The 106,583-nt window shown below is 45.3% G+C and overlaps 1 protein-coding gene across 1 annotated transcript; it reads left to right on the top strand.

Moving 5' to 3' along the window:
- The first annotated feature begins 29,530 nt into the window (after positions 1-29,530).
- Positions 29,531-53,594, top strand: LOC120931837 (hyaluronidase-like). Its single transcript, XM_040343703.1, has 4 exons — positions 29,531-29,710; positions 44,956-45,920; positions 49,741-49,830; positions 52,697-53,594. The coding sequence occupies exons 2-4, from the start codon at positions 44,979-44,981 to the stop codon at positions 53,126-53,128; spliced, it is 1,464 nt and encodes a 487-aa protein (XP_040199637.1). The 5' UTR covers positions 29,531-29,710; positions 44,956-44,978; the 3' UTR covers positions 53,129-53,594.
- Positions 53,595-106,583: the final 52,989 nt, after the last annotated feature.

Here is a 106,583-nt window from a genome sequence, read left to right as displayed (position 1 = left end):
TTCATTCGGTTACGTCATTTTACTAAGTCGTCCGCGAATACGACTTTACGTCAATGACGTTCACGTCGGCGTCATTGACGTTTTCTGTCGTGAGCTGGAGCATGCGCACTGGGCTCTTTTTCTGCCCGGCGCATGCGCAGTTCGATCGGCGCTGGGGCGCGCTTAATTTGAATACAAGCCGCCCCCTTTGAATTACGCGCCATACACCGGGCTATTTACACTACGCCGCCGCAAATTACAGAGCAAGTGTTTCTGAAATACGGCACTTGCTCCAGTAAGTTGCGGTGGCGTGGTGTAAATGGCTTACACTACGCCAACGCCAAATCTTAGAGAATCTGGCCCTATAACTTTTGCACAAACCGATCAATATTATTATTAAGGTACTTATATAGCGCTGTCAATTTACGCAGCGCTTTACATATACATTGTATACAGTGGCGTAACAACCTGGGGGGGCCGCCGGTGTGTCTGCCCCGGCCGGGCAGTTATTATACCAGGGTGAGGCAGGTCTCTGTTGCGGTCCGGACTCTTGCTACGGTCCAGACTCCGGTCAGAATTTGAAAATCGCGACGCGGGAACGACGTCCATACCTACCATTGGCTGCGCCTCCTAATAGCAGGAGCAGCCTTATGGCGAAAACGACGTACGCAAACAACGTAAAAAACGAGCGCCGGCCGCGTGTACGTTTGTGAATCGGCGTAAGTATGCAATTTGCATACTCTACGCTGACAACTACAGGTGCGCCACCTAGCGGCCAGCGTCAGAATGCACCCTAAGATACAACGGCATAAGAGACTTATGCCAGTCGTATCTTAGGCTACAGTCGGCGTATCTTGCTTTTTGAATACAGAAAGTAGATACGCCGGCGCTACTTAGCAATTACGCTGCGTATCTATGGATACGCAGGCGTAATTGCTTTCTGAATCTACCCCAAGGTCTCTAACTCACATTCATATACTAGGGCCAATTTTAGACAGAAGCCAATTAACCTATCAGCATGTCTTTAGAGTGTGGGAGGAAACCTACGCAGGCACAGGGAGAACATGCAAACTCCATGCAGGTAGTGTCATGGTTGGGATTCAAACCAGCGACCCTTTTTACTGCTAGGCGAGAGTGCTACTCACTACACCACTTGCTTATTGTGATTTTTTTTTTTTTACAAAAATATATAGAAAAATACATATTGCCCTAAACTGATGAAGAAATCATTTTTTTATTGGATATGTATTGTAGCAAAAAGTAAAAAATATATATATTTTTTTATTTTCAAAAAATAAAAAAACTACAGAGGTAATCAAATACCACTAAAAGAAAGATCTATTTGTGGGGGGAAGGACGTACATTTTTATTTAGGTACAACGTTGCACGACTGCGCAATTGTTAGTTAAAGTAACACAGTGCCGTATTGCAAAAAATGGCCTGGTCATTAAGGGTAAGGTGACCATATTTTTTCAAATAAAATCCGGTGACATGTTTTTTTCTATTATTTTTTTTTTTTATTGGCAAATAGTAAACAATTTATAAGCATATTTTCCTCAAATGATAGATGCAGTGTATGTGATATGTGTTTATGTAATGCTTGTATGATATATACCTTATCTCTGGAAATCATTTGATACCACCCCCATAGCATTGTTATACCAGCCCAACCACATAACATCATTATTGTCTTGTTCATAAAAAGGAGAACCATGCATTTTAAAGCACATTTGAAGAGTGTATTATACTCACCAGTGTTCATCAGTTCAGCCTCACCAGTGCCAATCAATGCAGTCTCACCAGTGTCCATCAATGCAGCCTCACCAGTGTCCATCAATGCAGTCTCACCAGTGCCCATCAATGCAGCCTCACCAGTGTCCATCAATGCAGCCTGATCAGTGCCAATCAATGCAGCATCACCAGTGTCCATCAATGCAGCATCACCAGTGTCCATCAATGCGCCCTGATCAGTGCCCATCAAAGCAGCCTCACCTGTGTTCATCAATGCAGCCTCACTAGTGCCCATCAGTGCAGCCTCACCAGTGTCCATCAATGCAGTCTCACCAGTGTCCATCAATGCAGCCTCACCAGTGCCCATCAGTGCAGCCTCACCAGTGTCCATCAATGCAGTGTCACCAGTGTCCATCAATGCAGCCTCACCAGTGTCCATCAATGCAGCCTGATCAGTGCCAATCAATGCAGCATCACCAGTGTCCATCAATGCAGCCTGTTCAGTGCCCATCAATGCAGTCTGTTCAGTGCCCATCAATGCAGCTTCATCAGTGCCAATCAGCTCAACTTCACCAGCGCCCATCAATGCAACCTGTTCAGTGCACATAAATGCAGTCTGTTCAGTGCTGATCAGCTCAGCCTGTTAAGTGGCCATCAATGCAGCCTGTTCAGTGCCCATCAGCTCAGCCTGATCAGTGCCCATTAGCTCAGCCTGTTCAGTGTCCATCAATGCAGCCTGTCCAGTGCCCATCAATGCAGCTTGTTCAGTGCCCATCAATGCAGCCAGTTCATTGCCCATCAATGCAGCCAGTTCAGTGCCCATCAATGCAGCCAGTTCAGTGCCCATCAATGCAGCCTGTTCAATGCCCATGAGCTTAGCCTGTTCAGGGCCAATCAGCTCAGCCTGTTCAGTGCCCAGCAGCTCAACCTGTTCAGTGCCCATCAATGCAGCCTGATCAGTGCCCAGCAGCTCAGCCTTACCTGTGATCAGTGCATAGCTTGCGAGGAAAGTAGATGGATTATACGGAGCAGGGATCTCTTGTTTATCCTGAGTGGCTGCTGACCTCAGAAGAAGTCCCGCATCCTATGATAGACATCACCAGTGTGCTGCCTATTATAAGCAGGACTTCGTCTGACGGCCGGGTAAGCGGGAGATCTACACTCTGTATAATTCCCCCCCTCCAAGACAGCCCAGTGAGACCCATATTCGGGTCCCCACCTCTGCCCCACCCAGGATCAGCTCTAAATTTTGGGACAAAACCGGAAATCACGGACTTCTAGTCACCCTAATTAAATAATTTTTTTGTCTTTTCATCTATTAAATCCCCTGCCCTTGTTGTTTTAACTTTGGATAGTAAAACATTTTTTTTCTGCCAGTAAATACCTTATACAGCCCACTTCCTGTTTCTTGTCTGGTAAAATGCCTAGGCTTATGACATCATGCACAGCTCTCTCTCTCTCTCACTCTTGTGAGAGTTTGCCAGGATTGATATAGTCAAAGATCATGGGCATGATACAAGAGATGGTCAGAGATTGCAGACACAATACAAGAGATGATCATAGACCATACCTCCCAACATAAAAAGTCCACTGCGGGACAGTTGTTGAGCGGGGGGGGGGGGGTCGAGGTTGTTGAGCCGGGGGGGCGGGCGAAGTGGATGCCTCTCACCTTTGCACAGAATGTCTCCTCCCTCAGCAGTCATCGACGCGCCGCAGTACATTCAGCTACGCCCGCCTCCTCCAATAGTACGGCTGCCGTTCAGCTCCGCCTGCCTCCTCCTATAGTACAGCTGCCATTCAGCTCTGCCCGCCTCCTCCTATAGGCTGCCATTCAGCTCCGCCCGCCTCCTCCTATAGGCTGCCATTCAGCTCCACCCACCTCCTCCAACAGTACTGCCCATTCAGCTCCGCCCGCCTCCTCCTACAGTACTGAGCAGGGGGGGGGGGGGAGCTTGGATCCTCTCAGTGCGGGAAATTTAACCCTTTTGCGGGACTGCGGGAATATGCAGTCAGTGCGGGATAATCCCGCAGAATCCGTGCTTGTTGGGAGGTATGATAGACTATGGACATGAAAAGGTCAGAGATTGCAAACATGGTGCAAGAAATGGTCAGAGACTGCAGACATGATACAAGAATGGTCAGAGACTGCAATAATAATACAAGAAATAGTCAGAGACTGGGGACACGATACAAGAGATTTTTTCTGTACAATTGAACAATGACCCCCAGCTCTCGTCATCTTATATATCCCCTATTACTGACCTAATTTCAGGAGACAATCTACTCCACTACTCCACTGGCAATGACCGATACTGGTTCAAGGTAGACAGTTTTTTCATTACTGTAACATTTATGGAGAAAAGGCTTTGCATGTGCAGTATGCCTAGGTGAAGAAGAGTGAAGAGCCAGTGCTGAGCCAGCATAGGCCATGGCTGGTGGACTAGGTTGCTAGCTTATCTGAGGTCATGCTATATATGATATAGGTAGGACTAGGAGGGGGCAATGACTTCAAGTTTATTTCAAGTATAGTAGTTATGCTTTAAAGTTGCCACTTATGTCTGCGTGTACTGTATATTCACGTCGAGCACTACTGGAGCATTAAATCCCTCTAACATACAAGTAGTGGCCTTACCGCCCTTTATCTCTTACCTTTAATGGCGTACTATTGGTCCATCACTATGATGGACAGCCTCTTTGTCCAATGGTGAGGTATAGGAGTGAACATGACCTAGTGGCATTTCAGTTCCTACTTTCATATCAAAGCCAACCCCCCCCCCCCCAACTTACTGCCTGCTTGACATCTGTTACTATGAACAAAGCTTAAAGGGTCACTAAAGGAATTTTAGAAATTCCTTCATCTATATCACCTCCGGCATTCTAGTTTCTGTTCTCTCATTCACTTCCTGGTTTGCATTGCTCGTTCATGTAAGAACTACATTTCCCAGTATGCATTGCGGCACGCCCAGTAATTCACACCTCCTTGAAGTCTCTAACACGTAGAGAGCGTCCTGCCACACAGTTGTAGTTCCCAGGAGGGGGCGAGCACGTTACTCACCACCGCAGTAAAGCCTCCCGTCACGGTGGTCAGTAAAATCAGACAAGCAGGAAGTGAACAGAACAGAGAAGAAATAGAGCAACTTCTGAGCAAAAACGAACAATGAGGAAGTGAAAAGAGGAATGTCTGTAGAAAAGGATGCTTATTATGAAAAAAAAAATTTCCTTTACAAACCCTTTAACTTAAAAATAACACCTGATTTTAATACAAAAAATTGGATGAACGGATTTGTATCTTACAACAACTAGGGGTGGTCAAAGCTGTCAGATAACTGTTGAATGGACAGGCATGATCCTATAGAGAAGTCTATTTGTAGGCAGGGGGCCTACTGTCAGTTTAGCCAGCTTGGCTGCCTAGGTTGGGGGAAGGGCTTAATGTTTTACCACCTGTGAGTTTTATTGCAGGCTTTTTGCTGGGGTCCAGCCTCTCTCCCGGTTTGTATGAAAGGGAAGAGGTCCGGATCCCAAGGGAGCCGAGACCAAAGAGAACATGGGACATTTGTGAGAGTCCATTGGGACCTGTGGTCCAGCATCAGATGTTGACTCATTGGGACATTCCAATGACATAGACTTCTCTGTACGAGCCTTTCCCAGAATGGACTATTCCCATTATTACCTCACCTATTCAGGTAACCTGGGGCAGTCTCAGTTAGGTATAGCTAGGCTGAGAATGTTTACTCATGTTAAACATGTTCTGCTAAATTCTCAGTGAAGTTGTTACTGCACAAAGCCTGGCCTGAAGTTGCTCAAAGGAGTGCATGTTGGGTCTTGGGATATACCTAAAGAACCTGGGTCTGTAAAAAGCACAATGGGGTATGTAGGGGGGGGGCAGAGGGGGCCCTGACCCCCCCCAACATTATGCTGTGCCCCACCATGTGCCCCCCCCCTTTTTTTTTATTTTTTTTTTTCGGGCCGCCGCTGGAGTAACAGTCTCTCCTGAGTGGGAGAAGGTCCCCAGTCAGCTCTGCGGGGCATTCCTCCCCCCTCCCTCTGCTCGCTGACACTGCATAATGCGAGCGTTCACACAACCACAGCCGCCCGATCTGCTCCTTCCCCTGCATCCTCATTGGCACGGAGAAGAGCGAGTTGCAGAAAGGACTCCATGAGCACTGTGGGGGAGGGGGGCCCAAGCCTTCATCTCAGTTACTGAAAAAACAGACTGATTTCTCCCATCCTTAGGACAGGAGAACCAGCCTGTAAATTCCGAGAGTGGTGACTGCAAGCTGAGCCAAGTGTCAGTCTATGACACTCTTTTACAGCCCAGCGAGTCTAGCCACCCTCCCCCACTCTCCTCACATACGAGCAGGGAGGAATAAAGCTCCTCCTCCTTCTCCTTTCAGTCCCGCCCACACTATCTCGGTGTGCTGTATCTGAAGAGAGGGGATGTGTGTTCAGGAAATATGAAAATCAGCAGCATGTGTGTGAATGATGCCTGAGATTCTAGCCTGGACCGTGGGTATGTGTGTGCACTGCAGACTGCAGTACACTGTAATCACTGAACTGCATTATCTCTATCCCTTCTCTCCCCCATCTGTCTCCCTCCCCCTCTCCTGTTCTTTCAAGACATTCACAATTTACTTTCTGTAACGGTCACCACCGTTTACGATATTCCAATCCATCGCCCCACGACAGGTTATCCGACAGTCCGACAGACATCAGACACGACCCATTTCATTTCCCAGAATAAACGAGACAAAACAAGCTCTGGTACTGGCTCCAAAATGAATGAATGAATCCTTTAATGGTAACTTAGATTTGTTATATACAGTACAAGCATGTTACAGTTAATCACAGGGACAAAGACACACTCCACCCACACATCACACAATGGGGGGGCTTCATACACATTCTTTTAGATAATAACATTCCGATGAGTTAATTACTACTTATTACCCAGACGGTCTGGCTCCGCATATAGAGGGGTTAATTACTACAGATTGACAAGTCACATTCCACATCTTAACAGTGTCATTAGCATACACAATGAACAGGTCTTAGGAGCAGACCTAATTAGCACAATGGACACAAAACAGTATTAGCATCACACAAAGGAATGTCTAGGAGCAGACTCAATTAACACCTCAAAAGCATGTGTCCCCCCATTGAATGAAAACACTCTATTGACCTGTCGGAGTCAGACTTTAACAACTTGTTATATTTCAAGATATCCTGCAATACATGAATTATCAGTAATGTCCCATCTCATGTAATTTATAATTATCATTTCTCAGTCACCCTATGCCCAAAAGGGCATAGTGACGCTGGCACAGGAGTAAACCCCATCCTTCAAAAGTCTCTGGGTGTCACGGGCCATTCTGTTACACTTTCACTTTCAGTTAGGCAGGTAGTATACAATGCAAATTTTTTTCCTACATCCACAGATTGCAGGAAAGAAACTTGCATGATTCCCCCATCAACACAAACAGTGCTGACGGGAATATCCCTCCTGCCCAGCAATTGTATTCTATACAGCAACCACTGGTGATAATCATAAGAGAATCTGCTCGATTGATTTCTCATTTTTCAAATAAAAACTATTTGTAAACAGATAAGAGAATCTGCTCATTAATGGTTCAAATCTCAGCCAGTTCCTGTTGAACCAGCTGAGATTTAAACTGTCTATGGCTGGTCTTAGCTCTTAGGCAGCCCATACATTGATCACTTTTTTTCATTCAACTATTAGGTTGAATAAAAAAAAAAAGAAATGATCCAATTCCCCCATCTACACATTATAGGTGGATGGGGGAATCGTCCCAGTGTGGACCAGTGCTGGAACAACCAGAGTTACTGTCCTGTCCCGGCTATTCACAGCGCTGGTCTCTGTCTCCACAGCAGCGGCGGCAGCACATTGGAAGCCAGAGCTGGTTACTTTATGGGGCTGATGTACAGGAGGGCCAGCACAATTTGTTGTTAGAGATGGGCTGGGCATGTTCAAAATTCCACATGCCAGAGCCTGCCAGGAAGCCCACACTGCACAGCGCTAATCACAGGCAGTGAGACATTTCCCGGTCCGCAGCTGCACAGATCAGGAAATGTCTCACTGCCTGTGATTAGCGCTGTGGAGTGTCGGCTTCCTGGTGGGATCGGGCATGTGGGATTTCAAACACACCCGAGCCCATCTCTATTGGTTGTAGACAGTTGAGCTCCCTGCAGGTTGCTTAGCAGCAGTGGCGCTTCTCTTACATGCTGATCGTGATGCAATCCAGGTGATGCTCTTAGTCAAATCCTAGTGTTAAATATCAGAGATTTTATTGATCAAAGCCCACACTTTACAGGCATAGAGCCCACATGGCTGCGGAACATACGTTTGATTATATATATATATATATGTGGTTGTACTCTTGATGCTAATACATACTGTGTTTATTAGATCTGACTGGGAGCATCACCTGGATCACATCCCGATCAGCATGTCAACAGAGAAGGTTATACAGCATTACTGCTGCTAGGTGACCAGCTGGGGGCTCAGCTCTCTATAACCAATAGTGACAGCCTTCCCCTGCATGCACCCATAATGTCACCAGCACTAGGTCCTAATAGACTGCCGCAGTGGCGTAACCAGAGTTATGGGCGCCCGGGGCAGAAATTATTTTTCCCCCCCCCCCCCCCCCCCCTGCCTAGGCTGATCATTGTGCACGTTCATGAGAGGCCGGCTATAGTGCGGAGAGCGGCGGGTACAAGGTGTGAATAGCTGGGTTGTGTGGAGGGCTCTGATGTAAGGGGGACCTCTGATGTGATAGTGGGACAACTGATGTGACGGGGACGGGACTTTGATGCGTTGTATGCATGTTCCTGGGGCCCCGCCTCCTCTGTGTGTTACATATCCCCCCGGGGTTCCCCCATAACATGTACACATATGAAGGGTCGGGTGTCAGAAGATATTACTGCAGGAAATCCATGTGAAGCCTCAGTGCACCCAGACAACCGCCACCAATCATTTTCAGGAAGTCCTGTGATCTCAGGGCCCCGGGGCCCCTCACCCTGCCACTTCCTGCCCTCCAGATCAGTACACAGTGCTGTGTTATCAGTGCTGAGTCACCTGCCTGAGTGTGCAGCTCACCTTGAGCCCAGCCCTCAGCTGCCTGATACTGATGGGGTGTGCTCAGTGCAGGGATTGCAGGGAGGGGGGTCACCTACCGGTACTTTCAGGGCCCCTGGGGGCCAGCTGCTTGCTCAGGCTTAGGATCTTCTCCCACTGACACTCTGCCCTGCAGCGCGCTATCTCTGCCTCCAGCTTCAGGTGGGACTGGGACAGCCTGGAAGCCATGACCTGTCACAGGGGCCCCTGGATTGCACACAGAAGGGGCCCTGGACTCTATAGCTGCCGCTCTGCCTGCACTCCGTCTGCAGATCGCTCAACTCTCAGCCTGCAGCTGCTTCCTCCGCCCCCATTTCCGGGGGCCGCACGCTGATTGGCCGCCGATGGCAGACAGTTTGTATTTGCGCGCTGTTTGCTCTTGCCTGACGTCACTCCAACGTTGCCCAATGGGCGCCGGCCGCTGGTCAGGACAATGGAGGCGAGCCGGCCAATGGCGCAGGGGGACTAGTTGGCGGCGGCCAATTGGCAGCCACCAATTGGCAGCCATCTGAGCTGAGAGATTGGGAGAAGTGAAGAGGCTGCGTATCGATCCCGCTCGCTCTCACAGCCATTGCAGGGCCGACGGCCATCGGGCGACGTTTACGGCTGTGAGGGCTTACATTGACTGGCTATGGATAGGCGACTGGAACGAGCCGGGTAACGCCGGTGCCCCCCCTTAGCTCAGCGCCCGGGGCAGACGCACCTGCTGCCCCCCCGGTTGTTACGCCAGTGGACTGCCGCCCCTGCCAAGGAGACAGACGCCAGACCAGCGCTGTCAATAGCAGGGACAGGACAGCTGGGGAACCCCACACTGGCAGAACACCAGGGCCCGGTGGCAAGACCTTTGCAACCCTGAAAGTTCTCCCACTGCTTTGGACCCTTATATTTTCTTGGTGTGCTGGTGACATATATCTCTTGTTTTCTGCCACCCTGGGGGGCCCCAGTATAGTAGGAAGGGAGCTCACGACAGAACATGTAAAAGGACCCGTTGTGGGATCATAGTAAAGGGCCGCAGGAGATTTTATATATATATATATATATATATATATATATATATATATATATACTGTATATATATAAAATTGCATTTTATAGTTGGCCCCCCTACTTTTTTCCCTGTCCCCCCATGTGCCCCCCCTAAATATGAAAGCTGGAGACGCCACTGGGTATGTGTAACAACACTACAAGATTAACCTACAAGGCTGAGAAGAGGAGGTAGTTGCCATGGGTAACCACATAGACAGCAGCCAGTCATTGGCATGGTACCTGGTTGGGTTATGGGTCCTCTGATAGTGAGGGGGTCGGTGCTTTGTTCCAGTCACTGGGAGCAGACTAGCGTTATGGAGATCTAAGGTCTGATCACTAGTTACAGAAAAAGCAAGGAAAAAGGGGAGGGTGGTCTACAGGCTGCAAAGGGAAGAGAAGAGGGCTGGCTGTGGTTGCCACATTGTTTGTTTGTATAAGTACACTTGCTAATCCTCTCTTCTTTAACAGGCCTTACACACGGGCCAAATATTGGACGGCATCAGCCGATCCAATAGAAACGGGCCGACATTCGGCCTGTGTGTGTACTACAGCTGGTCCAACTGAAGCTGGCCATTCTGTCAAAGGGGCATGACCAAAAAGGTCTGCCGTTCGACATCCAATATCAGTGCTCTCAGCTCACAGCTGAGAGCACTGACTGGTGTGTTCTGGCTGGGGGGGCCCTCCTGTGAACGCAATAGCTCAGCGGGTGAGGTCGCTGTACTAACACCGGATAGTTATGTAGCGCCCCCTTACTTTCAGTATGGACACTAAGCTAAAGTTAGTGGGAAATGGGAGAGTTATTTTGCTCCCATTCACAATTTGCTAAATTATGGGCTGCTGTCATTCCTAAACTGTCCTGTAGGTCAGTCTGCGCTCCAGGGGTGCTGATTCCACCCCTGGGCGACAGGTGGCCCTAGAGGGGTTCTGGCAGAGCCACTTTTCCCCAGCAGCCAATTAGAGGAGGTTTCCCTCGCGGGGCATGCTAGGGGAGAGTATATCTGTGGCAGACGCCATTTTGTGTGGTTCTTCGCGGGTTCCAGGTGCGGCACCCACCTTCAGGGTGTGCGCATCCAACGGACCCTGGCGATGGCCTACCAGGCCGGGGTCACACGCTATGCAGAGCTCCATGTTCCTGAAAGGGGCCCCGGTGACTTACTGGGTTCCCAGCTCTACTGAGGAGATCCAGGCTGGATGCCGTTCGATGGGGGGTCGGCTTGAGGAGAACCCGGAGGCAGGTTGTCCAACAGGGCTTGAACGAACCATCGGGGATCTGGTGACCGGGACATTGACAGGTACACTTCAACTGTCCAGGAAAAAGAAATCTCGCGCCAAATGAATTACACTAAATTATATACTTGATAAATCAAGTGACTAACTGAGTGAAGCTGCTCCCAAATAAAATCAGGTGACTGACTTGCATATATTGTATAGTGAGGTGAGGGGCGCTATATCAAAATAGTGGATGCGTGTCACAATGTGCGTTTGAGTAGTACACAGTGTAACTGTGTACCCAAATCTATGTGAAAAACCAAACAGATTATAGTCTAAACTCTATAAGTACAATAGTGCCAAATGCTGTGGAAAATAAATAAAATATAAAAAAAAAAAAAAAAAAAAAAAAAATTTTTAAAAGAATGTCCAGCAAATAAATAGTTAAGTGCAAAATGGATCCAGTGTTGTATCAAGTCCAGGTGCAAAATGCAAATAATCCAATCCCAAATCGCAGGGAAAAGTGCAAATGCTAAAGTGCTTGTGAATCTTCAAATAGCCAAAGTGCGAGAAAGAAGTGATCCGCCTTCACCTATAGGTCACCAGAATAATAATGGATGGCTCCTTACCACACGGTGTTGACCAGATTACTTAAAATATGGTCGATCAGGCTTGTTTTAAATGAGGATCAGCAGGGTCTCATTGGGTTCCAATGTCAGCGATTGCAGCAAATGGTGTACCAAGGAAGGAGAAGAGATACCACCATAGTGTAAAACCATTTAATATACAAAAGTTAAAATTACAATGCCAAATGGCCTCTTACTGTTGCTGGTGCCCGTTCCCGGCACTGAGGCTGTAGGTGGTGGGGATAGTAAGACAAGATAAGAGATGGCCGCGTCCTGGTCCACTAGCGTGCGTTCCACCGCTAGTTGTCCATCAACCAGTGAGACCGGAAGTGCGTGGCTATGCGTGTGCGCTCGGATACCGCCTCGACGTCACGTTTCAGTTAAACCGTCTTCAGACGGTTTAACTGAAACGTGACGTCGAGGCGGTATCCGAGCGCACACGCATAGCCACGCACTTCCGGTCTCACTGGTTGATGGACAACTAGCGGTGGAACGCACGCTAGTGGACCAGGACGCGGCCATCTCTTATCTTGTCTTACTATCCCCACCACCTACAGCCTCAGTGCCGGGAACGGGCACCAGCAACAGTAAGAGGCCATTTGGCATTGTAATTTTAACTTTTGTATATTAAATGGTTTTACACTATGGTGGTATCTCTTCTCCTTCCTTGGTACACCATTTGCTGCAATCGCTGACATTGGAACCCAATGAGACCCTGCTGATCCTCATTTAAAACAAGCCTGATCGACCATATTTTAAGTAATCTGGTCAACACCGTGTGGTAAGGAGCCATCCATTATTATTCTGGTGACCTATAGGTGAAGGCGGATCACTTCTTTCTCGCACTTTGGCTATTTTGAAGATTCACAAGCACTTTAGCATTTGCACTTTTCCCTGCGATTTGGGATTGGATTATTTGCATTTTGCACCTGGACTTGATACAACACTGGATCCATTTTGCACTTAACTATTTATTTGCTGGACATTCTTTTAAAAATTTTTTTTTTTTATATTTTATTTATTTTCCACAGCATTTGGCACTATTGTACTTATAGAGTTTAGACTATAATCTGTTTGGTTTTTCACATAGATTTGGGTACACAGTTACACTGTGTACTACTCAAACGCACATTGTGACACGCATCCACTATTTTGATATAGCGCCCCTCACCTCACTATACACTTCAACTGTCACCCGGTGACCCATTACCTAATCTACTGGGAGGATTCGCTCAATCCGTTCGGTCCACTTAAGTATTAGGCCTGTGGCAGAAGCCCTAGAGCCAGGTCTGTGGCAGAGGCCTGTTCCTCCCAGCAACCTAAAGTGACACTTCGGCTACCAGGCTTGTGGCAGGAGTCTGTCCGGGGGCACTTCACCCACTCTGGCTAGAGTGGCGACGAACTGTAACTACTACTGTGCTGTTGAGAGCAGGATTGCTCCTTTCATATCCAGGCCTGATACCGCAAAGTTCTCTATCACTTCATCAACCTTTTTGCTATACCTCATGTTGATGTTGGCCATGTTGGGCCTGGAAATAAAGCATTTGAAACCTTCTTTGATTGACTGGACATTCGCTTACTACTCTACTCTACTCTATTCATCAACTACACCCCTAGACAACACTTAGAAGGTAACTTAATATGCCGATCCCAACAACAACCAGCGGGGTAGCGCTACAGTTAGTACAGCAGATCTTCCCAAGCTGTATATTGTGTGTATGTGTGTGTATACTGTGTATGTATACTGTATGTGTGTGTGTATACAGTACTTGTGTGGCCCCATAATCTATTGCCTGGGGGCCCCATAATCTCCTATTGCCCAGGGGCCCCATAATCTCCTATTGCCCGGGGGCCCCATAATCTCCTATTGCCCGAGGGCCCCACGAGTTGTCAGTGCGCCCCTGGTAACACCCCTGGGTACAGCGTTGCATGATAAAGCAATTACTAGTTAAAGTAGCGCAGTGCTAAATAGCAAAAAATGGCCTGGTCAAGAAGGAGGTAAAACCTCCTGGAGCTGGAGTGGTTAAACAAAAACTGATCCCAGGATAGAGCCCTTGGAGAGTGAGAGAAATCCATGCAAGAACATGCAAACTCTATGCAAGTAGCCTCCTGGTTGGTATACAAAACAAGGACCCTAGTGCTGAAAGACGGGGTGGAAGCAAAAAAACTAAACAAAAAAAAAAACTGTGCCCACATTTTTGAAAATTGCATTGTAAGATTTTGGTTTAGCGTGGGCAATGATAAGTTGAACAACTTCATTGTGGGCCACTTGTCTAGAGAACTGAGGGTAAATAGTTTCTTCCCAATGCTTAATTCACGATTCAAAGATTTGTAAATTGCGATTATATATCCCGTCTTCCCAGGAGAATAAGTTTATCGTGTAGATAAACAGATAACGGTGCACACATTTTTGAAAAGTGCGTGTAACATTTTGGTTTAGTGTGGGCAATGATGATGATCTGTCTTCTTATATATACACAAGAGTTTATAACTCCACCCCCTTTTACAGGTCATTATAACAGGTGATTGTCTTTTGCAGCTGGATTTCTTGTTCATTCCTTTATTCTGCACAATGGAGAATCCATCAGAAGAAGCCTGATACTGTTGTTTGTAACGATATTAAAGTGGAGTTCCACCCATAAATATAACATTACATCAGTAGTTTTAAAAAAAAATCATTAGTCCTTTAAGAATTTTTTTTTTTTTTTTAGATGCCTTCAAAGTGTTGTTGCTAGGCAGAATAGTTAATCTTCCCACTTCCTGCACCTAGGTGCTTAAAGCGGGGGTTCACCCTTAGAGGGCACTTTTCCCCCTTAGATTCCTGCTCGTTTTTACTAGGGGAATCGGCTATTTATTTTAAAATATGTGCAGTACTTACCCGTTTACGAGATGCATCCTCTCCGTCGCTTCCGGGTATGGGCTTCGGGAATGGGCGTTCCTTCTTGATTGACAGTCTTCCGAGAGGCTTCCGACGGTCGCATCCATCGCGTCACGATTTTCCGAAAGAAGCCGAACGTCGGTGCGCAGGCGCAGTATAGAGCCGCACCGACGTTCGGCTTCTTTCGGCTACGAGTGACGCGACGGATGCGACCGTCGGAAGCCTCTCGGAAGGCTGTCACTCAAGAAGGAACGCCCGCTCCCGAAGACCCATATCCGGAAGCGACGGAAGAAGATTCAGCTCGAAAACGGGTAAGTACTGCTCATATTTTAATACAAATAGCCGATTCCCCTAGACCGAACGAGCAGGAAGCTAAGGGGATAAAAATTTTTTTTTTACAAATGGGTGAACTCCCGCTTTAATGCTTCCTAACCTACACCGCACAGACTCCTGGGAATGTAATGGGTGTAACTTTCCAGGAGTCTGTGCACTCCCCAGTCTTGAAGAATCATGTGACTTGGACAGTACAGGTGCTGAAACCTGATCTGAAACCTATTACACTGCTTGTGCAGCACTGAGCATGTGCGAGATCTGCAAGGCTAAAATCCAGGAAGTCATACAGTCTGGCTTCATGATGCCCACACTTAAGATGGCCCCAGTCAATTTCTATTTTATAAAGTGTCTAAATGCTGTAACAACCTAACAAAATGGACCTTAGTTTACAGACTAACTTTACTAGAATACATTAAGCTTGTGTATTACAGGGGTATTTATATTTAAAAAGTGAAATTGTGGCCGGAACTCCGCTTTAAGCATCTTAGAGAACTGTAAAGTCTAGGTGGATATCTTCCAATTGCAGTTCCCGATAAGCCAGCATGTGATTCACCCTGCAAGCAACAAGGAAATCCCAATACACTGAATTTTTGTAATACACTGAACAGTATGTAATTAATTACAGACACCACAACTAATTGTTTAACCACTTCCATACAGGGCACGTATACACCTTCCCGCCCAAGCCAATTTTCAGCTTTCAGCACTGTCGCACTTTGAATGGCAATTGCGCGGTCATGCTACACTGTACCCAAACAAAATTGGCATCCTTTTTTACCCACAAATAGAGCTTTCTTTTGGTGGTATTTGATCACCTCTGCGATTTTTTTTTTTTTGCACAACAACTAAAACTTGGAACCAAAATTTGGAAAAAAAAAATTACGTTTTTATTTTTTTCAGTAATTTTTTTGTAAATAAGTAAGTTTTCTCTTTCAATTACGGGCACTGATATGGTGGCACTGATGGGCACAGATGAGATGGCACTGATGGACATCGACGAGGAAGTACTGATGGGCACAGATGAGGTGGCACTGATTGGCGGCGCTGGTATGCGGCACTGATGGGCACACATAGGCGGCACTCATGGGCACACATAGGCGGCACTCATGGGCACACATAGGCGGCACTCATGGGCACATAGGCGGCACTCATGGGCACATAGGCGGCACTCATGGGCACATAGGCGGCACTCATAGGCGGCACTCATGGGCGGCACAGATGGGCACTCATGGGCGGCACAGATGGGCACTCATGGGCGGCACAGATGGGCACTCATGGGCGGCACAGATGGGCACTCATGGGCGGCACTTATGGGTGGCACAGATGGGCACTGTGGGGTGGCACTGATGGGCACTGTGGGGTGGCACTGATTGACACTGTGGGGCAGCATTATTTACTTGTTGCCAGTCAGTGCCCATTTGTGGGCACTGATTGGCATCTTTTTTTTTTTGCATCTTTTTTTTTTCAGACTTTTTTTTTTGACTTTTTTTTTGCCCCTTTTTTTAAGTTTTGCCCTTCCCTAGTGGGCATCCCTGGTGGTCCATGTGGCGATCCGAGGGGGGGCTGTGCTGATAAACAATCAGCACGAACCCCCCCTGTCAGGAGAGCCGCAGATCGGCTCTCCTCTACTCGCGTCTGTCAGACGCGAGTGAGGAAGAGCCGATCAACGGCTCTTCCTGTTTACATCGTGATCAGCCGTGGTTGGACACGGCTGATCACGTGGTAAAGAGTCTCCGTGAGAGACTCTTTACCGAGATCGGTGTTGCGGGGTGTCAGACTGACACCCCGCAACAACGATCGCCGCGATGCGCGCCCCCGGGGGCGCGCAGCGGCTAAGAATCCTGAGGACGTCATATGACGTCCAGTCAGGATTCTACAACCACTTTGCCGACGTCAATTTGTCATTGGCGGGCGGCAAGTGGTTAAGATTCTAATAAGGCTGCTCAAATTATAAATATATATTAGTTCTCTAAGGCCACGTACCAATCACATAAGGGGGGTTGATTTACGAAGGGCAAATAGACTGTTCGCTTTGCAAAGGAATGTCCCAATAGTGAATAAGGTGAAAATCCACTCTGCAAGGAATACCCAATTACATTTGCGGAAAAAAAAAAGTTAAAGGAAAACCCCCTTGCAAATTGCACAGCCTATTTGCCTTTAGTAAAGAAACCCATGTTATCGTAGTGGAACGGTGTGACCGGCCCTTAGAATGTAAGTGCAAAGTGGTTTATTATATATTATTAGTGCATGTTGTTCACAAACAATCTGTATCTGTGGAATAAATGTTTTAAATAATGATATTGTGAGTACTAATAAGGATTTACATTTCCTCTTTGTGGTTCTGATTACCATAAGGCAGGGATCCTCATACTACGGCCCTTCAGCTGTTCCGGAACTACACATCCCATGAGGCATTGTAAAACTCTGACATTCACAGACATGACTAGGCATGATGGGAATTGTAGTTCCTGAACAGCTGGAGGGCCGTAGTTTGAAGACCCATGCCATAAGGAGCAGGGCTGTCTTAATGAGCGGGCACACCTAGGCACGGCCCAGGGGCCCCAGCTGCCCAGGGGCCCCTGCACTTTTCTGTCCCCTTGTAAACATGTACTACTACTCCTTCTTGCTTAGGGGGTGAATTTATATATTTTTCTGGGCCCCATCAGTTCAATAGCGGGGCCCAGAAGGTGGGAACTGAGGGACTATTTTTTCATTTTCGGGTGGATGGACACTAGTCAGTGCACAGCTGCATGCTCTAGACTAGAGTTCCTGGCTGCAGGCAGGGCCGGATTAACAATGGGGCTGATGGAGCTGCAGCTCCAGGCCCCTTTCTCAAGATAGGCCCATTTGCCCAAAAAAAAAAAAATTTTTTTTTTTTTTTTTTTTAAGAATTTTTTTTTCTAAGATCGAATTTGGGGGGTTGTAGCTCGATGACCAGAGGTCACAGAAACCCCACATTTGGGGGTAGGCATGGGAAGAGCTACCCCACAACTGGTTAAAATATGGGACGGCTATCATTTATGGTTCCGGAGATACGGGCCTGCTTGCACAGTCTGTCAGAAGCTACATTCAGAGCGGCCAATATAAATACAAGCTGACACACTCTGCAGACTGATAGGATCACAGTGCTTATAATAATTATTTGTATATTACTCATGGTAATTAACCCCTTGCCACCCAGGCCAATTCTGACACTTCTCTACTACATGTAAAAATCATCATTTGTTTTTTGCTAGAAAATTACTCTATTGTGGTCTTTGCACTTTTTATGTTGCACGGTACAGAGCTGCACGATTCTGGCTAAAATGAGAATTGCAATTTTTTTGCTTAGAAGATAGATGACGATTCTCTCACGATTGTTGCGGCGTAACATCATCTTTCACAAAAAAAAAAAAAAAAAAAAAAAAAATGGGCTAACTTCACTGTTTTGTTTTTATGGTTTTTATTATTCATTGAAGTGGGAAAATGCAGTGTGACATAACATATTGCAGCAATAGCCATTTTATTCCCTAGAGCAGTGATGGCGAACCTTGGCACCCCAGATGTTTTGGAACTACATTTCCCATGATGCTCATGCACTCTGCAGTGTAGCGTTGAATCATGGGAAATGTAGTTCCAAAACATCTGGGGTGCCGAGGTTCACCATCACTGCCCTAGAGTCTCTGCTAAAATATATATAATGTTTGGCAGTTCCAAGTAATTTTCTAGCAAATAATATTGCTTTCTAACTTAAGAAACAAGTGTTGGACTTTAAGTGGTTAAATTTAGTTACATTGTTAGTTAGTTACAATGTTTCATTTTGTTTACAAACTTTGCAGACTGCCCAGATTTGTTCTTTACACACAGAAGTTGATCTCTTTGATCTAAGAAGGAAGCGTTAGTTACAATGTTTCCTGTTAAAAACTTGGCAGACTGCCCAGATATTTTCTTTTGACAGCTGAAAGTCTCTCCACTTGTTATATGAAAGAATCAGCAAACTCTGCATTGAAGATCGTCAGGGGGGTTGAATCGAGATCACAATTTTTTTAACGATCAATTGTGCAGCTCTAGCAGGGTTTTTGCGCAGCAATTTTTCAAACATGTTTTTTTGGAAAAAAAATGCTTCATTCATTAAAAAAACAGTTAGTTAGTTAAGTTAGCACAATTTTTTTTGGTATCCTAAGCGATGCTTTACATTTTTTTAGGTTACATGTTTAGAGTTACAGAGGAGGTCTAGTACTAGAATTATTGTTCTCGCTCTAACGATCGTGGCGTATGTAACCTGTGTGTATCTGGCTCTGATACTACCAGTGCCTACCCAGCCACTGACTAGTATCTCTCCCCAGCCTGTCCCCACACACCCTCTCACCTGCTGACCTGTGGATGGGGGAATTACTCCTGCAGTGTTTTTGTGTTCTGCCAGTGCGTACAATGATCAGTGTTGCTAACTTTAGCTGGCAGCACTGATTGTTTTAAGAAAAAAAAAACAGGCTGGTTGTACTCAAGTTGATTAATAGATTGACTTGTGTAAAACCAGCTAGCCCATACATAGATTGACTATGGCTGGTCTCTGCATAATTGGCGTAATTTCAATCCATGTATGACCCGCTTAACCACTACTCAGTCCCTAAATATCCTTCCACTCCTGTACATAGTGCTCACTGTCATACTCTCCACACTCCTCTCCTGTACATAGTGCCCACTGTCATACTCTCCACACTTATCTCCTATACATAGTACCCACTGTCATACCCTACACACTCCTCTCCTGTACATAGTGCCCACTGTCATACCCTCCACACTCCTCTCCTATACATAGCGCCCACTGTCATACCCTTCACACTCCTCTCCTGTACATAGTGCCTGCTGTCATACACTTCTCTCCTGTACTTAGTGCCCACTGTCATACTCTCCACACTTCTCTCCTATACATAGTACCCACTGTCATACCCTACACACTCCTCTCCTGTACATACTGCTCACTGTCATACCCTCCACACTCCTCTCCTATACATAGTGCCCACTGTCATACCCTCCACACTCCTCTCCTATACATAGTGTTCACTGTCATACCCTCCACACTCCTCTCCTATACATAGAGCCCACTATCATACCGTCTACATTCCTCTCCTGTACATACTGCCCACTGTCATACCCTCCACACTCCTCTCCTGTACATACTGCCCCATCATACCCTCCACACTTCTCTCTGGTACGTACTACCCTCTGTCATACCCCCTCACTCTTCCTGTACATACTGCCCATTGTCATACCCTTCACACTCCTCTCCTGTACATAGTGCTTTTTTCCGTACCCTTTGTACTCCTCTCCTGTACATAGTGCCCACTGTTAGACCCTCCACATTCCTCTCCCTCACCTGCACATACTTCCCACTTATATACCGTCCATACTCCTCCCCTATGTCGCTTACCCACAAAAACAGTTCTTTAAAATTATACTGAATATCCTCAATGTTACCAGCTCTAGAATGGACACACTTTTGTTAGTTCAACTAAAGGAAATCTCAGTTCTCATATTTGTTCTGCCCCATTATTAGTACTCATTTAATTTTGTGATTACTACTATGATGTATAGAGGAACATCGGGGATCTCAGCTACTCTAAATATAGCACTTATATAAAAAAGTGGCCCTGAAAATATTGTTTAAATGTTGGCAACTGTGCACTTAGGCACTGCCCAAGGGCCACCGTCCATCGGGTCAGTAGGGGGCCCCATGAGAGGCTCCTGGGATCCTGTGATAATAAAGCGGTAGTAAACTTTCCTGACATTACTACTTTTTAGAGGCCCTGGGGTAGGTTATGCCACAACGTACAAGTATGCACAGCATATTAGCACATTAGTGTACACTTAAATTTTCAGACTGAGCCCTCCAGTGCTGCGATGAATCAGGCGGGGCCCGGGCACTTCCATCTTCACCCGGTCTTCCTTCTGGGTTCTGTGCCTTTGGTCACTTGCCTTGGCTGGGCTGCGTTCATGTCATTCCCACGCATTTATTTATTATTTATTACACCCCATTCACACCTCCGCGACAAAACGCCCGACGCCGGCCGCTCGTGCCGCTGGAGGGGAGAATTCCCATTGCTGTCTATGAGATGGTTCACATCTCATAGACGCCGTACACCTGCGGCATGAAAAAAAGTCCCGGACCCTTTTTTTCAGGCGGCATTGGCGTTCGGCCATACAAAGCAATAGGAAGGATTTGTAAAAAAAAAGTTACACTATTCGCGGCAAAATACGCCGCGTACGCAGCGTTACTTGTCGCGGAGGTGTGAATGCAGCCTAAAAGGCCCCACCAAAATCCTCAGCACCAGGCCCATGATGTTCTTAATCTGGCCCTGGCTGCAGGGCTAGCCCCTCCCTCAATATAGGTCCATGGCAGTGGTTTGTCTGTGACTCTGTGTGCCGTTCTAGTAAAGACAAGTATATAGCTGGACGATTTCTGCTTTTTGAGCTTTGGATATATGACATATTCTGTGATAAATAAACCAAGAACCTTTCCTAACAAAAAAAAATGCAGATTTGTGGTAAATAAACAGTGACTTTATTAAATAAATGAATACATTTTGTGCATAGTGTTTATGGCTTTTCATTTTGCAATATCATTCTTCTGTATTACAGATCATGCAATGCAAAAAAAAAACAAAAAACAAACAAACATTAATTCAGTCTTATTGTTGGCCACTAGAGGTCACTAGGTGCATCATAGAAATGAAACAAGCCTATGACACCATCATACAGTCAACGTATATTAAACAAAGGCATATTTATTGTCTTGTATAATACATTTTTATTTAAACAATTACATATTATTTTGTATTATTCATTTGCATTTGTTTTTACAATTATACACTCAGCATACATAGAGTGTAACCACTTCAGCCCCAGAAGATTTGGCTGCTCAATGACCAGGCCATTTTTTGCGATACGGCACTGCGTCACTTCAACTGACAATTATGCGGTTGTGCGACACTGTACCTAAACACAATTGACATCCTTTTTTTTCCCACAAATAGAGCTTTCTTTTGGTGGTATTTGATCACCTCTGCGGTTTTTATATTTTTTTGCGCTGTAAACAAAAGAAGAGCGACTATTTAAAAAAAAAAACATAGGTGGTTATTTACGAAAGGCAAATCCACTTTGCACTACAAGTGCAAATTACAAGTGCAAAGTGCACTTGAAATTGCACTGAAAGTGCACTTGGAAGTGCAGTCGCTGTAAATCTGAGGGGATGATCTGAAATGAGGGGAAGCTCTGCATATTTTATTATCCAATCATATTCAAGATAAAATGCTGTTTTTTATTTTCCTTGCATGCCCCCCTCAGATCTACAGCGACTGCACTTCCAAGTGCACTTTCAATGCAAATTCAAGTGAACTTTGCACTTGTATTTTGCACTTGTAGGGCCAGATTCACAAAAGAATTACGCCGGCGTAATTAAATTTCTAATCTAAATTTCCTGCGTCGTATCTTTGTTTTGTATCTACAAAACAAGATACGACTGCATCTGGGATCGATCCGACAGGCATACGTCTTAGTACGCCGTCGGATCGTAGATGCATTTTTTCCGCCGGCCGCTAGGTGGCGTTTCCGCCTAATTCCGCGTCGAGTATGCAAATTAGCTAGTTACGGCGATCCACGAACGTATGTCCGGCCGGCGCATTTTTTTACGTCATTTGCGTTCGGCTTTTTCCGGCGTATAGTTACCCCTGCTATTATGAGGCGTACTCAATGTTAAGTATGGCCGTCGTTCCCGCATCGAATTTTGAATTTTTTACGTTGTTTGCGTAATTCGTTCGCGAATACGGCTGTACGTCATTTACGTTCACGTCAAATCCAATACGTCCTTACGTAATTTGGAGCAATGCACACTGGGATATTTTACGGACGGCGCATGCGCCGTTGAAAAAAAACGTAAAAAACGCGGGGTCAAGTCAAATTTAAATAAAACACGCCCCCAACATCCCCATTTGAATTACGCGGCCTTACGCCGCAACACATACATTACGCCGCCGTAAATAAGGGCGCAAGTTCTTTCTACAGAACTTGCGCCCAAAGTTACAGCGGCGTAACGTTTCGGGGATACGTTACGCCAGCAGAAAGATCCGCTGATCTTTCTGAATCTGGCCCGTAGTTTGCACTTGTAGTGCAAAGTGGATTTGCCTTTAGTAAATAACCCCCAATGTATTGCCTCTACTATTTAATAAAAGCAAGCTTCAACTATCATTGTTTAGTAGTAAGAGTGTTCCAAAACCTGCCGAATTGTTATTTTTAGGTTTGTACACGGCTTAGAGTGTTTAGAACCGCTCTCAGGTTTATATTGCTGTTGTCCTATTTAGGATATTAGGACTAAATCAGGTAGATTTTTTTTAGAAAATATGTGAACGCTTGTTCGATATTCTCATAACTAATGGGGTTAAATCAACAATCATTTTAGATCATGATGGTGAAGGAACAGGATGGAAATGTTTTCTTTTTTTTATGAATTTTTTTTTTAAAACTGTATGTACTGGGGCAGATCCTCAAAGAAATTACGCTGGCGTATCTGTTGATACGCCGCGTAATTTCAAATTTCGCGCGTCGTACCTTTGTTTTGGTATCCCCAAAACAAGATACAACGGCATCCGTGTTAGATCCGTCAGGCGTACGTCTTCGTACGCCGTCGGGTCTTAGATGCAATTTTTCGGCTTCCGCTAGGTGGCGTTCCCGTCGTATTCCGCGTCGAGTATGCAAATTAGCTATTTCCGACGATCCACGAATGTACGAGCGGCCGTCGCCTTTTTTTACGTCGTTTCCGTTCGGCTTTTTCCGGCGTATAGTTAAAGCTGCTATATGGTGGCGTACTCAATGTTAAGTATGGCCGTCGTTCCTGCGTATAATTTTGAAAATTTTACGTCGTTTGCGTAAGTCGTCCGTGAATGGGGCTGGACGTAATTTACGTCCACGTCAAAACCAATAACGTCCTTGCTACGTCATTTAGAGCAATGCACGCCGGGAAATTTTAGGGACGGCGCATGCGCAGTTTGTTCGGCGCGGGGACGCGCTTCATTTAAATGAAACACGCCCCCAACCCACCCAATTTGAATTCCGCGCCCTTACGCCGCGAGAGATACACTACGCTGCCGTAACTTATGGCGCGAATTCGTTGAGGATTCAAACCAACTCAAAGTAAGTTACAGCGGTGTAGCGTATCTGACATCTGCGCCGGGCGCAGCGTAGGTATGTGAATCTACCCCACTGTATTTATTGGCGTATAACACTCACTTTTTTACCCTGAAAATAGAGGGTAAACTGTGCCTGCGTGTTATACGCAGGGGGCTGTGAAAAGTTTTTTTCCTGAAACTTCCCTCTTAAAGTTAGGGTGCGTGTTATACGCCGATAAATACGGTAGTTTTCGTTCAGGAAATCACATTAGTTCTGAAATCCCAATGTTTAAGACTAGGTCCACACTACTGTGGTGTGGGAAACGCCACGATCCATGCGTGTTTCCCACACCGTGTTGAAATTTAACTGCTCTTGCCGTTCGCAGCGGGAGTCAGTGCAATTTTTAACGACCCCCCCCAAAGGCAGGTGCGTTTGTCATCACTGGATCGCCTGGTTTAAAACGACCATGTGATCCGCTTGCAGTTCAGCGCCAAAATCTTTGCATGCACGCCTTGGGTGTGATGCGGTGCATCTTGAGCCCCTTCACCGCACTGAATCGCATGTGAACTGAACAGGAATGTGGTGCAGTTCCTGTGCGATTCACATACAATTCATAGTGTGAACCAAAAGCAAACAAAATTTGTAAATACTTTTGAACGCCATTCATCAAGTCTGATGGCATTATCGATTGTTCTGATGAAATTTTTTTGTACAAATGTTCATATAAAAATCTACCAATGTATGGCCAACTTAAAGGGTCACTAAAGGAAAAAAATGATTACAAATAGATAAAAATCAATCCTATAATGTGCCTGCAGGTTAGTTTCACTTTTAAACTGGTTTCATGTTCCTGTGAACTAGAGAGACACACAGAACAAAAACAAACAAATCCAGGGCCTCAAGGATCCCCCCTGTCGCCGGTGTTATTCAACATCTATCTTCGCCCTCTTTTTGAGATTATTAGCAGTCAAAAACTGCTCTACCACTCATATGCAGACGACACGCAACTATATTTCCGCATTTGCAATAAAAAGGATCATCACCTCAATCTAGAGACATGCCTCTCTTTGATAGAGGACTGGATGACAAAGAGTTATCTTAAACTCAATGGAGAGAAAACAGAACTTCTCCTGTTTCACGCCAAGCGTATGAATCAACCTACAACAACTTGGACCCCCCCGCCCATTCTGGGCAAAATCATCACCCCTAGCGCCAAAGTCAAAAGTCTCGGGGTCATCTTTGACTCTCACATGACAATGGACGCACAAATAGGGTCAGTAGTCAGCGGATCTCACCATCTGCTGCGCCTACTACGCAGACTTACTCCTTTTATTCCCAAGGAAGACATAGCGATCGTGGTGGGAGCAATTGTAAACTCCAGACTGGATTATGCAAATGCCCTTTACCTCGGACTCCCCAAGTACCAAATCGCTCGTCTACAAGTCGTTCAAAATACGGCCGCCAGACTTGTGACTGGGAAAAATCCCTGGGAATCAATCTCACCTTCACTGAGAACCCTTCATTGGTTGCCAGTAAAAGACAGAATTGCTTTAAAGCACTCTGCCTAACGCATAGATGTATCTATGGGAATGCTCCCCATTATCTATGCGAAAAAATAAAAGTTTATAATCCCAATCGCGTTCTGCGATCCACCAATCAAAATTTCCTCCAGATACCCAAAGCCAGATACAAGTCCAAAGGAGAAAGGAGATTCGCGGTCCAAGGGCCTAGACTATGGAACGCTTTACCAACCAGCATTCGGTTGGAGGAGAACCACTTAGCATTCAGGAGAAAGATCAAGACTCATCTCTTTTGATACCAAAGAAGACAGGAACAACAAGCGCCTAGAGGCGATTAAGTTTGCATGTGCTGCGCTATATAAGTTTTCATTCATTCATTCAGGGCAGTATTTTGTTTTTAAAATGAATTTGATTGGTTCTGTTAAGTTTTAGACACACAGTAATGACAGCTTAGACCACCGTGAAAAGCTCCCAGTACTGTGGTTATAAGGAAACAGGCAACCAGGAAGTGTGGAGATCACAGCAGAATTACAGCTACTTCAAAGCAAAAACGAACAATAAGGACATGAAACATAGCTAAAAAACATAGCTAAAAAAAAAAAATTCCTTTAGTGATCCTTTAACTAGTTCAGCATTTTGGACACATTTAAGCCATCCAAAATGTGAAGAGATTGAAACAAGTTCACATCTGCAGTATCATTAGTGTAAAAGTGATCTGCTTAATCACTTCTACAATTGTCTCTCCCCAGTGCTGCACCCCCCACTCAAGGGTTCCCAGTCTCTCTTTCTCCCTGGACCACAACAGATAACGCCAGAATCATGTAGAGCAGGAAGAGTTAAAGTGGATGTATACCCACTCTCATCCTTTCTAAACTACTGCCATAGTGCTGAACTATAAGGATATACATGCCTCCTGCATGTATCCTTACCTGTCAAATGTCTCCCCTCTGTCTGTTATGAGACCCAAAAAATTGCAGATTCTGTGGGTGGGTCTGTTGTCTGGAGCTCGGTGGGTGGAGTCGTGATGTCAGTAGACTCCCCGCCCACCTCTACACTCCCCTAGTCAACATGCATTTTCTCTTGTGTATTCCTTACACTGAATTCTGCTATGATCCCTAACATCCAGTCAAAATCCAGAAAAGTAACTACATGACTTCAGAAAAGGAGTGGGAAGTAAAAAATAATGCATGTCTCCAGGCTAGTGCATGAGATATGTAAATAACCTTGTGTTGCAACTGTGATCAGGTGACCTCAGACACACACACTGCAATTCTGCCCATCTCTCACTAGATACATCTAACCTAAATCAGATCACTTGTCTGTGTATATTCTGCTTTCTGTTATGTGTTTTTACTGCACTATACATGCATTTCCTCGTCACACTGAACTTTGGATCACACCCCATGATGAGAAACATCCAGTCAAAACACAGTAAATGCAGCCAATCCTGGGAGAGCTGGAAGGGAGAGGAGGGGAGGGGAGGGATGTGAATTGTGATCTGTTTACACAGGATGTGCCTCTGTCTCAGACTAGTGCATGAGATATGTAAATAACCTGCCACTCACAGCAAGGGGGCAGAACAGACTAAGGTTTTTCTCTGTAAGTCCGTTTTATTTCACTGAACAATAAAAGAGGATTGCTCGGAGCTGGATTAACTCTGTGTGGCAAGACTGGGCACAGATGATAGGAAATATTATACCCTACATTGTGACATCAAAAACATTTTTTTTTTACGGGTTTACATCCACTTTAAGAAAACAATTGTTCCCAGATACCCTATGTGAGGAGTGAACCAACTCTGGGCATTTCCAGTTTCATAGCTCTCAGAATCAAGACTAGAAAGTTGGATTCCTATGGGCAGGCCCGAACTGGCCATAGGGCACACCGAGCACCTGCCTAGTGGGCTGGGGCAGCCGGGTCGCATGTCCTTGTGAGGCCAAGGCAGCTGAGCTGCTCTTTGAACCCCGGCCGCTCACTCGGCCTCTCCGTGGCCCGCCGCCATTTCAGTTTGGCCGTTGGGTCGGGGGGCGGAGACTACAGGTCACGTTTCCTGTGACCATGAAGAGGGAGGGGATATACACGAGACGCGGCCATCGGACAGGAGGGAAAGTTAGTGTGGATCCCCATGCATGTGCCTGGATAGGAGGAGCAGCTGCATACACAGTAGAATAATCCATCTCTTTATTTTTCTCCTAGAGCCTCTGAATGCCTGCTTCTTATACTCTCCCTCCCTCCATGGGCATTCAGAGGCTGTAGGAGAAAAATAAAGAGATGGATTCTTCTATTGTGTATGCAGCTGCTTCTCCTATCTAGCTTCTTTCTACTGCCCCTAGTGCTCTCAGGCTCCCACCATGCTCTCAGGTGCCCCCCCCTTGCTCTTAGGCTCCCCTGCTGCTCTCTGGGCCCCCCCATTGATCTCCAACTCCCCCCAGGAGATTACTAAGGTTCGCCTGCCCCTGACAGTGACTCGAGCTGGGCATCGCCGCATAGTTCGGGCGGCTCGGCTGCTCTCGGCTGCTCTAGTCCTGCAAAGGGAACTGCGTTCCTGCTGTGAAAAAAGTGCAGGAACTCCGTTCCCACGCGTTCCCACAGGACTTGAGCCCTGTATTAAACGCACCCCCATTCCTCCACGCGCACACACATACCAATGCAATGCATGCAAAGAGAACACATGCATGTAAACAATTGTGCCACACATATGAAATGTGACTGAAAATATAGATTGTGTAAACAGTTAACCATAAAATGTAAAAAAAATATCGATTTTGTAAACAGTTTTAAAATATAGATAAAATATAGATTTTGTAAACAGTTAAAGATAAAATATTGATAAAATATAGATTTTGTAAACAGTTAAAGATTACAAAATCTATATTTTATCAAAATGTTATATTTAACTGTTTACAAAGTCTATATTTTATCTATATTTTATCAATATTTTATCTTTAACTGTTTACAAAATCTATATTTTATCTATATTTTAAAACTGTTTACAAAATCTATATTTTATCAATATTTTATCTTTAACTGTTTACAAAATCTATATTTTATCTATATTTTAAAACTGTTTACAAAATCTATATTTTATCAATATTTTATCTTTAACTGATAACAAAATCTATATTTTATCTATATTTTAAAACTGTTTACAAAATCTATATTTTATCAATATTTTATCTTTAACTGTTTACAAAATCTATATTTTATCTATATTTTAAAACTGTTTACAAAATCTATATTTTATCAATATTTTATCTTTAACTGTTTACAAAATCTATATTTTATCAAAATGTTAACAGTTAAAGATAAAATATAGCTAAATTATAGATTTTGTAAACAGTTAAAGATAAAATATAGATTTTGTAAACAGTTGTGCAAACATAAAAAAAAAAAAACTGCCATATTTTTATTTTACAAAACCTCTACATTTAGAAAATATATATAATGTTTTGTGGGGGTTTAGTAATGTCGTAGCCAATAATGCTGATTTTAACATGCATGTAAAAAATGAAAAAAATAAAAATAAAATACTCTAGAGAGGAAGTGGTTAAAGAGGAAATGAGGGAAAAGACCAACAAGAAACAAGAACAATATTTCCATGCATTTTTGTAATATATTGAAGACCCCCCTTAGTATATAGCGTTCTTAGGTATTTGTGGAAAATAAATAAAACATGGTTTATTACCACCACAAACTACAAAAGCTGCTTACGTTTCTGAAATGTGGATCTGATTATTTTACATACTAAAAGACAAAGGACAAGATGGTGTCGCTTTCATAATAGGATGTTCCTCTACAGTTTTCTACAGAAAGTCTAATTTATTCATAGCTGCAATAAAAATAGTTGTCCCTTAGATTGTAGACAATGCTGAGATACACAGAACAATGTTCATAGGGTTAGTAAGAATAATTGTCATTAATGGATAAAGTCCAAGTGTTTAGCATAGGAGACATGGAGCAACAAACAAACTTTTATTAGTCACAGAAGGCCACTTTGAAATCTGATCTTCACAAGTGGGCTTTTTTTTTTGTACAGTTGGATTTCATTAAAGCACACCCCTTATGACAAGGAGTTGAGCACTGTAGGCTCGGAGAACACAATCCCTGCCAATTCTTCCTTCATCCTCCACTAAAGGTGAGTTTGTGAGATATTCGAGTTTGTGAGATATTCGAGTTTGTGAGATATTAATCTTTTGCAATCTTATTGCTCATAAGGCTCAATTCACAAAGCTTTAACACATGGATAATGCTCTCTAGTTTAATCATTATCATTTTAAAACCTCATTGGACCTAACTGAAACTAACTGTCACTTTAAATTAGTATGTATAATTAACCTGCTATATTAGCTTAATGTTTTTTTATTATTATTATTATTTTTATTATTTTCAGCATTTCAGAAAATTCCAAACATTATCTTGAAACATATACAATGCAATATATCTTATCAGTTCCCGTCCACTTCCCTCCAATAGCGAAATAGAGGGAGGGGGGCAGGAACCACACAAAAGGAAAAAGAAAACATAGAGTGAAAGCTTTATGAGTTGAGCCCATAACGTTACACTGTTGAAGTGTAGGGTTTTTGCTTTGTCTAATTAACAAATTGCTAAGTTTGCAGATGCTATTTTGTAGGCGACAGATTCAACTAACTTACAAATATTTGTTTTCTTTATATTCAAAATGTTATGTTGCATGCAGTTGCATTTTTAAAATATTATTTAATATCAATTTTACTCTGCCAGTGTCTGTCTATTATATGCATTATACTAGTAGTGTGAAGTTGTATATTATTCTTTCTAAGAATCCCCTGTATGTTTATGTTGTTGTGAGAGTTGACTGTACATGTTGAAATACATGGGCAAATTCTTCAGTTCCCATTAGTGTTACCACTAATGACTTCAACATGGCCATAGCCAAAGGGGGTCATTGATTCTTGGAATTCTTACCTCTTGTAGCTGTTAACAGCCATGTGTTACATATTATTGTGTTCTTTTACTATTAGATTACTGGTGTGATAAAGTAAGTTAAATACAATTTATATTTAGGCATTCCTATAAATAAAAAAACACATACAAAATATATCAACTTATTTTCAACAACATTCCTAAATTAAAATCGATTTTCAGTAAATACTACTTAACCACTTGCTTAATGGGCACATAAACCCCCTTCGTGCCCAGGCGAAATTTCAGCTTCCGGCACTGCGTCGCTTTAACTGACATTTGCGCGGTCGTGCGACGTGGCTCCCAAACAAAATTGACGTCCTTTTTTCCCCACAAATAGAGCTTAATTTTGGTGGTATTTGATCACCTCTGAGGTTTTTATTTTTTGCGCTATAAACAAAAAAAGAGCGACAATTTAAAAATATATATATATATATATATTTTTTACTTGTTGCTATAATAAATATCCCAATTTAAAAAAAAAAAAAAAAAAAATTTTCTTAGTTAAGGCCGATACGTATTTTTCGACTTATTTTTGTAAAAAAAAAAAAAAAATCGCAATAAGCGACTGGTTTGCGCAAAAGTTATAGCGCCTACAAAATAAGGGACAGAATTATGATTTTTTTTTTTATGATTTTTTTTTTTACTAGTAATGGCGGCGATCTGCGATTTTTATTGGGACTGCGATATTGCGACGGACGTATCGGACACTTTTGACACAAATTTGGGACCATTCACATTTATACAGCGATCAGTGCTATAAAATTCACTAATTACTGTATAAATGTGACTGGCAGTGAAGGGGTTAACACTAGGGGGTGAGGAAGGGGTTAAATGTGTACCTGTATTGTGTTCTAAGTGTGTGGGGGGAGGGGGGTGACTGGGGGAGGTGACCGATGCTGTGTCCCTATGTACAAGGGACACAGATCGGTCTCCTCTCCTCTAACAGCACGTGGAGCTCTGTGTTTATTGCACTTTAAATGACGTCCAAAGACGTCCAGTTCGCACCTGAGAGCCGCGCTGTTGACGTCTTTTGTCAATAGCGCGGGTCTCAAGTGGTTAAAAGGTTCTTATTTTTTTTATTATTATTATTATACATACAGTAGCACCAACAATTTGTGCAGTGCTTCACAACATGAGGGCAGACAGTACAGTTACAATGCCATTCAATACATTTATTGTATATCAGTCACATACAGTATAAGAGCCGGTTCACACAGGGGCGGCACGACTTCGGGGGCGACTCGGCCAGGCGACATGAAGACGATATCTAAGGCGACTTGCAAAATGACTTCTGTATAGAAGTCAATGCAGGTCGCCCCCGAAGTAGTACAAGAACCTTTTTCTAAGTCGGAGCGACTTGCGTCGCTCCTATTAGAACGGTTCTATTCACTAGAATGGGACGCGACTTGTCAGGCGGCTGCGTCGCCTGACGAGTCGCCCCAGTGTGAACCGGGTCTCAGGCTTTTGTTTAGCTTATGATGACATGAAGATCATATAGTAAGTTTATTAACATTTGTTCAATTATTTTTACCGTTGACTTACATAGTTAATAATTACAGTGAAAAATGTAGTTCTAACAATTCTGAATAAATTGCATTGCGTTGATTTAGTGAAAACCATAGTTTTTTTAAGTGGAGTGGTTCTAGTGTCTTTGGTATGTATTAGCTTGATAAGAAAGTTAGATAACGATCCAGGATAAGATACAAGGCGTCAGGGTGGAAAGAATGTATATTATAGGTAATTAAATGGATGTGGAATTTTCTTAAGCCTGCACACAATCAGATCGTGTGATAATCTGATTGTTAGTGCATAGCTTTCGAGAGCCACACAACAATTCATCCGAAATTATCCAAAGGGGCAAACACAAAAAAATTCGCCTACGATACCAGACTGAATGCTTTTTGTTTAATCAGTACAGTTTCTGTCCAAAAAAAAATCGTAAGAGCAAGACTACGCATGCTCGGAAACTAAAGAATACATTACAATATAATACAATACATTACATCACTTCCAAAGTTGTATTTTGTTGTATGAGAATTTTCGTAACTCTAATGCCCTGTACACATAATCAGACTTTTGACCGGCCAAAATCACATCGGAAAATTCCGATGGAATTCCATCAGAGTAAAAGAGAGTATGTTCTCTATTTAAACTCCGACGGAATTACTCGGAAGTTCAAATGAAAAAAGTCAGATGGGGCATACACACGGTCGGAATATCCGATGTTAAAAGTCCGTCTGACTTTTTCCATCGGAAATTCCGATCGTGTGTACAAGGCATAAGGCCTGGTTCCCATCTGCATTTTTTACTGCATTTTCCATTTTGCAGAAACACACTACAGTGCATTTAACATGGATTCCTATGGGCAGGCCCAAACTGGCCATAGGGCACACCGAGCACCTGCCCAGTGGGCTGGGGCCGCCGGGTCGCATGTCCTTGTGAGGCCAAGGCAGCTGAGCTGCTCTTTGAACCCCGGCCGCTCACTCGGCCTCTCCGTGGCCGGCCGCCATTTCAGTTTGGCCGTTGGGTCGGGGGGGCGGAGACTACAGGTCACGTTTCCTGTGACCATGAAGAGGGAGGGGATATACATGAGACGCGGCCATCGGACAGGAGGGAAAGTTAGTTTGGATCCCCATGCATGTGCCTAGATAGGAGGAGCAGCTGCATGCACAGTAGAGGAATCCATCTCTTTATTTTTCTCTTAGAGCCTCTGAATGCCTGCTTCTTATACTCTCCCTCCCTCCATGGGCATTCAGAGGCTGTAGGAGAAAAATAAAGAGATGGATTCTTCTATTGTGTATGCAGCTGCTCCTCCTATCTAGCTTCTTTCTACTGCCCCCTAGTGCTCTCAGGCTCCTACCATGCTCTCAGGTGCCCCCCCGTGCTCTTAGGCTTCCCTGCTGCTCTCTGGGCCCACCCATTGATCTCCAACTCCCCCCAGTGCTCTCCAAGCCCCTCCGAGTGCTCGTCAGCCCCCCTGTACTCTCTGGCCCCCCTGTACTCTCTGGCCCCCCAGTGCTCTCCAGCCCCCATGCTCTCCAGCTCTTCTCAGTACACTCCAGCCCCACAATGCTCTCCAGCCCTTGTACTGTCCGGCCCCCCAGTTCCCCCAGTACAGCCCCTTCCAGTGCTCATCAGTGCTCATCCAGCCCCTGTGCTCTCCAGCCCCTTCCAGTGCTCTTCAGCCCCCCTGTGCTCTTCAGCATCCAGTGCTCTCATGCCCCCAGTGCTCTCAGGCCCCTTTGTGCTCATTGCACCCCCCGGTGCTCTCCAGCCCCCCCCCATGCTCTTCGCCTACCGTGTTCTCTGCCCCTGCTTGTGCTCTACAGCTCCCCATGGTCCATGCCCCCCAGTGCTCTCCAGCCCCGCTGTGCTCCCTGGCTCCCCTGGGTGCTCTCCACTTTCCTGTGCTCTTCATCCCCATGCTCTCTGGCCCCCCTAGTGCTCTCCAGCCCCCCTAGTGCTCTGCACACTCCCCAATGTTCTCCTCCCCCCCCCCCCCACATTCTACCCCCACCCCATGCTCTGCGTGCCTCCCGTTAAATATGCCATGGGCTGCACAGTCTAAAATGCCTGAGCCTATTTTTTGTCCCAGTCCGGGCCTGCCTATGAGTTACGTTCACATCTGTGGATTTTATGGAAATAGCCAGGGACTTTTTTCAGATTTTTGGTTCCATAGACTTTAATGGATCAAAAAAATGTAATGAAAAACGCAAAATGCACTGGATAATGCAAACTGCAACCTGCATGGGTGTGAACCAGGTCTAAGTGATATTAAAGCCTTGTTTTTCTTAAATAACAAACATGTTATGTTTACCTGCTCAGTGCAATGGTTGTAAGCTGGCGCTCCTGGCTCCTCCTTCATGCTGGGTGCTGTGGAGGCACCCAAGCAGGCGCTCCTGAGCCACAGCTCTGTGTGTTCATTCACACACGGAGCCACGGTTTGGCCCTGCCCCCTCCGTCTCCTGATTTGCTCACTGGCTGTGATTGACAGCAGTGGAAGCCATGTCAAAGTCAATCAGGAGTGCGAGTCCCCAGAGAGGCAAGATTGTTGTGGACATCGCTGAATCGAGAGGAGTCTCAGGTAACTATTAGAAGAAGGTTTTTTATTTATAATTCTCTGCATGAAGGTAAAAAACCTTGTGCCTTTACAACCACTTTTAGTAACTTAATTTTTGATGAGACTAGCATGCAAAAAAAATAAAAATGGACGATCATTCGTCCGATATTCTCATTGTCTTTTTTTTGCTTAAACAACGGGTTGAATTAAAAATTACTTGATGTCCTCATCCACACTTTTGATGTAGATGGGGAAATCCTATTTGGCGCTATTGTATTGTGACAGCGGGGAGGCTACCATTCTGTCAGAATACACTGATCAGCATTGCAGGCTATAGCTGGCGTCGCTGATCGAGCAGCAAAAGTCCGACAGGGTGACCTACTGAAGTCGATTGGTAGGTTGACTTGTGTACAACCACGCTGTCCATACATGGATCGAAATGCGTCACTCCCTGCTTTACTGGCTGAATTTTGATCCTTGTATGGCCAGCTTAGTTATGTTCTTGTATACACTGTTTTTGTCTATTGGTAGCTTGCAAGGTAAAATAATAGTGTCAATAGTGATGCAGCAGTAAAAATACCTACAACAGCTTTTTACAACATCAAACGCATGCTTTTGTGCTTATTGTCTAGGGATGTGTGCATGCAAATGCATTAAAGAACCTGAAATGTTCTCACTGACTTAAAGGGTTTAAAAAGGATTTTTTTTTTTATCTTAATAGCTTCCTTTACCTTAATGCAGTGCTGTTTTCATGTCCTCATTGTTCGTTTTTGCTCTCAAGTTGCTGTAATTCCTCTCTGTTCTGGACACTTCCTGGTTGTCTGTTTCCTGATAACCACAGTGCTGGGAGCTTTCTCTCTGTGGTCACTAATCAAGGAGGTGTGATTACTGTGTGTCTAAAACCCCTCAGCACAATCAGTTTCCTTTTCCAAACCATCACTGCCCTGTATTGGCTCTGTATGCTCTGTACAGCAGAGAGGCAGGAAACAACATGCAAAAACAAAACTAGAAACTACAGGTACATTATATGATTGATTTTTATCTATTTGTAATCGTTTTTAAAAGGAATCAGTTAATTTTTATGTCTCTATACCCTGTAAACAGTGGCCCAGATTCAGGTAGATTTGCCCATTAGTTGCACATGTGAAGAACAGCTGATTTGCTCTGCGCTGGGGCAAATTGGAAAGATTGCCACCTGATTCAGGATTCCTTTTGTCTGCTAACTTGCTCCTTTGTAAGGCAAAAATCAGGGTGTAAGGCAGCGCAAGTGAAAGTGGGTGTGCCCTATGCAAATGATCTTTTTTCCACTCAGCAGTGGTTTGCGCCTATTTTCAGGGCAAATTTTGCCCACCTGCTTGCACTGAGCAAATAAATAGGGGCAGACCTGCGCAGGTCCTGTGCAAAATTACATCCTGCTTGTTCCACCCCCCCTGAGCAAGATAATTTTGCCCTTTGCTGCGAGATGGCACCTCCTGATAAGAAAAAAAAAAGAAAAGCAAATTTTGTCTCCGCTGAGATGGATATACTGCTTGCGGCACTGACGCGCCATACTGCCGTTCTTTTTGGTTCAGAGCGGAAGAATAATACCACCGTAGCCCAAAGGAGGGCAATATATGAGGCTATTACATTGGACATAAATGCCCTGGGCATTGAGGAAAGGTCCTGGGAGGACATCCAAAAAAAATTTACTGACATGCGTCGTCGAGTCAGGGACAAAATTGTCCTAATCAGAAAGCATAGCAGGGGCACGGGAGGAGGACCAGCCTGTTCTGTGCGACTCAATCCGGAGGAGGAGGTCATCTCTCAGAGTCTAGTGCTGGAGCAGGTGGAGGGACTGCCAGGCTATGACTCCACTGTTGGGGACTTGGGGACTGGTAAGTTTTTTTTCTCATATTTGCTGTGTATCATGGGAGGGGGTAGAAGTGAACATATGAGGGGGTAGAAGGGAACATGTAACAAGTTTTTGTTTCTCATATTTGCTGTGTATCATGGGAGGGGGTAGAAGGGAACATATTCGGGGGTAGAAGGGAACATGTAACAAGTTTTTGTTTTCTTATATCTGCTGTGTATCATGGGAGGGGGTAGAAGGGAACATATGAGGGGGTAGAAGGGAACATGTAACAAGTTTTTTGTTTTCATATCTGCTGTGTATCATGGGAGGGGGTAGAAGTGAACATATGAGGGGGTAGAAGGGAACATATGAGGGGGTAGAAGGGAACATGTAACAAGTTTTTGTTTCTCATATTTGCTGTGTATCATGGGAGGGGTAGAAGGGAACATATGAGTGGGTAGAAGGGAAGATGTAAAAAGTTTTTATTTCTCATATTTGCTGTGTATCATGGGAGGGGGTAGAAGGGAACATATGAGGGGGTAGAAGGGAAGATGTAAAAAGTTTTTATTTCTCATATTTGCTGTGTATCATGGGAGGGGGTAGAAGGGAACATATGAGGGGGTAGAAGGGAACATGTAACAAGTTTTTATTTCTCATATTTGCTGTGTATCATGGGAGGGGGTAGAAGGGAACATATGAGGGGGTGGAAGGGAACATGTAACAAGTTTTTGTTTCTCATATCTGCTGTGTATCATGGGAGGGGGTAGAAGGGAACATGTGATAAGTGTGTTGCTCCAGCAACATTTTTGTTTTGTGTCATCCACAGATGTTGATGATGTGGCTGGGCCATCGTCGGCTGTAGGGCGACCCACGCCATCCCCAGAACATCATGGGGTGCAGTCAGGCCCTCTGCAGATACTGGGCATGTTGGTGGAGGAGGATATCGGCCAGAGTCCATCTAGGGAGGAGGAAGTGGTGGAGGAGTCCATTATCCTCAACCTGGATGAATCTGTGTACCTCCAGGAGGATCCCACCATCCCTGACCTCCCCACCACCCCCCCGACCATCACGTCATCCCCCTCCAGGGCAAGCCCCTCCAGTGTCCCCCCCTCCAGTGTGGCCCACTCCCCTTCTTCTCCCTCAGTTCGTGCCCCAGCCTCTCCTCCAAGAAAGGCTCTATGTAAAACGAGGGGTGTACCCTCCAGCCTCCGTGAAGGTCTGCAGGAGGAGCAGGCCCGGCAGACCCGCCATATAGGGGACATGGTGGGAGACTTGAGGCGGGTGGCGGACAGCCTGGGATCCACCTCCTCCTCTCTGCAGCAGGCCCTCACCCTGCATGCTGACCGGGGGATACGAGATACTGAGAGCTTGGAGGAAGTCAGAGCCAACTGTGGAGCCATGGTCACCTGCATGGTTGAGCAGCAGGGCGCCATCGCTTTGCTAACAGCGGAGGTGAGCAGGTTGGCAGGTGCGGTGGAGGCCAACACTGCTGCTGTGCGGGAGGAGGGGAGATTAACCCGGCAGCAGCAGAGGACCAATACCACCCGGCAGCTGCGGATGTTGGCCCAAACCAACAGCGTGCTCACCCGCCTGGCCAATGCCATGGAGGGCATGCAGGCACCACCTGCCAGGAGTGAGGAAGTAGGGGTTGATGCTCCCCCCCCCTCCATCCCCACCACAGGCTCCATCCCCACCACAGGCTCCATCCTCAGCCCAGGCTCCATCCCCACCACAGGCTCCATCCTCAGCCCAGGCTCCATCCCCACCACAGGCTCCATCCTCAGCCCAGGCTCCATCCCCACCACAGGCTCCATCCTCAGCCCAGGCTCCATCCCCACCACAGGCTTAACCACGCAGACTGAGGAGCCAGAGCCGGGGCACCCTTGGCACCATCATGTCCAAAAAAAAAAAAATGAGCCTTTTCTATTTATTTTGATTATGCTTATATTATTTTTTTTTGGGGATATTTTTTTTTTGCTCAGATTAGGAGCTTTTCTATATTTAGTTTATGCTCAAAGTTTTTTTTTGTTTTTTTTGTTTGTAGTCCCTACACACGGTGAGGAGTGCTGTAGTTTCTCTCCAGCTGACCTGTGGCCATCTGTTGCTAACTTGCCCCTGCTTTTATAAAGTGCAAATTTGCCCCGGCTAAACAGCTTGCGCGCTTTGGGAGCAAAGTGCTCCTCACACGCGCAAGTTTATGAATCAGTGGCAGTTCCTCATTTGCATATTTGCTGAGGGAAAACCATGAGAGCGCAAGTTGCTCCCTGAGCAAAATTGCCCCTTAATTGCGCCGGGGCAGAGAAACTGCCTCCGTGCAAAAATGGCACATTTCAGGCTTAGCTTGCTTTCTGGGTCACCCGCAAATTTGCCTGGGAGCAAATCCGTACTTGCGCGGCGCAAATCACACTTGCTCCCGCGCAAGTCGTACCTGAATCTGGGCCCGTAATTTCAGCAAAAAAAATAATTTTGTTTACAACTCCTTTCATTTATTTTACATCACACTATGTAGAAAGATTTTTGCTGCGTACTCTTTTAAAGCATTGGTTTAACAGCTTCATAAACAAATGTAATTACAGTGACTTGAATTACATGAATGACAGATATCTTGAAGCTTGATGGATATATTTATTTTAGTCATTTGTTAAGTGCTTGCTTGTAAACATTCTTTACCTAACACTCAACGTGTGCTTTAATTAAAGTCCAAAATCGAAATTACCATAAAACGACTTACTCCACTTCCTTCCAATATGTTTTATATAAGAAAGCATCATAGCTCTTTACATTTCACATTTTTTATTCTGTATTTACCATAAAAGTAGTCCTGTTTTTGTGTGTTTTATGCTGATAAGTGTAAACTAATAAAAAGAACAATAGGATAACCGCAATGATTGCTCACTGCACCAAACAAAAGAGTAGCTCTAAAAATCCCATATGTTGTGTTCCTGTAGCAAATATGACAGTGTACGTATCAGTATTTATTATTGCAACATGTATTTGCAAACAAAAACATATGAAATTGCGCAAGCATGTTTGCCAAAGCCAAACAGGATGTGTGTGTGAGTGTGCACTGTGTGCGTGTGGACTGCGATACCCCTCCAAAGCATGAACTATGGTTTTAGTAGGGATCTGCTTCCCTCTACTAGACGTATTTATAAATGCCTGTGCTGCTTAACCAGTTCCCGACCCCCGCATGTACATATACGTCCACAATATGGCACGTACAGGCACATGGGCGTACAGGTACGTCCTCGCCTATTAGCGGGTGGGGGGTCCGATCGGGACCCCCCCCGCTACATGCGGAGGTCGGGTCCGCTCGGGGAGCGATCCGGGACCACGGCGCGGCTATTTGTTTATAGCCGCTCCGTCGCGATCGCTCCCCGGAGCTGAAGAACGGGGAGAGCCGTGTGTAAACACGGCTTCCCCGTGCTTCACTGTGTCGGCGCATCGATCGCGTCATTCCCTTTATAGGGAAGACACGATCGATGACGTCATTCCTACAGCCACACCCCCCTACAGTTGTAAACACATACTAGGTGCACCCTAACTCCTACAGCGCCCCCTGTGGTTAACTCCCAAACTGCAACTGTCATTTTCACAATAAACAATGCAATTTAAATGCATTTTTTGCTGTGAAAATGACAATGGTCCCAAAAATGTGTCAAAATTGTCCGAAGTGTCCGCCATAATGTCGCAGTCATGAAAAAAATCGCTGATCGCCGCCATTAGTAGTAAAAAAAAAAAAATTAATAAAAATGCAATAAAACAATTCCCTATTTTGTAAACGCTATAAATTTTGCGCAAACCAATCGATAAACGCTTATTGCGATTTTTTTTACTAAAAATAGGTAGAAGAATACGTATCGGCCTAAACTGAGGAAAAAAAATGTTTTTATATATGTTTTTGGGGGATATTTATTACAGCAAAAAGTAAAAAATATTGCATTTTTTTCAAAATTGTCGCTCTATTTTTGTTTATAGCGCAAAAAATAAAAACCGCAGAGGTGATCAAATACCACCAAAAGAAAGCTCTATTTGTGGGGAAAAAAGGACGCCAATTTTGTTTGGGAGCCACGTCGCACGACCGCGCAATTGTCTGTTAAAGCGACACAGTCCCGAACTGTAAAAACCCCTTGGGTCTTTAGGCAGCAATATGGTCCGGGGCTTAAGTGGTTAAAGCTTTTCTTAACTCAAAACCAGAAATAAAATATGTTGCAGCTCACCAATACTTAAAGGGGTTGTAAAGGTTCATCTTTTATTTTCTAAATAGGTTCCTTTAAGCTTGTGCATTGTTGGTTCACTTACCTTTTCCTTCCATTTCCCTTCTAAATGTTTTTTTTTCTTTGTTTGAATTTCTCACTTCCTGTTTCTCCTCAGTAAGCTTTCCACCATCATCTGAGCGGTGGTTAGTCAGCCAGAACAGCTTACTGAACACCTCACTGAGGAGAAACAGGAAGTGAGAAATTCAGACAAAGAAAACAAGGAAAAAAAACATTCGAAGGGAAATGGAAGGAAAAGGTAAGTGAACCAACAATGCACTAGCTTAAAGGAACCTATTTAGAAAATAAAAAACAAACCTTTACAACCCCTTTAAATGTGGTGGTTGCATTTGGTTTTCTGTTTTTAGGCTTTTTTCCCTCTGTTTTCACCTGGTGATCCAGCCAAAAACACACCTCCTGTATTAGAGTGCCTCCACTCCGGATGAAGGAGCACAGGGGCACCTTTGGACAGCAGCACTGTAGTCTGGGGAGAGGGGAGTGTTCGATTTACTAGTAGATTTAGATACACTGAATAATTATATGTTAGTGCAAATAAAAAAAGTATCACGGACAATACACAATTGCACTAATACGGCTACAATCACCTCAAGTAGATACACTAACAAATTGAAGCCCAATTCCACCTCACACTGCAGTTACAGCAACAGTTTTTTTTTTCTTTTGAGATAAAAGTTTTACTTTAATAAATAAAAGCAGATCATTGTAAGCACCCTTGTCAGTGGTAAATGGTTTGTCTCAACACTCTAACTGCAACATTTGCAGAAGAGCATATTCTGCTGAAAACATGACAACTACTTACTGGCTGAATCAGCAGATAAAAATAAATAAAAGAATGCCTAAAAAAGGAAAACTAATGTAGCCATCACATCTAATAACTATTCAGCTACAAAATTATAAATGTTTGCTTTTGCATTTAATATGGCATTAACCACTAGGGTACCGCACGTCGTCAAATGACGGTGGGTGGAATACCCTATTGTTCTGACAGGGCGTCATATGATGTCCTGTCATTTAAAGCCGCTAGGGGGCGCGCGCGCACTCTTCGCGTCACTGGGAACACAATGCGCGTGCCCGGCGCCCGCGATGGCCGCCGGGCACCCGCGATTGCCCAGTAACTGAGCAGGGACGTGGAGCTCTGTGTGTAAACACAGAGCTCCACGTCCTGTCAGGGAGAGGAGACCGATCTGTGTCCCTTGTACATAGGGACACAGATCGGTCACCTCCCCCAGTCACCCCCTCCCCCTACAGTTAGAACACTCCAAGGCTACACATTTAACCCCTTATTATACTGGTATCATTTTTTAGAGCCGGCGATTGGCTATCCGGGAATAACAACCGATGCGGCTAAAAGTCGCTTGGTTGTTATTCCGGAGGAGCGGGAGGGGACACCCCCCCTCCCGCCGCCTCCGCTGCTCTTACTGGGCCTCCCGTCCCACCGGGAGACCTGATCCTCGATGTGTCACCTCTGGCGCTTAGTGAGAGACTGAATCGAAGCCGCGAATGGTTTGATTCAGTCTCTTCAATGTCAACATGGAAGCGACGTCATGATGTCACTTCCGGGTTACTCGGCTGGCAATGGCGCCGTATTTAAAAAAGTACACATTATTCAGAATCGCCGTTTTCAGCGATATGAATACTTTGAAGTGCAAAGGAAGGATTGGAGGTCTTTTAGACCCCCGATCCCTCCATAAAGAGTACCTGTCACCACTTATTACTGTCCCAAAGGATGTTTACATTCCTTGTGACAGCAATAAAAGTGATCAACATTTAAAAAAAAAAAAACAAAACACTATTTTATAGTATAAAAATAAATAAAATAAATAGGGAGAATTTTTTTTTTTTTAAAGCGCCCCTGTCCCTGCGAGCTCGCGCAGCAAAGAACACGCATACGGAAGTAGCGCCCGCATATGTAAACGGTGTTCGAATCACACATGTGAGGTATCGCCGTGATCGTCAGAGCGAGAGCAATAATTCTAGCCATAGACCTCCTCTGTAACTCTAACCTGGTAACCCTAAAAAAAATTTAAAGCGTCGCCTATGGAGATTTTTAGGTACCGTAGTTTGTCGCTATTCCACAAGTGCATGTAATTCTAAAGCGTGACATGTTTGGCATCTATTTACTCGGCGTAACATCATCTTTCACATTATACAAAATAATTGGGCTAACTTTAAAAATGTTTTAAAATTCACGAAAGTAAATTTTTCACAAAAAGTTGCGTTTAAAACACCGCTGCACAAATACCGTGTGACATAAAATATTGCAACAACATTTTATTCTCTAGATTCTCTGCTAAAAAAAAATATATATATGTATATATATATATATATATATATATATATATATATATATATATATATATATATATATATATATATATATATATATATATATAATGTTTGGGGATTCTAAGCAATTTTCTAGCAAAAATTACGGATTTTAGCTTGTAATCACCAAATGCCAGAAATAGGCTTAGTCATGAAAGGGTTATTATAGCATCCCCGTTGAAAACGTCAACTTATGACGAAACACATCTGGAACGGCGTACAGTGACGTCACCTCGTTCAATGTGAAGGAGGAAGGGCTCCTATAGTGCCGGCCGGCATCTTTTTGCACGCTTTTACGAATTTATGTTTATAAGTACAACTTTTTTTTTTTTTAAATAAACGTTTAAAAATGGTATTATGGTCCGTTTTTTGTTATCTATGATCCACGGACCCCTTTTGTGAAGGAGGTAGCGATCCCACGTTTGGATGATTCATTCCTGGGGCTTCTGGATCCTGTGTTTTAACCCACGGACGGAGACCATACCCCTTTAAGGCTGTTTATACTTGTCACTCTGGTAAGAGGCTTTCCATGTGGTGGCGGTTCTCACGGATGTTATAACGTTCACTGTGGTGCTGTTCGTCTCAGATGTTGACACCAACGAGATTTATTACTTATTGGGACATTATACACATGATTTATTTATATGTTTATTTATGTTACCATTTATCTAGTGTGAGTGCTAGTTGATTAGTGTTGGCGCAGTTTTTTCCTCTTTTTTATTATAGCAAAAAGTTACAAATATAGTTGTTGTTTTTTTTTAAATTGGTGCTCTTTTTCTGTTTATAGCGCAACTAAAAACACAGAGGTGATCAAATACCACAAGAAAGCTCTATTTGTGGGAAAAAAAGGACATCAATTTTGTTTGGGTATAGCGTATAGCTGCGCAATTATCAGTTAAAGTGACGCAGTGCTGTATCGCAAAAAATGGCCTAGTCAGGAAGGGGGCAAATCCTTCCAGGGCCGAAGTGGTTAAACATGTGTTATATTTTCCAGGAGCCAACGAGTTGTAAAGGATGGGAAGTATGGGAAGTTTTTATTTTAGATAGACTGGAGAGGGATTAGAACACCTATCTGGTATTTATTGCTTTCTGCATCATTCTTATTTTTAGTCCTCATATAGAGAAATAAAAATAAAAATTATGGAGAATTACATATGAAAATTACCTCCGTGGTGAAAATCAAACTAGTACATTTTTATATATGTAACAAAGGCATAACTAACTAAACAAACAATTATGGGCCAGATTCAGATACATTTGCCCTGCCGAATTGTATCAGTGATACGCTACGCTGCCGTATCTTACCTGGCGGAATTTCGAATCCACATCGATTTCACGTCGTAAGATACGGCGGCGTAGTGTTTTTCTGGCGGCATATTTTAAATTGGGCGGGTAGGGGGCGTGAAATGACGTTGCACCGACGTTATTTTTTGAACGTCGACGTGAGTTACGTCCTTTCCTATTCACGGACGACTTACGCAAAAAAATATTTTTTAAATTTGACGCAGGAACGACGGCCATACTTTAACATGGCAAGTCTAAAGATAGGCCAAGAAATAGCAGCTTTAACTATACGTCGGGAAAAGCCGACTAGCGACGACGTAAGAGAATGCGACGGCCGCGCGTACCTTCGTGAATCGCAGTAAAAAGCTAATTAGCATACCCGACGCGGAAAACGACGCGAACTCCACCCAGCGGGCGCCGAAGTATTACACCTACGATCCGAAGGTGTACGAAGCCGTACGCCTGTCGGATCGAAGCCAAAAGCCGTTTTATCTTGGTTTGAGGATTCAAACTAAAGATACGACTTGGCAAATTTGAAAATACGCCGTATTTACGGCCTATTTCTTCTGTGAATCTGGCCCTTTGTTTTTAATGGGGCGTACATAAAATATTGTCACAGTCAATAAACTTATGTTTTTGCAATTTCTTTCATTTCCCAGAAAAAATTGGATTTAAGCTTGCGATGATGTCCTCCAGGATTTTCATTTCTCAGTGGTTGATATGGTGTTTGGCTCTTTTCATCACCATTACTATCATTAATGGTCAACGGTTGAAGCAAGCAAAATCACCTATGTTGCGCAACAAACCATTTATTGCTATCTGGAATGCACCCACGCAGCAATGTAAACAGAGATATAAAATTGACCTGGATCTCAGCATCTTTGACATAGTTGCAAATCCAAATGAAACCTTGAGTGGTCAGAATGTCACAATATTTTATCATACCCATCTGGGGTACTACCCATATGTCACTGATGATGGAATATCTGTTCATGGTGGGGTGCCGCAAAATCAAAGTCTGGCGCAACATCTCAGTAAAGCTAAAGAAGATATTGTCAAATTTGTACCAAATAAAGATTTCCAAGGCTTGGCAGTCATAGATTGGGAAAACTGGAGGCCCCTGTGGGATAGAAACTGGGACAAGAAAAACATCTACAGAACTAAGTCAATTGAGCTGGTAAAGATGCAACATCCAGACTGGCCTACCAATTTATTACAGAAACAAGCCAAAGAAGAATTTACTGTTGCTGCGAAGAATATTATGAGCGAGACGGTTCTTCTGGCTCAGGAAATTAGATCTAATGGCCTTTGGGGTTATTATCTGTTTCCAGATTGCTACAATCATGATTATAAGCAGCATCCTGATACCTATACAGGACAATGTCCAGATGTTGACGTAAAGCGCAATGATAACCTGTGGTGGATGTGGAAATACAGCACTGCTCTTTTCCCTTCCATATATCTAGATAGTGTTCTAAAATCAACAAAAAATGCACAAAAATTTGTTCATCATCGTTTAAGAGAATCAACACGTGTTGCTGCAATGTCAGGTAGACGCTATGTATTGCCAGTTTATGCATATGCAAGACCTTTTTACTCATATACTCTTAATCCATTGTCAGAGGTAAGTAAACTAAATATACAGTATATACAGTCTGTCTATCTAGCTATTTATCTATCTACCTATCTATTTATCTATCTATCAATCTTGCATTTACAGTATTATATAGTACAGTATATAAAGGCTGAACTCTAGGCATAATATAAATAATTAATAAATTAAGGCAGTTCTATATTCATTCAAGTGTATTTGAATGAGTGTATGCATTCAAGCGTATCTTAATCACTTGCCGACCGCCGCACGCTGATGTACGTCGGCAGAATGGCACGGCTGCGCATATTGGTGTACAGGTAAGTCCCCTTTTTTTTTAACAGAAAGGTATTTTTATTAACAAAACAGCATTACAAGATATGCAGTAGTCGACAATAAGGTTCACAAAGGAAAAGAGAAAACAATATCAGACAGAAATAAGCATTCCCAGTGTTGTGGATAAACCAAACATAAACAAAGTACAAGATCACAGCTCTATCGCCCTAACAGACCCCAACCAATGACCTCCAGGTTCCGTCCCAACTAGCGCCCTCCCTTGAGTACAATAGGTTAAACAGCCGTTTCCCCCATGCTAAATCCCCATGTACCTGAAAAGTCGTGCCGCATAACTAACCCCCCAGTCGGCAGGATGAGGCGGTGCCCAAGGCGGCGGGGGGGGGGGGGGGGCAACAGGCCCCCAGGCCGGGCAGGGGGGGAATCCATCTCTTAGTCCCCCACCCCCCGAGGTAAGTCCCCTTTAAATGTGCACAGCCGTGGGTCGTGCGCGCGCCGCCGGAGGCACGCTCGTGACCCTGTCGGGTACTCCGTGACCGCGGGACCCGATCCCCGCCGGTGTCCAGCTGAAGAATGGGGAGAGGTAAGTGTAAATAAACCTATCCTCATGCTTCCTAGTCAGACTGTCACTGATCATCTGTTTCACTGTCATAGGGAACGACGATCAGTGATGTGACACGCCAAGCCACGCCCCCACACAGTAAGAATCACTCATTAGGTCACACTTAACCCCTTCAGCCGCCCCCTACAGGTTAACCCCTTCACTGCCAGTGTCATTTCCACAGTAATCAGTGCATTTTTATAGCACTGATCGCTGTAAAAATGACAATGGTCCCAAAATGATGTCAAAAGTGTCCGATGTGTCTGCCATAATGTCGCAGTCACGTTAAAAATCACTGATCACCGCTATTACTAGTAAAAAAAAAAATATTAATAAAAACGCCATAAAACTGTCCCCTATTTTTTAGACGCTATAATTTTTGCGCAAACCAATCAGTAAACGCTTATTGCGTTTTTTATTACCAAAAATATGTAGAAGAATATATATTGACCTAAACTGAGAAAAAAAACTTTTATATATTTTTTGGGGATATTTATTATAGCAAAAAGTAATTTTTTTTTATTTTTTTTTCAAAATTGTTGCTCTATTTTTGTTTATAGCGCAAAAAATAAAAACCGCAGAGGTGATCAAATACCACTAAAAGAAAGCTCTATTTGTGGGAAAAAAAGGATATCAATTTTGTTTGGGAGCCACGTCGCATGACCACTCAATTGTCAGTTAAAGCTATGCAGTGCGGAATCGCAAAAAGGGGCCAGGTCCTTTAGCAACAAAATGGTCTGGGGCTTAAGTGGCTAAAGTGTTTCTAAAGGTTTATTTACTAAAATTAAAGTAAACAAAGTTACACATTTGGAAGATGAGGAGGAGAGAGAAGATACTGTTTTCTTCCCTCTCTTCCCCTCTTTCTCCTCTTCTTTCTCCCTCTTCTCTGTCTACCCTTCTCATCTACCTTTAAGATCCCATGGTGTTGCCTTCTCCATAGTAGGAGGCTGCACCCCTTTCTACCTTCTGAATAACACCCCCCCCCCCCCCCCCCGCAGCATTTTTCTTCTTTCCTGATTCCCCATTAGGCCTGGAGTCCCTACAAAGACAACTCCCAACCCCTTTAAAATAAAACTAAGATGTTCCCTAGCTGATTTTTCTTTCCCATGGACGATTATACTGACAAGATTGTACTGTTCCTTATGTCCTATTAGAATATCATGTTCTCTTTTTTACTGTATACTTCCGAATCTTGCTGGAATTAATGTCTTTAAGCATATGGAATGTGTGTTAAGTGCTCTAGCTAGTCTGTATGGTAAAATAATCTCCTAAAATAAACATGTTTAAAAATAAAGAGAATTTGGCATTGCACAGAGAAGTCCCTTCCAATTTTCATACTTTTGTGAACATTATAACATATACATTTTTAACCCTTTCACACACATTTGTAACTCTTCTACACACCAGGTAACTGCAGGTACCCACCCGCTGCATGCCTTCTATGCATTAAGACAAAAAACCTTCATTGTGCAGCAGACCCCCGTAGCCCCCCCTGATACTTACCCGATCCAGCGATGTTGCACCAGAGATTTAGCTGTCCGAGACTCTTCCTCCTTATTTGCTGAGAGAAGCGCAATTGGCTCCTGCTGCTGTCAATCAAAGTCAGAGAGGGGAATGGACAAAGAGAGCTGGGGCTCGGCTGTCCACAAGGTTTAAGAGTGTGCCTATGGGAATGTTTGACCATTCTTCCAGAATCACATTTGTGAGGTCAGGCAATGATGTTGGACGAGAAGGCCTGGCTCGCAGTCTCGGCTTTAATTTATCCCAAAGGTGTTCTATCGGGTTAAGGTCAGGACCTCTGTGCAGGCCAGTCAAGTTCCTCCACCCCAAACTTGCTCATCAATATCTTTATGGACCTTGCTTTGTGCACTAGTCTAAATCATTTGGTGGAGGGGGGATTCAGGTGTGGGGTTGTTTTTTAGGATTTGGGCTTGGCCCCTCAGTTTCAGTGAAGGGAATTCTTAAGCTTCAGCATACCAAGACATTTTGGAAAATTTAAGGCTTCCAACTTTGAGGAAACAGTTTGGGGACGGCCCCTTCCTGTTCCAACATGACTGCACCAGTGCACAAAGCAAGGTCCATAAAGACATGGATGAGCGAGTTTGGGGTGGAGGAACTTAACTGGCCTGCATAGAGTTCTGACTCTGAGACCTTCTCGTCCAATATCAGTGCCCGACCCCACAAATGCGCTTCTGGAAGAATGGTCAAACATTCCCATAGACACACTCCTAAACCTTGTGGACAGCCTTCCCAGAAGAGTTGAAGCTGTTATAGCTGCAAAGGGTGGATCAACTCAATATTGAACCCTACGGACTAAGACTGGGATGCCATTAAAGTTCATGTGCGTGTAAAGGCAGGTGTCCCAATACTTTTGGTAATATAGTGCATATATACATACACATCTCAGTCACTCCCTGCTAGGTTCCAAAAATAATATAAGGACAAAAAAAAGGGGCATCAACCTAGCAATCTATCCATGACCAAGTCTACTGGGGAAAAAAAAAAGTTTGTTAAAAAGTATATTTAAAAAAATTATAACAAAGTTGCATCCCCCCCCCCAAAAAAAAAGTCCAACTCCCACATACAAATGTACAAACATAAATGCATGCATTAGGGTCACCTATGCACTACACATTTTCTGACAACAAACAGACTGACATACAGTATGCTCAGTTCTTACTGTGCTCTCATTCAGCTGCCTTTACACTTGTTCTGGAGTGTTGACCCCAAAAGGTATGGTAGGCAAAGACAGAAGGCCAATTTGTATTTCTTCTATCTTTTCTGTTCCCCCTTTAAAACTCTTCTTGATACACATTCACCAACCAAGGGAACTATTGTCTATATGTAAATCCTATGAATGTCCTCATCATACAAGCTCCTCAATGTAATCACAATAGTTGTATTTGCAATGAATAATATACTAAATTATAAAATTTCTAATGTTTTTCACATTTTCAGATCGACTTAATTAACACAATTGGAGAAAGTGCAGCATTAGGAGTAGCTGGAATAGTGCTGTGGGGAGGCAGTGATTATTCAAGTACACCGGTAAGAAGTAAAGCTATTCTCAGTTTAAACAGAAGCAGGGTCTGACAATTCATGTGCCATTGTTAAGCCTAGTACACACGGGCTGAATGTCAGGTGGCATTGGACAGTTCAATAGAAATTGGCTGATATTCGGCCTGTGAGTACTGCAGCCGCTCCGGCTTTTGTCAAAGGAGCATGACCGAAAAAGGTCTGCCGATCGGCATCCAATCAGTACTCTTAGCCAATGGCTGAAAGCGCTGAGGGGGGTGTTCTGGCAGGGGGGGCAGTCTCCCTGTCAGAACACAATAGCTCAACAGGGGAAATCACTGTACTAACATCAGATTTCCTCCTGAGCGCTTCTGTTTTTTTTTTCAGTCAGCCCTTTGGTTGAACGAAAAAATAAATAAATAGTAGTGTGTACCAGGCTTAAGACTTTTTTGACCCTTTGGAAGGCTTGTCTGCACTTTACTGCTGCTTTTCATAATTGAAACATTGCACCAACAGAGTACTGTGAGAAGTGTGACCTACAGTTCAACTGTGGCTGTTTACCTCCTGAACCGAAAGAGTTATCAAATTTGTGACTGCCACTAGGAAAGGTCAAACTGTGATGCCGCGAACATAAAAAGCAATAGCAAAATGTGGAAAGACCCTAAAGTAGACGTCACTGGAGCTACTCATTAGACCTAATGAGTTCAGCCTAGTACACACGATGCGATTATCGGACGAATGATCGTCCTTTTTTTTGTGCTAATCTCCATATCGAAAACGAATAGGTTACTAAAGTGCAAAAATTCTCATCTGGCAGAATAAAAATTCGGAAGTGATGTAATGTATTGTAATGTATTTGTATTGTATTTTTGGATGAAAACTGTATTGATTAAATGAAAATCGTACAATCTGGTATTGTACGAGAACGTTTTTTGTGTTTGTCCCTTCGAAAAATGTCAGCGTTGAAAGCAGAATTGTTTGTACGATATTCTGATCGTGTGGCCTTGATGTCAAGTAGGGATGCACCGATGCCATTTTTTTAACACTGAGTACGAGTACCGATACTCGCTAATACCAATTACTGATACCTATCACCTAGGAAGAGTAGGTAGAGGGGTAGTTTGGGGGTTAGGGAGTTGGGTTGAGGACGTGGTGGCCAAAGGTCTAGGGGCGCTTCCTTGTAAACTTGGAGACTCTGCGGCAATGATACCCAGAAGTGACATCATCAGTGCACCCGAGTGTCTCTGAGTTTACCAGGAAGCACTGGAAGCCACCAGTGTGCCCGGACCTCTGGCCACCGACACAACAGCGGCTACCACCCGAGAGTAGAGTGGATGCACACCACATTTATCATTTATTTTGTAACCTTGTAAGTGTATTTCTTACCTTTTATACATTGAATTGAGTGCTTATTGCACTTAGATGATGCTGCTTTCTCTGTTTTTCAGGACAGGGGGGACGACAGCTGGCTAGAGGGGAGGAGGCGGTGGGGAGGGACATTCCATGGATAGATGAAATGTCATTGGTTGTTAAGGGTGTGGTGGCCCGCTCCTTAAAGTGGTTGTAAACCCTCTGATACTACTTGTACCTACAGGTAAGCCTACATTAAGGCTTACCTGTAGGTGCTTGCAATGTCTCTTTAACCTACACAGTTAAAGCGGAGGTTCACCCTAAATATCAAGTTTGCATGATAAATAGCACCAGCCATCGTTAATGTACAATCCATCTTTTTTTTGTTGTCATTCTTTACCTTGTTATCCTGGATTGATTGCGGCTTCTGGGTTCCTTTCCCCGCGGGAGTGGGCGTGCCTTTTACTTTCCCCGGCTGAGCGCTAAGTCTCCTGGGAGTGATGTGTCAAGACTCCCAGGAGACGCGCTGTACGCTGATATTGCGTTATTTCGCGGGTCACATGACTCGGCAAGCAGGTCATGTGACGAGGGCGGATACGAATTCGCCATTTTGTGAGCTATAGCTGACAGATAAGGTGTATGTCTTCACAACGGGGCATGACCTATTCAGTACGCCGGCCATTGTGATGGCAACAGTGCAGTGTTGATGGCGACACTCGCCGTCAACACTGCACATGCGCGGGATAGAGCGGTGAATGCTGGGACGTCAGCATTCACCGTATCCCGGAAGGACATCCTACTGGGCTTCACAGTGCCCACAATCAAGATGAAAACGTCCATCTATGAATTTTATAAAATATCATTTGCGGGACAAAACAAATGCTGGCGGCTAGAAGATTGGGACACACAAGTTGCTGTTTTACCAAGGTAAGAGCGGCAGAAGGATATTAAAAAAAAAAAAACGAAAACCCGCGGAACCCCCGCTTTGAGGAGATATTTGCAGAAAATTGGGCGTAGGTGCACTTAGCGTGCTGGGTCTTGAATGGGATAGTGACTTGATCGATTGCGGGGATCCTGCCAGTTCCGAGCACATGTGCGGGAGTGACATCATTACCACTCCGGACAGTCAAAGCGCCGGAGCGGCGATACCCGGAAGTCACTCCGGGTATCATGGCAGAGGCGGAGAAGAGGAACGAGGGTAAGATCTAAGGTAATTCATAATGAGCTAGTATGCTAGTCATACTAGCTCATTATGCCTTTGTCTTGCAGGTTTTTATAAAAAAAAATGTTGGGGGGTTTACAACCACTTTAACAACCAATAATTGCCGGCATACTTTTGCTCTGACAGATGAAAGAACCGAGTCAGAAGGTATCCGTTTTGGGTATCGGTGCATTTGCATGCGTACTGATACCCGTGCAAATGCCTAGTATCGGCACCGAAAACGATACCAGTATTAGTATCAGTGCAAACCTAATGTCAAGGCCTGCTATAAAGGACACACAGCAATAAAGACAAAAGCTAACCTTTTATTGTATTTCTTTCCTTCAGGAAAGCTGCAACAAAGTGAAGAACTTCATTGATGGAGATTTTGGACACTACATCGTCAATGTAACTTCTGCTGCTAAACTTTGTAGCATGGTTGTATGTGGAAACAATGGGAGGTGTGTAAGAAAGAAACAGAATTCAGCAACATATTTACATTTGAATCCAAACAATTTTAAAATAAAATCCCATTTTAATGGTAAAGGGCATTATGTAACTGGTCACCATGGAAAAGAAGATGTCTTGTACATGAAGCGTAAATTTGAGTGTCAGTGCTATGAAGGTTGGACTGGGATGTTCTGTGAAATACCAGACTCGGATGATTTAAAAACAAGGGCAGTCAATTTCAATAATGGTTCAGCTATATTGTCAACATCTTTTTACCTTGTGCTTTTTCTTCTTTTTAATATCGGTGTTTTAATACCAATTTATGCATAATTTACAATTGGAATGCTCCAAGAGAACACAACAAAAATCTACATAAGATCTGAACAGATCCAAGGATAACCATGTCTTGCATGTTAACTGTGCGTCGCAAATGCACTGAACATCATTTAGCAAGTGAATCCCAACATACATGAGAATATAAGGATCAACCAGAACTACTGAGCCAAGCTAACGTTAAACAGTTTGCTTACTGCTTACATGAATATGACAAGACACATATTACTACAAAGTGATGTTCATATGTAGTTCCTACAAGGCTTGTGCTCTCCAGCAGTATTTTTATCTCTATATCCACCTCCCTTGGAGTATTCTTTTTAGGTATTCCCACACATCTTAAATAGGAACCGCAGTCTGTTCATATAATTTGTAATAACAACATCTTCTGAAGCTTCCCTCCAACCACTTTGCATATTATTTTATACATACCTGTGATCCTTATTTGCCAAATATGCTGCACTAATCTCCCTCCACTAAGTCTGGCTGCAGCCATTTTAACTGTGGGCAGCTGGAGCTGCTGCCTGTTCACTTCCTGGATTTACACAGACACAGAGGCACACCTCTAGCTCTGCAGCCCTACAGCTCTCATTGGCCCTCTTATGACTCCCCCCCCCCCCCCCCTTCCTGGCAAACTCTCACAAGTGTGAGAGAAAGAGAGCTGTGCATGATGTCATATACCTAGGCTTTTTACCAGACAAGAAAGAAGAAGTGTACTGTATAATCAGGAACCGGCTGATTTTTAGTCTGTGTGTACCTTCAGCGTTCAACAGAATCCGGTCTAATGTCGAACGGTCCTGCTGGAAAACCAGCATTAGCCCTTTTTGCCATTGGCTACAGTGCTGATCTATGTATTCTGACCGGGGGAGCAGGAGTCATCCTAGACAGAATACAGTAGCTCAGCGGGAGAGATTACCTGCATCAACATCGCTTGCGTTGATGCCGGGATCTGTCTTTATTTTTTGTTTATTGTTTAGCCCGCTGGCAGAAAACTGAACCTTGCTTTTGTTTCTAATGATAAAGTGTCACAAGTGTAGAGCTGAAAACCACAATGCTAGTGGACAGTGGCTGTGTCGTTTCATATTTTCATGATAACTACACTTTGAATATATATGTGCTTTAAAATCAAAAATGTTTATCTAAATAAAAGCATAACATACACTGAGCAATTGTAGAGCAATAGCTATTACAATTGTAAAAAAAATTGAGGTTGAAGTGTCCATTTTTAAACATTTCTGCCTGCATATACAGATTGTGTATACATACACCTTTGTGTTACTTAGTTTATTGCAGTACAATCATATATATTTTTGAACTCTGTATTTATTGAATAGAAAAGGTACTGCAATTGCAATTTTACCTATTAAGGATAAAAAATAAATTAATTTTACAGGATATCATCTTTCTTGTTGTGTAATTATATATTGTTGTTATGTGTCCTTTACCATGTGTCTTCGTATTTTATTGTATTCTGATTGCGAGTGGATTTACAGTGAGGGAAAAAAGTATTTGATCCCCTGCTGATTTTGTACATTTGCCCATTGACAAAGAAAGGATCCGTCTATAATTTTAATGGTAGGTTTATTTTAATAGTGAGAGACAGAATAACAAAAAGAGCCAGAAAAACGCATTTTAATAAAGTTATAAATTAATTTGCATTTTAATGAGTGAAATAGGTAAGTATTTGATCCCCTATCAATCAGCAAGATTTCTGTCTCCCAGTTGTCTTCTATACAGGTAACGAGCTGAGATTAGGAGTACACTCCTAAATGCCCCTTATACAGGATCCGAAAATCGGACGACTTTTTTCGTTTACTAGTCGCAAGTAGAAATTGAATAGGTTACTAAAGTCACGAAAAATTCTCGTACGACAAAATAAAGAATCGGAAGTGATGTCATGTGTTGTATTTTCGGATGACAATTGTATTGACTAAACAAAAATCGTACGATTAGGTATCGTACGAGGAAAATTTTCGTGCATGTCAGTTAAAATAATATTGGATGAACTGTCATGATTGGCTCACGGAAGCCCTGTACTTACGATCTGATTATCGTACAATTCTTCCTCGGATGAGATTTTTTTTGTACAATATTCGGATCGTGTGTACGGGCCATTAAGGGAGTGCTCCTAATCTCAGCTTGTTAACTGTATAAAAGACACCTGTCCACAGAAGCAAATGTGTTACTGGCTGGATCACCAGGCGAAATAAAGGGAAACAAAAGCCCCAAAAAAAAACGAATGCATCAACCATATAAAAGGATTTTTGTTTTTGGGTTTAATATCGCTTTAAAATAAAAAATAAAAAAGAGAAAAAACATATCAAGATATACTGTATGCTACAAAGAACAAGCTTATTTATGGGAAAGAACAGAAGACAGAACAACATCTTCAATGGAACAGGCTTAGCGAGGGCCCCATGCCACTAGGGGGCCCCATCAGGGTTGCCAGGCTCAGTAAAACCAGGGACAGTATGTAAAAATCTTTGTTTTTTTTACATATGTCCCTGATATGTCCGAAACCGACATGCTTTTGATGTGAAAATCCTGAGATTTTAGCTGCCCCGCCTCTGCACTGCCTCCTGGCGTGGTTGCCATCTGTATGCCCAGGGGCCCCATAATCTTCTATTGCCCCGGGGGGCCCATGAGTTGTCAGTCCACCCCTGCTTATTGCATAGATTCAGTTACTGCCCCGCAAGTAAAAGATTGGATGTCAGAATTTTCTGATTAGCTATTCACAAACATTTCCTTGAAACATCCCTCACAAAACAATTTCTATGGTAAGGCTGAAGCTCTACGTGCCAACAAGAACATTACTGCAACCACCTGTACAGACTTCCCCACAGAAGGAAAAACGGAAAATTGTATACTCACCTTTCCGTAATTTTCCTTTCCTGACGCATCTTCATGGAAGCACACACTGGGTTGTGACTCCGCCCCCACAACCTGACAGGATTGGTTATCTATAAATTTGAAGGGGAGACGCCCCGTACCATTCTCTGTATATATCATCATAAAACAGCAGGGCGGGCATCTGTGTGCTGCCATGAAGATGCGTCAGGAAAGGAAAATTACGGAAAGGTGAGTATACAATTTTCCGTTTTCCTGACGCATTCATGGCAGCACACACTGGGAAATAACTCGCCAGTCGGGAGGGTGCAAGAAAACAGTAATATTTATTCTCTATAGCGCTGAGGAATTGGCTCTAAGAACAGATCTGCCAAAGTCGACGGTAGCCAGGAGAGCAGAATCCACTCTGTAGTGAGAAATGAAGATGTGTTGGGAAGACCAAGTTGCTGCTCTGCCTATGGTTTCCGGTGAAATCCCGCAATATGCTGCCCAAGTAGTGGCCACTGCCCCTGTCGAATGAGCCCTAATGCCCTTTAGGAGTCGTAAGTTGCTGGATGGAATAGGTCTCCGCGATAGCCCTAACAACCAAGAGGTAATGGTACGGGAGGTAGCTGGCTGACCTCGTCTGCTCCCGTGTGGGATAATTAAGACAGAATCCGTCTTCCTGAGATGTAGCTGTGAAGTAACTGGAGATGGTAGGTTTGACATCCTAGGCATGGGATTCGCCCCTCTCATTAGTAAAAGACGGAAGGACGATGTCCTGGTTATAATGAAGGGAGGAAGTTACCCTTGGATAAAAATGGTCTGAGGGCTTCAGAACCACTCTGTCAGGGGAGAACACTAAATAGGGGTTCCGTAGCCATAAGTGCTTGTATCTCCGACGTCCTCTTAGCTGAGGTGATAGCAATACGGGATGCCATCTTCAGAGCTAGGTTCCACGGTGAGACTAAGTTGAATGGAGAAAAGGGTGGATTGGACAGGGCCTCGAGTACTACACAGAGATCCCCTGTTGGAAAGGCTGGCCTCCTAGGTGGTCTGATCTTACGCAGGCCCTGAGGAACAGAGTGACCGGATGATGAAGAGCCCATCTAGTACCCGTCATGGCTGAAAGGGCGGATACTTGCACCTTCAGGGTACCCGGGCCCTTGTTAAGCCCTGACTGAAGAAATTCAAGAATTTGAGATGGGATTCCAATCTCTTTGCTGCGACGACACGAACCTCTCCCAGATCCTAGTATAGGTGACATCAGTGGAGCTCCTTAGAGCTTGTAATAAGGTTGATATTACCTCCTGAGAGTATCCTAGTTCCCCTAACCTAGCCCTCTCAACTTCCAAGCTGGCAAATGCAGCTTCTCTGGGCTGGATGGAAGAATTGCCTCTGATGTATGAGATCCCAGGTTACTGGAAGATGTATTGGAGGCCGCGTACCTAGTTGTAGCAGGGTCGTAAACCATGGCTTCCTCAGTCGGAACGGTATTAGTACAATAACCGTGGCTGAGGACCTCCGAAGTCGGGACAGGAATCTTGTAATCCGAGAAGTTGGAAGAAAAATGTACCCCAGCTCGAAGCTCCATGGAAGAGCTAGGCAGTTTGTCCCTTCGGCTGATGGAAAGTGGGCTCTGGACAGGAACCTCTGACACTTGGAGTCCTTTGGCGTGGCCGCTAGGTCGACTTCTGGTATTTCACAAGTTTTCGTAAGAATGGAGAATACCTGTTGGTTCAGGGACCATTCGTTGTTTGAAAGTGTCTCTCGGCTTAGGTAGTTGGCCAACGAATTCTGTGTTGCCGGGACGTATACTGCCCATAGATCTAACAGGTGCACTTGTGCCCTTTCCAATATGGGCAAACTTCCTCTTGAAGCGTGCGACTCCTGATGCCCCCCTGTATCTGGATACATGACACCGCTACTTGTTGTCCATCCTGATCAGGACACTCTTCCCCTCTAGAAGAGGCGCAACGGCCAGGAGAGTCTGAAAGGCTGCTCTGAGCTCTAAAATATTTGACACTATGCCCTGAGCCCGAAAGTGCCACTGTCCTTGGGCTACTTGGTCTAGATAGTGTGGACCCCATCCCCCCTGGCTGGCGTCCAATGTTACTACTTCTGGACTTGGGGGAACTATTGGAATGGACTCCCTGAGGTTGGACGGGTGTGTCCACCACCATACTAATTGCTTTACCCAGTTCGGGATGTGAATGGTTTGGAGTATTTACGTTCCATTCCACTGCCTGAGAAAGGAGTTCTGTAAGACTTGCATGTGTCACAGGGGCCACTGTATCAAAGGTATGGATGCTGACATGGACCCCCGGGTACTGAGGCAGGCTCTGACAGTAGACGTCTGGATTATAGCAGATTCTGTACCTTCTGGAGTAAGGGCTTCAGCCTCTCTTGAGGGAGTTGCACCCGGTACAACCTGGTATATTATTCTGCCCCTAGGAACACCCTGACTTGCTGAATGCTCTGGGTGCTGAGGCGATGCCAAACGGGGGGCACCAAAATTGGAAATGAGATTGATAGAATGAGAACCGAAGGGACCTCTGGAAGGCGGGATGATCGGGACGTGAAGGTAAACGTCCGAAAAATCTAGGAGATAGCATCCAGTCTCCCACGTCCACTGTCAACAAAATGGACTGAAGGCTTTTCCAATCCGAGGGCCTCTATTTTGATCGTCTGTTGAACCTCTTTAGGTCCAGGACTGGATGTAGATCCCCTGTTTTTTTTTTCGTACCAGAAATAAAGGGGAATAAAACCCCCTCCCTTTCTGGTGTGGAGGTACTTGGTAGGCTGGAATGTGTTCCCTGGCAATGTGCCCATGAATTTCCAATTGTGACCGGTCTTGATAGAGGATAGTGTCCATGAATCTGTTATACGAGTTGCCCATATCCGAGCGAATCTCTTGAGTCTGGTGCCCACCTGAGCTGGGTGGGCTGACGAACCTCAAAAAGGACTTCTGCTGTTCCCCGGCTGTGATAGCCTTGGCTTACTGTAAATACATGAAGGAGGGTCGAGTCTTCCAGTCCCTCCTAAATTCCCTGCCGGGACGGTAGGATCTAGCATCCCTGTACTTGACAGGAAGATCACGTCTGTAAGCGGGGCCCTTCTGGGGCTCTGGTCTCCTATCGGAGGGAATCAGCCCGGATTTTCCCCCGGTAACCTTGGAGATGGCCAAGTCCATCTTTGTGCCAAATACACTTGAGCCGCCATATGGAGTTTTGCACCAGTTGATTTTGATGCTGCCTCCGCTATCCAGGGTCTCAGCCATAAGGCTCTTCCCAGTCATGAAGTCGCCCCCTCAGGAGCCGTAAGCCAACTTAATTTCCCTGCAGGGAGGAGAATATCTTCCCCTGGTCGGCTCCTTCCAGAATGGAATTCTCAACGTTAGCCGCCCATGCAGCGATAGTTTTAGCTACTGTCGCCGTGGTGATAGCCGGCCTACTAGCATCTCCTGTCGTGGAGCAGGCTTTCTTCAGTTCTATATTGATTTCACGATCAAGAACGTCCCGGATGGTAACTGCATCTTCAATCGGTAGAGAAACGTCTCTAGCGAGTCGCATTAAAGATGAATCGACCGTAGTTGCATTGATTAAAGAATTGATCCTAGACTCCCACAAGGGGTACAATCTGCAAACTTGTTGCTCATACTGGGCCGCTTATGCGATCTCCCCCACTCATCCTTTATGAGGTTTTCCAGCTCTTTGATGAAGGGAAATGATTCAGGACCCCCTTTTCAGCACCAGGAAATATTTCTGAACCTTCAGAGGTTCTGCCATAACCCCTTCCCAGCCGATCGCTTCCTCGACTGAATGGGCAAATGGTTCAACTAAAAGAAGAGACAGTCCGACGCCTGCTCACACTCCTCATTCTTAGAGAGGGTTTTTGCAGCCTGGCGTAACGGGCGGGTGCTGGGCTATGTGCTTGGGGAAGGATCGCCCACAATTGATCCCTGTGCGATTCTCCTAGGAGCTCAGTATATACTCTGGCCTCCGAATCCTTGGTTACTTCAATGAAGCACGAGCGGCAGGCCAATTCCCCTGGCAAGGCTGGCGCCCCGCATATTTGGCAAACATTTGCCGTGGTGCGGGTAAGATAGCTCCATCTGGGATGAAGGTAATCGTCTGCGGTGGGACCGACTATGACAGGAGTGGCTGTGACGCGAGCGGCTATGCCTTGATTAAAGAAAGCAAGAGGGTAACCTTGAGTGACTTCTTGCGCCTTCTGCCGGAAGCATGGCTAGAATCTCCCTCTGTGCCGCAAACTTGCGTCTTTTGACCCGATAGGGCTACCAAAACTGTAGCGTCAGTGGCCAAGCTCTCTTTTTTGTCTCTTCTCTACTTACCACCTTCTGGACGGCCTCTATACCTGGTCAGCTGATGGTGGTCTGCGAGGGCAGTGGCCCCCATGAGGATAGCAGGGAGACAGCCCGGAAAGGTGGGAAAAAAGAGAGAAGGGAAAACATTACAATATGTCCCCCCCCAACATTTCTATTTATTAAATATAATAATTTTATATACATATATCTATCCTTATTTTATTTTTTATTTTTTGGATTATATTAATTGTTTAATTATGGATATACTTTCTCCTATAATATGTTATAAATTAATATATAAATGTATTATATCTTCTATCCTATTTGTTCCTTTTTTTTTTTGTGTAATCAATTGGCCCAGGCTGAACTGGGACGAGCCTGCACACACCTGGTGCAATCTTCACTCTGAGTAGAGCAGAGCAGCAGGACTACAGCCAGAATTACAGAGCGATAGGACTGTTTCCTTTTTTTTTTTTTAAACGGCGCCGCCATTTGGAAGAGGGCAGAGGAGACCGGCGGCATCATCACTGAGCTGCGTGCATGCGCAGGGCGCTGAGGGGTACGCGGCGGTGACCCCGAGAGTATGGGGTGTCAGAGGAACCACAGGGCTCAGCAGAGCTGAGAAAAAAACAACAGGCAGGCAAAGGTACAAAACGGACTAACCTTAGGTGGCAAATGTAATGATACAAATACCTTTGTGGAAGCACACACTCCACTGGAAGGAAAGACAGAGCGAAAGTGGGGACCACTGCGAGATTTGAAGCTTCTTTAAAGCTTGCTACAGATGCCAGTATAATTCCAGAGCCCCTGAGACCACCAGAACGGGGTTCCCACCATAAAGCTCATTTAGAGACTGTACAGGAGGGACTTCCAAACAGGAGAGGCTGAACCTGCTGGGGCGATCTGCGGTAAGAGGCATGCTTCTTGCTTGTTCGTCCAATCTGTCAGGTGAGGATAAAAAAAGAGAATGGTGCGGGGCGTCTCCCCTTCAAATTTATAGATAACCAATCCTGTCAGGTTGTGGGGGCGGAGTCACAACCCAGTGTGTGCTGCCATGAATGCGTCAGGAAAAGTATCTGACTGCACTGCACTAGGATTCCACAGCCACCTCTTTAGCTGTGGCTTTAATAGAGAAACTTGATCCAAATTCTGCCCGACTGGCCAGAACTCAACCCAGAGGTGACATCAGTGGAAATGTATTCCACCATGGAAAACGTGGTGGCCATCTTGGGATATCCGGGAAGTGGAGCAGAATAGAGGAAAATAGAGGAAATTAAGAAAGGGAAAACAAATACATGGAGAAGTTTTTTAAATATATGGTGAAGTTTTTAATTTACCACTGAGGAGCTGTCCTGTGGGGTCAGGGGGTGGTGCCGACCTATACATATGCTGACATGGGGTAAGCCAGAAAATTGTTTTGCATTGCCTACTGGTGCATAGTAGGTTGTAGCAGCAATGCACTGATCATTTTCTTTCAGTGTAGACATTTTGGCACAGATCATTTAAGAGTGGCTATATTTATTTTATTTCCTACACCAAATATTTGCTTTGGTACATTTTTTTTTTTTTTTTACATCATAGTATTATCTTTGAAAGCTGTACGCATTATACATAAATGGACAATGACAGTTTTCTATTCTCATCCCAAGTCTACTATTTACAATGAATCAGGGTATGGTAATGTGTTGAGTAAAGTCTTTAACAACTTCATTAAAATCATTACGTCTAAAAATGACAAATAATTTATGTAGCTTTGTAGAACTAAGCTTTATAACACCTTCATTTTACCTTCACAGCTGGTAACAAACATTGTTTAATAATGTGCATATGATTCATCGTAAATCCACTGTTTTATAGGCAAGTTACCATCATTATATAACAGGTTCAGGACAAAATTCAAAAGATGAGTAATGATTTGTTTTGAAATATAACCCAGGATGTAACTGGTGAGAATTCTGAGATCTTAATTTCTGAAAAAAAGTACATATGAAAGATACAGTAACGATAGTCCCCAACTTACAACCCCAATTCCCAAAAAGTTGGGACGCTGTGTAAAATCTACAAAAAAACTGACTGCAATGATTTGCAAATCTCATAAACCTATATATATATATAGAGAGAGAGAGAGAGAAAACATATCAAAAGTTTACATTGAGAAAATGTACCATTTTAAGAAAAAAACAAGGTCATTTTGAAATTGATGGCAGCAACACATCTCAAAAAAGTTGGGACAGGGCCACGTTTACCACTGCATATCATCCCCTCTTCTTTTAACAATACGCATTCCCTTTCTTGCCTGATGTAGGATTCTAATTACTTAACAGTCCTGGGTCTTCTTTGTCATATTTTTCATTAACAGATGCTCCAAACATTTTCAATTGGTGAAAAGCCTGGACTGCAGGCAGGTCAATTAAGCACCCAGACTTTTCTACTATGAAGCCATACTGTTGTCATAGAAGAAGTTTAGCATTGTCCTGCTGAAATATGCAAGGACTTTTCTGAAAAAGACATAGGCCACGTACACACGACCAAGGAACTCGTCAGAAAAGACACATAATTTTCCTCGACGAGTTCCTTGTTAGGCTTGTCGAGGAACTTGACAAGCTTGCTTTGCGTACACACAGTCAAGACAAAATTTCCTCGTTCTCAAACGCGGTGACGTACAACACATACGACGGCAGGAGAAGTTTGATTCCACTGGCACAACCCTTGGGGCTGCTTTTGAATCTCATGTTACTGCGTGTTAAGTAAAAGTTTGGTAAGAGACGATTTGCGCTTTTCAGTCTGTTACAGCGTGAAAAAAATGTGTTATCTCCATTACAAACGCTACTTTTACTCCCGTCTCATACTTTATTCTGAGCATGCGCGGGTTTCTTAGCATACACACGCTCGAGTTTCTCGTCGAAAACCAGCCCAACGAGGAACACGACGAGGAAATTGAGACTCCCGTCGAGGAAAAAGAGAACTCGACGAGTTCCTCGACAGTTTCCTCGATAAAAAACGTACACACAACCGTTTTCCTCGGCAAAAAAGCTCTCCCACCAAGTTTCTTGATGGATTCTGTCGAGTTTCTCGGTCGTGTGTACGAGGCCTCAGTCTGGATGAGAGCGTATACTGCTCTTAAATTTGCATACATCTTTCAGCATTTCCAGATGTGAAAGCTGCCCCTTCCATATCCACTAATGCACCCCAATAATCAGAATTCCTTTTGACTTTCTAAGATGCTCTCTTTTAGTGCTGTGTCTTGACCTAGGCGACAATGCCCAGGTCTAGGGCGGCACTTTGCGGGGGGGGCGCCCCCATAAATCGTCTGGTGACTGGCCAGACCGGCAGCACTTAATGCGACTGGCTAAGGCGGAGCCTAATGCTCTGCCTACCCTCCTCCACAGCATTCCTACATATCGCAACTTCCTCCCGGTCTGGGCTATGTGTCAATAGAAGAGAGGAGAAGGAGGCCAGCCAGGTATGATTAAAATGCAATTGGAGACCCTTATTGAGGCAATATCTAATAGGAAATTATAGTTCTTCCCTATTACATTTATTACATCAGAAAAGATGGGGAGCGTTGTTATTTTCAGGGTCAAATTCTTCTGGCTTTAAAATTAAACATTTGTCTATATTATTGGTAGCAGAGCCATAATAGTCCTGTAATTTCCTACTGAAATTGTTCAATGTTGGAAATCCATCTGACAGTCATCAGTAATATTACATCCTATTTCCTTTTGTATGTAACAGAAACCACTTATGCGTTAGTAACAGGGGTAGTTATTTATTTATTATTTTAGTTTTACCACCTACATATGTTTTCTGATTTAAAGACATCCAGTAAAGCATGGACTGGAGAAAAAGACTGGACAGCCGCACTTCCACAAAATTCTTAAAATGTTGCTTTTAATAGTAAAAAATGGAAACAGCACTACAAGTCACAGCAGACAGTGGGGTGGATAGCTGACGCGTTTCGCACTGGGGTATCAGCGCTTAGTCATAGCTAAAAATATGTTTTCTGATTTAAAGACATCCAGTAAAGCATGTCATACAGCACAGTGCTTGTATTGTATATATGTTCTAAAAAACCTGGCTGATCCTGTCATTTCCAGTGTCCCCCTCTGTGAATTGACCACGGTAATCATGGCTGCTGAGCTCTGACCACCGCAATCAGTTTACGTGCCACCGCCAGCCGCTGGTGTCCTCTCTCCCCCTTCTCCTTGCCTGTCATTATGAAATACTTACCTTAGAATGAGGCATCAGTATCTCTGCTGGTGTTCTATTAATATGGGTCCCCTATCAGATAGTGCCCGGCCTGGACTGCACATGCGCAATCGGAGATCACGGAAATCTCTGAGAATGAACATCTGTTCCATCAGCTGTAGTTGGAGCATGCACAGTTAACACGCTGGTTGCTTTCGATGCTTATCCACACCGCTCGCTCTATCAGATGGGGGACCCATCAAGATAGAACAGCCTTGCTGCGCTCTCTCGATACAGCAAGGGGCGGATGATTTTATCAAAGGGGCGGATACGATTATAAGAGGCCACGCTCACTGAATACAAGAAATTTATGATGGCCTCAAAGGGGCGGGTGCTTTTCTCAAATACTCTATCAGCGAGCGGCGTGGATAAGCATAATACACCCGCCCTTAGAAAAAAACATCCGCCCCTTTCTGTATTTGAGGGCGGGCAGCGCTGTTCTATCTTGATGAGTCCTCTATCTGATAGAGCGAGCGGCATGGATAAGTATCGGGAGCCAGCGGCGTGTTAACTGCGCATGCTCCAACTACAGCTGATGGAACAGATGTTCATTCTCTGAGATTTCCGTGATCTTGGATTGCGCATGCACAGTCCAGGCCGGGCACTATCTGATAGGGGACCCATATTGATAGGACACCGGTTCACGTCGAGGGAGATGACATTTCCCCTCTGCGTGTCTTCCGGGTATCTCGGCTCCAGCGCTGTGAGTGGCTGGAGCCGGCAAGGTCCGGCGTCTGACGGGCCTTCACCCGAGAATCCCCTGTACGCAGTCAGCGGCTCATTACGAGGGGAATATCTCCTAAACCGTAAAGTAGGGTGACCAGACATCCCCGGTTTCAGGGGACAGTCCCCGGATTGAGGACACTGTCCCCGGACCAAGTCTGTCCCCGGATTGGATTTGAACAGGGGCTGGAGCAATTTCAAAGACAGTCAGTGCAGAATACAAAAAAATAAAAATCTGAATTGCACACCCCCTTACTAGCTAGTTGGGGGTTATATTTTTGTCCATTATCTGTGCCCCTTTCTGATGATCATGTGCTGGTCGGAGCAGAGGGAATATTTCTTCAGTTTTGGGTGCATGCCCATCCAGCTCCGCACGCATGTTCTTCTGCCTTGGCTCAAGTCCCCGCCAGCCACCTGCCTGAGTGATTATCTCCTTGACTCCCTCCACCCAGGAGTAGCCGAGGCCAGGAGAGTGAGACTTGACAGGCTGTGAGGTGGGCGGCAGCAGCGACGGGCAGAGAGTTGCCGATTGCCGCCATTACTAGTAAAAAAATAAATATGTCCCTGGATTTCATTTAAAAAATCTGGTCACCTTACCGTAGAGGTTTAGGAGATTGTTTTTACCTACAGGTAAGCCTTATTATAGTTAAACATTTGCCTATACAACCACTTTAAATAAAGGTAGTAAAAGCCCAAAGGAAAAGAACAGGTGTTTGACAGAAGCATTTAATGTTACTCCACACTAGGGCCTATTTATAAAGAGCTAAAAGTTACAAGGCATTTCCTTGCACACTTCAGGAAGTTTGTCAACTATGCATTTCAACCACATTTACAAAGGTAACGGGCCTACTGCAAACATGGTGAACTGGTGCTGATCTACTAAAGAACTAAAGTACAGTATACAGTGCCTTGCGAAAGAATTCGGCCCCCTTGAACTTTGCGATCTTTTGCCACATTTCAGGCTTCAAACATAAAGATAGAGAACTGTAATTTTTTTTGAAGAATCAACAACAAGTGGGACACAATCATGAAGTGGAACGAAATTTATTGGAAATTTAAAACTTTTTTAACAAATAAAAAACTGAAAAATTGGGCGTGCAAAATTATTCAGCCCCCTTAAGTTAATACTTTGTAGCGCCACCTTTTGCTGCGATTACAGCTGTAAGTCCCTTGGGGTATGTCTCTATCAGTTTTCACATCGAGAGACTGACATTTTTGCCCATTCCTCCTTGCAAAACCGCTCAAGCTCAGTGAGGTTGGATGGAGAGCGTTTGTGAACAGCAGTTTTAAGTTCTTTCCACAGATTCTCGATTGGATTCAGGTCTGGACTTTGACTTGGCCATTCTAACACCTAGATATGTTTATTTGTGAACCATTCCATTGTAGATTTTGCATTATGTTTTGGATCATTGTCTTGTTGGAAGACAAATCTCTGTCCCAGTCTCAGGTCTTTTGCAGACTCCATCAGGTTTTCTTCCAGAATGGTCCTGTATTTGGCTCCATCCATCTTCCCATCAATTTTAACCATCTTCCCTGTCCCTGCTGAAGAAAAGCAGGCCCAAACCATGATGCTGCCACCACCATGTTTGACAGTGGGGATGGTGTGTTCAGGGTGATGAGCTTTGTTGCTTTTACGCCAAACATAACGTTTTGCATTGTTGCCAAAAAGTTCGATTTGGTTTCATCTGACCAGAGCACCTTCTTCCACATGTTTGGTGTGTCTCCCAGGTGGCTTGTGGCAAACGTTAAACGACACTTTTTATGGATATCTTTAAGAAATGGCTTTCTTCTTGCCACTCTTCCATAAAGGCCAGATTTGTGCAGTATACAGGGACTGATTGTTGTCCTATGGACAGAGTCTCCCACCTCAGCTGTAGATCTCTGCAGTTCATCCAGAGTGATCATGGGCCTCTTGGCTGCATCTCTGATCAGTCTTCTCCTTGTATGAGCTGAAAGTTTAGAGGGGCGGCCAGGTCTTTGTAGATTTACAGTGGTCTTATACTCCTTCAATTTCAATATTATCGCTTGCACAGTGCTCCTTGGGATGTTTAAAGCTTGGGAAATCTTTTTGTATCCAAATCCGGCTTTAAACTTCTCCACAACAGTATCTCGGACCTGCCTGGTGTGTTCCTTGTTCTTCATGATGCTCTCTGCGCTTTGAACAGACCTCTGAGACTATCACAGTGCAGGTGCATTTATACGGAGACTTGATTACACACAGGTGGATTCTATTTATCATCATTAGTCATTTAGGTCAACATTGGATCATTCAGAGATCCTCACTGAACTTCTGGAGAGAGTTTGCTGCACTGAAAGTAAAGGGGCTGAATAATTTTGCACGCCCAATTTTTCAGTTTTTTATTTGTTAAAAAAGTTTTAAATATCCAATAAATTTCGTTCTACTTCATGATTGTGTCCCACTTGTTGTTGATTCTTCAAAAAAAATAAGTTTTATATCTTTATGGTTGAAGCCTGAAATGTGGCAAAAGGTCGCAAAGTTCAAGGGGGCCGAATACTTTCGCAAGGCACTGTATTTACTTTGCAAACTGAATTTTCGTTTAGCTTAGTGAATTAGATGTAAAAATGTACTTTACTAAGAATACCTAATCATGTATAAGGAAAAAAAAAAGGATTTTTGCTTGAAAGTGTTTGCATAATTAAAGTTAGCCTAGCTTCACCTCATTCACTAAGTGAATTTTCATTTTCAAAGTATACTATCACTAATGGTGTAAGGTCCATGTCAGTTACTGCCTGTGGGTGTGTAGCAAAGAACACAAGTCTGCTAATGGCAAAAAAAGTCCAATCATGTACAAGTAACAGAAAATTTATTGTGGAAAAAAATAAATAAAATAAAAAATCCAGATTTTTGCAAGCACATGACTAGATGATTGAACATAACACAGCTTCACCTCATTCAGTAATGTGGGATCTTAAACTAGAACAGCACAAATAACGAAACAGAACAAAGAAACAAAACAAACTTTTTTGGTTTTATTCAGACTCTACATCAAATGACTGGTTTGTTAAAGCGGAACTTTACTCAAAAAGGGAAGTTCCACTCTTCATCCTCCTCCCCCTCCTCCTTTACATTTGGCATATTATTATTTTTTTTGAGGGTGGATACCTGCTCCTCCACTTCCGGTCAGCGACCTAAATTAAAGTTTGCCCCCCCTCCTTCCCTCACAGCCTTCTGGGACACATCACAGGTCCCAGAAGACTGTGGGACCAATCAGAGAGCACAGTGCAACTCACGCATGTGCATTTGGAAGCTGGCTGGGAAGGCTTCACTGCCGGTTTCCCTTAGTGAAGATGCCAGCGCCTGGACCTAAAGTCGATTGAAGAATGGTCTCAGGTGAGGACATCACTGGATCAATGGACAGGCAAGTGTCCTTATATTAAAATTCAGCAGTTACCGTATTTGTAGCTGCTGACTTTCAAAAATTTTGGGGGAGACTGGAGCTCCTCTTTAAAAACTGGTCTTTAAAAGAGTACCCATGTCAATGAAGCTTTACTGTCTTAAAAAAATAAAAAATACAGGTCAGTCAAACTGGCACCTACAAGACTTTACTCCCAAAACTGTCATCAGCTTATGATGCCACATCCTATTGTGCCCATCATTGCAGCCTCACTGTGCCCATCATTGCAGCCTTATGGTGCCCATCATTGCAGCCTCACTGTGTCCATCCTTGTAGCCTTACTGTGCCCATCATTGCAGACCCCCCCCCCCCAAGCCCAAGGTGGGAAGCGCTGCAAGCCAATGGGAAATTGCAAAAATCTAAACACATGATGTCCTTCTCAGTAAAGAGGGTTCATGCTGTTCACCACTGGATTGTCGGACTCGGACTGACTGAAATGGTTCTATATCGTCAGGCAGCATTGAACATAGCGGGAGGGGCGCCCATAGTCCCGCCCACTGCTAGAGAGTGGCCAACGCCGCTCCCGACATTCCCATCTGTTCCTGCAGGACTCAAGCCCTGACTTGGACAATAGCTTACCTGATCTAGCATGAGATAGTAGCAGTCAACCCTGCAAGGGCCTTACTTGGCTCCTCTACAACCACAAACAGGGAATCTAACCTATTAACATTGGACAGGGCATTCAAATATACAAATTATCAGGCTCTGAACCAAGCATAACAAACGCAATAAGTTTATTTTACTAAAACTGGAGAGTGCAAAATCTGATACAGCAAAAGTTAATTGAACAAGCTGAAATTAGTAGCTGATTGGCTACCATGCACTGTTGCACCAGATTTTGCACTCTCCAGTTTTAGTAAATCAACCCAGTCTTCATTCAAGTTGAATGCTGATACTTCCTTAAAGCGGAGTTCCCCCCAACTTTACTAATAGGTCTTAAACTAAAGACCACCCCTCGTTTTTGGACATATATAATTTTTTCTTACCCTTTATGAAGTACTAAGGTGTACGTCTGTCTCAGCCTCAACGCAGCAAGGTATGTAATTTCCTCTTCTGCCTGAAGCCCTCCTCAAAGAGATGGAATACAGAAGGATGGAGAAGATAGTTTCAATAAAGCAAGGAACAATCAAACATCTAGAGCAGCCTTTCTCAATTTTCAGCTCATGGTACATTGCATAATCAGTAAGTTCTAGAAAGTAAAAAACAAAAAAACAAACAAAACAAAAAAAAACATGCCATACCTAAAGTATAAATCAATAATTACATTATTATAAAACAAATAATAATAATAATAATAATGCCCATTAAGGAAAAAAGGACAGTCCCCTTGCATTTGTAGGGAAATCTGGCTGGCTTTCTGGCAGCAGTGTTTGGCCAAAAAAATTGGTAGCACATAACAATAAATAATTTGACAGGTAAAAGAGTTCCCAAGGAAAAAGAGAAGTTACAATAATATTTCTTTTGCATTTTATCGCTGCTCTCCCAATGCTTGAAACCGGTCTAGCATACCCTTTATAGAACTCTTTTCTATAGCCATCAATTAGGTTTCGTCCCTTATTCAAAGGGAGAACAAAACAACAAATCTGCCTGGTTGCTATTGGGAACTCTTACAACTCCGACAAGAAAAGTCAGTTGTGAGCTTTTGGTTGGAAATTCCGACCATGTGTATGCTCAATCTGACTTTTGCTGTCGGAATTTCCGCCAACAAAAGATTGAGAGCAGGTTCTCTATTTTTCCGACGGAAAAAGTTCCTATCGGAAGATCCGCTTGTCTGTATGCAATTCAGACGCCCAAAAAAACACGCATTCTCAGAATCAAGCAGAAGAGCAAAACTGCCTATTGAACTTCATTGATCTTGGCTCGTCGTAAGTCTTGCACGTCATCGCTTTCTTGGCGGTTGGGATTTCCGACAAGGTTTGTGTGACTGTATGTATGCAACACAAGTTTGAGCCAACATTCCGTCAGATAAAATACATGGTTTTCTTGTCGGAATTTCCGATCATGTGTATGCGGCATTACATTGTTTTCCAGATTACCTTGCTTATTTTGGCAGGTACCACAGTAGTCTTAGCATCCTGTCTCCTCCCCTCCTATTGATAGTAAATTAAATAAATGTGGTAACTGATTATAGCTAGTTATTTAAACAGCATCTAATTTTAATATAATATTCTGCTTTATTATTTGACTTAATTGAAGCTCTACTCACATAAAACCTGTCATTCCGAACGGAGAAGGACGTACTCCAGCAAGGCTCCACAAACCCAGGCCTAATCTCCTGCCATCCGTGACGGGAGGCTGCTCCAGCCTTTTAAAAAATCATTTCCCTGGCTACTGAACCTCTCCTGGACAGGTATATACCTGTATGGTGACCCCTGGACGGCTGCCTGCCTCAAAATTCGTCCTGCTGCCGGATCAGCCCACGGACGAGCCGCCGCCATCTTGGGGCCTGCGAAGCATCCACAAGCACCGGGCTCGAGTATCGCGGCTGCGATACGATCGGGGCTCACCAGCGGGCGCATCGGCACCTCAGTACCATCTCCGCATCTCTCCCTTGGTCCCCGGAGCCCTCTAACCTATTGCTCGCCGTCCGCGAGCGCCGCTATTCTCCCCGTCCGGGCACCTGAGCTGGGAAAGACCGCGGCTTCGGCCTAGTCCTGGAAGCGGCGGCCATCTTGCTTCATCCGACGGCGGATCCGGAGCTCTTCCTCGGCCTCCCTGCTACTGGGCCCTCTGGCTACCACCTCCAGTACCTCTGGACACCTTTGCTGTGCCTCCTAGACCCTGCACCTCTGTCCAGGTTAGTCCCTGACTCTGGCCTAGCCTCCCATCGGCGGCCATCTTGCTTCTTGCTGAAGGTATTATATATACTGCAGGCCCTCTCCTCCACAGAATCAGCTACCCCTTGCTGCATACCCCTTCTCAGGAGACATAAGCTGCCATTTCAATTACCATTTCTAAATACGAACGTTAACCAGTGGTAATTGTACAGGCTTAGCGTATACACAGTGGTCATCTTGGTGTACCTTACCCTCTTGTTTATGGAAATTTTCTCGTCTCTAACGCTGTTATCCCCTGCAAGTGAATTAACCCCCGCCATCCTTGACTCTCTCTGAAGTATGACTGCGGACTGCGTAGTTAGTTATTTTATTTTTCATATGGCACTAAGAGGTAATGCTTAAGCCGGACCCTGCCTAGCTGCTGACCTGATTTCAAATAGCAATGCCAGCAAAAGGCTCTGCCTCCCGTTCATCGATAAACAAACGGTCCGCTAAATCTTCAACTGTACATCAGACTCCTGTTGGCTCCATCAAACGCTTTCTTGCTGCTGAGAGGGCGGGCCCTGGCTCTATGAGTACTAAGACCAGGGCATCGAGGTCTCTCATCTCGCCAGCTTCTCACACTGCCTCTATCCGCGAAAGTTCACCGGCCTCATCCTGTGGATCGGAGATAATGGATGATCCTGGTTCTCCTACTGGTTCTGAAATGTCCTCCTTTCTGCTTGAATTCAGAAAAGAAATGGCGGGTATGTTCCATGATATGGAGAAGTCGATCAAAAAAGACATTTCTGCGGTCCGAGCGGACATGGCTCACCTCCTCGACAGGGTTGAGGAAACGGAACAGCGTCAAGACTTGCATGAAGTGGCTATTAAAGAGCTACAGGACACTGTTACCCAATTGTCATATGCTCACAGGGCCTCACTATATAAACTTGAGGACCTCGAGAACCGTAACCGCAGAAATAACTTGCGTATCCGTGGCCTACCGGAAGCAACTGGAGATAATGATCTGGAACCCTCGCTCCGTGGCATCCTCAACACCATTTTAGGCAGACCACCTACGGATCCCCTGCGGTTTGACAGAGTCCACCGTGCTCTTCGACCCCGTAACCTCTCTTCTGATCTGCCCAGAGATGTGATTTGCCGTCTCCACTACTTCGAAGAAAAGAACGCTATCATGATCAAATTGCGGAACACCCCTAATATTGACTTTGATGGAGCTATTCTTCAAATTTTTCCGGACATATCTAAAGAAACCCTAGATCGCCGCAGGGCCCAAAAACCACTTTTGGAGAGACTGAGAAGTGATGGAACTACCTATAGATGGGGATTCCCAGCAAGCTTAATTGCGACCAAGAATGGTCGATCGTCCACACTGCGCTTTCCTGAGGAACTTCCTACCTTCCTACAAGATCTCCATTTGCCACACATGGAGCTCCCAGGCTGGCAGAACCCCATTCCCACTTTTTCTGCTCTTCGCTCCTCCCAATGGCAGAAGACCCCTGCTAAGCTACGGAAGGTTTCTACTCCGAGCTCGTCCAAGAAGAATGGGTGAGGTACTCCTGGGCACCCAGTCATTTTTCCTATTAGCAATTCTCCTTACGGTGGCAAAGATGTGTTTTTAAGTCTGTTATTTTTTACACTGTTTTTTTTTTTTTTTTTTTTTTTTTTTTTTTTTTTTTTTTTTTTTTTTTTTTAAGTCCCTTTGCCGCTTTGAACACTTGATGGTTCATTTTTGAAATTGGGACTTGTTTAAACCGTGTTGCTTCCTATTTTGAGCCTTGCTGAATGTACATCATATCACCTGATAGGCTAACCTAGTGTTTGGAGAATGCTAAGTTTATGTTTTATGCGTTGCTAATTTCTTTCAGTTATAATTACCTTTATTTACAGGTCGGCAGCTGGCGGGGCCTCTGGCTCCACGTTGATACACTTGCCAGGGACATTGTTTTTCCCCCTTCTCCTCCTGGGGTTGCTGGGAAATGGTGGTCTTTATTATTCTCCTGATGTTTTTTATCTTCAAATACTTTATGACCGCCCGATCCCTCCATCCCCACTGGGACCACCGCAGATTTCTGCGTGATTGTTACCTTACTCCCAATCGTTCTACGAAATGTTGTCCTGATACTTTTGTACTTTTCTTCCTTTCTTTTTCATTTCCCCCCTTTTCTTCTTCCTTTTTGCCCTCATTCTCCCTTCCCTCTCCTCTCCCCTCTCTTTTTTGCTGGGCCGCATGGCTGTATGACATGTTCACTTGCTTCTTCCTGGAACCATGGCTACTTTAAAAATCTCCTCTTATAATGTACGAGGCCTAAGTGTGGCCGCTAAGAGACATCAAGTTCTCCGAGAATTACGAAGTTCGGCCTGCTCTATCGCTTTCCTTCAGGAAACTTATTTGACCCACGCTACATCTGTGAAACTCTATTCACCACACTTCCCGCATTGGTACTATAGCCTATCTGACACTAACAAAGCCAAAGGAGTGGCCATTGGTTTCAGTAGGAATGCATCATTTCGTTTTACAGACATGCTTACGGACGACCACGGTCGTTATCTTTTTGTCAAGGGATTCATAGGTAACACTAGATGTACTCTGGCCAATATTTATTGCCCTAATCATAATCAAACCCCTTTTTTTACACAAACTCTCACAAAGCTCTCACAATTCGCCGAAGGCTTGATCGTTCTCGCAGGAGACATAAATATGCCTCTAGATCCTACGATGGATACTTCCTTGGGTCGGTCAGGTATTCCATTCAAGCGGCTAGCGCAAGTAAAGAAAAAACTCTTTGATCTCCAACTTATAGATGCTTGGCGTCTCATGCATCCTACGGATAGAGATTATTCCCATTTTTCTGCACCCCATAACTCTTATTCTAGAATAGATAATATCTTCTTAGATCATTTCCACCTTCCCTTTCTCCGCTCAGCCTGTATAGGCACTGCCTCTCTCTCTGATCATGCTCCTGTTTCCATATGCCTGACTATACCAGATTTACCTCACCGCCCTAATAACTGGAAACTCAACGACTCCCTCATCACTAATTCGATAGAGATATCCGCCTTAACCAAAACACTTTCCCAATATTTTGAGGAAAACTCTGTCTCAGGCACCTCTCCATCTCTTTTGTGGGAGGCGCATAAAGCGTTAATAAGGGGAAATCTTATCGAATTGGGTGCAAGGAAAAAAAGAGAACATGGTCAGCAGCTCAAACAGGTCTTACATCAGATTGCTGAGTTGGATAAACAGCATAAACTCTCTCTCCACGTTTCACACCTAAAAGCCCTTACCCTTAAAAGAGAAGAACTCAAAACTCTCCTTGCCCTTGAAACTAGACGAAAATTTCACTACATTTCCCAGAAAGTATATGAATGGGGTAACAAACCGGGGAAATTATTGGCTAGGTCACTTACAGCCAGGAAAACGTTATCATTTATACCCAAAGTGAAACTGCCATCAGGAGACTTAGTACACACCACCCCCCAAATATCGCGAGCCTTTAAGGAATTTTATGCTGACTTATATAACGTGGAAGGTGGTTTGGCCTCTTTATCTCTTGCCGAAAAACGTAAACGAATCCTCGCCTTTCTTAGACAAGCCAATCTCCCTAAGCTTTCAAAGTCCGCCCTTAGCGCTCTTGAAGCGGATTTCTCCGTGGAAGAATTTAATTTAGCACTCAAGTCCTCCTCCTCCGGTAAAGCCCCTGGCCCTGATGGCTTCACCCTCCTATATTACAAAACCTTTAGAGATGTCTTATTCCCCCACCTTGTAACCTACGCAAATTCTGTTTCCCGTGATTCCCCCCTTCGACCTGAATCATTATCCGCCCACATCACGGTTATCCCTAAACCTGATAAGGACCCTACCCTATGTAGCAGTTATAGACCCATCTCCCTTTTAAATGTTGACACCAAACTCTTTGCCAAGGTAATAGCGAATAGATTGCTTCCCCTTTTACCTAAGTGGGTCTCGGCTGATCAAACCGGTTTCATTCCGAATAGAGAGGCGAGAGACAATTCTCTCCGTACTCTGTCACTGATCCATTATGTGCGGAAGTGTTCCCAGCCCACCCTTCTCCTCTCCACCGATGCTGAAAAAGCATTTGATAGGGTGGACTGGGAATACCTTAAAACTACTCTCTGTCATTTTGGCCTTGGTCCTAAGATGTTCTCTCGTATCTTCTCCCTTTACTCCAACCCTACCGCACAAGTACGTATTAATGGTTCCTTAAGCGATCCATTTACGCTACATAACGGAACCAGACAGGGTTGCCCTCTATCCCCCTTGTTGTTTGCTATTTCCCTTGAACCCTTTTTGGCTTCTGTTAGGAATAACAGGGGAATTCATGGTATCCAGGTCGGCGCTAGAATACATAAATACGCAGCCTATGCGGACGACGTTTTATTCTTTATCCAACATCCACGTATTTCACTGCCGAATCTGATGTCTGAATTCTCCTCATTCCAAGGTCTCTCCAACTTTAAAATTAATCTTTCAAAATCCGAAATTTTAAATGTAACAGTTCCCCAACGAATGGCTGATCAGCTGAGACCCCTATTTCCCTTTCGCTGGGTTCCATCGCGCATGAAATATCTTGGCATTTATTTGACTCCCCACCTCCATTCTCTCTTTAGACATAACTATATCCCTCTTCTAAATGCCATTAAGGATGATCTCCGGAAGTGGTCTTCCCTCTCTCACTCTTGGCTAGGTAAGGTCAACATAATAAAGATGAACATACTCCCCCGTATTCTTTTCTTGTTACAAATGATTCCCTTGAAGATCCCAATAGGTTTTTTTACCCTTTTACAAACCATGGTCTCTCGCTTTATATGGAGGGATGGGCGTCCCAGGGTTTCTAGAGAGACTCTTTTCAGAGCCAAATGTTCAGGGGGACTGGCTTTACCTAATTTTAAAGCTTACTATCAAGCAGTTATATTAGCACGGATAGCGGATTGGAAATATGCCGCCACCTCCAAATTGTGGGTTCAATTGGAACATTCTTTATGTGGCTCTGATCTCTCTGTGACCCCTTGGATCCCACGTTTTTTTAGAAATTTATCCCCTATTACCTCACCTCTTACCTTATCTTCCCTACAAATCTGGGACGATCTACATAAGAAATTTAAGTGGTCTTATAACTCCCCATTAACTCCCTTGATGTCTCACAGATACTTCGCCCCGGGTCTCCTTGATTCGGGCTTTCAGAAATGGTCACCGGGTGGCCCTCTCTTATTGTACCATGTTGCCTCCTCCAATTGTCTTAAACCCTTGTCTGAGATTCTGGGTCATAATTCACCCTCATTCTTGGACAAGTGGAGATACAAGCAATTGAGTAGTTTTTTCCATACATTGCCACGTCCCTTAAGAGGTATCCCAGATCTCAACAGCATAGAACAGATTCTTCTGCCTAGGGATCCTCCTGCACGTTCTATCTCCCAATTCTACAAAGCCCTCCTGGACTTACAATGCCCTTTGTATCCAGAATATATATCCCGATGGGAGAAGGATTTGGGGATTACTATTACTGATAAAAAAAAGGATAAGATACTCAAGCTTACACATGTCTCTTCCCTGGCTTCTTCCATGACCGAATCTAACTTCAAGCTCCTAACTAGATGGCACCTTACTCCTGCCAAGCTTCACCGTATGTTCCCTAGTAATTCCCCACTCTGTTGGAGGAATTGCGGTCAAATTGCCACCCATGCCCACATTTGGTGGTCTTGTCCCCTCATTCGCCCTTACTGGACAGAAGTCTTAAACTTGATATCTCAGATCACTGAGGTACAAATCCCCCTTGAACCGTGGACGGTTCTTTTCCACGCCACCTCTAGGCCCATTGGCAAATACAAGCGTTCAATCACTCCACACCTTCTTAATGCAGCCAAAGCCATTATCCCTCGTCTCTGGGGTCAACCTGAAACTCCTTCCATTAAAAGATGGTTACAAAAGATTTCTGAGGTTAGCCTCATGGAAGAACTCACTCACATTGCAAGAGACACCAGTGAACAACACTCCCGAATCTGGGCGTCCTGGTCTTCATTCATCTCTACACAGTGCTATGTAGATATTATTTCTTCGCCCCCTTACGAGTCTGAAGCCACATGAGGCTGTCTTTCACCAAATTGTGACCCTTTATCCCACTCCCTGACATGATTCCCCATTACTCTTGATATCTTACTAAATAAGTCTGTTTAGTGATATGCTCGATACGATTGCCATGTGTCCCAGCTCTCCCTCCCCGCCCTCCCTTACCTTTCCCTGCTTACCCATCCTACATCCCTCTAATCTCTTTTTCTCCATCTTTTTCCTACCCTCTTGTCTCTTTTCTTTTTCTTCAATTATAGACAAATTGAAATGCTTGTGTTCTCTATGATGCATCATTTGGTAATACTTTCCAATTTACTACTCTGTATTGATGCCTCTTTGGAGAGTTGATTTACTTTTATTGTATTGTCTATTTCTATCAATAAAAAAATATATTAAACAAAAAAAAAAAACCTGTCATTCCAAAATAGAACCTTACTGGTTGGACCTGTTTGTTAGTTTTTGCACAAGGTCTCCACCCTGTAAAACTACAAGCAGTGCAGAGCAGCAGGTGAAATATGCCACCTATAATGTGACATCAGCTCAGGCTGGTCCTCTTGCTCTTCTCTTTCACTAAATAGCATATATTTAATCTAGTGTGCATGTCTGAAAGGATGCTGGGAATGCCACTTTCATGTAGTAGGGCATAAATGAAAAATGGCATCCCAGTGTCCCTACAAATGTGCATTCTGTATATTCTCAAGGATCTGCCCCGTCTATATGAAAACACTGCGCCCAGGGCAGCTGCCTCATCTGCCCCTTCGTCCTGGATTTGTAGGATCTTTTTCTTATAAAGGATGCAAGACAACACCACTAGTTTGGAATTCTTTACACATCACAGTAATTGCTACTAGGAATGCTACTTTGTGAGACATTCTTAGCAGCAGTATCCCACTAATAGCCTCAAAAGGCAGTTTTTTCAACACCCACAATACCAGGTCAAGATTCCACAGAAACAATGGTGGTTGGAATAGAGGAACCACATCTGCATTTGCGCTAAATAAAGGTGCAGAGATGTTGCAAGTACACCAGAGGGTGCTAAAATAAGACTGCCAGCACTGACTCCTGACCCTTAATTGAGTGACAAAAGCTGCTCCACTCCACACCAGGGAAAATCCAGGAGATGGGCAATGGAAAAAAACAAAAACATATCCCTAGGTGCTCAAACCACACAAAATACATCTTCCAGTTGTAGCAATGTGGACTACAATTGCAAAGTACAGCGATTTCCTGTCATTTCTATAGATCGCATTGTCCCTCTAGTGCCCAGCGTCACTAACTGACATCATATCTGTGGGCCAAACCAAAGGGATTGTAGGATTAGTAGTTCCTCAGAATGGCTATTACTCCACATGACTATACACCAGGACTACAAATTCCAGGGATCTTTGCTACCATCAGGGAGATTGCTGGGAAGAGCCATAAAAGAGGCCAGAAATCTGCCCTGCGCTCCCTTCTTCCTGGGCCTTGTGGGTGACGGACCTTTCTGTACAGGGAGAGTGAGGTCAGGGCCTACCACGCAGTGTACAACATTCCAACCTGGTCGATTCGGAAGAATTTAAAAATGGCCTATGAGAAAACCAAGGAAGCATCTACCATCAGAGAACAGAGGAACAAGAAAAACTTTGATCTCAGAGTGAGGGTTCAGGATCTACAACCCAGAGATCGAGTGTTGTGCAATCTAGGGGTGCCTGGGAAACATAAGCTGGCTGATTGATGGTGCTCTCAACCCTACATTGTCTGTAAACAATTACCTAGGCTTCCTGTTTACCAGATTTGGCCTGAAGGGAACACTGGCCCTCTGAAGACTGAGGCCCCGTACACACGACCAGTTTCCTCGGCAGAATTCAGCTTCCGACCGAGTTTCTGGCTGAATTATGCCGAGAAACCCGGCCGTGTGTACAATTTCGCAGAGGAAGCCGACGAGGAGCTCGACGAGGAAATAGAGAACATGTTCTCTATTTCCTCGTTGTTCTATGGGAGCTCTCGGCCCGCCGAGCTCCTCGGCGGCTTCAGGGCTGAACTGGCCGAGGAACTCGATGTGTTTGGCACGTCGAGTTCCTCGGCCGTGTGTACGGGGCCTCAGCATCAAAACCATTTGCTGCCTATATCCAAAGCTGTCCAAGTACCCCCATCCTCTTGTTTAGAGACTTATCAGTCCCCTACGCTGAGGCCTAGGGCAGGAAAAACCTGCTCACCCATGCCACCTGATGAGGAGAGCGATGAGGAGGAACTAAATCTTGATTGGTTATGGGTCCCCCCTCTTGAAGACAATCCCATCACTCCTGGAACTGGGGAGGAAGACAGTCAGGGGACACCCTTTATGAGGAAGACACATCTCCTATCACAGGAAGTTGAAACACCAGATCTTTACCCATTAAGAGAAGATGAGAAAATCAAGATGGACTCTAATGAAGTGCCTAATGTGTTGGAAGCTCCCGCTTCCCCTACTAATGAAGTAGAATGAGAGACTGTTCCTGAACCAGAGCCTGAACCAGAACCTGAGCCAGAGTCTGACTCGGAACCGGAGCCTATTCTATAGATCGTATTGTCCCTCTAGTGCCCAGCATCACTAACTGACATCATATCTGTGGGCAAAACCAAAGGGATTGTGGTATTAGTAGTTACTCAGAATGGCTATTCCTCCGCATTACTATACACCCACATGACTATACACCCGGACTACATATCCCAGGGATCTTTGCAACTATCAGGAAGATGGCTGAGAATAGTCATAAAAAGGCCAGAGACCCGCTCCACACTCTCTTCTTCCAGGGCCTTGTGGGTGACAGATCACTCTGTACAGGTAGAGCAAGGTCGCGGCCTACCACGCATTTGATCTTGGTATCCACTATTTGATCTTGGTATCCAAGATCATCCCCAGGTATTCTAAGTGAAATGATGGAATCAGCAAAGAATTCTCGAGATTTAATATCCAACTGAACTCCTCCAGCATCCGAATGGTGGTGGACAGATGGAACCCCAGTTCCGAACAAGACAAGTTTGAGTAAAACACCTGGAAACTTTTCACAGGTGGAACTGGACGCACCACCCCTGGGCCAGATGTCCCTCTATGGCCTAACGTAAATCCCAAAAAGCGTAGGTTGCAGGCAACAAATCTCTCTAGAGCGGTTTATGAAACTCGAATTTGTAGCCCAAGGCTACCAATTTGCAAACTTATTTATCAGACACAGTTAGCCAAAAGTGCGCAAACAACCCCTCACCTTGCAATGAACAGATGGGGGCAAAATTTATGTTACTCTCCTATTTTCTTTCTCTCTTGTTCTCTCACTAAATCTTTCAGTCTAGGTTCACACTGGTACGACACGACTGTTGTACGACTGTCATCCTACTTTGCCCTGTAACATCGGTCCTACTTCGGTCCTACTTCCATCCGACTTGAATGAACAGGATAAGATTTTCCTCCGACTTTGAGATAGTCCGACTTGTCCTTTGACCAATCAAAACACTCCCAGTATGACATAAATCCCTTTTCCTGCTGCTTTAATCACCATGTCGAATGTCACAAGTACAGTTGTCATTCAAAAATACAATACAAATACAATGCAACATATTATATTACTTACAATTTTTTTTTTCTGTTGTATGAGAATTTTTTTCAGTTTAGTAAAATCTTCCTCTTCGATATGAGACTAGCATGTAAAAAAGAAAAACAGACGATCATTCGTCCAATAATCTCATTGTGTGTACCAGGCATAAGTCTGTCTTGAACTACCACTCCCACAATCCTCCCAGTGTTAACAGCAGTTTAACAGCAGTTTAAGCAGTTACCAATCCTCTTCCTCCGTGTGGTGGGCAGACTTAACAGGCTACACAGAGCTCTGTAATATAAGGTAACCAGATTTTTAAAATAGAATCCGGGGACATATTTTTTTTTTATTGGCAAATGGCACAGGACTACATAATACACAGAGCGATGGGTACAGGACTGCATAATACACAGATTGCTGGGCACAGGACTGCATAATACACAGATTGCTGGGCACAGGACTGCATAATACACAGAGCGCTGGGCACAGGACTGCATAATACACAGAGTGCTGAGCACAGGACTGCATGTGCAGCACCTGGCTACTTTCATAGCAGGTGCTGCTGTCAATTTAGAGGGTGGCCAGAGAGTTAGTTGCCTCTGACCGTGTTTATTTTAGGGCCTCTGTACCAGCTTTGGCTGTACTGTATGTGTCCACTGTCGTTGTCTGGGGGGCCTCACACCCCGGACCGACAGGTGGCAGCAGTGGAGTCAGGGTAGTGCGGATACTTCTCCTCGGCAGCCAATCAGGAGGGTTGATCGCCTGCTGGGGAGGGGTATTTAGGGGGTGGATGCCATTGGTTCGGGGTCGTCTTTGCCGCCATTTCCGCCTGGGCAGTCGTCCCATCACCCCCGTGTGTAGCCCTCCTGGCCGGGGTGTGTGTGTTGCAGTGTTCCTGGCTCCGGGACCACGTTGGTCCGGAGCAAATGTTCTTTTTTGCAGGCTCAGTGTGTAGACAGTCCCGAGGGAGGAAGCTGAACAATGGAGAACCCTGTCTGGGAAATACCAAGCACGTGGCTGGTATCTCAAGAGAGGCCTACTGCTTCATCAAAGGACACATAGTTTCTGAGAGGCTGGATGAAGGTCGCCTATCAGTATCTAAAATTAAACAAGCTGTTCAAAGGAGATCCGGGTGCTAAATCCAGTGTTAAGAAGGATTTTGGACGAAGAACATCTCCACTCTTTGGGAAGGTCTATGGCAGAGACTTTGCTAAAGTTCAGAGTGACGTTCTGGCTGCTAGACAGGTGAGAGCGGCCTATCCAGATGCACTATACCCACTCTGGCTAGAGTGGCGACTAAAGTTGTCCTTGGAAGCAGGGCTGCTTCCGAAACCCTGTTATGCGCCTAAATCCATTATCTCAGGCCTCGTACACACGACCGTTTTCCTTGACAGAATCCATCAAGAAACTTGGTGGCAGAGCTTTTTTGCCAAGGAAACCGGTCGTGTGTATGTTTTTCATCGAGGAAACTGTCGAGGAACTCAACGAGAAAAAACGAGAACAAGTTCTCTTTTTCCTCAACGGGAGTCTCAATTTCCTCGTCGTGTTCCTCGTCGGGCTGGTTTTCGACGAGAAACACGTTCGTGTGTATGCTAAGAAACCCGTGCATGCTCAGAATAAAGTATGAGACGGGAGCACACCTTCAGGAAAAGTAGCGTTTGTAATAGAGATAGCACATTTGTCACGCTGTAACAGTCTGAAAAGTGCAAATTGTCTCTTACCAAACTTTTACTTAACACTCAGTAACATGAGATTAGCAAAAGCAGCCCCAAGGGTTGTGCCAGTGGAATCAAACTTCCCCTGCCATTGTATGTGTTGTACGTCACCGCGTTTGAGAACGAGGAGATTTGGTCTTGACCGCGTGTACGCAAAGAAAGCTTTGCGTGTGGACATTGACTTACAGCTCTCATCCAGTACCCTAGACGGCGGAGAAACAGAGGCAACGTGCCACCCAAATCAAACCAGCAGCTCCTTTGGGGGTAGTGCTACACATATCACACAGAACACTGGGCACAGAACTGCATAATACACAGAGCGCTGGACAAAGGACTGCAAAATACACAGAGTGCTGGACAAAGGACTGCATAATACACAGAGTGCTGGGCACAGGACTACATAATACACCGAGCGCTGGGCACAGGACTGCATAATACACAGAGCGCTGGACAAAGGACTGCAAAATACACAGAGTGCTGGACAAAGGACTGCATAATACACAGAGTGCTGGGCACAGGACTACATAATACACCGAGCGCTGGGCACAGGACTGCATAATACACAGAGCGCTGGGCACAGGACTGCATAATACACAGAGCGCTGGGCACAGGACTGCATAATACACAGAGCACTGGGCACAGGACTGCATAATGCACAGAGTGCTGGGCACAGGACTGCATAATACACAGAGCGCTGGGAACAGGACTGCATAATACACAGAGCACTGGGCACAGAACTGCATAATACACACAGCGCTGGACAAAGGACTGCATAATACACAGAGTGCTGGGCACAGGACTACATAATACACAGAGCCATGGGCACAGGACTACATAATACACAGAGCGCTGGGTTCAGGGCTACACATAGAGTGCAGGGTTCAGAGGTTTGCTATGCACAGAGGAAACTTCTGCCCCCACATCCAGAGCTCACCTCTGCACCCTTCTCTCACAGATTATCTCTGCAACCACCTCTTAACCCTTCCCCCACAAACAGCTAAACTCTCCATCGTTCCATGCAGCTACACCTGACCCCTGCTTCCCCACTGCCCTCACCTGTGTACAAACACCCCCCCCCCCCCAAATGCTCACCTCCCGGTCTCAGCCCTCCACACAGTACATTTTTGGCCCTACCTCTCCTCCACTGAACAGCGGTGGGAGCAGCAGTGAGATTGTCCAGAAGGGGGGCGTCCAAACCAAAAGGCTGTTTCTTAGCCATCATGGGTTGACCTGTCTACATTAATGCAGCCCTGAATCCGGGGACAAAGCTGGTGACAGACTTGGTCCGGGGACAGTGTCCTCAGTCCGGGGACTGTCCCCAGAAACCGGGAACGTCTGGTCACCTTACTGAAATAACAGTCTCCAATTACAGCTATGCCTGTCCCTCTGTAAACACAAGCAATGAAACTGCAGCGGCTCCTCTCTGCTAGCATTACAGACCGGGGCTACATAAATTATTTATGGAAAGTTCAAATAACCTACAAAGCTCCATTACAGACTAAATCTGACAGACTTAAAATAACATGCACAATAAACACAGTAAAAGAATGTAGGCATATATGTGCAGTAATTTACGGCAACAATATTTATCTTTCTATATTAAACTAAAACTGTTGTGAATTACTGAACTTGGGTATATTATTGTACACTGCACCATGAACCATCTAGAGTTTCAATCCAGCTAAAAATTGTGCAACCATTACAACCAGCACAAAAGTGCACAAATCCACATTGTGGACGATTCCAAATGTCAAAGCATCTGAAATAAAACCGATGCCTCTCTGACCCAGGTATGTAGAAATAGTGCAGGGATATCTATAATCATACAAATACATTTTCCCAGACCTACATCATTCTCCCTCTCATTGCTGAAGCACAGGCAGGCCATCTGCTTCTTGTAGCCCTCCCTGTTGTAAGCCATAGGCATACCTCCCAACATTTTAAGATGAGGGACACATACTAGCAAACATATGTAGGCATAGGACACACCCCTGCCACATCCCCTTAAAGTATAATTAACAAAAAAAAGGTTAATTTAATTCACAAGGGTTTTTTTTTTTTTTACCATTACTATTCCTTTATATTGGCTTTTAAAATTTACAAATGCAGCAATTTAGAATTTGGATGAAAGGTTAAGCACTGAGAAACACTTTTTGAAAGATTAAAAAGTGCATTTTATATACAGCTATATAGATCAGACCAAAATTTGGGACTGAGGGGGACAGAGGGACAAATCAGGGACAGTCCCTTCGAAATCAGGGACAGTTGGGAGCTATGTGAAGGCTAGGTCTCCTTAAATCATAAAGGTAGCCCCCCTCTCTACTCCCAGAATGGTGCTATCACCGGAGGAGAGCTGGTGCAAGGTTAGAGAAGGCTGCTTTGGCAGTAGTTCTGCCGATGGCAGACAGGAAGCTTCAGCCCAGCAGGAGGGAGAATACAGGCCTGGCTCTGGGATGCCCCCCGATACTTGAGATCCATTGGTTTAGAGGACTTTGTCCCAATGTGCAGCAGAAGGGTATGGGCTGAATAGGTAGGCCCAGGTTTGCGATGAGAATCATGGAAGACAGTTCCAAGCCTCAGGGGGCAATTACCCTTAAGGCAGCCTGTGGACTGTTCTGTGAGGTCTCACCATTGGCAATGGCAGAGCTGGTGGCAGCTGTCCTGAGAATTTGTGAGTAATGACCCTGTTCTAAATCCTGTTGACTGTGTGCTTTTGGGATATAAGTGCCAGAGGTAACTTGGACTGAGGCAGCTCTCATAGGGTCTTAGATACTGGCCATTCCCGTCCTCAGCAATGTCCTGGACTGTGAGCTTAAATAATAGTGCCCTCCTGTACTGTGCAGTGTTCCTGAGATTGCTCTGGATACCAACAACTTTGCAATGAAGCAGGGGAACCAGATGCCAAAGAGAATTGCCTTATGGTCTGCAGTTGTGAGGCATTACACCGGGGGTGTCAAAGTAAATGTGATTGTTGGCTGTATCAGCATTTGGTTTTAAAGGACCGTTGTATCTGTAAAACTAATTATGCAGAGTTTAGGAGTGTGCTACATACAGAGTGCAGATTTGAGGAGTGAGGTACATACAGAGTTCAGGAGTGTGCTTTTTACATAGTGCAGGGTTTAGGGGTGTGCTCCATAAAGAATGCAGGGTTCAAGAGTGTGCTATGTAAAGAGTGCAGAGTTCGGGGGGCGTGGCCAGGACAGGCATGTGAGAGGACGCATCTCTCATAGCTCCCGGCGCTGATCCGGTATCGATCCTCCCCCGGCCACGATTCCGGTTCGACACCACCATATGCTGGAAGCCCGTGCTCCCAGGATCACAGCGGTACCACCACTGGCGTTCTGCACCAGGGGGATGACCCGCAAAGGACAATCGGAGGCAGCGGGGATGGAAATCCAAGATGGCGCCGCCGCGCTGGCTGGGAAAGGGACGCCTCGTGGAGCGGACAAAACGGGGCCCAAACAAAGCAAGACGGCTAAGACCCAGGGTAAGGACCCCCCCAGGGACATGCTTTATTATGCCCAGAAGATGACTGGGACGGGGGGGCCGGAACAACCGTCCCGCTCGGGTGATGCACCCCCACACTAGGCCCGCAGCACAGGAGGACACTGTCCCACTTTACTGGGGGGAGGAGGAGGACAGAGACCAAGCAGGCCCTAGGCCTGAGGATGAGCAGGCCGCAGACACACAGGCTACGAATGCTGCGCAGCCCACGTTGGCTGATATACTCAAAGCAGTAAATAAGTGTACAGCTTCTGTGGACACATTGAAGGAACATTTTGGACTGCTGAGGCAGGATATGCAGAAAATCCGCGAACGTACTACTGCCGTGGAAAGCAGAGTCAGCGAGGTGGAGGACCAGATACAGCCCATGGCCCAGGACACTAGAGCTGCCTTGCAGATGGCGAGGGACGCATATGACAGGGTGGAAGATATGGAGAACCGTCTCAGACGAAACAACGTTCGTATAGTGGGTCTGCCGGAGAGGGTGGAAGGCAAGGACCCCACCATGTTTGTGGAGAACTGGCTGATTGAACTGTTTGGCAAAAATGCACTGTCGCCATTTTTTGCAGTGGAAAGGGCCCACAGAGTACCCTCGCGCCCACCACAGCAGGGGGGCCCCCCTAGATCCATCCTGGTGAAACTACTTCACTACCGGGACAGGGAGGCGGTGCTGCGCCAGGCTCGGGAGCGAGCGAACATACAACACAACGGCGTCCGGGTGTCCTTCTACCCGGACTTCTCACAAGAGGTACAGAGGCGCAGGGCCAAATTCTTGGATGTAAAACGACGGCTGCGAGCTCTGCAACTCCCATATGCCATGCTCTACCCTGCGAAGCTCCGGGTGGTGGTGCGGGGTCAAGCCCAGTTCTTTGAATCTGCCAAGGAGGCCATGTCATGGCTGGATCGGAATGAGCAATCTTTGCAACGCCGAGTGCAGGAGGAAGGGGAGTGAGACGTGTGCAAGTTTTTCCCAAGTCATATCTTATGTTTTGCCTCCAGGCACCTAGTATGCACATGTTGGAAGAGCTGTTACGCTTCAACGGTTGGCCCTTTTTTTCTGTTTAGGGGGGATCTCCTACTTTTTTTATCTGATTGAATCCTTTTTATTTTTCCCTTTGGCCGGGGGACACAATGATTGGTGACACAAAGCGAGAAGAGCTGACCTAAACGTAAAGATGTCAGGGTACTAGCTCCATCTCTGACAGATTCCCGCACATGCCCAGTAGAATGACATTTCGGCGGATGCCTGTGCGTGGTTTGCGCGCACGCATGCGCGGTACGGCAGCGCGCCGTGTGCGTGGAAGCGCGCACGTGCACGTATGCGGCAACCCTGGGGCCAATCAGAGGCCGGACATTCCTATTTAAACCAGCAGCCTTCCCTGAACAGGTTGCTGGTTTGTCTTCAGCTCCTATGTGTTTACCTGTTGCCGTACCTGCCTGTTTTGACCCGGAATTCCTGACGACTCTCCTCTCACCTGGAACCTCTGACCCTTTGGCTAACGTTACCTGGATTGCTGTTGTCTCCTGCCCCTTGACCTTGGCTTGCTCTCATGGACTCCCTCTGAACTCTCCTGCCCTTGACCCTCGGCTTGTGACTCGGATTTGCCCTCATCTCCTGTGGACCCTACCAGACTCACCTACCAGTTCCTGCCTGACCAACGCTTGTTTCCAGTCTTCTGCACCTGCCCTGCTTCTGTCAGCTGCACCAAGTCTTCCTGCCGGCGCCGGTGCCTCCTTGTGCCGTCCCTCCTCTGTCCCAACTCCAGGGAGTGGTCTGCACAGGGTCGCAAAGGTGAGCCGCCCTCAGCATCTCGGTCTCGGTGAGTACAGGTTCTGACAGTACAAACCAGCCAGATGTCTGAGACCGACAGGGCGCGCTCACCCTTTGAGACGCTGTGCCAACAGGTCTCCGCCTTAACAGAGGCAGTCCAGAAGCTTCAGGAAGGCTACCTCCAGATTGATGGCCGCCTCCAACAACTGGCCGGTTCCCCAGGTCCATCCACTGCGGCCCTAGCCTCTTCACCCGGACCTTCTGCTGCCCAAGCTCCTGCAAGCCCTGCCATGATGGGGAGTAATCCCGAACCCCGGGTCTCCATGCCCGAGCGATTCTCAGGCGACCGCCGGAAATATCGGGCTTTCAAGAATGCCTGTTCCCTTTACCTGGCCTTGCAACCTAGAACTTTTGCGACCGAAGCTGTTAAGGTTGGATTCGTAATCTCTCTCCTTTCTGAGGAGCCTCAAGCATGGGCACACTCCTTAATGGAACAACGCAGTCCAATACTTGACTCTATGGACACCTTCTTCACCCACATGGGGAAATTATATGACGACCCCTTACGTGCAGCCACCGCAGAGGGTACTCTGCACAGCTTAAATCAAGGGAGACGGCCGGTGGAAGACTACACCGCCGAATTTAGAAAGTGGTCTGCTGACACAGGCTGGAATGAGTTGGCCCTCAGGTACCAATACCGCCAGGGCCTCTCTGAGAACCTAAAGGATGAGCTTGCAAGGTCGGCACCCCCTGCCTCTCTGGAGGATTTAATCCAAACCGCCACTCAGCTGGATAGGCGCCTTCGAGAACGTCGTTCGGAGAGGTTTCAGTCCAACCGGCCTAACTGGGTTCCACCAAGATATGCTCCAGTACCTCCGCCTCACCCAGCTCCACCAAACACCTCATTACCCGACCCAGAGCCGATGCAGCTTGGTATAGTACGGGCCCCTCTGACTCCAGAAGAAAGACTCCGGAGGCGTCAATCTAACCTCTGTCTGTACTGCGGAGCCGCCGGACACTTTTTGCGCACTTGCCCAGTAAGGCCTTGTAAGTCGAAACCTCCATCTGCTATCAATTTCCCTGTTACCAGTTTGCCTCAGACTTATGTTATCCTCTTTCTTTCCCTACAGCTCCCGGAAGGGGCAACACGTCTGCCGGCGATAATTGATTCCGGGGCCTGCAGCTGCTTCTTGGACTCATCCTTGGCCCAAAAGCTGCGTATCCCCTGCCGTACCAAGGATTTTCAGCTGCAAGTTCATCTGGCTGATGGCTCTCTTCCCCGTTCCGGATTGATTACCCAGGAAACCCTTCCTCTTTGTGCCATCTCAGATTCTGGGCACCGGGAGTTCCTCTGTTTGGACTTGATCCCGTCCCCCATGTTCCCTATCATTCTGGGTCTCCCTTGGCTACAAGTTCATCTGCCCTGCATTGATTGGCTCAAGAAAGAAGTCAGCTTCCCTTCCACCTACTGTTCCCAGCACTGTCTCGCACCCGCTCCAGTCGCCTGCTCCACGCTAGCTACTCCACCTGAAGACCTACAGCATGTTCCTCCAGCCTACCTAGACTTCAAGGATGTCTTTGACAAAAAACAAGCCGATTGTCTCCCACCACATCGGTCATATGACTGCCCCATTGACCTCTTGCCCGGATCTGAAATTTCTTTTGGGCGCATATTCCCCTTGTCAGAGACTGAGTTGAAGACCCTCAAGGTCTATATTGAAGAAAATTTAAGTAAGAAGTTCATCCGTCCCTCCTCCTCGCCAGCGGGGGCGGGGATCTTCTTTGTCGAGAAAAAAGATGGATCGCTTAGACCCTGCATTGATTATAGGGAGTTAAACAAAATTACCATCAAGAACCGGTACCCGCTGCCTCTAATCCCCGAGCTCTTTCAAAGGTTCCGATCAGCTCAGGTTTTTTCTAAATTGGACCTCCGGGGCGCCTACAATTTGGTCCGAATAAGGGCAGGAGATGAGTGGAAGACTGCGTTCAGGTCCAGATTCGGGCACTTCGAGTATCTGGTCATGCCCTTTGGGCTCTGTAATGCGCCCGCCACCTTCCAGCATCTAGTCAATGACATTTTTCGAAAATTTTTAGATGACTTCCTCGTAGTCTACTTGGACGATATTCTCATCTTTTCAGCCACAAAAGAATTACATCGGCAACATGTCAGGCAGGTTCTCACCATCTTGAGACAACACCGGCTTTATCTCAAATCAGAAAAATGCGAGTTCGAAAAGACATCAGTGCAATTTTTAGGATTTATCATTTCTGTGCATGGGGTAGCCATGGATCCCCAGAAAATCAGTGCTATTCAGGAGTGGGCACCTCCAACAGACAAAAAGGGCGTTCAGCGTTTCATTGGCTTCGCCAATTTTTATAGACGATTCATCATCGGTTTTTCATCAATTGTTTCTCCCATCACCAAGTTGACCCGCCAGGGGCACCGCTTCCAGTGGACACAAGAGGCTCAGGAGGCCTTTATCAAACTCAAAACGGCCTTTACCTCGGCACCTGTACTTTGTCATTCGGATTCTACGTTACCTTTTGTTCTAGAAGTGGACGCCTCGGAATCTGCTACAGGCGCTATTCTTTCCCAGAGACAGGGACCGAAGTCGTATCTTCACCCAGTAGCCTACGCCTCTCGGAAACTAAGTCCTCCTGAGCGCAATTACGACGTAGGCGATAGAGAACTACTGGCCATAAAATTTGCACTGGAGGAGTGGAGGTACCTGCTGGAGGGGGCAGCGCATCCCATTATCATTTTCACTGACCACAGGAACCTGGAATACTTACGGTCTGCAAAACGCCTTAGGCCCAGACAAGCCCGTTGGGCTCTTTTTTTTGCTCGCTTCAATTTCCATATTACCTATCGTCCTGGCGCAAAAAATGGAAAAGCTGATGCCCTCTCCAGGATGTTTCCAGAGACGCCCGATACTTCCGAGCCCAGCACGATCCTGTCACCTCAAAATTTTTTGCTTCTCCCTCAAACAGATTTGTTGACTGCTCTAAAGACCGCATGCCAACGGTGCCCTGATCATGAGGTTTCCTCCTTGGAGAAAAAGGACGACCTGCTGTGGTCTCGTGGGAAGATTTTTGTTCCAACAGAGGCAAGACAGTTAATCCTCAGCACCTTCCATGATCGTAAATTGGCTGGCCATTTTGGTACCCGTAAAACTTCCGAACTGATCTCTCGCTCCTTCTGGTGGCCTAAATGGAGGTCCGACTGCAAGGATTATGTCTCTTCCTGCATTCGCTGCCAGCGGAGTAAGGGGCCAAACACGAAGACCTGGGGGCTGCTGAAACCCCTTCCTATCCCAGAACGGCCCTGGATTGACATCTCCATGGACTTTATTGTCGATTTGCCTCCTTCAGCCGGGTTTACCACGATCCTAGTCGTGGTGGACCGTCTGTCCAAGATGGCGCATTTTTTGCCCATGGTGGGTACGCCCTCCGCGGCAGACACAGCCAAAATCTTTTTTAAAGAGATTATCAAGCTCCATGGAGTGCCCAAAAGCATAGTATCTGACAGAGGTACTCAATTCACATCCAAATTTTGGAAGGAACTTTGCAGAGCTTTGGAAGTGAAGATCTGTCTGTCCTCGGCCTATCACCCTCAAAGTAATGGCCAGACAGAGCGCACTAATCAAACGCTAGAACAGTATCTACGATGCTTTTGCTCAGTCTCCCAAGACGATTGGTCCTCCTTGTTATCTACAGCCGAGTTCGCTTACAATAATTCCATACATTCTTCCACAAACCAAACCCCGTTCTGGGCTAACTTCGGTTTCCACCCTTCCTTTTTGCCGGACTCCATCCCGGAAACATCTGTGCCAGCGGTCCAGGAACGTGTGACCTGCATCCAGCAAAACTTTCAGAAGTTACAGGAAAGCATGCAGCAAGCTCAGCAGGACTATAAGAGGTTCCATGACAAGGGGAGGAAGGATTGCCCTGTCTTCAAAGTGGGTGAGAAGGTCTGGCTATCCGCCATCAACCTCAAGTTACCTATTCCCTCTCGGAAGCTGGGTCCAAGGTTCATCGGGCCATTTGAGATCAGGCGAGAAATCAACCCAGTAGCTTTTGAGTTGGCTTTACCCAGGTCCTACAAGATCCACCCTGTGTTTCACGCCTCTCTGCTTAAGCCCGTTGTGTCTGACCCCTTCAACGGTAGAGAAGAACTGCCACCTCCACCAGTGGAGATTGAGGGTGAAAAAGAATTTGAGGTGGAGGCTATCTTGAGCTGCAGGAAAAGAGGAAGGCAGTTGCAATACCTTATAAAGTGGAAGGGATATCCCCCTGAAGATAACTCTTGGGAGCCTTCCCGGAATCTCCATGCCCCTCGCCTGATTCGGGCCTTTCACCTGGAACACCCGGAGTTAATGACCAGTTTGGGCGTCCGAAGTCCGCCCCTTGGGGGGGGGCACTGTCAGGGTACTAGCTCCATCTCTGACAGATTCCCGCACATGCCCAGTAGAATGACATTTCGGCGGATGCCTGTGCGTGGTTTGCGCGCACGCATGCGCGGTACGGCAGCGCGCCGTGTGCGTGGAAGCGCGCACGTGCACGTATGCGGCAACCCTGGGGCCAATCAGAGGCCGGACATTCCTATTTAAACCAGCAGCCTTCCCTGAACAGGTTGCTGGTTTGTCTTCAGCTCCTATGTGTTTACCTGTTGCCGTACCTGCCTGTTTTGACCCGGAATTCCTGACGACTCTCCTCTCACCTGGAACCTCTGACCCTTTGGCTAACGTTACCTGGATTGCTGTTGTCTCCTGCCCCTTGACCTTGGCTTGCTCTCATGGACTCCCTCTGAACTCTCCTGCCCTTGACCCTCGGCTTGTGACTCGGATTTGCCCTCATCTCCTGTGGACCCTACCAGACTCACCTACCAGTTCCTGCCTGACCAGCGCTTGTTTCCAGTCTTCTGCACCTGCCCTGCTTCTGTCAGCTGCACCAAGTCTTCCTGCCGGCGCCGGTGCCTCCTTGTGCCGTCCCTCCTCTGTCCCAACTCCAGGGAGTGGTCTGCACAGGGTCGCAAAGGTGAGCCGCCCTCAGCATCTCGGTCTCGGTGAGTACAGGTTCTGACAAAAGAGTACTGTGCTGATGGTTGATGTGACTGAAGTAAGTCGACGATTAGTCGCACAAAGTGTTGAAACCGCCCTGTTGGCGGTCCAAGATGTTTTTGGACCCGTTCGGTCCACAAGTTTTACTAACTTTAATCTTTTCAGCCACCATACAAAGAAAGAGGTACAACACACCAGATCTGGGCCTTCAGCCCCTGTGCGAGACGCTATGCAGGACAGAACAGGTATGGGGGGGGGGCCCTGTCTCCCAGGGGAGGGGCCAGTATACATATGTTTGCTCCTCAGTATACTGTTTTTTGATGATAATGGAAGATACACATGGCTAAGGTGTCTATCGTATCCTGGAACGTGAGGGGTATGCACTCTCCACTGAAACGCACGATGCTATTTATGTGTTTGAAGAAATTTTTACCAGGGGTGATCTGTTTTCAGGAAACGCACCTGACAGCAGAAACTGTGTGCTTTTTGAAATACAGGTGGGTGGGTAAGGCATATCACTCTACACACACCTCCTTTTCTAGGGGGGTGAGTGTACTAGTGCACAATGCTCTGGATTTTCAGGAAATTGACAGTGCTATAGACCCGGAAGGTCGCTATGTGTTTATTCATTGCAAAATGGGTAATTTGGTATGTGTCTTGGCATGTGTTTACATCCCCCCGCCGTTCACGGCAGCGGTGCTCCGGCTCCTCCTCTCCTTTTTGGATGGTAGGCCGGATGTCCCGTTGCTTGTGATCGGCGACTTTAACTGTTGTCTAGACCAGGTGGCAGATAGACACATGGGCCCCGGTTCCTCTGCCCTCGCTAGGAGCACTCCCCTGGCGCGGTTGCTGCAAGAGGTGGGCTGGGTGGACATCTGGAGACACCGCAATCCTGGGGTCAGGCAGTTCACGTGCTTTTCGAAGACGCATGGATGCCTATCAAGAATAGACCTGGGGGTGGGAAATTCGAGCATGCTTCCATTGATAGCGGACCTATCACACAGACCCCGCAGTGTGTCTGACCACTCTGCCCTGGTGGTGCAGCTCTGCGTGGCGCCGCAGGGGAGCTTGGTTAAGGCACCATGGAAGCTGAATGCCTTTTGGCTGAAGCTGATAAGATCCCACGTGGAAATAGAGGAGGACATACGAAGATATTTTGCTGATGGGGAAGGGATGGAGCTGAATGTGTTAAACTGGGATGCTTTCAAGACGTATTTTCGGGGGCCTGCTTATAAGGGGAGTGAATGAGGTGAAGAGGGCCTCGACTGCACTACTGATAGAGGTGGAGAACAGGGTCCAGGAAATGGAGCGGGTATATGTCGCTGATCCTTCTGACCTGACCAGGGAGGCCTGGCAGGCTGCTCAGTCTGCCTACCAGCAATTGCTCTCCTCGTCGGCGGAGAAGAAGAGGTTTTTTGCTAAGCAGGCGTTCTTTGAGGAGGGTGAGAAAACCGGCCGTATATTGGCGCAGATTGCAAACTCCCATCAACGCTCACCTGCGATAGGGGCTATAAGATCAGGGTCAGGAGGGGTAGTCTCTCAACCAGACCAGATTATGCAGGAACTGGCGGGTTTCTATGAGACCCTGTACAGTTCTGGCACGATGTACACCCAGGAGGATCTAGAGAGGTATTTAGCCCAAATGGTCTTCCCGGAGCTGTCTGATAGCCAGCGTACCATATTAGAAAAAACAATCACTGTCGAGGAGCTACAGGAGGCAGTCAGTGCTTTCCCTAACTGTAAAGCCCCGGGGGAGGACGGGTTGCCCATGGAAGTGTACAAACAATATCCCGAGGTGTTATTGCCACAGCTTCTAAAAGTCGTTAACAGCGCCAGGGAGGGGGGGACTTTGCCCCCTTCAATGTCCAAAGCAAATATAGTACTGTTGCTCAAGCCAGGTAAGGATCCCGTGGACCCGGGGGCTTATCGCCCCATCTCACTACTACAGAGCGACATTAAGATACTGGCCAAGGTGCTCGCCATTCGGCTGAATGGGGTGGTGACTTCCTTGGTTCACGGGGATCAGGCTGGGTTCATGCCCAATAAGTCCACGGCGGTTAATCTGAGGAGGCTGTTCCTTAACATGCAAGCACGGGCGGATAATATGGGTAGTAGGGCTCTGCTGTCCCTAGATGCTACAAAGGCCTTTGATAGCATAGATTGGAACTATCTTTGGACCGTGTTGCAAAAATTTGGATTTGGCCCTGTTTATATCTCCTGGGTGCGGCTGCTGTACAGTCAGCCGCAAGCGGCGATACGGACATTTGGCTCATTATCGGCAAGCTTTGCACTGAGGAGGGGGACGCGGCAGGGATGTCCCCTGTCCCCCCTGCTCTTTGCCTTGGCTATCGAGCCGTTGGCCATTGGCATTAGAGCTAACCCCCGCATCATTGGATTCTGCTATGGTGACATGCAGGAAAAAGTGATGCTATATGCTGATGACACTCTCCTTCTGCTGGGCGACACGGATCCCTCCCTCAGGGAAGTTATGATGGCAATTACAGAGTTTGGACAATTCTCTGGTTTGCTTATAAACTGGGCAAAATCGTCACTACTTTTGTTAGATGGCGACGATACGCAGATAATCAACCCCGTATGCCCCATACCCGTTACTTCGTCCTTTAAGTACTTGGGAGTACAGATCACTGCTAAGCCACGGGATTTCATCCATCTAAATATCTCTCCCCTACTTCTGAAATTTAGAGACAAAGTTAAGACTTGGAAGGCCCTGTTCTTGTCGGTTGCCGGCCGTGTGAATCTTATTAAGATGATACTCATGCCGCAACTGTTGTACTTTCTACACAACACCCCTATGGTTATACCCCTGAAGGTTTTCCATACGGTAAATAGTATTTTCCGAGGTCTCATATGGAAAGATAGGACGCCTAGGATTAAACTGGAACACTTGCAGAGACCTAAAGACGGCGGGGGATTGGCGTTGCCAAACCCCTGGCTGTACTATTTGGCGGCTCAGATGCAGCAACTGGTTGGTATGTTTCGGCCGGCGGTGAGATCCTCGGCTCAAAAGCTTATGGAGCACACCGTGGGCGGAAGGCCGATCCCTGAGGCATTGGAGGCGCAAGCCTTTGCTAAACCGCACAAGAAGCTCCCCACTTTTAGTTTAATTCAGAAGGTATGGAATAAGGTCAAGTACGTGCAAAACGCGGAGGGTTACACGAAATACAGCCCTATATGGCAGAACGACACATACACTGAATTGGCCAAGTTGCAGTCCGGGGCCAGGTGGAAACAGTATGGGATCACGCACCTCACACACATATTCAGTAATGGGGTGCTCCGCTCGTTCTCTGTACTACAGGGGGCGTTTGGCTTGCCCCAGACTATGCACTTCTCCTATCTGCAGCTGAGGCACGCAGTGGCGGCACAGGGTCGCTCCTCTGAGTGGTGCCTGTCGCCGACCCCTGCTTTTGATCTTCTGGGGGATGCTGGGACATCAAAAGGCTTTATTTCTCAGTGCTACGCCATTTTGCTACAGTACGTGATGAAGCAGCATCCCCTGAGGATACGGGAAAGGTGGGAGGCGGATGCGGGCGAGCTGGACGGGGGAACAATGGGAAGAAATCTTTCAGGCAGTGGGCAAATGCTCGCTGAATGTTTCACAGAGGCTCACACTACTGTATATTTTGCTGCGCACTTACTATACCCCACACAGGCTCCATAAGATGAATCCTCAGCTTGATCCAACCTGTACCAGGTGCAAAAGAGACCATGGTGATCTGATCCATATGCTGTGGAGATGCCTAAAGCTCCACACGTACTGGGCGGGAGTTGTGAGTACCGTAAACTCAACTTTTGGCGTGGCTCTTCCACAGGACCCGAGGGCTTGTCTCTTGGGGGCTCTGGAGGAGTATGAGTGGGAGGAAGCGGACAGAGAGGCGATACACAGGGTTCTGTTCCAAGCAAGGAAACTCATTATGGTTCACTGGAGGGCTGAGACTCCTCCGACTCTGGCTGAATGGATTAATAATATTGGGCTGGTGCTGAGGATGGAGAAAGTGGTGTATCAACACAGGGGTAATACCCACAAATTTGAGAAATTATGGGCAAAGTGGTTGGATGTGCCAGGTCTAGCCCCGGTAGACCTTGTGATGGATAGACTTTTGGGCATCAATGTGGGGTGAGAAGGGGACGGTGCTACTTTGCGGGATGGTGATGTTTGAAAAGGTTTGGGGGGAGGGGGCCCTACCTCCTGCATATGAATACTTACCGAGTACGGGATGTCTTAATCTATGTTGCTGTTTTGTCCCCGCAATGTTAAGGGGACCTTGTATACTTTGTACCTCTGCAAACTAAATAAAACTTTGTTGGATTTAAAAAAAAAAGAGTGCAGAGTTCTGGCATATACAGCGTACTGTAACAGCTCTGGTGAACGAGAATGAACCACAACTGCGGTTAACAAGGACTTCAATACACTTCGCTATGTGAGAATTCAGTATTGGACCCCAGGCGTCACTCCAATCAGAGAACAGGAGTTTGGGGGTTCTCTACATCATCTTTCTCTCACATAAGGGAATGTATTGAGCTACTAAGGTCGGACGCATTACAACATGTGACCAAACCTTAGCCTTTAAAAGTATACAATACACGTGTAGATTCCAAATGCACAACTGAATGCAAGTGATTATCAATGCGGGACCCCAGGCGTCACTCCAATCAGAGAACAGGAGTTTGGGGCTTCTCTACATCATATCACTTTAGCATAGAGAAGTACATTAGGCCACTAAGGGAATAGGTATGAAATACCTTCAACCCTTAGCATAGAAAAGTTTAGGCGAACATGTTCAGTAACTTAGGGCATGGGCCCATAAACAAGTAAGAACTTATGTCTAGCACGTAGTAAATATGAATTGTGAAGGCAACTTATAATTGCGTAAGAGAGGCAAATATAGCTCAGCTAATTTGAAAGTATATGTCCCTTTAAGATGTTCCTCAGCAAACTGCCATAGGCACGACAGTCAGTGCCAAGTAGTATGTTAATAGCTACAAGCCATAGTTAACAATAGCAATTGGTTTTAGGAGCAATATATGCAGCAGATCTTTTTTATAGCACTACAAGTGAAACAATTGCTACTTATCCGTTTGCAGGGTTTCGAGTGTAGCAGCAAGGGATTCCGTAGTGTAGGGTGTCAGCAAGGAAGATCTCTTATGCCGCATACACACCATCACTTTATGTGATGAAAAAAAACGACACTTTCTGTGAAGTAAAAAATGACGTTTTTGAAACTTCAATTTTCAAAGACGAAGTTGCCTACACACCATCGTTTTTCTCACAATGTTCTTGCAAAGTGAGGTTACGTTCCACCACTTTTTCCATTGAAGCTTGCTTCATAAGTAGCTTCTGGGCATGCGCGGATGAAAAAACGTCTTAGAAAACGACGTTTTTTGCTACACACGGTCAATTTCTGTGAAGTAAAAAGTGCACTTTTGAAAAACGACACATAAAATTGAAGCATGCTTCAATTTTTTTTGGTCGTTTTTTACAAGACATAAAACGACGTTTTCCCCCACACACAGTCAATTAAAGTGACGTTTTTAAAAACGTCATTTTTTTTCATCACATAAAGTGATGGTGTGTACGCGGCATTAGGTTGTCCCCGGTAATGGCAGTCTGATGCAGCTTCAATCAGGCAGGCATCCACGGTGGCATACTTTACAGTGTTAAGGATTGCTGGTACCCATAGTGCTTCGGTAGCCAAAGCCGGCTACGGCCGACAATAATAGAACAACATTTCTATTGACTCTGAATGCCTTTATAAGCAGGGGACAGGTGCAGTGCATAAGCACTAATACGAGCGCAGCAGTGATGCGCGGCGGACTTCCGCGTTCCAAGCTAGAACACATACGGCGCCGGGCGATGACGTCATCGTGCGGGCGCCATATGCTTTCCAGCGCGGAATGCATTACGGCGCTGAAGGCGCCTGTTACACGTACATAGTGCAGAGAGCATGCTTTATCATTGATGATTTGTATGTAATTCCTCCTGAGGAAGTGGTGCCACAAAACATGTAGAGGACTCAGCATACTTTTCAGTACTTCCAAGAGCATGGATATCCTCAGCCTTGTTTGAGGACAGAGCATTCCCAGCAACACCAGCTTGGAATAGTGATGATTTTGGGAAATGTTGCTTTAAATAATGCTTTTTACAGTTATTGAGATAGCCCATTCAGCTCCTTTTGGTGGGCATCTGAGGGATGCCCCCAAATCTTCTATTGACTATTAGATCTGCAGATGGTACAGTATATCAGTGTTTTTTTATATATATATTATATATATAAAATGTTCCTCTGTTTAACCCCCTATTACTTATTAACCCTTAGTTTACTCTAGCCAACCTTAATAACCTCATTAGTCTTCTACTCTCTTCAACTATAAGACCCCTTTCACCGCCTGAAAAACTCCTGCCCAGCTACCTCAATGTGAAAGCCGTGTGAGGGCTTTCACACTGAGGCGATGCGGTGGCGGGAGACAAAAAAATCTCCTGTCAGCAGCATCTTTAGAGCGGTGAGAGGAGCGGCATGTATACCGCTCCTTCGCCGCTCCTTCCTATTGAAAACAATGGGAAACCGCGGCAATACCGCCCGCAATGCGCCTCTATAGAGGCGCATTGCGGGCGGTATTAAACCTTTATCGCCCGCTAGCGGGGGTAAATACCGCACTGCTAGCGGCCGATTCCCGCGGCAATCCCGGCGGTATAGCGCCGCTATTTTTAGCGGCGATATACCGCCAACGCGGCTCCCGGTCCAATGTGAAAGGGGCCTTATTTTCATGCTGATTTTGTTGTTTGCTTTCATTTTATTACCTATTAATAGTTAAACACAAGTTGTTAAACAACACTGGTAAAAAAAAACAGTTTTGTTTAATTTTGCTGCGTGTTATTGTCTAAGGATTGTAAAAAATATCATTGTTGGAAAACATTATAATGAAAAGAAAGCCTTGTTTGTCCTCAACTACTTGAGCTCCAAAAGATTTTACCCCCTTTATGACCAGGCCATTTTTTGCAGTTTGGCACTATGCTACTTTAACTGGCGATTCCACAGTCATGCAATGCTGTACAAACAAAATATATATAATTTCTTTCACACAAATAGAGCTTTCTTTTAGTGGTATTTGGGATAACCGTGTTTTTTTTTTTTTTTTTTTGCAATATAAACTGTAAAAGACCCAAAGGTTTGAAAAAACAAAACAATATTTTCTACTTTCTGCTATAAAACATATTCAACAAATGATTTTACATTTTTGAATTCTTCATAACTTAGCATCTACAAACTATGGTATACATACTTTTTTTATACTACTAATGGTGGCAATACGTGACTTATAATTGGACTGCGCTGGGCAATCTGACACTAACTGATGCTGGGTGGGAACTGACATATCCAGTGACACTAATACAGTGATCAGTGCTAAAATTATACACTGTCACTCACTGTACTCATGACACTGGCTGGGAACATCTAGGGGAGATAAACGGGTTAAATATGTGCCTAACAATGTTTAGTGTGTTTACTGTGATGTGTTTTACTAAGCAATGTGCTGTTTTTTACTCCCTGCAACACAGGGCTCTCTTCTGCCATTCCCTGAGCTGATCAGCGTGCTGTCCTCCCTGAAGCTGAGTGCATCTGGTCGGATAGGATGGACAGGTGGCTCCCCTGGTGCTCAGCGCCATCCGTGGCTGCTGCACCGAGCCGGTCTTCGGCCTCCTGCCCTGATTGGCTGGGACAAGAAGCCGATTCGCTGGGATCACAAGGTGCGAGGGCTCGGGGGCGCAGAGGACAACATAAAACTGGCCAATGATGCCTTGGCTGTGGTCATGTGCCTGTGAGGGGGTGATGGACTAGGTAGAGACTGGTTGGTCCGGCGCCCCACACAGTGCACAGCCACAGAGATGGTGCTGTTCTGTCTCAAGGACATATAGCTAAACCTTCTTGTCCCAAAAACTTCAGATACCATATTTCTTTGATCTTAGTTTTATTAGAACAAGCCAGATGAACCTACAAAATAACAGAAATAGGCCTCAATAAGTAGACTATTGAATAAATTACAGCATATATAACAGAAACAACAATATACAATACAAGATAAGATAGTAAAAACATACTTTTTAAGTTCTCTAAGGGGTGATGGCGATAGCTTGAGCAAGACATGTCCTGCTCCCTGCAGTGTCTTCTCAAAGCATGGTGTTTACTTCCTGTGAAGATTCTACCCAGAATTCCCTGCTTACTAACAACTTCCTTAACTACACATACAGTAATCAAATAACAGAACTGAAGCAATACCAAAAAAGAACACTAGATGGCGCCTGCACTCCGCATATGATTGTCTTATGTAAATTACAACACTTAAAGCGGGGGGTTCACCCTATAAACCCCAAAAAAAAAAAAAAAAATTCTTCTACCATAAAATCAGGCATTGTAGCGCGAGCTACAGTATGCCTGTCCCGATTTTTTTATCCCCGTACTCACCGTGTACTCGTACATCGAAGATACCGACTCCCCTCGGGGAATGGGCGTGCCTATGGAGACGGAGGATGATTGACGGCCGGCTCTGGCGCGTCACGCTTCTCCGGAAATAGCCGAAATAGGCTTGGCTCTTCACGGCGCCTGCACATAGCCTGTGCGCAGGCGCCGTGAAGAGCCGAGACCTACTCCGGCTGTCTTCGGGGAGAGTGACGTGCCAGGGCCGGCCGTCAATCATCCTCCCTCTCCATAGGAACGCCCATTCCCCGCGGGAGCCAAAATCTATAATGTACGAGTACACAGTGAGTACGGGGGTAAAAAAATCGGGACAGGCATACTGTAGCTCGCGCTACAATGCCTGTCTCAATGGTAAAATCGTGTCACTGAGGGTGAACTACCGCTTTAAATGGTATTTCCACAACACATATACAGATAATCAGAATAGAAGTCTGGTGGACAGAACATGTGCAGGCTCGGGGGGCGGTGCCACGCGCTGGGGTGGTGGCGCCCCTTGTGGACTGGCTGCCACTGCCCTAAACTGTTAATTGGGCACGGAGTGAAGGGACTGTTTCTTGGGAGGATGGTGGCTTCTGTACTGGGGGGAACCAGCTAAAATCAGTGGCGCCTCTGGGGGTAGCATTACATAAGTATTGCTATCAGGAGTTTTGACTTCATCTTTACTTTCAAATCTGTCTGCTTATTATAGATCAATGATTAGGAAATTTCTGAAAAAGTAGACGTTCAATAATGGTAGCCCCTGTATTTCTCTCAGCACAGATTTCCTTTAACTGGTCCGGGAATAACTTGTATAGTGCTGTCCAGCCTAGAGGCAGACAGGGACACAGCAGGTATTGTGACAACATTCAACCAATGACATAAGTAAAATGATTCCAAAATGACACTATTAGGTGTGGGGTAAAATGATGTAAGTCTTACATCAACCTTTTTTAAAGATCAGCAAGGATAAAAACAAAGAAATAAAAAACTGCAGTAAAATTTTAAATCGTTATTATTAATAAAACATCAGATTGCTCAAAGGAAAGAACGAGTCATGAACGAGGATTACAAGAATCTCATGCAAGTCACTCAGCTGAGTCATAACACAAAAGACAACGCATGTCACTTCATTTCATTTTATTTTTTTATGCATGTTACATAAGTGACCTAACTGACCAATGAGTTGTAAAGTAGGAATTCTAGAAGCATGCAATGCCATTACAGTATATAATGCTCTATAGGTTGATTGCATTGTGGGATGCAGTAGGAGGGGAATTAGGGTTGCCACCTTTTCTTCAAGTCAAACCCGAACACTTTTTTTTATAGTATAAACTATACATATATTTTGCTATTAACCACTTAAGACCCGGACCATTATGCGGGTAAAGGACCTGGCCCCTTTTTGCGATTCGGCACTGTGTCGCTTTAACTGACGATTGCGACGTGGCTCCCAAACAAAATTGGCGTCCTTTTTTCCCCACAAACATAGCTTTCTTTTGGTGGTATTTGATCATCTCTGCGTTTTTTTTGCGCTATAAACAAAAATAGAGCGACAATGTAAAAACAATGCAATATTTTTTACTTTTTGCTATAATAAATATCCCCCAAAAACATATAAAAAAACGTTTTTTTCCTCAGTTTAGGCCAATATGTATTCTTCTACCTATTTTTGGTAAAAGAAAAAGCAATAAGCGTTTATTGATTGGTTTGCGCAAAAGTTATAGCGTTTACAAAATAAGGGATAGTTTTATGGCATTTTTTATAATATTTTTTTTTTTTACTAGTAATGGCGGCGATCAGCATTTTTGTCGTGACTGCAACATTATGGCGGACACATCGGACACTTTTGACACATTTTTGGGACCATTGTCATTTTCACAGCGAAAAGTGCTATAAAAATGCACTGATTACTGTGAAAATGGCACTGGCAGTGAAGGGGTTAACCACTAGGGGGCGCTAAAGGGGTTAAGTGTGTCCTATTGTGTGTTTCTTACTGTAGGGGGGCGTGGCTGGACGTGTGACGTCATTGATCGTTGTTCCCTATGACAGGGAACAGACGATCACTGACATTGCCACAGGGAAGAACGGGGAAGGTTTGTTTGCACTCACCTCTCCCAGTTTTTCAGCTCCTGTGACCCAATCGCGGGACACCGGCCGCAATCAGGTCCACGGGTCCCGCAGGCACGGTCACGGAGCTCAGGACTAGGTCGCGCGCGGCTGGGCTCTTAAATGTGACGTACCTGTACGTGCCTGTGTTCAGCCGTGCCCTTCTGCCGACGTATATCGGCGTGAAGGGGTCCTCAAGTAGTTAAATAACATTTCTAATCATATGAAGTTAATAACAAGAGTCCCCCTTTACATCAGAGTTCCCCTTTTACATCTGAATCCACAGAGTTCCCCTTTTACATCTGAATCCACAGAGATCCCCTTTTACATCTCAATCCACAGAGTTCCCCTTTTACATCTCAATCCACAGAGTTCCCCTTTTACATCTCAATCCACAGAGTTCCCCTTTTACATCTGAATCCACAGAGTTCCCCCTTTACATCTGAACTCGCAGAGTTCCCCTTTTACATCTGAATCCACAGAGTTCCCCCTTTACATCTGAACTTGCAGAGTTCCCTTACACTGTACGGGGGTCTCTGCAGACTCTGATGTAAGGGAGAACTCTGGGGACTCTAACATAAGGGATGCTCCAGGAAGCCTGATTTAAAGGGTTACAATGAGAACTCTGATGTACGCAGAAGATTCTGATGTAAGGGGGGAACATTGCTGCCTCTGGTGTTAAGGGGAACTTTGATGTAAGGGGTGCTCTGAGAACCCTGCTTTACCTTAGTTTTCTAATACAGTGATCAGTGCTAAAATTATACACTGTCACTGTACTCATGACACTGGCTGGGAACATCTAGGGGAGATAAACGGGTTAAATATGTGCCTAACAATGTTTAGTGTGTTTACTGTGATGTGTTTTACTAAGCAATGTGCTGTTTTTTAGTCAGGAGAGAGAAGGAGGGGGACTTCAGTTACAGACAGGGATGGATGGTGAGCTCACTCACCCCTTGGCGGTCAGCTTCTCTCATCCAGATGTATCTGGAAGCCATAGTCGTGTCTAAATAATGTGTCTGGTTTTAAGGTAGTCCAAAACCTGGACGCATGATTCCAAACCCGAACTGTCTGGGTGAATCCCGCACAGGTGGTAACCCTAAGGGGAATATAAGCCAGAAAACTAACATATTGCTGAAAATAGTTTACACCTATTTTGTGCATCCAGGTTCTGGGTCTTCCATCCATGACACTCGCAACAGAAGCTGAGGCTGGACAGCTTGGTCTTAAAGGAAGTTGTAAAATAACACAATTACTGGTCAGATCACCAGGTGAAAAAAAAGAATAAAAAAACGAAACGAAGAAAACAAATGTAGTCTCCATATTTAAAGTGGAACTGAACCCATTGATTTAACCGTTTCCCACAACAGTATTCAAGAGAGGCTGAAAATTAGAACCGTCAAAATTGCTGTTACCCTCAAATGAACTGTTGAACTGTCAAGCTATCAAGTGGCTGGTGTTAAAACTGATCACACAGAAACTAAGATGGCAGCCCCCTTGGCAGTAAAGTATTGATTTAAAGTCTTGTTTTTTTAGTTAAAAATAACAAACATGTTACACTTACCTGCCCTGTGCATTGGTTTTGCACAGAGCAGTCCGGATCCTCCTCTTTTCGGGTCCCTCTTCACTGCTCTTGGCCCCTCCCTCCTGTTGAGTGCCCCCACAGCAAACAGCTTGCTATAGGGGCACCTGAGCCGAGCCACAGCTCCCTATCTCTGTGTCCATGTGGCCCACCCCCTTTTTTTCCTCATTGGCCGACTGACTTTGATTGACAGCAGCGGGAACCAATGGCACCACGCTGCTGCCTCAGCCAATGAGGAAGGGAGTCCTGGGCAGCCGAGACACTCCTGCAACATCGTTTTCTGGAAGCCCCCTGGGATCTAATGTGAGTATTTGGGGGGGAAGTCATTGTCATGTTTAAAGTATCTGTAAAAAGGGGGGTTGGGGGAAGGGGACAAGAAGAGTTGTAAAGGAGGACCAACCACAGTGTATGTTATTGGTGATGTAAACTTTATTAATACAAAAGACAAACAATTTTGACATGGGCACAGTGGCCCACCCCTCCAAGCACCGTTAAACAGCCACTCACCTGTCCCACGGTCCAGCAACGCGGCCGTATGGAGGCCCGCTCCTCTCCCTCCCTCTCCTCGATGCCTACATTGGAACTGTGGGCACCTGACCGTGACAGCTTATGGCTTTACGGTCGGGCGCACACTGCACATGCGCGAGTCGTGTTGCTCTCTCGCAGTGGATATGCGATCTTCTGGGACCTGTCACGTGTCCCAGGAGATCACCTAGAGCAGTGGTTCTCAACCTTCTAGGGCCGTGACCCCTTGATAACATTTCCCAAGTTGTGGGGACCCCCCCCAGCCATGCCGTAAACTGAATGGGCGCCTGCGACGTGGCTGAGTGGGCAGCTGTGGGCTCCAGGGATAGCCCTGCTGGATGGCTGCAAAAATGCTGGGAGAGTGATACAGGCTTCAGGAACAGCCCAGGATTCGGTGACCCCCATGTAAATCATCATTTGACCCCCGAGGGGGTCCCGACCCCCAGGTTGAGAACCACTGACCTAGAGGGAGGGGCCACCTAGTGGGAGAGGAGGAGTCGCCTAGGCGGCCCTCCAGGCGGAAGGAGGAAGTGGGACACGAAGTCCCCTTCAAAACAAAGAACCCATCCCCCCCCCCCCCCAAATAAATACATGCCAAATGTAGTGGAGTAGTGGAGTACTTAAAGTGGAAGTTCCATTTAAGAAAAATAAAAATAATCAGTTTTGGACAGAGTGGAGAGGGATTAAAACAGCTGTCAGTTGTCATTGCTGTCTGTGTCCCCATTCTAGACATTCATTCTCTCTGTCGTGTTTACTGTTATA

The sequence above is a fragment of the Rana temporaria genome, chromosome 3 (genome assembly GCF_905171775.1).
Source record: "Rana temporaria chromosome 3, aRanTem1.1, whole genome shotgun sequence".
NCBI classification, from domain to species: Eukaryota; Metazoa; Chordata; class Amphibia; order Anura; family Ranidae; genus Rana; species Rana temporaria.
Note: the sequence above shows the minus strand (reverse complement) of the source record. Positions and strands in the feature narration are given on the sequence as shown.

What these genes read in the sequence shown, in the direction of transcription:
- LOC120931837 (XM_040343703.1), top strand. Translation starts at nt 44,979, where the DNA reads ATGATGTCCTCCAGGATTTTCATTTCTCAGTGGTTGATATGGTGTTTG. An exon ending in CTCTTAATCCATTGTCAGAG is followed by an intron (nt 45,921 to 49,740) that starts GTAAGTAAACTA and finishes TCACATTTTCAG; the next exon opens with ATCGACTTAATTAACACAAT. An exon ending in GTGATTATTCAAGTACACCG is followed by an intron (nt 49,831 to 52,696) that starts GTAAGAAGTAAA and finishes TCTTTCCTTCAG; the next exon opens with GAAAGCTGCAACAAAGTGAA.